General features: G+C 38.6%; 3 protein-coding genes across 4 annotated transcripts; 2 read left to right on the plus strand and 1 right to left on the minus strand.

Annotated features, from left to right (window-relative positions):
- The first annotated feature begins 502 nt into the window (after positions 1–502).
- marchf4a (membrane-associated ring finger (C3HC4) 4a) lies at positions 503–56,420 on the plus strand. Of its 2 annotated transcripts, XM_079853728.1 has the most exons (5): positions 1,882–1,966; positions 2,203–2,524; positions 40,277–40,432; positions 45,532–45,724; positions 55,140–56,419. In XM_079853728.1, exons 2-5 carry the CDS (start codon positions 2,243–2,245, stop codon positions 55,601–55,603), a joined length of 1,095 nt encoding a protein of 364 aa, XP_079709854.1. In that variant the 5' UTR covers positions 1,882–1,966; positions 2,203–2,242; the 3' UTR covers positions 55,604–56,419. The 2 variants fall into 2 exon arrangements, with proteins under 2 accessions (XP_079709853.1, XP_079709854.1); XM_079853727.1 differs by having other exon boundaries at positions 503–2,524; positions 55,140–56,420.
- LOC307153014 (uncharacterized protein) lies at positions 34,017–35,470 on the plus strand. The gene is made up of 2 exons (XM_079862078.1): positions 34,017–35,204; positions 35,243–35,470. Exons 1-2 carry the CDS (start codon positions 34,329–34,331, stop codon positions 35,297–35,299), a joined length of 933 nt encoding a protein of 310 aa, XP_079718204.1. The 5' UTR covers positions 34,017–34,328; the 3' UTR covers positions 35,300–35,470.
- A 71-nt stretch (positions 56,421–56,491) lies between the features above and the next one.
- Positions 56,492–104,305, minus strand: pcca (propionyl-CoA carboxylase subunit alpha). Its single transcript, XM_079853716.1, has 23 exons — positions 104,192–104,305; positions 103,266–103,337; positions 100,218–100,265; positions 99,922–99,990; positions 96,345–96,458; positions 96,054–96,107; positions 89,246–89,377; positions 84,684–84,720; positions 84,500–84,578; positions 82,430–82,532; positions 80,128–80,222; positions 79,741–79,891; positions 77,474–77,617; positions 76,127–76,201; positions 75,036–75,104; positions 74,874–74,949; positions 74,568–74,781; positions 71,428–71,530; positions 70,063–70,161; positions 67,999–68,052; positions 62,455–62,595; positions 59,502–59,579; positions 56,492–57,557 (listed from the first exon to the last, which is right to left on the minus strand). The coding sequence occupies exons 1-23, from the start codon at positions 104,243–104,245 to the stop codon at positions 57,489–57,491; spliced, it is 2,130 nt and encodes a 709-aa protein (XP_079709842.1). The 5' UTR covers positions 104,246–104,305; the 3' UTR covers positions 56,492–57,488.
- Positions 104,306–105,242: the final 937 nt, after the last annotated feature.

The following is a 105,242-nucleotide window of genomic DNA, read 5'->3' on the forward strand; positions in this document are numbered from 1 at the left end:
TATCACTGCATTTACAGTAGCAAATAGACTTTAATAGCTCACATTGGTTGGTAAATTAACATGACTTCATTTAATGGCATACACAGATTGTAACTGTAAAACATAGTCATCATAATATAATCTGCTTATAACATCCACACTATTTTATGACAACCACAAGTTTTTACTGTAAGTTTAACTAAGTGCAAATAGTGCAAACTCGCAGTGTCTCACAGTGCAAACTCAGAGCTGAAATCAGTACAGATCATTCCAAAGCCTTATTCCTGTCATCCTCTATACAGCGGCTGGAAAATGTCATACTGTAATTGCTGAACTTAACTTTCGGGAAATACAGTAGGCCTATCTGCACAACGTTTAGGCTAGGCGGCTACTTGATATCTTGAGTTCAGCGGGTTCAGCGTCTCAGAGGGGGCGAACGCTGGCAACACTGACCTAGAAACATGTGCTTGTGAGTCGGTCTCACATGAGGGCTGAAACCAAATCCGTTTGTGGCTCGTAGGATAGATGAGGAATGCAGACTACAAGAACGATCACCACAGGTTCGAATTAGAAAAACTTCTCATTTCGAAACCTATTTGAGTCCCACTGGATGAGAGTAATGTCTTCATTTATACCGTAGCACAAATTGTAAGGGCGTGATTAAATTCGTTTTGCTGGCCCTGAGCTCGCCCCCTTTGCTCACATCACATTCACAGAGAGAGAGAGAGAGAGAGAGAGAGACGGGCCCGCGCCTGGGAGCTGTCCCAGGCAACATGGTGCTGAAACCGCAGCGAGAGCGAGCATCCTCCGGCTTTACTGATAATCATCATACACATCTCGTGTTAGAACTGCACAACGCCTTTCGTCGCATTAACCGCAACGCTTTGGATTACAACGCAGGAGCCACTTCAGTATTTTAATTCAAATTAATTAAGACGGAGTGTGGATGGCAAAAACATTTCCTCATCGTCGACCGCGAATCTGTTTCTTTTCAGGGCTGATTTTCGAGACATGTTTGACAGTATATGGGACAGTGATCGAAACTGCCTTGGGATTTCTGCAACAAGGGCTGGGTGTTTCTGGAGATAGGCTGCCTGTAGGCTACTAACGTTGGCACCTTAACATTTTCAGAAGGGGACTTGTGCGGGATGCATTTGTAAACGGTCGGACCTGAAACATGAGATGAAGGCAAAGGACAATTGCTGGCTAATTGTCAAGATTGTGGCTGGATTTCGTTTCACGCAAGACACTTTGCGTTCACATTAACAGAAAATTACACGGTAGTCCACTATCGCATCGCTTTTGAAGATGGCTAATGCACGTGGATAATGTGTATTGTAGAACAGAAATTGATATTTCATGGCTGGTCCACTGAGCGTGTGTGTGTATCGTAGACTTCTAGTTGTTTAATTAGGAAAAACCAAGGCTGCCATTTGTTTGGCTCTGCTGGCGAATATCCTGTATTTCTGTTTTTCTCCTTTGATGAATAGATGCCACTACCTCAGGAGCTCTTTGTCAGAGGCTGTTCGCGGGAATCCACGACATTTTTCCATTCAAATCGGTGTACTTGTCCGCAGTTTCATGTGAAAATGTTCTCTGTGTCTCTGTGGATATAAGGCCATTTGTTGTAGGTAACAGCTAAAATCCCAGTAAACTGTTTTGTCAGGTAACCTAAAATGTGCTTCACGGTTTTATCCAAGTAAAACATATTATTTAATATGACTGAATTCGAGGTTTATTAAGGTAACAACTGCACGTTTCCACTTTTGACAGCTACTATAACATGTGCGTACAATCGTCAGCTTCTCAGAGGAACAGCAGCGCGAGGAATCGCATCTGATGGAGCTCTCGGAAGAACTGTTGAAAATAAACACGTTCTCCATGTTCAAACGGTCACTTGGGCTGAGGGTGAGTAGAAAGCGGTGTTGCTCACGAGACTGAACCGGCTGCACAGCACAGGTGTTTCTTCCTCATTGGAAACCAAACAGTAAGTTCTGTAATGTGACCTGCTGGAGACCAGTAACAGATAGCCTTAGTTTTATAGGCCGTTTAAAAACATAGACCGCCTTTCCATTATTCATAAGACGGGCACATGTTGTTGGCTATCGGTGTCATTGTATGGTGTTGGGGATTGTTGAGTCGCAGACCGATGCTGCGCCACCAGGGCAAGCAGAAAGGCCGCTGTTGCGTCTTGTTCAGTGACCTGAAGGTTTTCCTACTCAGGCCACCGGCACCGTCGGCATCGCCACCTGCCTTCACACCCATGAACGAACTAAACGCGGAGGGCAATGCGACGAGCAGCGCCACGGAGAGCCACTCTTTAGCCAACGGACATTATCAGCCGGTGACAGGTGAGGCTTTGGACACACTAGGGCCCGAAGACTGGACTCATAGCGCAGTGGATCCGCCGAGGACGCTGGACTGTTGCAGCTCATCTGAGGATTGCTCTAAGGAGAAGCTGGACGAGAGATTATCCCTGAACAGCTGCACGGACAGTGGAGTCAGGACTCCGTTGTGTCGGATCTGTTTTCAGGGCCCAGAGCAGGTAGGGAGTTCACTTCATGCATTCTGTTGAGGCTGAATGGATGTAACTTAGACTGTTTATTGCACAGATTTGCTCAATACATAGGGTGATTGGGACACTTTTTGTCATTGAGATAAAGTGTCCCAATCAACCTGAATTCAACACTGTGGGGGGACAATCAGTGAAACCTGCTGCAAGTTAATTGCACTTTTCAGATCACTTTTTGAATGTAATTACTGGTGAGGAACTCTGAAAACTGAAGTAGAATGACAGCAATTGTGTCACATTAAATGGATGAAAACAAAGATTTTGTTAGAATAAAGGTTAATATTAAGAACATTTTCACAAGCAGTTTCACTTCATGAAATGGAAATTTCATACAGTGGGCTCAAAAAGTATGAAATTTAAGTCACATATTAAAAGTATATGAATGCGAATGCATTACATACAAAATAGCAATCCAGTAGCATTTATTTTAAGCACATTTTAAAGCAAAACATCTCATTAAAGATGTTTAAAATGATAAAACAGTTAGTACTGTTCACAATAATGCAAATGCATTTGGATATTTTCTTGGTGGAGACTTAGTTGAAAATGTTCATAGTTAAATTTCACCCAAAATTGAAAATTCTGTCCTTGATGATGTTCCAAGCTTGAACGACTTACTTTATTCTGTAGAACACAAAAGAAGATATTTCTTGTTGTTCTGTTCTTGTCCAAACAGCGAAGGTCAGTGAGGTCCACAACAACATTTGACCCTGTTGACTGTCATTGGGAAAAATTTTTTAACAAAAATTAAAACACACACAGATTTTCAACATATCTTTTTCAATAGCCTATATATCATTTTTTTTCTAGTTCCAGGGAAGAAAGAACTGCATTATTAATGCATTATGCATTATTAAATCTGACTTACAATAATCACCAAAAGTGCAAGTAGTTCTGTGAAAAGGCCTAGCATGATTTTTTTTCCCCATTACGCTTGATATGTTGTTATCCAAATGTGTCTGAATACTGTATGTGAGATTCCACTTCATTGCTGCTGTTCTTGAAGTGATTTGTCCCCATAAATCTGACTGTTATATGCTTCAGTGGTTTTATGACAGTGGCATTTATCCACATGCAGCTATGGTGATTTTTTTTCTTTTCTTTTTTTTTTTTTTAATACACCACATGACTGAAAGGTCAAGGGTTTGGACACAAACCGTTGCTCAAAGATTTAGGGCCAATAAGCAGAACATTCTGTGACATAGTTACGTACTTAGTATTGACAAGTTCTCTTCACAGGCCTGATTTAGCCTGTGACATTATTTTATTTTCTCTTCCTCTCCCCCCTCTCTATGATTCTCTCTTTCAGTTGTTTCCTGTCTTTTTTTCCTTTTCACTTTCCCCACGTCTCTTTCTCTTTCCTCTTTCCATTAATGTGGGCTGTGGCAGAGTTGTGTGGCTGTGGGCTGATGGATGGGCCTGTGAGTGTAATGAGAGCTGTGTAGAGAGCAGATGGGACTGAGGAGATTCTCTCCGCTCTGACTGAGCTGTGTATATGTCTCCAATCCAGACACACATTCCCCTCTTTCTTGCTCTCCTCTCCACTGTATGCTTTGACTTTCTCCAGCTGTCTCTCACTTTTTCCATCTATCCCATTTTCTTTCAGAACCCCAAGTAGTAGATAAGGAAGGTCTCCTGTTCCCCTAAATCCACCAGGGAGGCAAGAAGGGTCCTTCTCTTGTGTACACAGAACACACAGGAACAATTGCATGCTTTAGACAAGAATTCATATTTCTCACCCGTTCTCTTGCACTCTCTCACCCACAAACCCACTGAGAAAAAAATGCCCTGGACGCCTTAAGGTCTTGTTTTAATCAGTGTGAAAAAAAGAAATGGAGAGGGAGAAAATTGTCACAGATCCTGGAGTAGCATAACACTTTTTCACACCCTGTTGTGAGGAACCAAATATGTGGACATCACTTCACCTTTATCAGAGAGAAAAGTTGGGCATTATTGGAGAATGTTGTTGGATATATGACACAGAAAGATTATAAATCATTAATTTACTTGTATGAATTGGTTGTGTGTGTTTTTTGGCTTTATACTTAGTTTAATGTCCTTATAGGATAACGAAAAAAAAAAAAAAGTGTCTGTCCACACTTGACACAAAACTCCTGTGACATATGGTGAGTTCAAGTCTCCCTGGGAAGTTTGTAATTACGACGCCATGTGCATTCAAATACCTTTGGTCAGAGTAGATGGCCATGCATGTCTACAAAAAAGTATAGCAAGAATTTGTAACTTCTAGAAAATGATTAAAGCATGCACATTAGGTGTGCTTTTGCTTTTTTATGTTTTTATTCAATTAATGAAGGTTCTGTAAATTGAATCGATATTAAAACGTATTTGTGCGATACTACTCGTATTTTGTACACGCAACTCTTTTACAGTCAATACAGACGATGCATCCATTGTGTCCACCATGTTTTCTCAGTGGCACAGAAACACAGGGCTCAGCAAATATTAGTTTCCACACTCGTAATAATGACTTTGTGGTGGTGTTCATGTGCGTTCATCTTGTAAAATACATGACTTATAGCCACCAGTAATAACAATGAGAACACATCTGATGTTTAATATGTAGTTGTTAAACATCTCATAGTGAGCAAGGCTACCAAGTGTGATGCTTCAGAAATAGAAAAGAAACTGACCAAAAAAAAATAGTGACGGCAGCATTGTCTGAACATTCCCTTTGTGTTTGGCCACACAAGTAATCCCACCTAATATTAACATTGACCAAAATTATACAGGTATTTATTATGCTGTTTACTAAATCGAAGAGATCTAACAAGTATTTATAGAATAATGCATGTGGTGTGGAGGTGGTGGTTAGGTGAGAAAGAACAAACTTTCTTCATGTCCTCCATAATCAGTCTCTTCTAAATGTTCTCAAATTATTTCCTACTTTTCCATTTGCTCTTTCTCTCTCTCTTTCAAAATCTCTTTTCAAAAGTCGGTGCTGTAGAATGCTGATGATGCAAAATCCCTATGTGACCTGCATTAACATTTTTTTTCTTACAAGATGCCTTCATCTGTATACTATAGCAAAAAAGCACAAGCTTTGGATTTTTATAGAGAGAGGATGCTGATGTAAATGTGCAGACGGATGACGACAGTTTGAGCTTGCATTAGAAATATTTACAGTTTTACAAGTGTACTCCGTTACAACTGTACTCATTTACCCCACCTAATAATGGCAATAATCATGACTGTGAGACATGCCCCTTAAGAAGCTCTGGTGCCTGATTATTAGTGGATTAATCTTGGACCATGTTTCTTTTTTGTAGAGTCAGCACACCTTAATATTACACCAGCAACAGCATTGTTGATCATGTGGATTGCTTTTTATACAGTCGGATTCGGCTGTACCGTGCAGTAACACCAGTTCAATAAACAAGAAGTTAATTATTGAGTGACTTATCATTTACACAGAATATTGCTGGTTACTGTGTCTATTTATATGGAGTCGCACACACGTTTGGGGGAAAAACAAGATATTGTGGCCACAAATTTAACAAAAGTATTAAAACAATTTTTTTTTTTTTCACATGTCATGCGAGGACTTTGTATATTTAGCCTATGCTCTGCCAATGACAATTCCAAAGCCACAGCAGAATTAGCATACGACAGTGTTTTTGAATGACTTGATTGAGTGAATGATTCAATGACTCACTCTTAAAAACAGTCAGTTAAAGCTACAATATGTAAAAAAAAAAAATTGCCGCTAGGGGTCGCTAACCTCTTACAATAACAAAGGCGTAGGTTGATGATAAGCGGAATGACGGGACTTGCTGTCATGCTGATGGATCTGATAATGTAAATGGATGAGTGAAAACATTCATGTTTTTTAACATGACTGTGGTATGAAGCAGGGCGCTAGTCTCGTGGATATAAATGAATGGTATGAATTATATAAATGAAGGACATTTAATTCTACCGAACTACCCGCAAGTGCTGAATTACTACTCACACAGGTCAGTTTATTTGACGAATTAAACTTGTGAGGTAACGCAGCGCTCTTTCATTTGGTCTAACGTTACACTATCATACTAAACAGCATTTGAGTTTGTTGAAAGTTATAATGTTTCTATGTGTTAGTTTGTTGGCTGAATGAGACTAGCAGTAAGCCAGATCAACATTAGAATAACATACAGATCATATTCTAACATTTCATCATGTTGAGCTCTATAACATTGATTTATGTGCATTTGCAAGTCACCTGTCTAATAAAGTACATGCAAGAGCAGCATCTCTGTCAAGTCCAAGTTAGTCGCGGACGTGGAGCTCTTGTCATCTCGAAAATGCCACGCTGATATTGATCCTCGTTTTAGTTCTCCTTTTGTCCCAAAGTCTGCTTGCCATGGTCCATACAACAGCGTTTCGCTAGATGTTACGCACTACGCAGTTCTCCACGTCTGTCGCCATGGATACTATGGCAGTACAAGCGGAAACCAGGGCTAACGCGGATATTACGTCATTGACAGGCGACAAGTGAACAGGGACGGGCACTATTTAAAATTGTGAATTTCTCTGAATTTACAAATTCTTGGAAACATGTAGAATAATGGAAGTACACAATTGAAAGAAATATATAACACTGTTTAAGTGTTTTTTGGATATTTTGATACAAAATTCTTAAATATTGTATCTTTTATTAATTCATTCCTGAATGAATCTATGTTTTTGAACGAATCTGTTGAGTCACTTTTCAAGTCCAAGTGCTGTTGAACTGTTTACCAAAATGATAAGGATTTGTGCTAATATTGTCCAAAACCTTCATTTTGTCTTGGTTGTTGTCAAACCTTCAAAGGACGCTGTAATACAGAAATTTGTATAATATGCACACGATAGCCTAGCTAATACAGTTGGGGTTGTTTTGTGTTTTTGAGTCCCAGTCCACCCTTGACTGCAGCCACTTTTACCATCTACCAACACTGCGTCCTTCTCTAGCAGTGTGTGTGTTTAATAGAGGATGATCTTGGCTAAAAAGAATCACTTAAAATTTGCATTGCAATAAGCTTTTAGAAAGCACATTAAACAGTCCAGTGCTAAAGCAAGAAAAAAAGCATTTCTCTCTCTCTCACTGTCTCAAACACTCTCACCACCCTTCAAGTATGCTAATAACATGGAATACGATTTATTTTATCTCCGCTCAGGGCTGTTTACAAGGATTCTCTCTTTCATTTTTCTTCTTCTCACACTAGCCTTGCTGGTTCTTTTACTGTTTCTCTCCTATTTTCTGTCCCTTCGTGCCTCTTTAACTCACAAACTCGTGTATAGGTTGGTAGTGTCTCTCTCTCATTATAATACATGGTTCTTACTCGTGCTCGGTTCCTACAGAGGGCTCGTTCCTTTCTGCTCCCATGAATGGGCTGCTATGTAACGCTGACCTAACATCCAGCGCAATAAATTGAGGCTGCGCTCACCGCTGAGGGCTGTTAGGGGTTATGTATAAAGGATCAGTCATTCAGATTGTATTGATAGTTCTGCTTTAATACCACAATTAGATAAAGTGGCCTCTTCTCCCACTCTGACGAGCCGCTCTCTGATCTTCCATCACACATCTCTGCTGCACAACGTATCATTTACAACCCCAAACCATCAGTGATTATGGATAATTAATGTAGAGCAAATCAAGTGAATCTGAATGTACATTCACTTCCAAAATCTCCCCATCCTCAGATTAGACTCATAACAACGCATGTCAAATGAAATCAGAGGGACTTGATTTCATTTGGTCGGGAAATTATCTGCATTCAGTTTTTAATGTTCTTCAGTATGGATATTTGATCACAGACGAATCAGTCGAGTGAATCTGAATAGCAGTGTCCGCATTTGATACAGGTTTCATAACTGTGGAACTAAACTGCATCAAAGACACAGATTTCCCCAAAGCTAATGTAATCTGTTTAGAGCAGAGACTAGTGCTGAGATTAAGGCCTATCACGGTAATCCTGTTAATTGATGTTTGTTCATGACGGATGAAATGACACACATTCATACTGTGTTTGTCAACCTGGAAACTCTAATCCTCTCAAAGAGAGAGGAAGTGATGGAGAAAGCAATAAACGAGTGTCACTTAAGTCTCTTAAAGCCAAATTCCATTGAAAAAACTTCAGCTGTGTGTTATGTATGAATTTGAATTTATGGAACTTAGAGGTGTGTCTCTGTGTGTTCCAATTATAACAGGTTTATATGAAATTAAGAAATTAACATTGACTTTAACACACATTTTTTTTCATGTTAAATACACTGCTGTTTAAAAGTTACAAAAACGCTATTTCAAATAAATGCTGTTCTCTGCTATACATCAAAGAATCCTGAACAAAATGCATTACTGTTTCCACAAAATCTTAACAGCACAACTGTTTTCCACTGTTTTCCACCAACTGAAATTGTCATTACAGGTATAAGTTATATTTTAAAATATATATATAAAAAAGAAAATAGCTTAATCTTACTTATATTTCACAATGTTACTGTTTTTTATATTGTATTTTTGATCAAATAATTACAGCCTTCTTGTGCATAACATTAAAAAATCTTACCGAAGCCAAACCCTAAACGTTTGAACAGTTGTGAAAGTCTGGCTGGCATTTTATCATAGCAAAGTTTTGGCCATGATGATTTAGTTTTTTATATATTTTAAATAAATATTTCAGGTCCACAGACCACAGAGATGGTCCAAACTGCATGCGGCACTTAATTCACAATAGAGGCTGGGTGGAGCTATAAGGTTTTACTGACATTTTGAGGATCCAATGAAGTTACAAGGTTTAGTCACAAGCTCTTTTTAATACTTTTCACTGGTTAAATATTTACAAAATCCACAGACAAAAGTAAAGGGTGACCAATATTGATAATTTATGTGTTTTTTTTTTTGTTTTTTTTTACGAAATATGGAGATACGAGATTTCCCCCGACAATGACAATATAGCCTACTCTCTTAAAATCTTAATAAAGGTCTTCTTTTTTAGGTCTTTGAATCAGGATTTAGAAAATATTATACTACAGGGCCATTGAATGCTTGAATCTGATTGGTTGAAGAACGTTCTAAGGTGTGCATTATTTTCAGGGAAACGCACAGCTAAAGTAGTTCCAGGCAGGTCTTGACCGCATTACAGTTCCATATCACTTCGCGTAGTCAACTGTAATAACGGAAAATAGGATACAATTCATAACAAGAAAAAACATTTAGCCGCATGCGCTTGATCTGCAATTTTCAATGTCTAGCTTCAGAATCAATGGAAACATGCAGTTTAATTTGAATAAATAAAGTATATAGTCCTATCTATAATCAATAGAAAATTAAACTGAATATAGGCTAAATAAATGGATAGTCCTGCAGCACGGATTATTATTGCAGATAATATAACAAATAAATAATTATTGATAGGCCTACTTGTTAAAAGGGCTTTGTGTTTAATTTATTTGGCTAGTCTGTCATCTGTCAATAATAGAAAAAAAAGAATGAATTCGAATTAATTAAAAGGAATTTAATTAATAAATAAATAATAATATTGACACACATGCTTTTCTGTCTCATTACTGCAACATCTCTCTCTCGAATAACTGCATTAATAACTGGGGACACACTTTAAGGCCGGTTATGAATGTAATTTGATACGTATGACTGATCATGCCCAAACGCGTGTTCAGCGCGTTCAGTCTGTGTTCAAAGTCGGTGTTTAAAATCTGCTGCGATGAAAACAGTCAGAGAATGTGTCAGCTAGTCGTGTGTCCCAGCATTAGTCTGCTATCAGCGGCTCAAACCTCCGTTACTAACTCTAAAATGACGTTTTGGAATTAGCAACGGAGGCATGGGATTAGATGCGTAAGAAATTAGTCCTACATACAAGAGCGTTTTAATGACAAAAACTTTACAAACGTCTTGAAATACATAATCTGAACAATGTTTCGAGGTGTGGTAACTGTAGTATAAGCGGAATACTTGACTTCAGGCCGTTGAATTATTAGAAAAACAATGCACACCCGAGGTGAACGGCCACTCTGCTTCGCGTCGTGACCGCATTACCACCTCGGGTGTGCATTATTTTTCTAATAATTCAACGGCCTGTCGTCAATTATTCCTTACGTATTCTACAGAAACAGCACTTGAAAATAGAACTTTCTCAATGAATATTGGGGAATTTGTATCAAATACATCTCCACTTACATGTGGAATCCAGGGTTCCATTTTGGCTCCAATTCATTCATTATGCTGCCACTAGGGTCAGTTTTTAAGAAATATGACATTTCCTTTCACTGCTATGCAGACGACACTCAAATTTATCTCCCCCTAAAACAAGATAAAACTAGTTTAGATTGTCTATACTACCCTGCCTTACTGATTTAAAGGCCTGGATGTCTGTATTTTTTTTTTTTTTTTTTTTTTTTTTTTACTTTAAACGAAAATAATATGGAGATTATCATATGTGTGCACTCTGAGTCCAAAAAACTTCCAATTTTAATCTTGGCCCTCTCTCCCAATATGTAAAACCCTGTGTAAAAAATATGGGAGTCTAATCTGGGCAAAGGTGAAGTATTTTCTGTCTTTTAGTTTTAAGAACTTTGAGAGGGCTATTCATGCCCTCATTACTTCAAGGGTCGACTACTGTAACACACTCTATTTAGAGATAAATCAAGTTACACTTTCTAGGCTTCAAGTTTTTCAAAATGCAGTTATCAGGCTCCTGACTGGGGTTAAGAAATATGAACATATTACACCCACGTTAATATCATTACACTGGTCGCCGGTCCGCTATAGAGTTGATTTTAAAGTCCTTTTAATGGTTTACAAATCTCTAAATGGCTTAGCAGCTTCTTACCTTACTGGTCTTTTGTCGGAATATGACTCAGGGAGGTCTCTGAGGTCCTCAAATCAGGGACTATTAGTGGTTCCAAAGACAAAATTAAAAGTCAGAGGTGACCGAGCATTTGTAGCTGCGCCAAAATTGTTGAATAGTCTGCCAGTTAGTATTAGGACTGCCAGAACTGTAGGTAATTTTAAATCAAAACTGCAGTCTTATTTGTTTGATATAGATTTAGTCAATGATACAGTGTCATGTTATCTGTTTTATTGTCTGTTATTTGTTTTGTTTTATTGTGTTTAATGTTTATGTGATGTACAGAGAGAGAGAGTGTGTTTCTTGAGTAAAGAAAACGCTTATGCCTATTCAGACAACCAATTCCATTTACCCTTGCATTGCAAACAAGCAGAGATGGTCCAAACTGTGTGCGGCACTTGATTCACAATAGAGGCGGGGTGGAGCTATAAGGTTTTACTGACATTTTGAGGGTTCAGTGAAGTTACAAGGTTTAGTCACACGCTCTTTTTAATACTTTTCATTGGTTAAATATTTGCAAACTTCACAGACAAAAGTAAAGTGTGACAAATAGTGATGATTTATGAATAAAATAAAAGTATGAGGTTTCCGCCTTACTCTCTTAAAATATTCATAAAATATACATGATAAAAATGTGAAGTAATTCATTTTAGAAAATAACTAATTTATAATAATGATATTAACCCAATGCACTTAATTGCAAATTTTGTGATGGTACATTTAATCAGATAGTATAGTCACAAACGGTAATCCTTTCATGGAATGACACAAACATCAGTAGTGTTACAGACATTAGTATGTAGTCTGATGATGACCATTGTACCCTTGATGAATGTACTTTGGATACATATGACAGATCCCTAATCTTTACATTCCTGTCATATGTGAACCTATATGTTCTTCAGAAACATAACTCTTTTTCGTGAAGGTAGACAGCTGTACTGTGCGTGTGAGATGTCACCCTTGAATCATTACAGGCCTGTATCATTAATTTGAGGGAGTATAAGCAGCTTCAAAACACACAAGGATATAAATGACAGTAGCAGCAATAGCTGAGAGCTGAGACTGTCACGGATAGAAACACATTACAGTTGGGGTTTAAATGTTCACACATTGCCAATGTGTCAGAGATGACAGAGAGGAGGTGAGAGAGGTGTAACCTTGACAAAGAGAGGATGTGGAACCATTCTTCCTGCTTTTTATTGCAGAGGGTAAATGTTTTGGATGTTATTCTTGAATCTTGATGTTGATCTTGAGTAGTGATAAACATACTTTACAACCATTTTGAGGTTATCGCATAGGGGCTTGGCCGATTAAGTCACTCAGTTCTAAAAAAAATCTACTGTCAATAGATAAACAATTACTGTTTTGGGAGGATTTTATATTGTATAAAATAAAATGTTCTTATTTTGTATTGTGTATATGTCAACATTACTATTATCATCATCAGCCTTGCTCTCTAGATCAGGGGTTTTCAAAAAATTGTCAATGCCAAAAAAACCCTTCCTAAAATGTATATTACAGCTATATATTTTAAGACTCATTTATACAGTGCTATGCATAAGTTTAGACACCCATGCTAAAGCCTTCACCATACCTAGAGATTGGCATGGTTTTATTTCAGTTAGCCTAATAGCTGGTTTGATTTGCATTGAGAGATGATCTTATGGAAAGTACCCCATGCCAATCTCTAGGTATGGTGAAGGCTATGTGATGATGTGGGGCTATTTTAATTCCAAAGGCCAAGAGAACTTTATCAGGATGCATAGTATCCTGGATACATGAAGTAACTGGCCTTTAAAAATAAAAATCTGCCTGCCTCTATGGGAATTTAACATAGGGGTGTCCAAACTTATGCACCCTGTATTTTAAGGAAGAACATTTATTTATTTACGATACATTATTCATTCACAAAGAAAATTGGTGTCCTTAAAGGTTGGATTTTTCCTAATTTTTTTTAATTAAGGCATTAAGTTCAATTTCCAAAAGATGATTTTTTATTCCTCTTTTTAGTCAACTTTAGCATGGGTGTCTAAACTTATGCATAGCACTGTAGCTTAGAAAATAGTAAGAGTGATATAATAAAGACGACATGTTGTTTTAAAATGAAATCATTTATACTTATGTTGTCATTTTACTAAGCCAAAAGAAATGATTGAAATGTTATTTGGAAAATGTTATGATTAATTCAAAATAATTCATAATCATTTAAAATTTTGTATAGCATCTTTTATTTTCTCAGCGTTGGTTACCGGCAATGATGATAAAGTCAGAATCTTGGTGTAGCAATTTTAAAACAAAATAACAAATCAAAATAACAAGATACTCAGATAGCTAGAACAGGCAATACACAAACAGAACAGAACAGAACAATGATATCCAGCAAAAAGACTGACAAAGAACTGAGGAAAATACAGGACTACACAGTGACTAATGTGTTAATTGACAAGACACACCTGAACTGAAACTCAACTCAATCTGTTATGGAGACAAACAGGCAAGGAAACTGAGAGAACTGAACTACTGTAATTAACAAACTGACGGCAAAAACTAGAACTGAAATACAAACATGAATCAAAACACACTTAACATGTGACATATTTACAGTAAATATCAGTATAATATCCAGCATAAATAAATATAAATCATTTTTTCTGAAATTTTCCATGGACCCCATCGAGTCCCACACAATCTAGGCCTAGATATTTTACATCAGCTATTGAAAAAAAAAAAAAATCTAATATTGATTTATTTTGATCTTGAATGTTGAAAAATACATATCTTTTTTCTGGATCACTACATGAGGACATTATACTGATTTAAAGCTGTAGTCTACGATGTTGAAAATCGGTCGAGAAAGCCTGAGACAGTTGTGAAGTTTTAAAAAACTCATCCCGCCCCTCCACACACACCCCCCTCCCTTCTGTGCTACCTGATCCCTCCCACCGGGAAACAACCTAAACAACGTCACTCAGTCAAGCTGTGATCACCGGTAGTAAACATTGGCGCATCTTGTTCAAATTCCGATCGGCTCGAACAGAAACTGAATATATACTGAAATATATTCAAGCACTTCAAGAAATATAATCACTTTGACCCGTGATAGGCGATGCTAAACGGCTAACATTCCAATGCCGACCGGCAGCATAAGCATGTTGTCAGACTGATAAAAAGCTATTATGTAACACCTCACACCATAAAAGTAAAAAAAAAATGCTTACCTGCTCAACAAAAAGTCAGCCGTGTCAGCGTCGTTTTTTTTGGTTTGTTTTTTCTCCATTGCTGAGCTGATGCTACTTTGCTAGCTACCATAGACTGTCAGCTGCTTGCCCGCGAAATTTCATGACGCAGGAGGGGGGCGGGGTGGGGTGCGGTGGGGTGGAGACGCGAGCGTCAAGAGGAGCGGGGGATTGGATGAGAGCAGTTGACCAATGTAAGCTGTCCGGCCGGACAGCTTACATTGGTCAACTTCTCTGCAGCTGTACACCCAATAGAGTGAATGGATTTTTTTCATTCTTTTTTCTCTTCATATTGTTAGGACTGTACTGTAGAACCATAACCAGCATCTAAACGAGGTTATTAATAATGAACAATCTTTGAAATCGTAGACCATAGCTTTAAAATTGGTGGGGGTTTGTCTCTAGTTGTGCTTTCTGAAACTCTTGTCAAATTATATCTGGATCATTTGCCCCACTGAATTGCAGTAGGTGTTATGAGCACGGAAGTGATGTGTGAGTGAATGTGTGAGCATGTGTGGGCATGCATGTGTGTGTAATGAGCTATTGTGTGCATGTACAGGAGATTGTCACAATTTGAATTTGCATCAGTTGTCAGAGGAAGTAAATAAATCAAGTAGATTATGCAAAAAACATAAATAATAATAATAATAATGAATAACATCTCTAAACCAGTGAATCAGCATGGTGTGTTGCAACCCAGAAATGGGTTGTAGGAATGTTCTGATGCAGACAGTAGCATACGAGCACATTAGCCTATAAAATGCAAGATAAAGAGGATAAAGGATGGCAAAATACACAGTAAAAATATCATAGATTTCATAGATGTTTTATACAGTGTATATAGGTTTATCAACTTTAAAAAAGGAGGAAAAACACTTATGTATTTAATAGTTGATGTCAATGAATGGTTTATATGTTTTGTATCTTTTGTTTATATATTTTAGAGCTCTGGAAGGAAAGACCATTTTTGCTCTGTTCCCCTTGTGTTTCTGCGATTAAATGGAAAAGGTTGTGTAACCTAATTTTGACATTAAAATGCACTTTTAGCAAACCACTGATAAAGGTCAACTTTAAATGGGAGAACACAAAGACACAAATGTTTTGTTCAGGTCCTCTTCACATTTACACAGCCTTGAATAGTCTGGCCCCACATCTACAAAACAGTCTGATTTTTATAAAGAGGTTTGCAGTGCAGACATACTGATATGACCTTACACACCTGGGTTCTTTATCAAGTTTCTTGCGGGGACCAGAAAAATTGCAAAGGAACACATTTTCCGAGGAATTATTACATTTTAACACAACTTGTAACCAACATGTTAACATGAAAAACCAAACACCACAATCCTTTGTAAACAAGACTTAACACCCTTAACATTTTGGAAAAAAAGAATGAAAACAATGACTTTAACATGTTAAAATGTAAGAGGTCCATTATGTTTGAGCCATTAAACCATAAAAAAATTATCTACTAAAAAGGGCTATCTACTATAGAATTGTAATTTAAAAAAAAAAACTGGGTGCGGGGGAGCGGGAAGAAAGAAAATGTCTGTTCCTCCTTTTTGTTTATAATCCTTACATGTGCAAAATTCAGCCTTTTTCCTTCTGCAAATTTTGTACATTTGCACACAGTGTATTCAGATTTTTGAGCAGATGATCTTTAGTAAACAGAATTAACCTGATCACTTTTTAGCACTGCAGGCTCGAAACAAATGAGACACGTTTAAAGGCCGTGTTGCAGGTTTTTTTTTTCATCGAATTTGTGCAATTTACTTGTTGGTAATAAACATTTAAACTGTTATCCATTGTATTTTATGTTGTTGGGTATCACAAAGCGGAATATAATACGAAAAAGTATGTACTATCTTACAGCGCCGGTTTGCAATGATTCTCCTTTCCCCCACAATGCCATTACGTCACGTTGGGGAGAGAATTTACCAAAGCCCGCGGCCCGCATTGAGAGTGACTAGAGAGACGAGTAGCAGAAGAGAGTATTCAGATAACGTTAGCGCAGATTATAGATAAATACATAGACATAGATAGACAGACAGATAAATAGATAGATAGATAGATAGATAGGCTAGTATAGAGAGATAGGCAGACAGCCAGATAGCATAACGTTAGCATAGATAGCTAGCAGCTAGATAGATAAACATATAGAAATATATAGGTAGATTGACAATGGTGAACTACTGTTTGTGCTGGGTGTAAAAACTCTGGATGCTGAGTGAGGCACGTCACATCTGGTCGCGGGGTGAGCTCGACCAGCGACCAAAACGCACTCACTTCCCTACAGCACAACAAGCTTTCCAACGCAGTTTCCATGGGACGGCACCGCCGCCGGCGCCCACACAAGCACCTGCCAAACACAGCGACAGACACGCGGCGGCTACGTTTGCAACAACATTTTCACCAGAGGAAGAGATAAACGCTTAGAAACACCCATATAGCTTGCATGATGCCTTCTATTTCTAGATGACAAAGACAAAGTTTACCAGTACTACGACACTATGACAAAGGTTAGCGGTACTCATCTGAACTAACGTCATGATCACTGCCACTAGATATAAAGAAAACGTTGATTTTTCACTTGGTGCTATTCAATGACAGTAAAAAAATTAAATAAAAAAATGTGTCGTTATTGTGCACTGCTGCTCGTAGACTAGCTCCAGTGCTCATTGCTGCGTTACTAAATGATATCAACTCACCAGTCCAGGACACTTCACCAACTCTCCACTCATTCTCCTCGGACAATGCATTTAATTATTAAGTATTTACGACATTATACATTAATTATAAACGACAATTATACAATTGTTCAATTGCGTTCAACTCGTAAATACGATCTATACGAGATGGCTTGAACGCACCATAATACTAGGCTGAGGCTACCTTTCCTCCACTTCTCCCCAACGTGACGTCATCACCGAATTGCGTAAAAAAAAACCGTTAATACCAAAAACGTAAAAAACTGGTCTTTAAGACCATTTTTGGGACATTTTAAAAATGATATACATATCTTGAGTGATTTATGTACCCATTAATCGACAGTGGTGGTTAACCTGCAACATGGGCTTTAACGCTTGAAGCAGGGTAATGAAAGCAAACTCTTCTCTTTCATTCTTTCCATATAAAAAAAAAAAATAGAATTCATAGACAATTGGAAAGGTTTTTGGGGCAGACCTGACCTGTTGAAATGAGATGGTATTCATCCCTCCTGGGATGGTGCTGCTCTTCTCTCTAGTAATATGGCACATAGTCTTAGAGCTCAAACATGAATTGGGCCTCAGGTCAGGAAGCAGACAGACTGGCTAAACCGACCGTCTGCTAGCTGTCTCACGTCACATAAGTCAGATAAATCCCATCACATAGAGACTCTTTCACTTAGATATCATCATATAGAGACTGTGTCTGTAACCCCGAATAAGGAAATACAAAAAACTCCCAAACCCATTTAAGGGTAAAAGTGTAATTAATGTTCAACAAATAAAAAACAGATATAATACAGATGAACAAATGATAAAATTTGGGTTGCTGAATATTCAATCCCTTACTTCAAAAGCACTCATTGTTAATGATATGATTTCAGACTATAACCTAGATGTGCTGTGTTTGACAGAAACCTGGCTAAAACCAGACGATTACATTACTTTAAATGAGACCACCCCGCAAGATTACTGTTATAAACATGAGCCTCATCTGAAAGGCAAAGGGGGAGGTATTGCTGTAATTTATTAGCCTGGTTAAAACCAGACCATTCTCAGTAGTAACTGAGTTATGGTCTGGCAAAGCTTCATTAATAACTCATTTCCAAAGGGGCGTCACCAACGGACGTCGCTCAAATGCCTCTGGGCACAATTGGATAGACCTAAAACCAATCAGAGTGATCGTCATCGTGTAAAGCCATATGCTGAGTCCCAATTCGCCTGAGTTACACTACGCCATAAAAGTATGTACTCTTTTTGTGAAGAAAAAGTATTTACTTTTGAATGTGTAGCAAAAAAGTAGGCAAGCTTTGGGACATACTACTTCGTCATCTTTATCGGACGGATCTGTCGCGTGCATCCTGTCACGTAAAGTGTCCTGTCAATCATCTTGTCACAGTTAAAATCCTCTATTAAATCTAATTTAATTTCCTACCGTTTCGGAGAGAAATGTAGTAGCACGTTCATCTGCCAGTGGGTCTTTCATGGAGACTGTCCTCATGTGTTTGCAATTTGAATATAATAATGCATTTAAAAGTTGGTGCGCTTCACCAACGGATGTCGTTCAAATGCCTCTGGGCGCAATTGGATAGACCTAAAACCAATCAGAGCGATCGTCATTGTGTAAAGCCCGCCTCAACGTTTCTGATTGGTGCCGCAATTTCGACGGATTAGAAATGGGCTTGAATGAGCTCTTTGCCAGACTACTACTAATTTGCCGGAAGTTGTCTGGGTTTTCCCAGGCTAGTAATTTATAGTAATATCTTCGGAATTACTGAGAAGTCTTGTTTTAAATATAATTATTTTGAAGTGTTAGTGCTTAATGTAACACTATCTAGTGTAAATGATAAATCACATTTGAGATTTGTGCTGGCTACTGTATACAGGCCACCAGGGCACCATACAGACTTTATCAAAGAGTTTGCTGATTTTCTATCAGAGTTAGTACTGGCTGCTAGTTAGCTAGTCCTAACTGTTGGTGATTTTAATATACATGCAGGCTAGATAGCGAAAAAGATGCATTGGGATTGGCATTTAAAGACATTCTGAACTCTATTGGAGTTAGACAACACGTGTCAGGACCTACTCATTGTCGTAATCTTACTCTAGATCTAACATTATCACATGGAATCAATCAGTGTTGATGCCGTTGAAATTCTACAGCAGAGCGATGACATCTCAGATCATTATCTAGTCTCGTGTATACTCAATCTAGTCAAGGTTGCAAAGCCGACTCTGTGTTACAAATATGTTAGACCTATCACTTCTGCCACTAAAGATTGCTTTATTAATAATATTCCTGATCAGTTTCATCTCCTCAGCATCCCAGATAGTTTAGAAGAACTCGATATTGCGACAGAAACATTTGACTCTCTCTTTTCCTGCACTTTAGACACAGTTGCTCCTTTGCGCTTAAAGAAGATTAAAAAAAATAGTCCAATGCCGTGGTACAACAAGCACACTCGGGCCCTTAAGAGAGCAGCCAGAAAAATGGAGCGCAACTGGAAGAAAACAAAACTAGAGTATTTTCGCATTTCATGGAAAGAGCACAATTGCGTACAGAGAGGCCTTAAAAGCTGCTAGATCTGCTTATTTTTCAAACCTATTAGAAGAAAATACACAAAACCCTAGGTATTTATTTGAAACAGTGGCTAAATTAACGAAAAATAAAGCTTCAACCCCAGACGTTTCCAAGCAACACAGCAGTAATGACTTTATGAACGTCTTTACTTACAAGATTGATAATATCAGGGAGAAAATTATAACTATGCAACCGTCTACTACAGTATTGCATCAGGCAGTGCATTGTAGTCTCCCTGAGGAAAAAAATGATTCATTCATTGCTATAAGAGAGAAGGAATTTTCTGAACTCGTTAAATCATCTAAATCGACAACATGTATGTTAGATCCTATACCGACTAAGCTACTGAAAGAGATGATTCCAGAGATCATAGATCCTTTTCTTAATATCATTAATTCATCTTTGTCATTAGCATACGTACCAAAAAAATTTAAGCTGGCTATGATTAAACCGCTTGTTAAAAACTTGATCCTACAGAATTAGTCAATCACAGACCAATCTCGAATCTACCATTTCTGTCAAAGATACTAGAAAAGGGAGTATCCTCACAACTATGTTCCTTTTTAGAAAGAAATGGTATCTGTGAGGATTTTCAGTCAGGATTTAGACCGTACCATAGTACTGAGACTGCTCTCATTAGAGTCACAAATGATTTGCCCTTATAATCCGATTGTGGTTGTATCTCTCTATTAGTGTTACTCGATCTTAGTGCTACATTTGATACTACTGACCACAACATTCTTTTAAATAGACTCAAAAATTTTGTTGGCATTAGTGGAATTGCATTAGCATGGTTTAAATCATACTTATCTGACCGTTATCAGTTTGTAGCAGTAAATTAAGAGATTTCTTTTCGATCAAAAGTTCAGTGTGGCGTACCACAACGGTCAGTACTAGGACCGCTGCTGTTCACTCTGTACATGCTACTCTTAGGAGATATCATTAGGAAGCATGGCATTATTTTTCATTGTTATGCTGATAATACTCAGCACTATATTTCTTCACGCCCTGACGAAACTTACCAATTCACAAAATTAACGGAATGCATAGCTGATATAAAAAACTGGATGATTAGTAATTTCCTACTACTTAATTCTGAAAAAAACAGAGATTCTAATTATTGGACAAAAAACGTCCTCACATAATTACCTAGAATACTGTCTAACACTTGATGGCTGCTCTGTCAAGTTTTTGTTGTCGGTTAGGAACCTGGGTGTGCTCTTTGATACCAATCTTTCATTTGAAAGTCACGTGTCTAGTATCTGTAAAACCGCATTTTTCCATCTTAAAAATATTTAGAAATTATGTCATATGCTCTCAATGACAAATGCGGAACAATAAGGTAATGCGTTCATGACATCAAGGCTAGATAATTGTAATGCTATTATAGGTGGTTGCCCTGCACACTTAATAAACAAACTACAGCTGGTCCAAAATGCAGCAGCTCGAGTTCTTACCAGAACCAGGAAGTATGACCATATCAGCCCAGTTCTGTCAACACGGTATTGGCTCCCTATTAAACATCGTATAAATTGTAAAATATTGCTGATTACTTACAAAGCACTAACTGGTTTAGCTCCGCAGTACTTGAGCGAGCTCTTAACGCATTATAGTCCTGCACGTCTATTGCGATCACAAAATTCCGGCCAGTTGATAATACCTAGAATATCAAAATCGACTGCTGGCAGTAGGACCTTTTCCTATTTAGCACCAAAACTTTGGAACAGTCTTCCTAACATTGTCCGGGAAGCAGACACACTCTGTCAGTTCAAATCTAGACTAAAAAGACATATCTTTGACCTAGCATACACATAACACATTATAGAGTTCTATAATTCAACAGCCGGGTATTAGGTCAGCTGGAACCAGGAACACTTCCCATAAATCCTGATGTAGCCTACTCGTTACATCATAAGAAGAATGGCATCTACGCTAATATTAGTCTCTCTATTTATCCCGAGGTTTACCGCAGTCCGCCGTATCCAGGCCGTATCCAGATCTGATGAAGGAACTTTCCTTTTCCTCTGTACAGATAAAACATTGTTGGGATAATTCCGTTTCACGTGGCTACGTGGAAGCGATGAATAATTCTTTACTATAAATTTTTAAGGCCAGACAAGTAGTTTGTTGAGGGTTGGTTTGTAAAGAAGGACTTCATGCCTGCGCACATATATATTCAAACGTGCATACCTAAACACGTGATGCGCATGTGCACGGCGTCAGCATTTTCGCAGGTTTGCGTTTTTGAGGTTTGCGCAGAGATAACATTTTTTTCTACATTTTTCAAGGCTTGCACCTTGAAATCTATTTCAAGGTTATGTTCTCGAGCCACCAGGCACTGTTTTGTGCAGATGAGCGGGCCGGAGCGCGTTGAGTGTTTTCTGTTAGAACGGTGTCGTGTTAGCGGCCCCTAAGTTAATAACTAATGATCTTTGCAACGGAAGTGAATCAATCAATCAAAACTAACTTAAGCTGCACAATAACTTTATTCTAGAGCTGCTGTAAAGCCAAAGCAATCTCTGTTACTGTAATTTCCTATTATCACTATAAAGCTGCTTTGAAACAATCTATATTGTTAGAAGCACTATATAAATGAAGGTGACTTGACTTTGAATGTTCAGATGTAATTCAGATGTGAACAGGACACCATTTCGTCACTGCTGTCTCATTTCATTTCTGTTCTCATAACTTGCATAAATGCATTTGATTGGAAATAGATGCAATCAAATATGTGGGTTTAAATGTGTTTGAGGAAAATAGCATATCTGAACTATGGCCAGAAAAGTATTAAACGCACTTACTCCGTTCTGGATTTGGACCACAGATCGGTAATCGATGACCTCAGTGTACTGTTGAACTCACCACTGAGTTTTCTGATGTATTGAGCAGCAACGCAATTTCATCAAAATCAGTCGATATAATTAAATGTAGTTTTATTTTAAAGGTGCTCTTACCCAGGTCAGACCAGACAATGGACTCGTTCTGCCATGCCTATGTTTTGATCATCGTTCTGAATCCCATCCAGACGTATAGTCTTTGACAAAAACACGTTTTCAGCTTTTTGCTCAAAATGTAGCTTTTTTTTATGAAACTTACCCACATTCAAGTCTTGATAAAAAAGGAATGTATGAAGCTAGAATAAATTATTATTATTTTTATTTTTTTAAAGCAGGTCTGTTCTTTCTTTTGATGTATTGCATATTCAGAAGTAAACTAAATATTCTGAGGGGCCATGAAACTTTTGTAAAAATGATCAAAAACGCTGGCAATGTCTGGCAACTTTTTTCAAAAACTTTTTTATATTAGATAAATAATACATATATAAATACAAAAGTCTATTTGTCATCAAGTCATAGCCAGTACTGTCTGTAAATAGCCTGTGTTAAAAAGCCACTTTTATAACATATTTTATAACATGGGATTTTGACCAAATGAGAGAAGAAAACTGAGCACCCACATAGCTTCAGTAAACTTAATGAAATTGTAATGAAATTGTAATTCAATACACTTACTGCCTCAGATGTGGCCATTCTAATGATGGACAAAACACTTCCAAAATTCTCAGAAATGAACTGGTCAAAAAACATTGTAACTCCATTGGAGCTTAATTTTGGTAAAATGTTAATAATATAATGACACATGCAAATGTCTGACCATATATAAAGCCACAATATCTTTGAAAAACTTTGACAGTTTAATAATTTTTAAAATACAGTGTTTTTTCATTTCCTGAAAAGTAGAGGTTTTGGACATACAAGGTTTCCGGCTGACAGCAAAGATATCTTCCAAAGCCACATGACAATAAGGAACAGACAAGAATCTAAGCAACTGTGCCCTCTAATCTTGATTTGTGTCAATAAAAGTAAAACAATAAAAGTAAAAATGCAGCAGAAGGCAACAAATTTCAGGTTTTACATAGTCAATTTTTTCCCCAAGAGACCAGATAAACAGCTGCTTACACGTGAGCAAAATTGGGACTGTTTTCTTTTTTTTTTTCAGCAGTTTGTGAATGAGTTTCTTGTTAAAGACATTGGTCATAACCGTGTGCATGTAGAGCAAAATGAGTTTGTCAGTTCAGTGAGGGACATGATGCAGATTGTTGGAAACAATGCTCATTAGCGCTGCTCCTCAGAGCTCCAGGGCAAAGTAGTGATCTGTGTTTTCTTACCCTGCAAAACTAGAAGGGAAGTTGAGTTGCCGTCCTGATCTCTCCACAAACGTCGTCTTCTAAGAACGCTCTGAGTAAATAATTAATTCTCTATGCTGATGGAAATTCAGTCCCCCTTATCTAGATGCTAAACTGAAGCAATATAAAAGAGACAATGCACCAAGTCTGATCAGCACAGGAAGGTAATATTTATCAGTGCCACAGGGGATCAGTTTGACTCTGCTCCAATCAGTGAGTGCCAGTGACCCAACAGCTGGTTTTATCTAATCATCCCTCATTATTGTGCCTGTATGTGTGGATGTATGTGTTTGTAAGGCCAAATTATGGATGCCGCCATTTAGTGCTGCACGATTAATCGAATCGCGATCGCGATGTCAAGCCTACGCGATTATATGACGCAAAATGCTGCGATTTTATATTAAATAAACAAAATTAGCGCTGTTAATGCAATTAACGCAGCATCTGTTAATTTTTGGCATCCTTTGGCTAGTGTTACATGATCCTGCTCTTATTCATGCAAATGCTTTTAAACCATTAATGCGCGATAAGACAAAAAAGAACGCGCTCCGTGTGAATGTCCTCCTGACACACACATAAGCTGCTTGTCCACCAGCGTCTCGATTTCTGACGCGACGCCAAAGCCCATTCATTTCCTATGGAACTACGTCAGGCAGCAAAAACGCCCCCGCAAAGCATGATGGGTCGCATCGCGTCGATTTGGTCAACAGCGCCGCTGCAAAAAAGTATCTCGGTGGATACTTTATGCAAATGAGAGCGTCAAAACGCGGGGCAGCAGCCAATGGAAACTCGGCTGCGAGAATTTGTGTATGGGCGTTGCTATGGTTTCATATTTAAAGTACATTCATGCGAAAATGGAGGAATTTTTTTTGATAAAAAAAGTATTTATACAGAAATTATCCCTCCAAAACTTCACAAATGATGTCCGTACAATGTCCAGCCCACAAACCCCGCCCCCAAGCAGCGAAAACGTCACAGGCGTCGCGTCGGAACAAAAATTGATCGGACGCTGGTGGACAAGCGGCTATACACACGACTCACAGATAGACGCGCGCCAGTATCAAGTTCTCTTTCGCGGTAGAACGAACAACACACATGTATGCCAAAATGAACGCGCTGCCTGTGAATGTCCTGACTGTGACACACAGAAAGACTAATATCGTGCGTGCTCACAAAACAGCATGCCAGAATAAAGTTCTCTTTCGAGCTTGAACGAACAATAACACACACAATTATGCCAAAATGTCTTTTTGTCGAGTATCTTCATAACATAAGAGTAGTCTTATGATGAACGTGAAGAGTTGTGATGACTCGTGAGAGAATGAGGCACGTGTGAGATCCGCGTCTCTGACAGCAGCGGCTGGTCTTAAAGGGACAGTACACAGTAGCCACTAATTATATCTGTATTTAAAGTTAATCAAAGAACAAAGGGAACAGAGAAAAACACTCACTGCTCTTGACTAAAGAACTTTTTTCTTTAGGCAGATTATCACTAATCTGTGTGTGCATTTATTTTCCTTGAGAACCAAGCAAGTTGACTCATGAAACCATTTGTTTATTATATCGCAATCGCAATATTGACCTCAATTATCGCAATATGACATTTTCCCCAAATCGTGCAGCCCTACCGCCATTGTGTTTGGTTCATATTCACAAAGCAATGGTGTTAATTAAAGGAATTTGCTCTGACCAATGTTTGCACTTGTGTAATTAATTCTGTAATTTTGACATTAGCGGATGTACAGATATTCTTTGCACTGGTTAAATGAGCTAAGAATAAACGCATGGATTAGGCAACTATTTGTCACCCACACAACCCTCACTATGAGGCACGTTTGAGATGTGCTGTGTTTTGAAACATTGTGAATACTGCTATGAGGCTTCTGTGAAGATATTTTGACATGCAGCACTGGAGGCAGTAGGTTTGTTGTCTCAGTTGCATGATTCACATGGGTTGCAAAGTAGCAATCAATCTAATTAGCCTATGTCCCTTTGCTGCTGAAAAGAGATTCTGGCGTTTTAATTTTCTGTTGAATTCAAACCGGACACTGCTCTGTTTTTTAACAAGGCAAGCAGCACTGTTAAACGTATTCCCCAAATGAATGAGTAGTTCTTTGAAGGTCGCCAAGGTCATGTCCCTAGTAACAGTCTGTGGATTCTTAAGTGGAGCCCATTAATCATTTGTACAACTATTGGACGGGTCAATGACATGGCACTTGTGTTTTGGTCTGGATCTATTAACTTGCTCAAAAATAAAGAGAACAATAGTCAAGTCATCTTCATTTATATAGCGCTTTTAACAATGTAGATTGTTTCAAGGCAGCTTTACAGAGATAAACGTATAATTTAAGGTAACAGAGATTGTTTTGGCTTTATAGCGGTTCTTTAATAAAGTTATTTTCCAGCTAAAGTTAGTTTTGATTGATTCGCTTCCGTCGCAACGATCATTTGTTATTAAATTAGGTCATTTGTTATTACCATTCTCTCTACACAGACTTTAAACGCGAACCTGTGATAAACGCTGATGGCGTTCACATGCGCATTAAGAATTGGTTCTATAGTTATGTGCGTTTGAATATATGTGCACAGGTTTGTAATTCCCTACAAACCAAGCCTAAACAAAATTACTGATACTGATAAAATTTTGATACAGAATTTTATTTTATTTTATCACTTCGGGGTAGGTACGTGAAACGCATTTCCCGACAATGCTTTATCTGTAGAGTGGTAAAGGGATCCTCCATAGGGAGAGACTAGTTGGCACTTCAGCACTGCGTTGTTATCGGGTCCAGGCGAAGGTCCTTCGTCAGATCTGGATACGGCCTGGATCCGGCAGGCTGCGGGAAAACCTTGGGATAAACAAAGACACTAAAATTAGCGTAGATGCCATTCTTTTTATGATGTAACGAGTACATCAGGATTTATGGGAAGTGTTCCCGTTTCCAGCTGACCTAATCTATGCAGCCTAACATTGAATTATAGAAGTCTATAATGTATTATGTGAATGCTAGGTCAAAGAGATGTGTCTTTAATCTTGCTTTGAACTGACAGAGTGTGTCTGCTTCCCGGACAATGTTAGGAAGACTGTTCCAAAGTTTTGGTGCTAAATAGGAAAAGGATCTACCGCCAGCAGTCGATTTTGATATTCTAGGTATTATTAACTGGCCGGAATTTTGAGATCGCAATAGACGTGAAGGACTATAAAGCGTTAAGAGCTCGCTCAAGTACTGCGGAGCTAAACCATTTAGTGCTTTGATTAATCAGCAATATTTTAAAATTTTAATAGGGAGCCAATACAGTGTTGACAGAACTGGGATGATATGGTCATACTTCCTGGTTCTGGTAAGAACTCGAGCTGCTGCGTTTTGAACTAGCTGTAGTTTGTTTATTAAGCTTGCAGGGCAACCACCCAGTAGAGCATTACAATAATCTAGCCTTGATGTCATGAACGCATGAACTAATTGTTCCGCATTTGTCATTGAGAGCATATGGCGTAATTTAGATATATTTTTAAGAGGGAAAAATGCGGTTTTACAGATACTAGACACGTGACTTTCAAATGAAAGATTGGTATCAAAGAGCACACCCAGGTTCCTAACTGACGACGAAGACTTGACAGAGCAGCCATCAAGTGTTAGACAGTATTCTAGGTTATTAGGTGAGGAAGTTTTTTGTCCAATAATTAGAATCTCTGTTTTTTCAGAATTTAGAAGTAGGAAATTACGAGTCATCCAATTTTTTATATCAGCTATGCATTCCGTTAATTTTGTGAATTGGTAAGTTTCGTTAGGTTTTGAAGAAATATACAGCTGAGTATCGTCGGCATAACAGTGAAAGCTAATTCCATGTTTCCTAATGATATCTCCTAATGGTAGCATGTACAGAGTGAACAGCAGCGGTCCTAGTACTGAGCCTTGTGGTACGCCATACTGAACTTGTGATCGATGAGACATCTCTTCATTTACTGCTACAAACTGATAATATAATGGTCAGATAAGTATGATTTAAACCATGCTAGTGCAATTCCACTAATGCCAACATAGTTTTCTAGTCTATTTAAAAGAATGCTGTGGTCAATGGTGTCAAATGCAGCACTAAGATCAAGTAACACTAATAGAGAGATACAACCACGATCGGATGATAAGAGCAAATCATTTGTGACTCTAATGAGAGCAGTCTCAGTAATATGGTACGGTCTAAATGTGTGTTGGCAGTGTGTGAGCAAAACCACCCTAGAATGATAAAAATCCACCCAGTGTTTTTTTTACAATCTCAATAAATCATAAGCACTGTCTCAGAACGAGCTGTTCTAAGATTGCTCTCACTGTGACGTAGAATTGCGCAAGCCCCACCGACGTGGTTTGATTGACACTGTGGTTACCCCGCCCTCGGTGATCTGTACACCATCGCCATTGTTTCAACGACAGCCAGTAATGTCTCCTAAGAAATGTAGGTGTTCTGTTGTGGGATGTAAGAATGGACATAGTAGTCTTCACTGACATCAGAGCCAATGAAAACACAGCGGATGGATTTTATTTATGAAGAAAAGGCGCCACTTAATCTTCCTAAATACGTTTATGTTTGCGCGAATCATTTTGACTGTTAGTGAACGAGGGTCAAAGTTAATCCTCAAGTGTGGATCGTTGCCTAGGCTACTGTTCGCGATCCAACGTCACCTCCAGAAGAAGTAAGTGTATTTTATGATTTTTGAGCAAATAGTCATTTCAATCAATGTCAGCCAGTTCAACAACAAATGCGTCTTATTGTCGTCATCATAGGATGTCATAGGATGTCTCAACAAACAACGTCAGACAGTTTTATGTCATGTATTATTTTTTTGCAGCAATTACAAATGTAAATAAATTAATACCAGCTCTATCTCCCTGCATATATTTTCTGGTTCTGTATCTTCTCACATTTGCCACATAAGCATCTGTACGACAAGTAATGTCATGACGCAACAGCACCCCTCGCATAAATATAATCTCGTTTGTACTTAGCAAACGTTATCACATTATTTGTGTGTGTGTGTAGTTTAAAAAAAATGCACGAACGTTATCACAGTTTGTGTGTGTGTGTGTGTGTGTGTGTGTTGCACATCCATAATTGCAAAGGAGACGCGATTAAAACTGTATAAGCACATAAATTGATCAAATAACCATTCCGAGACGTCCTGGTCCATTCTCATTCGTGTTTATTCTGACGGAGTCTCTTCATCATCTGGGTCTGATTCCGGTTCATACATGTACGGCTGAATGCCATACAGAACAGCGGGTCTCTCACTCTCAGCCATTCTGCTTCTACCGACTGTTTATTGCCATAGGAGTTACGCCCTCATCCAAAAGCAGGGCGGGGATATGCAGCTCATTTACATTTAAGGTGGTACACACCAAAACAGCTCTTTTTAAAACAGGCCCCAAAAATGACATTTTCAAATGGTTATAATAAATTAACTGTGGGGTATTTTGTGCTGAAACTTCACAAATACATTCTGGGGACACCCAAGACCAATATTACATCTTGTAAAAAGGGGCATAATAGGTGCCCTTTAAGAAGAGGATCTATGACCTCTGGGAGCATCTCTTTCAGTAGCTTAGTCAGTATAGGGTCTAACATACATGTTGTCGATTTAGATGATTTAACGAGTTTAGAAAATTCTTCCTCTCCTATAGCAATAAATGAATAAAATTTTTCCTCAGGGAGACTACAATGCACTGCCTGATGCGATACTGTAGTAGACGGTTGCATAGTTATAATTTTCTCCTTGATATTATCAATCTTATAAGTGAAGAAGTTCATAAAGTTACTGCTGTGTTGCTTGGAAACTTCTGGGTTTGAAGCTTTCTTTTTCGTTAGTTTAGCCACTGTTTCAAATAAATATCTATGATTATGTTTATTTTCTTCTAATAGGGTTGAAAAATAATCAGATCTAGCAGCTTTTAAAGCCTCTCTGTATGCAATCGAGCTCTCTTTCCATGAAATCCGAAATACCTCTAGTTCCCTTTCAGTCGCTCACGTTCGACGTAACGTCGACGTGACGACGTAATTGGGATCACTTCAGGGAGCCCTATCAACTTTGAGTGTCTACAGAACGAGCCAATGAACGTTGGCGTGCGTGAATCGCGTCACGCGCCCCCGCCCCGCCGCGCGGGTATAAACAGGAAGCGGGCGCACGCACACATTGTCTTTCACTTCGGAGCCGAGCTTCTATGAGACTTTTGTCTATCAGAATCAGCTGTTTGAAGACTTCAAAAGAGGATCATCTCTCTGTTGCTGTGTTGGTGTGACGGCGCGATCAGTGGTGGCCGCGAGCATTGCAGCTCTCAACTGCTGTTTTCACAGCACTGTGTTTGTGTCTGTGTGTGTGTGTGTCGGTTCGGGGCGTTTCCCCTGTGTGTGCATTCACACTGCGGCTACCCCTGGGTGCCTCAACACAAAGAGAGTTTTTCAAATCCTTTTTTATTTTCAACTAAAAGAGCAACACAAGCGTGACCCTGCGTCTTTTTCAAGATGTCATTCCGCTTGTGCGTTTCTGGGTGTGGTCGTTCCCTGGCGCCAGCAGATGGCCACAAGAGTTGCCTCTCGTGTTTGGGCATTCAGCACGCTGAGGCAGCTTTTGTGGATAGTTCATGTTCCCATTGCGGGAATATGACTATCACAGCGTTAAGATCGAGACTCGCTTACCTCAAGGGAGGTGCAGTCCCCTCGCCTATGCCCCGATCTAGAGTCTATTCTGCCCCGCAGAATAGACCTACTTTGGCGCATGACCAGGGTGATCTGAGGATTACCGTGAGGGCTTCCCCGTCGAGTCATTCTCCGCGGGCCCCTCATGCCTCACATACGCTCCTGCCATTGGAGCCCCTTAGTGAAAGTCTTGGTCCTTCCCCGGAACTACCAACCGTTTCCTTTGGGGCCCCAGCTGACGATCAGATGTCGATCGCAGCATCGGAGGGGGAGCTGTCCTCTGGAAATGACGACTCGGCTGCGTTGCCCCCCTCGGGGTGTGTAGCGTTGTCCGAGCCAGATCCAGAATGGACTGCTATGCTTTCCCGGGCCGCCGAGAAGGTCGGGCTTGCGTGGAATCCTCCACCACGTCCCGAACCTTCTCGGTTGGACGATTGGTTTCTCGGGGCGGGCCGTGCTGGTTCTCAGTGCGCCGCCCCGGTACCTTTCTTTCCGGAAGTGCATGAGGAGCTCTCTAGGACGTGGAAGGCACCGTACAGTGCCCGAAGCCGTTCTAGTGGCTCCTCACCCCTCGCCACCCTCGTTGGCGGGGCAGCTAAGGGGTATGTGGATATCCCCCCGTGGAGCGGGCCGTCGCGATGCAGCTGTGTCCGGCGTCCGCTTCCTCTTGGCGGGGTAATCCACGCCTCCCGTCCAAGGCCCTTAAGTTTTCGTCCGGTCTAACGGCGAAGGCTTACAAGGCCTGTGGACAGGCTGCTTCCGCCCTCCATGCCATGGCGCTCTTGCAGGTCCACCAGGCCCAGGCGCTCATGGACATGAACGAGGGTGGTTCTGACCCAGAGCTCCTCCGGGAGCTCCGTGTGGCAACCGACCTCGCCCTCCGGGCGACGAAGGAAACCGCACGTTCAGTCGGTCAGGCGATGTCCACCTTGGTGGTCCAGGAGCGCCACCTCTGGCTCAACCTGGCGGATATGAGGGACACCGATAAATATCGGTTCCTGGATGCCCCTCTTTCCCAGGTTGGGTTGTTCGGCGACGCGGTCGAGAGCTTTGCCCAACAGTTCTCGGACGCACAGAAGCAGACGGAGGCCATCCGACACATCCTGCCCCGGCGGACCGCTGCCGCTCCCACCCGTCCGCCGGCCGCAGACCCTCCGCTCCCGCCAGGCCCCAGCAGCAGCAGCCATCATCCAGGCCTCAGCGCAGAGCAAGCCGCAGGAAGTCGACCCCGCCCGTCCAGGCCGCTGCCAAACCAGGAGGCAAGCGACGGTGCAAACGACCCTGAGACGGGCGGCCCAGAGGTGGATCAAGTTGCTCTTCAGGAGATGACGAAGGCGCCACTCCTTCCCCCGGTGGAGGGCCGGGCGGAGAATCTTTTGTTTCCTTTTCTTTTTGTTCTTTTCTTTTTGTTTCTTTTTGGTACCCACATTTTCAAAAAAAGAGCAATTTCTGAAACCTCTGGGCCCCAAGAGGGCGCGCTTGGCAGTCGACAACGCCACCATGCCTTGTCACTCCCGAGCCCCTCTTTCATCGCCAGCGAGCAGCAGTGGCTGTGTTCCGGACGTGCTGTCACCTTCACACACTCACTCTGCCCTTCGACGGAAGCAGGTATGTGCTGCACCACACACTCAGACCCCACTTCGGGCCGCTGTGCCGTCCGAGTCGGGTCCCTGCATTCCGCCGCGCTGCCCCACCCCGGGTACGTCTGTGGTGCCGTTAGTCCCGCTTGCTCGGTCTCTGGGAGCCTGGTTAACGCTTCCCAGCCCGTCTCGCTGGCTCATCCGTACCATCAGACTCGGCTATGCGATTCAGTTCGCCCGGCGTCCCCCTGCTTTCAAGGGCATTCTGTTCACCCGTGTTCTGGCGGACAATGCCCCTGTGCTCAGGGCCGAGATCGCAGTCCTACTGGCGAAGGACGCGATCGAGCCGGTCCCTCCAGCCGATATGAAGACCGGCTTCTACAGCCCGTACTTCATTGTACCCAAGAAAGGTGGTGGGTTACGGCCAATCTTGGACCTGCGCGTCCTGAACCGGTCCCTTCACAGGCTACCGTTCAAGATGCTGACGCAGAAACGCATTTTCAAATGCATCCGTCCCCAAGATTGGTTTGCAGCGATCGACCTGAAGGACGCATACTTTCATGTCTCGATTCTCCCTCGACACAGACCGTTTCTTCGCTTTGCGTTCGAGGGACGGGCATATCAGTACAAGGTCTTACCCTTCGGGCTGGCCCTGTCGCCCCGCGTCTTCACGAAAGTCGCGGAGGCGGCCATTGCTCCCATGTGCGAGCGTGGTGTTCGCATTCTCAACTACCTCGACGACTGGCTTATTCTGGCCCAGTCGAGAGAGCAGTTGTGCGAACACAGGGACATGGTGCTCAGTCACCTCAGCCACCTAGGGCTTCGGGTCAACTGGGAAAAGAGCAAACTCACCCCTGGGCAGAGGATCTCTTTTCTCGGTATGGAGTTGGACTCGATCAACATGACAGCGCGCCTCACAGAGGCCCGTGTCCAGTCAGTGTTGAACTGCGTGAGCACGCTCAGACGCAGAACAGCGGCACCACTGAAACTCTTTCAGAGGCTCCTGGGGCATATGGCATCTGCAGCCGCGGTTACGCCGCTCGGATTGCTTCATATGAGGCCGCTCCAACACTGGCTCCACGATCGAGTCCCGAGATGGGCGTGGCAGAGCGGCTCGTGCCGGGTCCAAGTGACTCCGCACTGTCACCAAACTCTCAGCTTGTGGTCGGACCCTTCGTTCCTGCGGGCAGGTGTTCCCCTGGAACAAGTGTCCAGGCACTCTGTGGTCTCCACGGATGCCTCTGCCACCGGCTGGGGGGCCACGTACAACGGGCATGCAGCTTCAGGTCTGTGGACGGGGCCTCAACTGCATTGGCACATCAACTGCCTCGAGTTGTTAGCAGTACGTCTTGCACTGAGCCGTTTCAAAACGCTGCTACTAGGCAAGCACGTACTGGTCCGAACGGACAGCACTGCGACCGTTGCGTACATCAACCGCCAAGGTGGTCTACGTTCCCGCCGCATGTCACAACTCGCCCGCCATCTCCTCCTCTGGAGTCAGAAGCATCTGAGGTCGCTTCGTGCCGTTTACATTCCGGGCCTGCTCAACCGTGCAGCCGACGAGCTCTCACGACAGCAGGTGCTACCGGGAGAATGCCGACTCCATCCCCAGGTGGTCCAGCTGATTTTCAGGTGCTTCGGGACCGCACAGGTAGATCTGTTTGCCGCCCCGGACACGTCTCACTGCCAGTTGTTCTATTCCCTGACCGAGGGGACCCTCGGCACGGATGCTCTGGCACACAGCTGGCCCCGGGGCCTTCGCAAGTATGCGTTTCCCCCAGTGAGCCTTCTTGCACAGACCTTGTGCAAAGTCAGGGAGGACGAGGAGCAGGTCTTGTTAGTTGCGGCGTATTGGCCCAACCGGACCTGGTTCCCGGAACTAGTGCTCCTCGCGACAGCCCCTCCCTGGCCCATTCCTCTGAGAGAGGATCTGCTCTCTCAGAGACGGGGCACCCTATGGCACCCGCGTCCAGACCTCTGGAAACTCCATGTCTGGTCCCTGGACGGGACGCGGAGGTTCTAGGTGACCTACCCCCTGCGGTAGTTGACACCATCACTTCCGCTAGAGCCCCCTCTACGAGGCGCCTCTATGCGTTGAAGTGGAACCTGTTCGTTGACTGGTGCTCCTCTCACGAGGAGAACCCCCGATCTTGCTCGATCAGAGCGGTGCTTTCCTTCCTGCAAGAAGGGCTGGAGCGAAGGCTGTCTCCCTCCACCCTTAAAGTGTATGTTGCCGCTATTGCTGCACATCACGATGCTGTTGATGGTAAGTCTTTGGGAAAGCATGACCTGATCGTCAGGTTCCTGAGGGGAGCAAGGAGACTGAATCCTCCTCGCCCACTCTCTATACCCTCTTGGGATTTGTCTCTGGTCCTTTCGGCACTTCAGAGACCACCCTTTGAGCCTCTGCAAACAGCTGAGTTAAAAATCCTGTCCTGTAAGACAGTACTCCTGGTTGCATTGGCCTCTATCAAGAGGGTAGGGGACCTGCATGCATTTTCGGTCGACGAATCGTGCCTAGAATTCGGTCCGGATAACTCTCACGTCATCCTGAGACCCCGGCCCGGATACGTGCCCAAGGTTCATACCACTCCCTTCCGGGACCAGGTAGTGAACCTGCAAGCGCTGCCTTCGGAGGAGGCAGACCCAGCCCTGGCTTTTCTCTGTCCCGTTCGCGCTCTGCGTCTGTACGTGGACAGAACGCAAAGCCTCAGGACCTCAGATCAGCTCTTCGTCTGTTACGGAGGCCAGCAGAAAGGGAAGGCTGTCTCCAAGCAGAGGATGGCCCACTGGATAGTGGATGCCATCGCCTTGGCTTACGAAGCCCAAGGCGTGCCCTGCCCGCCCGGGTTGAAAGCCCACTCCACTAGGAGTGTCGCTTCTTCCTGGGCGCTGGCACACGGCGCCTCGCTGACAGACATCTGTAGAGCTGCGGGCTGGGCGACACCTAACACGTTTGCTAGGTTTTATAGCTTACGTGTTGAGCCGGTTTCTTCCTGTGTGCTCGCTTCTACTAGCCGGTAACACCGAAGTTCCCGCTCTAGTGTCGGCTTGCTGCGCCACTCCCTTCCTAGGAACGGATACGTGCGCTTTTTACTCCAGTCGAGTTCCCCATTGGGGTCTGACGCCAGGCCTAGTGCTCGTATGCTTGTGTAACTTGTGCTAGGCTGGGTTCCATATGTGCGATCCCTGCGGCGATCCCATATGTGTATTCTTCCACGACCAGCTCCCTGCGGTGAGCCCGTGTCTTCCCTTGGCAGAGTCTGCTCTGCCGTCACTGTCCGGTGTGTCTTCCCCTTCGGGTGGAGCCACCCCAGTGACATTCCATATGTTGCACTGCCCCTTCGGCCAGTCCATATGTGTATTCTCCACATGTTACCTCCCTTCGGGAAGGATGTGGCTCCGCAGCGTTCTTTCCCCTGGAAAGGTACGCTTTCCCAGTGTTATTAAGAGTTCACTGTGTGGGGTATAATGGAACAGCAGTTGAACTCCCTCTACGCAGGTCTTCCGCCCCAGCAGTTGCGGGTCTGAGAGTCTTGCGTAGGGCGCTGGATGTGGCAGCAACCGTGGCGTTTTCCATGGGATCCCAATTACGTCGTCACGTCGACGTTACGTCGAACGTGAGCGACTGAAAGGGAACGTCTCGGTTACTAATGTAACCCTCGTTCCCTGAAGCAGGGAACGGGAGACGTAACATCCCGTCGCCACCGTTGCTGACCATCGCTGCATGGCCGTCACGAATCTCGGCTCCTCAGCGAAAAACAATGTGTGCGTGCGCCCGCTTCCTGTTTATACCCGCGCGGCGGGGCGGGGGCGCGTGACGCGATTCACGCACGCCAACGTTCATTGGCTCGTTCTGTAGACACTCGAAGTTGATAGGGCTCCCTGAAGTGATCCCAATTACGTCGTCACGTCGACGTTACGTCTCCCATTCCCTCCTTCAGGGAACGAGGGTTACATTAGTAACCGAGACGTTTTGTTTTCTTCCAGTTGCGCTCCATTTTTCTGGCTGCTCTCTTAAGGGCCTGAGTGTGCTCGTTGTACCACGGCGTTGGACTATTTTCTTTAATCTTCTTTAAGCGCAAAGGAGCAACTGTGTCTAAAATGCTGGAAAAGAGAGAGTTAAAAGTTTCTGTTGCAATATAGTTCTTCTAAGCTATCTGGGATGCTGAGATGATGAAACTGATTAGGAAGATTATTGATAAAGCAATCTTTAGTGACAGAAGTGATAGGTCTAACATATTTATAACACGGAGTCGGCTTTGCAGCCTTGGCTAAATGTAATTTACACGAGACTAGGTAATGATCTGAGATGTCATCGCTCTGCTGGCAGAATTTCAACGGCGTCAACATTTATTCCATGTGATAATATTAGATCTAGAGTATGATTACGACAATGAGTAGGTCCTGACACGTGTTGTCTAACTCCAATAGAGTTTACAATGTCTTTAAATGCCATACCCAATGCATCATTTTCATTATCTATGTGTATATTAAAATCACCAACAAATAGTACTTTATCTGCAGTCAATATTAATTCTGATAGAAAGTCCGCAAATTCTTTGATAAAATCTTTATGGTGCCCTGGTGGCCTGTATACAGTAGCCAGCACAAATCTCAAACGTGATTTATCGTTTACACTTTGTATTTTTACATTAAGCACCAACACTTCAAAAGAAGTATATTTAAAACTTGATTTCTTAGTGGTTTTGAAAATATTACTATAAATTACAGCAACACCTCCCCCTTTGCGTTTCAGACGAGGCTCATGTTTATAACAGTAATCTTGCGGGGTTGACTCATTTAAAGTAATGTAATCGTCTGGTTTTAGCCAGGTTTCTGTCAAACACAGCACATCTAGGTTATAGTCTGAAATCATATCATTAACAATGAGTGCTTTTGGAGTAAGGGATCGAATATTCAGCAACCCAAGCTTTAGCATTTGCTCATCTGTATTATAGCTGTTTTTTATTTGTTGAACATCAATTACATTTTTAACCATAGATGGGTTTGGACGTTTTTTGGATTTCCAAATTCGGGGAACAGACACAGTCTCTATGTGATGATAGCTAGGTGTAAGAGGCTCTATGTGATGGGATTTATCTGGCCTTGGTGATAAAAAGAAAAAGAATAAAGAGAATCAAATGTGATTCATACATACAATGGCTTGAATAGCTAAATGAGCATGTTTTAAAGTTAAACATTTTGTATATATTTGTATATAAATGTTTGTGTGATACAACACTGTACTGTTATAATAATGAAGATTTAATAACTGCTTCTCTACTAAAAAAATTGTCAGGAAATTATATATCACATGATTTGATCTTTTTATGAAAAAGCACGATTAATTCAGATTGTAAAATGTCATGTGGTATGACTCTCCAAAAACATAATATTTATGAATTTATAATTAATGATATTTATTTTTTACATTTTTTAAATTAGCAAAAAAAATTCAGGCACAAAAGATCCCTTGGCAATATTGTAAGAGTAAATGTGACTGCTCCTTAAAGTCAAGATTAAAAAAGGAAGTAGCTCCTTTCTTCCATATAGTGATGTACATGAGAGGAACATATTAGTGAAGAAAAAAAAGTAGGGCAATGACTTGGTTTTGCATCGGTTGTTTATTTTGAGATGTGGGCGTTGCACACAAAAACGGAGGCAGATGACTGTGAGCTTTGCAGGTGCGGGGTTTAAGAGGACTAAATAATTGGAGAAGTCCTGCAGGCCAGAGAGAAGTTTGTTTCACCAGAAGGTCAAGTTATGACATTTTTAGTAGTAATGTCCCAATGAAGCAGCATACATTTATTATTTTGATAAATATAATCAAATACACTTAATATGTTGTGTGGCGGAGCTGAAACATTACAAAGAACAAATTAAATTAATGTCATCCCCGCCCATTTCCGTTGTCAAATGAAGAAAAGGAAATGAGGTAATCATATAAAAGGAGGAATTTAAACTAAAGGCGGGAGAGGAGAAAGTGGAAAAGTAACGCGAAGACTATGAGTGTGCTTTGGAGATGAGAACTGGAAAGCCTCAAGGAAAGCCGAACGCCATCTGAAAGTACCCAAACATACGAACTGCAGATAGTTGGACGGTGGAATATTAAAGGAGAAGGAAGGTGTCTTTACACTTACCTGGGTGGCGGTGACGCAGTCCTCTGCGGGTGAACGCTGTGTCTTTGCTGGAACGGATGCTGTAGAGTGGACCGCTCTCCATGGCGATGTCTTCAGCGCGGAGCGTTTAAAAAACCCGAGCGAGCTGTGTTGACCGTCTGGATCCTGTTGCTGTTTCTGTTTACCAACAGAAGTTCACCATTGCTGAAGGTTGGCTTTGCTGAATACGTGGCTCGCAGGGGCGTAGCCATCATTTCAAAAGTGAGGGGGACAGAATGTCAAGTGTAATACCAGTTTTTTTTCCAACTTTTGTTGACAGATTTTTGCTTAATTGGCTTAATATGCTATATATTTTTAAAGCAATAAAACAGAAAGAAAGAAAGAAAGAAAGAAATGAAGAAAGAAAGAAAGAAAGATGCTCAGTACTTTATATTGCACATGCAGGGTTTTTCCTGGCTCAAAAGGCGGAGGTGGTAAAATCCTGATCATGTATTTTAATAATAAGATAATAATAAGATAATTAAATTTGTATGTATCGTAGACCATCATATAGCCTACTGTGTTTGTGGGTGGAGCTCGGTACTTCTAGGGCAGAGCCGTTGAAAAACATCAACGGCTCTGCCCTAGAAGTACCGAGCATATTAAGCCAATTAAGCAAAAATCTGTCAACAAAAGTTGGAAAAAAAACTGGTATTACACTTGACATTCTATAAAAAGTGGGGGGGACACGTCCCCCGCGTAATCTACGCCTATGCGTGGCTGGTTTTCCCAAACACTCACACAATTCACTTCCGCACTTTCCACACACGCCCTTTATCCAGGTTCCTCTCAAACTGAGCAATGAGTAACATTTTATTTTTATTTTTTATTTTATTTTATTTTTCTTGGTTGGCTTTTGATGGGTCCAAAAATAATACCATTATCACTTAGTGTAAATTGCATCTATGGCTGCAATGAAAATACTTTTTGTTGCTATTTACATTTAGGGACACGACACCATTTTCAACTAAAAACATAAAACTTTGTATACGCTTTGGCCATTCATTTACATGACTACGGAGTTTTGGGGGCCTGAAAATCAAACTTTTGAAAATGGGTTTCAAAGTGCAAGTTTTTGAAAACGGTCTCTGTGTAAACAGCAAAAACGTGAATTTCTGAAAATGATGACATCATGCACATGCGTATTACGTGTTCAGTCTATAGTGTTTCATCGCCATCTAATGAATAGAATTCAGGGAATACAGGGTTTTTAGTCATTTTTGCAAATCCGTGTCAGTGGGGATCTTTTTGACAATGGTGTTGTCTGAATGCGGAAAACTCAGAGGAAAAACTTCTCAGTTTTAAGCATATCGTTATCGTGTAAGCATACCCTTAGTTCAAGCTACCCAAGCTACCCTACCCTTAGCTCAAGCGTACCCTTAGTTCACAGCGTTCCTGTGTCTTTGACGTGTTTCATTTCAGTTTGACCTTAATTACTCTGTTAGTTTCCTTAGTTACCGATTAACCACGCCTGTGTCTCGTTTAGTTCATGATTTATACTTATTGTTTGGTTCTATTGCTTGTTGGTTCTCATCTTCATTTAATGTGTGTGAATTATGATTTCTCCTGGGTTATTCTCTGTGTTTATTAAAGACTGTATTTACTTCATCTTTGTCAAGAATTTTGGATTGAACCATTCACAGCGTCTTATTTATCATCAGTCTGGGTGTCTGGTTTCCGAATTATTTGATAAATCGGGGGAGATTAGCTACTGCTAATGTGAGCATGTGTTGTGTCCTGCAGGGGGAGCTGCTGAGCCCGTGTCGCTGTAGTGGTTCTGTTCGCTGCACTCATGAGCCCTGTCTAATAAAGTGGATTAGTGAGAGAGGATCCTGGAGCTGCGAACTCTGCTACTACAAATACCAGGTCATCGCCATCAGCACCAAGAACCCGCTACAGGTAACTCAATGCTTGCCTGAGCTTATTTTAACATTATTATTACCAAAAGCATTATGACTGTTTTTTTTTATGTTCCTTTGTAATTCCATGTACGCTGATGAAATATTACATTTGTAAAAGTAATCCATTTCGATTTAAAAAGTAACAGTAGGCCTACATGTTTTAAAAGTAAAATAACTAATCTATATGGTTTTATTTATTTATATTATACATCCTCCTGCTCAAAATGCTTATTTAAAGAGAGAGGGGTCTAATGCCCCAGTCACACTGATAGGATATAATTTAAATAAGTTAGTCTGACATCATTATGAATTTTTTTAGAAGTCAGCACAGTCGAGCTCTGGCGATCATATTACTTCTGCTTCTAGGCTCATTTTAAATTCAGACAAGACAATTCAGTAATTTGTTAACCTGAGTTATTGAATCAGTAGTTGTGAACAGTTCATTGAAAAGAATTGGCTCTAAAGAAAGATTTGTTGTTATGCTTTGAAATGTAGTGAAAAAAAAATAAAAAAAATTTAAGTCCAAATAAATAAATATACTTACATGTGTTACGGAGTAAAACTGCTTTAGTTTTGTCCACCATGCAGGTATTATTTGCATTGCACTAAATGGCCAATACAGTTTGTGGACACCTGAACACACAACCCGTTCTCATTCCCAGGGCATCATATACTTACGCTTTTCTACTACCAACGCACATGACACCCTTTAGCGCCAATATGAGACACACAGAGCTTTCCACTAACTCCAACGTAAACCCATCCGCGGTACTATTGGACGCCCAGGGCAACTTCGTCAGTCATCAACTCATTCCAATATAAACCGGATGATGGATAATGATATCCTTAATAAAAAATGTGCTTGATAATTCTACAAAACATTATGATAATATTGTGGACATTATTTTTTTTTAATTATTTACCTTTTGATGCAGAGAAATAAAGGAATTTGTTCACAGTTTTCGACAGATGCATGCTATTTTTATGTATTTTGTTTTAATATCCTCAACATTTTATAACTTAACAAAAACTTATAGCTTAATAATTCAGCAATGCAATAGGATAATATAACAGTTATTATTTTCGATCATAAGCTCTGTGCGTCTCATATTGACGCTAAAGGGTGCCATGTGCGTTGGAAGTAGACGCCGACGGACGTGACAAAAGCGTAAGTGTATGACGCCCTGGGAATGAGAACGGGTTGGAACACAACACCCAAATGTGTTTAAGCAAAACCATGGACAATTCATTTCATAGCCATGGGCATTAATGAGGCATCAATCCTCCCTTCCACTCTTCTGGCAAAGCTTACCACTAGATGTGGGAACATGGTTGCAGGGAACATTGCTCTCATTCATTATAGAGCGTCAGTGAGGTCAGACACTGATTTTATATGATGGGGCTTGGCTCACAGTCATCACAAAGGTGCTCATTGAGTTTCAGGTGGGCTTTTTTTGAAGGCCAGCCAATTTCTTCCACACCACAGTCGGTAAATAGTTTCTTTATAGATCCCACTTTGTGCAGAGTTGGAAAAGAAAATATTTTGTCTCATTGTTTGGACATTTACATGGCTGTATAGTATACTTGATTAAAGTAGAAAACACATTAATTAGAAGGTCATGTTCACATACTCTGGCCATATAGTGCACCTTGGCATACCATGTATGATATATGAATATGGTAGTCATTCAGCACCAAAATATAGCCATCTGATACCATCACTGTGCCATTGTACCACCATAATACTGAGAGCATTAGCAGTGTGTTTATCTTATTCCTTTCATATGATGAGCTCATATAATTAATTTGCTTGTCTGGGTTCAAAGCTTCTGCTCTCAATGATATTACTTTCAGCCTTTTTTATTTTCTTTTGATCTGACCTTCAGATGATAAATAGGACACTTTCTTCTTTGTTTTGGTTATTTTAAAGGTGCACTACAAAACTGTGGCCATACATTTACCAGGGTTCCCACGGGTCCTTGAAATCCTTGAAAGTTTGTGAATCTGTTTTTTTTTTTTTTTTTTTTTTTTTCAAGGCCCCTGGAAAGTTTTTGAAAATAAACATTCTTGGATACAGGTCCTTGAAAGTACTTGAATTTATTTTGTGCAAAAAAGTTTTCTGGAAAAAATGCCATTTTATTCCCTCCAGTTCGCTAATGTGTTATTTCGCCAACACTTTGTGGCCTGTGCATACTAGATTGCTTGATTTAGGCTACCTTAGTTAAGCGCATTTACGCATTACGTAAAGTGTTTCCCGGTGCTTTGTGTTGTACGTTGCCATGACTTCACGCGCGCACGAAACTACTACGATGGTACCTCAACGTTTCACAGAAACACTGTGAAACATTGCAAAAATTGGCTGAAACCGCTGAAACGTGATGCCTGGACAATGCAAGTTTCAAGATATTTGGAATGTTTTATAATGATCTGCACTATGTTGGATATGGTTTCAGTGCTTATACCGAACCCAAATATGTTCAGTCAATAGCCCTATTCGGACGGTAATTGTTTATCATGGGGTCGTAAGGTATTTTCATCATTTAGGGGTTGGTCTGTGATTTAATTGCCCTCCAAATCCAGAATGTCAGTGTTTTTCTCCCACCACCCGCGTATTTTTATTTTTTTTTTCATAAACACCAAGGTCGTGTGGTGATTTAATTGCCGTCTTAATCCACATATCTGAGTTTACAAGAAGAGATCACTTCAAAATTCACTGTTTAAATCCTTTTTGATCACTGCCAATCAACATACGATACGAACACACGATAACTGTTACGATTAACCGCTCCACCTCAGCGAACAAAAAGGAGAAAGAGAAAAAAAGCACGTAAACATTTGAAATGGGCCGTTATTGTGACAGCAATATATATGATCCAATTTTAAAATATGTAGGCTATTATGCATAACATTAAAAATACAAATGCATCTTTATTTTTACCTCATGTAAACTTATTTCCATTTTTTTTTTAATTACATCCTTTTGAGAAAATGCAAGAACCGTTTCGAATATGGCATACGCGCGTCTAGCTTCATATTTTTATAAATGAGAATTAAATAATTAAATGATAAATAGAACATTATTTTATTAAATACAAATTTATTCGTATTATTCCAAGCATATGACATTTTATTTACAGCAGACAATCAAGTGACTGACCACGCGAGCAGCGCGTTTGCGTGTTCGCGGACTTACAAAACTCGCTCCTCTACCGTCAATAAATGGGCATCCGAATGCATGAGTTTTATCACTGAGGTTCCATGTATGATGCAAATTTATTTTTACAGACGTCCACATGAGAAACAATTAATGTCCGAATAGGGCTTGAATTGCTTTGCTTGTTAAGATAATATAAACCCATGAGGCAAGAAAACTTAAAAGCATATTCATGTATCTTAAAGGTGCATGTGTAATATTTAGGAGGTTTCGTCACTATGTTCTTCTTCGTGCAAAGAAGCTAGCTAAAGTCAGGGAATAAAACAATAACACAATGATGAACAAGTAGGCTAACAATAATTTTCGCAATAACATATAATTTTACTGAATAATTAAGTAAACAATCTCTCCATTTATCTTTGTCTCAGACAACAAAATATTTTCCTGTTGTCCACCGTAACTTCTGTTGGTTGCAATTCGCAACCTCACCACTAGATGCCGCTAAAAATTACACAGTGCACCTTTAAAACTTCTGGTTACACGAGCCTAAGCTCTTTTCAATAAATTCCATGCAAAAGTTAATATACAGAATATTCTTCGGTTTTATGCTAAACAGAAATACAACAAATAGAATATCAGATCTCTGTCATATGGCCAAAAAAAAAAAAAAGAATGCTTTTTTGCATTGTTGTTTGACACATGAAAACTTTAACAATGTATCTGACAAGGTATCACGGTGTAACCTTGCTCTCACTTGAAATGTGTCCCTACATTATGTCCTTGAATTTGAGGATATCGGACCTGGAAAGTCCTTGAAAGGTCCTTGAATTTGAAATTAACCAAGGTGTGGGAACCCTGAATGACCGAATTTTTTTTGTTTTGTTTTTTTTAACATCAGCTGTACTTTCAGTTGACTTGCCTATGATAGGATCTTTCATTCTACACCAAGATCTATGACCAGTAAGAAGAACGTCTACAGGGCACATATTTAAAAAAAAAAAAAAAAAAAAAAAAAAAACTTGTCTGAGCAAGTAGACAGACCATATTTTAGTTTATGTAAAACGGCAAGAAATTATTTTGACATTTTTCTTGCCAAATCCATCCCAACTGCTCAAAATATAATATTATTGTGTGAGCTTACCGTAGTGAATTGGGGTAAGGGAAGAACAGTATGTTCAGTATTTTTGTTTTGTATGTACTTCATCTCAAAGATCTTCCAGAGCGCACCTTTAAAATAATGATATGAATAATAAAACCTACCATTCAAAAGTTTGGAGTCGGTAAGATTGTACAAAATACAGTACAAACAATAATATTGTGAGATATTCATGCAATTTAAAATAAATGTTTTGTATTATTTTAATATCTACAAGTGCATTTTTATAAAAATGTAATTTATTCCTCTAATGGCAAAGCTGATTTTTTTAAAAGCTGTTACTCCAGTGTTTAGTGTCACAAGACTCTTCAGAAATCATTCTAATATGCTGATTTGCTGCTTAAGAAACATTTATATCAATGTTAAAAACACTGTGTAAACTCTGCTTAATATTTTTCTGGAAGCCACAATACACTTTTTTTCAGGATGAATAGAAAGTTCAAAAGAACAGCATTTATTTGAAATATATTTTTTGTAACAAGTCTTGATCAATTTAATGCCTCCTTGCTGAATAAAAGTACACATAAAACAAAATCTCACTGACCCCAAACTTTTGGAAGATGTGTACCTCTGCATCAGTCTAATTTACAGACTAATTTTAGTAATATTACCAAAGGCATACTTGTTTATATTATTAGTCTGTTTCTATTCTGACTGATATTAAGTCACTTATATTATCTGTGTACTGTTTAATATTTTCCAGTGTTTTCTTGTTCTTCATGTGTGTTTAAATGTGCGTCTGGTACTGTGCTATCTATTAGTTCATCGTTTTTTTCTGTGTCTCCAGTGGCAGGCCATCTCTTTGACAGTGATAGAGAAAGTCCAGATAGCTGCAGCTGTTCTGGGTTCGCTGTTCCTGATAGCCAGTATCTCCTGGCTGGTGTGGTCCTCCCTCAGCCCCTCGGCCAAGTGGCAAAGGCAGGACCTGCTCTTCCAGATCTGTTATGCCATGTACGGCTTCATGGACCTGGTTTGCATTGGTAGGTCATTGGATTCTCAATAACTGCAATGCTGTGCTTTTACATGTTTGGATGTTTACTTGTCTGAGAATATCAGACACTGTCTGTGAGGGGTAGGGGGACCTTTGAATACACTGTGACTCTAGTGGCCTCACTGGTAACCAACATCTAGGCCTATTGGAACCAGCTGAAGACATAATGTTGAATTACAAGCCCACTTTCCTCTAAAAACACAGGAAAGTAGAGGAAAAGTGCAGGCAGAACTAAGAGGATTGTGTTTTTCAGGCAAGCCACAGGGAGCCATGAGTAATTGCTGCATTTCAGTTAATGAATGCATTTTTTTAAGTATCTACTGAATAAAATTACTAACAATAGAAATGGAAAGACTGAAAGATTGAGAACTGGAAATTGATTCTTGCATAGATGCCATTCAAATTCAAATTGGCCACAATATACTGGCTGTCACACTAAGAATGTACCATTTTAAATCCATCCAATATTAAGTGACTTAAACTATTAGACTAGTAAAGCTAACTTAAACTGGCTATATTCAGAATGAAACTCTATCTTACCGATTACTGCTCAGGACTGATAACTGATATTGTGAAACATAACAGTACACAACAATAACCATTTCAAGCAGTAGTTTGCTACATAGTTGTCACATGATCTCATCACATTAGTTAAAGGGGTCATATTATGCCTTTTCACTTTTTCAACTTTAGTTCTGCAAGGTTACAAAGCTCCAATATATTTTATTTAACAGAATATTCTTTCCAAGAACTATAACAAATGACTCGTTTGGAATACAACGCATTTTTTTCCGGGCTTTATGAAGTCACAATGTTATTCATTTAAATAATCCCGGCCCACAGAATATGTAAAAAAGAGGACGAGGCCTGGTTGAGCTGCATTAGAGAAGACAGTGTTGTCACTATGTCAAAGAGAGACACTGTTTTATCCACCCCGTTTCCAAAATAATTTTTTTTTTTAATGTGATGATACATGGGGAAACTTTTTTGAGCAATGTTGCCAAGCAATGTTGCTTGGGAACTGTCCCGTTGAGAATGGGCAACAAATTTCTATCTGGATACCTGTGTCTCACTTGGTCCCCCGTTGACGGCAACATTGCCCAGTAACATTGCTCAAAAAGTTGCCAGTGGTTAATTTATTTTAGACACTGTTCATGAACATTGTTACACCAACGTTTATCTGTGTGCTGCGCATTTTACGGAGAACAGCTTCCAGAAGCTAAGAGAGTACAATGCAGGTTACACACAAAAGCTTCTCCTGAAACGGAGCAGTTCCCACTTTGTCTGGACAATCTGTTGTTTGTGGATCACAACTTGTGAGTATGTCTTATCATTTCTAGTTGTGTTTTCTATTAACAGTTTGATTATAAGTTTTATGTTGTTGCAACAAACTACACTGTAAACAAAGGACAAAGCTGTTTACCTCCGCTCGCCTGCTAGCCAACATTAGTGTTGATATAATGTTTACTGTAGCTTTTGTAAGACTGTTCACCGCCCCTTAGGAAAATGATCCATAGTTGTGTGATTGATTACTGTTTGTATTACCATAGTTTCCGACAAATACAGTATGATTAAATGATGTATAACATCGGATCTAAAATGTATACGAAAATTACAAAAAAAGCATGCCACTCTGAAATCCGTGCTTGCAAAGTCAGTGCATGAAATCTGTTCTGCATGATCCTCTTGTTTGTTAATATTCTTAAGTCTGAATCTAGCTTGAATTGGTTTGAAATTGACGCCATCCTAAATATTTACATCTGAGTAGATGATAAGGGGCATGACATTTCCCTGAACACACGCTAAGCGGTGCCAATCACAACACACTGGGCCAAGTAACCAATCACAGCACATTTCATATTTCGGAAGGACGGGCTCATCGCGCTCTAGCCAGGCTGGGGAGAGAAGAGCTGTAATAATGTAAAATATGTGAAAAATAATGTGTTTTTTTGAACAATCAAGCATGAAAGCATATTCTATCACACCCCAAAAACAAAATCAAGACTTCGTAAAAGGGCATAATAGGACCCCTTTAATTCAGTGACCAGTTAAATTAAGAAGTTGGAGAGTGTAAGGAGACTGACTTGATTGTCATTCACAATGCTTCATGTGAGTGGATGGTTGATGCTGAGCTCTTTTGTCCTAATTTGTTTGTTGTGATTTTCTGTTTAGTGGAACTGAACATTTAAAACCGAACTTTAAAAACGTACGAGTTAGGGCATTAACTGAAGCATTCCATAGATTAATAGTCGGCCTGTCTTGAAAGGTTTATGCGGAATCATTAAAAATCTATTTCTCTGTTGAGAAAAGTAATGGAATTTTTACTTCCATTACCCCACTGTTGCTCTCTGTTCCAAGTGCTACTTTCATTATTACTTGCCTTCTCTCATTTGGAATGACCCTTCAAACTGAATTCCTCTTTCACAGCATACAAACAATCGTCAGGTAAAGGAAGTAATTTTGCAGTTTGTTTGCCATTTATGTGATTTTGCCATTGATTCTAAAATGCTCAATTGTTCTCATGCACCCAAGGACTCTCAGCGGAAATAGAATTACAAAGGGTCGATATTCGATGCAAAAGTATACTTTCCAGAACAATCTTTACAGTTAAAAGCATTACTTTTGCTCCTATGTTAACATTCCTATTCAAAATGAAGGTTGAGTGATATATAGATTTGCGCAGTGTTCTAAATGCATCGCCTATAAGAGCAAAGCCCTCTCACTTCAAGAGCTCTGCCCTCTGCGCTCACTTCTGATTCACCCTATTTGTAGATATTATAACAATAGTCATATGTATGTAATTTGGAAGTGAATAGACCAAATATTTAGGACTTACTGTGATATGTAATGCATTGTCACACTGGTATAAAATATTACAGGAAAGGACATGCTGAGTTTGATCTCTGGAGGAAAGGCAAGACGATGGGATAGTCTAATCAGGCCAGCTTAAGGAGCGATCCTTCTAATGCTTCGCTATGAGAGAAAATACACACTGCTCCCTCATGATCTGCATACAATTGAGCCAGTAAATAACACGCGCACACACATTGTATCAGTCTTTTTGTCTCTCAGAGGAAATGTGCTCCTAATTAAATGATAACATTTTTTTTTTTTTTTTTTTTTAATTAAGCATCATCTGAAGAGCATTGTTGTAACAAAACTGTGGGGGGACTGCAGCTAAAACTAGAGCAGCACTTAGCCCAAAAAAGTACAGTTCAGCTTTTCCAGAAGGGCAATATAAAAAAAAAAAAAAACCTGTGTGGGAGGAAACCCAGATATGTGAGGTTAAGAGTTCACCTGTTTACTCACCCTCATGTCTTTGCAAATTGCAAGACTTTCTTTCATCTTCAGAATACAAATGAAGATATTTTTTTAATATTCTCTCCCCATTTTTGTCCATTCATTATATCAACCTTTGTAATCAAGTTTAAAAAAGTACAAAGACATCATGAAAATAATCCATATGAATCAAGCGAATCAAAGTCTTCTGAGGAGACATGATGAACAGATTTAATTTAAGCTTCTATTCACAAACATTGTGAATGTGGCAAATTGTGACTCTCTTGAATTTTTTTCCTGATTCCACAGATTCCTATTGAAATGACTGGATTTTGCCTGCAAAATTTCACAGAGCAATGGTAAATGTGACTGCACCTTAACTCGCAATAGTATTGAGAATTGCTTGTAACCATTGCAAAAGATAACAAAGACATCCAGACTTTGCATTGCGACTTAAGAATTTCATTTTTATTTCTAAACTATTTCAAATAATTCCTGCTCGTTTCATTTTCTTAGATATGCAGCCAAAAATTCTCTAGCTCTCCCTCTTTTGTCCAAACATTTAGCCATGTCGCTCTATTCACTCAAATTTTCCAAGTTTTTGTATATCAATGACATACAGATACCAGTAACAGTGTTCACACAGCGGCAGTATAAGCGGCAGTTAGTCACATTTTAGAGTGCTAAATATATTCTATAGCCAAACAACTCACTAGTTTAAATTATCAGGACTCACACCTTAAAATTTACTATTTTGGTTAATCTGTATTGGGTAAATAGAATCACATTGGAAAACTATTTGTCATGTCATACAGTGCTATAGCCGCACACACAGTCGTGTGTATTCCTGTGAGGTTCAGATAACTCACAGAGATTGAGTTATGTGCCCTTCCAATCACTGTCTTCCATCAAAGCCTTTATCAGTTTTGTGGTCTGGGTCCTTCCCGAATGCTTTGCTCCACACTAAACAATTCAATGCCACTGTAGGATAATGGATGAATTTGTGCCTCTATTGGGCACGTTTATCAAATAAAGTCATGTTATCTGTAATGACTTTCCAGCGTTATGAAAGTCACCATTTTGATATATTTATTTTCATCACTGATCCAGGCATTATTTACAACTTTTTGCAAGAAAAGAAAAGCGCATTTTGAGCAAAAAGCTGAGAAAAATGCGTTTTTGATCCAGAATGATGATCAAACCATAGATAGAGTAGATCGAGTCCATCAACAGCCCCAAAGCTTACACAGTCCTATACCTCGTCCTGGGTCAACATTTAATTGGGTAACTTTAGGCAGTTTTGATTTATATGATGTTTAATGTTGATGACCGCAATATTTTACATATGCATCTGCTTACATAGATATCGCTTGTTTATACTTCTTCATCACATGTCTTTTGATCAGGAGATTCAGTATTCTTTCAAATGTGTAATAGCGGCCCCTACCGTATAACAGTGAAAAAACGGAAAGCCTGAAATTTCCGTCTATGGCGGGGTAGTCTCGCGTAGCCAGACCTTCAGACTGATGGCAGAAGGTCTGGACTCTTAGCAGCTTTCATTGGCCTAGAACCGTCCAGAGGCCGTCTGACTGACATGTAAAGCAAACCAATCACAGATCGTTTTGTTCTGCGTCATGTTTAGGGCGTGAAAACGTTGATGTCCCTACAATAACAGACTGGTCTGCAAGTCTATGCCACAAATTACTTCTGAAAATCCAGCGTTTCCTGATAATTGCCAAAGTTTCACTTTCCTCTTCCATGAAGGGGTTTGACGCCACAGCATCTTTGTTTCCAGGCGGACCTTCAAAGAACGTGACGGAAATCAGAAATCTTATAGAATTCAACCATTTAGATGACAACTTCAAAAATCCTGAAGTTTCCAGTTAGTTTCCAGTTAAGTGTGCCATATGCATCAGACATTCAGCCAGCCATTCGTAAGCGTGGCATCTGAGGCTGAGACTAATGGCGGGGAAGCATTGCCTCATAAATGACAGAAATTTTCGCCAATGGCGGGGAAAGAGTTGAATGCAATAACATGTTTTGTGTGAATGGTGAAAGTGTGTAAACATAGCCTAGTTATAGTAAAGGTGCAGTCAAATGTAGCTTTGTTTGGAGAATTTCAGTAGGAATCAATGCGATCAGGATTTACATGTGAGGACAAGATTTTCCTGTGCAGATTCATTTCGGGTTTAGTATGTCACGTAAATTCACCACATTGACCAACAGAAAGCTGCTTGGTTTGAAAGTGAACCGTCACTACACTACTGACAACAGATAATGAACCATTTTTCATCAATTTCCTCTAATGTGGCCGCACCTTATGTCTGTTTCAAAACAAAAATGTGAATGAACAACTATATTCAGCACTGACAATTGTATTCTGCTGCTGTGTGAACGTGGCCATTTGAATAAATGCACAGGTATTGGACCAAGTACCTGCGATATAGCTGCAGTTTGATGTACGAGGTTTAGACCGCTCTCCATGCTGATGTATTGCAGATTGGACATAAAGTCATATGGGAGTTACAGAAAGAGTGTCAACAACTGCAGCTCTCTCCTTAACATCCACAAATGACAGCTGCAACATAAAATATCTGCCACCTAGTGCCTGCAGTCTAAATGGGCATCACAATGCTGCAGAAGCTGGAGTGGAATGGCTGTTTCGCCTCTCCAGTGGCTCAGAGGGAATAATGAGGTTTTCTCAGAGCAGCGTTATCTTGGGTAATCGCGACTGCAAGAAAAAAAGAAAGAGGCTGAATGGGAAGGAGCTGAACAGTGGTGATGTCGAGATTGTTTTAGTGACACATCCGTTTGTGCGTGCGCATGCTGTAGATCAATGGCAGAGTTCCTCAAGAGTTTCGTTGTGATGTATCGCTCTGTCTCTGTAAGCAGCCAGACTGGGAGGGAGACCGAACGAGAGTCCATTCTGTCTGATTAGGTGGAGAGAATGGAGATAATGCCTAAAGGCGATCGTTTCATTGAAATACTATCACTGAGAATAGCATTGGCCTTTTATTATTTCCAATCTTGACAGGAAGGGGGCATCAGGTCTTCTGAGAGTTTTACGAACAATGTATCACACAACATTTATATTTATTCATTTAGCTGATGCTTTTATCCAAAATGTGGGTTTATACAATATTTTGGATAACTGTTGATGCTTTCAGCTACTAATCAAACTGTACCATGTGGGCGATACATTGAATATTATTATATATTTGCAATAAATTTACTGCCAATATATATTTTCTAGCAACATTGTAAATATCACTATGATTCTAATCTGTGATCAAAAAATTGTTCTTGCCATCATTCAAAATTGAGTGTTTATATGTATTATGTAACCACTTTTACATGAAAATGATTTAACTTTTAATATAAATGTAAACATTTAAATATAATTTTGTGTTCAGTGAGTGGAATACAATGATTATTTTAGTTATATTTTTATTTAGTTTTATTTCTTACATGTTAAGATTTTCAATCTACTTTGCTGTTTGGTTGAAACAATAACCAGTTTAAGCATTTCAGAATTTTTTTTAGATATCAAGATATCAAATATTATGAAAAGATTAAGAAATGCCGAGATATATTTTTTAGATGTTTTGCCCAAAATACTGTATGAAAAAGGTTTTTCTTTTTCTTGATGTGATAATGCAAGAAACATTTTCTAAAGCTTTTCTAAAGATGTTTCATTACTATTTTATAAAATACTATTATTCATCACTATTACCCAAGAAGCAATTTTGTTGATTTTCAAGATTGCTCAGATGGGATGATATCTTACTCATACAGCTTTCAGCTTAATACTGAAATATGACATAATATTGTGCCTAATTATAGTCATTATTTAATATCATCTGTCATAATGTAGATTCATCTGACAGGGAAAGCACTATGTGAACAAAAAAGGAAGGAGAACGAGAGAAAGACTGAGAGTGAAGCTAAGAGAAGAGACAGGTGGCAAAGTGGCTTTTCACAGCCGAGCCCTGTTCCCATCCACTGTGGGACTGGTTGGGGGCCAAAAAATCCCACACTACAGCAGAAAAAAACTGCTGATAAAAATTCAAGCTTTGCCCTGAGAATTTCCTTCAGCTATCCTCTCGGCGCAAGGAAAATGTGCGTGTTTGTGTCTGTGTGTGTGTTAAATCAATACATGTCTCACATTCTCTCCTTGTAATGAGAGGATGTGCAGTCCAACTTTACTGAGACTGAGAGAGAGAGAGAGAGAGAGACTAGAAAAATTAGGTTTCAGCAGCAATAGCATCTTCATGATGCTGGAACGCTAATAAACTCCTCCACAACCTAATTTCAACTCGTACACATTTGCTGCATATAAATGCCACTGTGGACGCATTAATTCTGCTCTGTCTACTGAAACTCCAGTTATAAAACTAATAACAGCAACCACTACAGCATCAAGGTTAATGCTTTCCCCCATTTAACTGAACAAATATGACTGATGTCATTTGAAAGGTGAAACAAATTTGGTGCAGTCTTGTTTCATTTCCAGCATTTCCAGTTTTGTCAACTGCAGGGCTTTGGCTTAGGCTGTTGTAGAAAAGTCGATTGAAAACCGTGGGTTATTATTACCTTCTCGCACGCTGCTTGTTTTAGTGGTCTGCAGTGTGCAGTGATAACGTCTGTTAGTGGTCTGTCTCATTGATTCTGGAGCAGCTAGAGTGAGAGGAGAACCTCAGGGCTCTCGGGACGCCTCTAGCCTTTCACAGTGATCAGAGATCGGTTTCAACTCCACAAAATACAAGCCTTTGTAATCTAACATTTGCAGAGAGGTGAGTGAAAAAACTGTCATCAGAGCTCAGAGAGTGAAAATCGAAAGGGGGGAAGATAGTAGCAGTCTGAAAAAAAAGTGTAGAGATATGTGCGGCCTTGCAGACATTCAGAGGGGAACCCACCGTCACATAAAAGATTAATGCAGACCATCACTCTCTTTCTATCTGGACCTCTGAAGAAACAAATACAATGGTGCGAGTTAAACCAAGCCAGAGGTGTAAAAAAAAAAAAAAATCATATTGACAGCACCTCAACACTTTCCTAAATACCTGTTTGGCACACTGTGCATTGCAAATTTTCTTGATCAATGAGGTCATTGGGATTTGTTGTTGTCAAGTAAATGTTTTCCATAAGTGGAGCGAAAATGCCTGTATTAACCATGTAGCCTCAAGACATAATTACACTTAATTTCTTATATAATATTAATTAAAGAGGTTCTGAAATGCCAAACGTGATTAAATACAGAAAAGTGGGGCACCATATTTTGAAAAAGTACTTAAATGTTAATTCGATTGGCTTGTATATCCAGGAAAATGTCTTGATGACCTCTGAAAAATGCACTTTGGCGGTCTAAATGATTTGTGAGAAGTAAAGTATCATGTTTTGCCTGGGAAATCTAATTGAGTAAAAGTATAAGTGTTCAGTTTCAGTGTTTCCAAATGGAGTAGAAGTGCGTATTTTTGTGGAGTTTACATGATGCTCATGTTTATCAGTGCAAGTATGAATGGAATCTAGCAGTCAGTTATTACACAGCTCTTAGGAATACTTGATTCTGATTGGTCAGTCGTCCCATCCAACAGTGTGACATTTCCTGTTATTCACCATCATCCGCAGCAATACTGTGCTTTTTCTTGTACACAGTAATGGAATTTTTTTCAAGCATATAATTTAAAAGACATTAATGGTTGTTACACTACCGATCAAAAGTTTGGGGAAAGAGATCTCTTATGCTCCTCAAAGCTACATTTTTTTTGATCAAAACAGCAATATTGGGAAATATTACAATTAAAAAAACTAAACATTTTAAAATGTAATTTATTCCTGTGATGGCAAAGCTGATTTTTCAGCAGCCATTATTACAGTCTTCAGTGTCACATGATCCTTCAGAAATCATTCTGATATGATTTGGTGTTCAAAAAACATCTCTATGTTAAAAACATAATATTTTCTATGCAGTACATTTAGAATTAAAGTTGTATTTTTAATTGGACACTGTACAAAGTACCCATTAAAAGGTCTTTCAGCAAATTGAATCTCTTCCTAGACAGACCCATTTGTTCTGACTGTACATTATCCCTCACTTAACAAATGCGTCTATCCTTCTCTTTTAGCTCTGATTGTCCACGAGGGTCCCTCCGTATTTCGCATTTTTAACCGCTGGCAGGCTGTTAATCAGCAGTGGAAAGTCTTGAACTACGACAAGGTCAAAGACAATGAGGAGCACCAGAAGACCTGTGCCACATTCCGGAACTTCTCTCTGCCGCTGCCGCACCGCATGGGGCCGTCCGGCACAGAAGGCGAAGCCTCCACCTCCACGTCCTCCCTCATGGCTGCGGCTGCAGCGGCCACGGCGGGAACCGTAACCCCCTCCACAAACTCCGTCCCGTTGGCAGCAGGTGCCACGTCAGAGCCGCAGGACTCATCTGAGCCCAGCAACGGGCAGCCCTCGCTGCCGGACCACCACTGTACTTACAACATCCTTCATCTCCTCAGCCACCACCTGAGACCCCAGGAGCCACGCGGACAGACCAGCAACAGCAACCGTGAACTGGTCATGAGAGTTACCACAGTGTGAGGCCTGGTTTACGGTTCAGTCTCTGCATGCGACGTATTTAAAGAAAGGATTCAGTGAAGAGAATTAAACCGTGTTACCCAGGGACCCAGTTCAGCGCTGTCCGGGTTTAAAGGAGTTTTGTTTTTCCCTTTTTTTTTTTTTTTACAGTATTGAATAAAACAAGAAAGCAAGGTTCTCTCGCAGTGGTTACAGGAAAGATTATGGCCATAAAGCTGCATACTAGAAATTATGCAAGCCACTGAGAAAGGTCAAAGGTCAGTGAAGTTTTTCTGAGTGTGTGTGTTGAGTTTATTGTCAGCTCAAGGTCAGAGCTGTCACCATTATGAAGCACAACCTTACCAATGCAATCCAGTTTCTACACTGACAGCCACTGCTGAACTAAAATGGCTCAGAGTGAAGAACAAATGTATTCTTTGTAAAACATGCAGCATTACACTAATTTTTCTGATTACTACAGGTTGTATTTTCAGATAAAGTCGTATTATTAAATGTCAGTGCGGCACTTGCTAGGATAAGCAAGTCTAAATCTGTTTCTTAAACCAAATGGGGTATTGAAGAATCAAACTATTGTGTTTACACTTTTAGGCAGTTTTTTAGGGAAATCAATCCTCTCTGATTTTGACAGTCTTGTACACCAACAATAGGAAACCACGTTACAGTGGAGACAACGTGCAGCAATCAAACTACTACTACTAAAAAAACTGACTCAATTTGAGGCAAATCTCTTGGACTTATTTTGTTTACATTTGTTAAATATGTGAGAAAAAGAGGTTGCTACATAAAAAAAACAAAAAAAAAAAACAATTCCAACTGGTTTAACTGTTGTATGTGTCTGTTTCTCTTATGCAAGAGAGTATGCAAGAGTTGACTCCAGTCACAGAGCATATTCAATTAAATCATTCATTTAAGTAATGCATTTTATGTGCTCCAACGTGGTTGCTTTCCAAGCCTGGGGTTTCAAACAAATCAACAGCACTTGGAATGTTTACATTAATCCCATTTTTATTGTAACACTTCTTTTTTTTCTCAAAACAAATACAGACAGAAAGTGGATCTAAGTGGCTGAGTGATTAGAAAACAGGAAACAGCACCAGTGCCGGTGGGTCTTCTGGCTTCCAAGCCTGACCACAGCTGCCTGTTTCTGAGTAATCATATCTGCCTTCCCCTTCTGGTAATGGTCCACTCCTCCATTTCCTTCTCCTTAGATTCTTAGATCCTACATATCCAAGAACAACTTGTGCAGAAATAATCACATATGATCATGTGACATTATTAGCTTGCATGTTTCTTGACTAGTTTAATGCATTTGATGACAGAAATGAGGCGTGTATCTGTATATTCTGAAGAAACACTTAAATATACGAGTGTGGGATTGGCGATTTAGAGGTGAAAAGAATACATAGGCCATATTATGTTTGAATAATCATGGAACAGAAAAATCATTGCATACTATGACCTAACAATTAAGAATTCGTTGAAGCAATGCCAATCATTCACAGCACTTCTCTAAAGAAAGTTAAATGTACACAGAGAGAAGAGAGAGAGAGAGAGGAGGAGTGAGTGTGTCAACAGCTTTCATTGACTGCTTTTAAACATGCGTTCAAATACAATCGCTGCTGCTGATGATGTCAAATTGTGGTTGGTTCCATGTGAAACAAGAAAACCTCCAACAGAGGGCCAAGGCACAAGATAATGTAAGTGTTTTGACATTTCCTTCACTGGGATCCAGTGGAATTCCAGGGAGATGGATACATTATAGTCAGAATGTATAAAAGAAAGTACAACTATGAATGGAGGAATGTTCCATCTACTCTATTAGTGTCTTTTGTTTGCTCCTCCACAGCGACCTGCAGATGATGATGATGATGATGATGATGATGTCCTGCTACTCCAGTTCCACGAGTAGATCTCCCTCTCCGACTGTATCTCCAGCTTTACAGTGCACACTCTTCACCTGAACAACAACACACATTAAATGAGAAAGGTCCATGCATTCAATGTGTGCAATCAAACACACATTGGACACAGGAAGCTGCCCAGAGAAACAAGGGAGAAAATTATTTAATAAGAAATGAATGCTTCCATATTACAAAAGATGGTAAGAGGTTTTATGTTTTCATTTTAATTCAAATACATGAGAATTATTTGCAACCATTTGGCTTCATTGTTTCTTCACCCATACGCATTTGTATTCCTTCCTATATAAATGCATATGGATGATTCTTCAATTAAAAGAACTCATTGGTCCCCTAGGAAAATTATAAAGTGATTTTAAATATAAAGAGACTTCTTTCCAAAAACATTAACAACAGTAATGTTTCCAAACTTTTGACCAGTACTGTGCATATACAGTTTTTAATTTTTATTTCAGTTTTAGTTTTAGTTATTTTAGTACAAGTCAAACTAATTGAAAAAAAAAAAAAAAAAAAAAAAATTATATATATATATCCACATATATATATACAGGTGCTGGTCATAAAATTAGAATATCATCAAAAAGTTGATTTATTTCAAGAATTCAACTTAACAGGTGAAACTAATATATTATATAGACTCATTACATGCAAAGTGAGATATTTCAAGCCTTTATTTGTTGTAATTTTGATGATTATGGCTTACAGCTTATGAAACCCACAAAAATAGGATTTCAAAAAATTAGAATATTACATGAAATCACACAGTAATTACACAGTGATACCATGGTCATTGAACCAGGTTTTGGTTCTTTTGGCAGTGTGGGCCGGTGCAAATCCTGCTGGAAAATGAAGTCAGCATCTCCATAAAGCTTGTCTGCTGAAGGAAGCATGAAGTGCTCTGGAAATGTCCTGGTAGACGGCTGCGTTGAGTGGACAGCACAGTGGACCAACACCAGCCGATGACATGGCTCCCCAAACCAACACAGACTGTGGAAACTTCACACTGGACTTCAAGCATCTTGGATTGTGTGCCTCTCCATTCTTCCTCCAGACTCTTGGACCTTGGTTTCCAAATGAGATGCAAAAATTGCTCTCATCAGAAAAGAGGACTTTGGTCCACTGTGCTTTATTAAATCTAGAGTCAACGCAGCCATCTACCAGGACATTTTCAGAGCACTTCATGCTTCCTTCATTTTCCAGCAGGATTTGCACCTGCCCACACTGCCAAAAGAACCAAAACCTGGTTCAATGACCATGGTATCACTGTGTAATTACTGTGTGATTTCATGTAATATTCTAATTTTCTGAGATTTTGATTTTGTGGTTTTCACAAGCTGTAAGCCATAATCATCAAAATTATAACAAATAAAGGCTTGAAATATCTCACTTTGCATGTAATGAGTCTATATAATATATTAGTTTCACCTGTTAAGTTGAATTCTTGAAATAAATCAACTTTTTGATGATATTCTAATTTTATGACCAGCACCTGTATATATATATATATGTATATATATATATATATATATATATATATATATATATATATATATATATATATATATATATATATATATATATAATTTTTTTTTTTTTTTTTTTTTTCAGGTTAAGTTAAAGTAACAGAAATATTTATGTTTTATTTTTAGTTAACTATAATAACCATGGCATGAAGTACAATAAAGTACTGCTGTCCATCAATAGAATCATAAACACCATAACCACAGTCTGGTTTCAGCCCTCTGACAAGAAGGGATAGACTTTCACAGTAGCTAAGTGGTCTGGTCAGAATACAAGTGTGGATAATGGACTGTGGCCCCTTGATGTCTCTCTCTCTCTCTCATGGTGTTGGGTACTGTAATGTATCTGATGTATGTGGAAGAGTACGTTCTATATGTCATATCGATTTATGATGCACAGAGTAGTGAGCAGGATTATTCATCAACGTGTGTGTGTATATGTGTGTGAGTGAGCGAGCTCACCTTGGCTGCCTTAGCTGCGGTCATGCTGTTCTGCATCTTCATGGCCTCAATCACACAAATCTCCTGTCCCTCTGCAACCTTCAGAACACACGCAGATAAATGAACAAAACCCGCAACAGGCATTCAACAATGACTACTTTCTAATAACATCTTGAAATGTACAATTCACAGAATATCTCCCTTCACGTATTTATTAACTTGATAGACTCGTGAAGGTCTAGTACATTAAACGACCTCCGCACAAAGAGCAGGGGAATATTGTAATATCATTTCATAAAGGAGCATGCATTAGAAGAGTGATAACGGTTAACAAACGAACAAAGCTCGCTGAAACGTGAGAGCAAAATCAATAAAAGAAACCTCTGTTTATATCTATCAAACTCTCCATTAGGGAAATGGATTATGGAAATAAGCGAGCACTGAGGAATAGCTGTTTCCCTCCATCCACAAGGAATAATTTCTGTCTCATCTATGCAGAAGTGGTAACATCGGGTGGTGTGAACGTCACTGCTGTGTGTGTGTGTGTGTGTGTGTGTGTGTGGAGACTAATCAGCGTGAGAGCTCTTCATTGCAGTGTTCTTGTGTGTGTGTGTGTGTGTGTGTGTGTGTGTGTGTGTGTGTGTGTGACGTTGCTGAGTGAATTAGATGTTTTACTGGAAGAGCTCAGATGTATTAGTCGGAGCCAGTCGGTCTGTGCATTATATATAAGTCATTAACAAACTGAGTCAGGACACATTCAATTCAACTTGACAGCAACACGCGCACACACACAGACCGTACACAGTATTTTTTCATACTGAAGTGCACTGTCAGCTTTACAAATGATGTCATCCCAATGCAACCCATGTCATTTAAAGGAATAGTTCCCTCCAAATAGAAAATTCTGTCCTCATTTACTCGTCATTCCAAACCTGTATGACTTTCTTTGTTCTGTGGAACACAAAAGGAGATCATTTGATGAACACCTGGTTGGGTGAATTTGATACAATGGAAGCACTTCAGGACTCACTTTAACACTTAAAGCACCAAGAGTGTGAGCAACTAAGCACAAGTGGCTCATTGATTTTTTTTCCCCAAGTGGTCTCATTGTTTATATTGAAAAATATATTGTTTTTTATCATAAATCCATCTTCCGGACCGTGTTTTTGCTTTATCCGAAAATCACTACTATAAGTTTGGATTTTCAGAAATACATTTAGTTAACATAGCATCACATTGCTGTGCATTGTTGTGCAACAACAGCTAATATGCATAATTTTCCTGTTATTACTTTAAAGCTGCTTTGAAACATTCAGTATTGTATAAAGCGCTATATAAATAAAGGTGACTTGACTTGACATTGACTAGGTTCGTAAAACTATGTTTAGACTATGTTATTTTTACTTTTGTACTGTTAAAGAAAGTAGTAAATTGACTATTTTTTATGAATAATTTATAACGTTGAGTCCATTCTGTCTGATTTGAAATCCTTTTTATTGCAGATTCTACGGTGACCGGAAGGGGACATGTTCGGTTCACTTAGTTTTGTCGTGGCCACAACAGATAAACTCGTGGGAACGTGATAATACGTTGTTGCCACAATATATTAATTCGTGGGAACGTGATAATAAATCGTGGCCACGAGATCATTTTGTTGAGGGAACGACATCATTATGTCATGGCCACGCGATGTAAAGTCGTGGCCTCGAGATCATATGTTGAGGGAACCACACCAGTCAATACAGTAACCATACACAGCAGTCGGAGACGGAGATGACTGATGAAATAACATTTTACATTGAATTAGGAATGTCATATAAAGATATAGTGCGGTCTCTGGCATTAAGACATGGGTACGTAAGTGAAAGACACCCGAAGCGCATTCTTAAGTTGAATAGGCTTTTTCGTTGGCAATTTGCTGGCTTGAATGAAATACTCGGGTCACGAATAAAGTTCCTTTTAAGGCAATAAACAAAAACAAATCATTAACAAATAACAAAGTAAATTATGACCGGGGTAAAAGGAGGAGCCGTATCGCGTGTGAAGAATTCCCAACATGTTATAAAACTGGTAGCCATGAGAAACGGTTGCCGTTCCCTCAACATATTAAGTCGTGGCCACGAGAAACGGATGTCGTGAACCGGAGTGAACCAAACATGTCCCCTCCCGCTCCCGGTCACTGCAGATTCAACTTACCTAACCTGAGAATAATAAAAAAAATAAGGTAAAGGTGTCGAGTTAAGCACCCTAAAACAATAAGCATCCATTTTTTAACATTTATTTATTGAGTTTTGTTGTCAATGATATTTGAGTGTCATTATCACCTGACAAATCACCTGTCTGGTACCCATTGGCACACCAGTGCACCTCGATCCATCAGATTCATCCACGCAGAACAGCGGAAGCACTCACACAGACGTTACGCCACAAATAACTTGTTGTTCTATAATTTAATCGCTAGTTACAAAGTTACATAATGTAGCTTTAATACATTTTAACAGTAAAAAATGACATTCTTTGTGTGCCACCTAGTGCTTCTTACTCCAGTCCAGTGGGTGGCGGAAATGTGCCATTATTCAGATTTTTTTTAAACCAATGTAAAATTTCTACTGCATTTCTACTGTCCAACTGCAGTTTTTTCTTTTTAACCAAAACTGAGCGGAGAACTAGGAAAATGGTAAGTAAGCCACATGGGTGGGTACATTTCCATTTCTTGTTTCATACTACATTTATTGCTAATATCCCTTGATTATTTTTATCTTGTGTCTAAGTGACTGGCATTTAACTGTCTGATTGTTTTTATGCGTAATATATAGAGGTTGGCTTCCTTAAAATTTGCAGTTATTTGGAACAATTCACCTAGAGAGCTTTAAGCAATCCAGACTGAATTTTAATCCATATCATAAAGTTAAACAGAGAAAATGAGAGTAATATAGTTATGCTGAATGTGCAGTATTTCCAGTAAGTCACTTACCCTATCCCCTGGTTTAACAGACACAGCCACCACTGATCCTGGCATGGGAGAGCGGAGGATACTACTGGTGTCTTCAGGAACCTTCTCTGGCATGTGCTTACTGAGGGACGCTGCCAGGTTACTCAGCACACGCACCTTAAACTGAACACATGAAACACATAGAAATGGGTACACAGATACCTCAATGAATTAAATACAGAAAACTACGATGCTATAAACAACCAAATAAACAAACACTGCAGAAGACAAACACACAAACACATTTCACCAAATTTTTTTTAGCAGTATAAAGTCTAGTGGACATTGTATCTTGTACAGACCAATAATTTCACATTAATCTTACCAAAAAAAAAAAAAACTATTATGGAAACTGGATTTAGGTGGATGGAAATGCTGCAGAACATACCCATATATTATGCCCGTGTACATTTAATTTACCTGACACTAACGGTCTCAAAACTAAAGTTGAAATCGTCCCTGTTAGGCCCTGCTGCTTGATGCCGTAACTGCATCCGCCTCCACTGACAGCCATTCAAAATTAGAAGTGTATTCTGATTGTGTTTTTGTGAGCAACATACACTACAGTTCAAAAGTTTGGGGTCGGTAAGATTGCTTTAGAAAGAAAGAAATCTCATATACTCAGCAAGGATACATTTATTTGATCAGAATACAGTAAAGAGAGTAATATTGTAAAATATTATTACAATATTTATAAATATTAAACAAATATAACAATGGTTTTAAATTTTTATATATTTTGAAATTTATTTTATTCCTGTGATGGAAAAGCTGAATTTTCAGTTTAATGCATCTTTAATGAATAAGCATTAATTTCTTTAAAAATATTGAAAATCTTTCTGACCCCAAACTTTTGAAGGATAGTGTATATATATATATCACTAACATTTCATATTATTATAGCGTATGTTTTACCGGTTCCCACTCTTTTTTTAAAGGCTCTAAATTAACTAATTTCTCCCCTTTTTTATGCCACAGTTCACGATAGTTACTAAAAAAAAAAAAGGCTTGGGACTATGCACATTATTCATGTGATGCGGTGCCATCAGGTAATCATATACTTCCAGGGGGATCCAGTGAAAAAAAAAGTGCCAATTACATAAATGCTAACTGATGGCTTTCTCTGTGTATTTCAGACCTACTTATGGCAACATGTTCAGTGAACAACTAGGCTAGGCTGGCCTGATCTCCCATGATATTCTCCAAAGCTTCCCATCTCCTCCTTTAGATGGCAGCACAAATCGGTTTCCAAACACATGGCGGGCAGCTAACAGTTTATTTTTCTTTGTGAGTCTCAGACAGATGAAAGGCTCTGTCAGTGCCCAGTCTAATTCAATTAACAGACGAGTGAAGCCTGGCCCTCCGCACTGCTCAATGAATGAAAAGCAGTTTTGTCAATTTAATGATTACCAACGCAAACTCCCACAAACTCTCAGTCTCTCTCTCTCTAACAGTAGCAGCAGAATGCCAAGAGCATCAGCCCCCTGCTCTCCATACAGACACTAATGGAAAGCCATTAGCTCATAACAGCCTGTAGAGCAAATGAAGAGCTAATTAATACAGTCACATAAAGAACAGGCCACTGACACAACAGGATGGAGGGATAAGAGGGAGGTGAGATGGATATTTGAGTACAGTGGGGGGTCATACCTCCAGGGCCATTTTCAGAGCATCAATTACAGAACTCAAAACCTTAGCAAATGCTTAATTTATATGTCAGTAAAAGCAATTATACCATCAGCTTACATTAAGGTATTTATCTGACAAAAACAAATTGGCGCATCTATATATCTATATCTATATATTTAATTTTTTTTATGTATGTATGTGTGTGTGTGTGTGTGTGTGTGTGTGTGTGTGTGTGTGTGTGTGTGTGTGTGTGTGTGTGTGTCTATAGTTTCTAAAAACCTATTTTTAATGCTTTGAATGTTGTATGTCCTCAACAAAAGAGCTAAATACTTTTGTACAACTAGTTCTTTACAAGTTTCTCACCCTCTGTGGCACTTCCTGACCAGTGTGTCATTGTGAAGACCCCCCTGTATATTTGTGATGTCATTTCTGTGCTATATTTAGCAAAAAGGAAAAGGTGGCTCACTAATTAATCACTGGGTAGCTCTCTGAAGGGAATGTGTCTGCTTTCCAGGAATTCAACTAAGGAAGCCTTACATCATTCTGCTAAACTCAGGTCACACACAGTAATGAAGGGTGATGATTCTGTGACCGGGGTCAACTCACTAAATCTCTGAGCAACAAGGTGAAGTCACAAATGAAATATTTAGATGTTACCAGCATGTGCTTACGAGAATTACTACAACATAGTTGGGTACTTGATCTAAAAAACAAAACAAAAACAAAGCAAGTCTGGGACCACTACTACTACTTTTCCATATTGTATCATTCCAAATTACACTACCGTGCAGCTAGGGGTCAGTAAGAAGTCTTTTATGCTCAATAAGCCTAGAATCATTTCACCAAAAATGATAATACAGTGAAATATTACAATTTAAAATAAATAATCTGTTTTGATATACTTTAAAATGTAATTTATTCCTGTGATGGAAAAGCTGAATTTTCAGCATCATTACTCAAGTCTTCTATCACATGATCCTTCAGAAATCATTGTAATATGCTGATTTGGTGCTCAAGAAACATTTCTTATTATCAATGTTGAAAACAGTTGTGCTGCTTAATATTTTGGATGGATGGATGGATGGATGGATGGATGGATGGATGGATGGATGGATGGATGGATGGATGGATGGATGGATGGATGGATGGATGGATGGATGGATGGATGGATGGATGGATGGATGGATGGATGGATGGATGGATGGATGGATGGATGGACTTCATTCATATATCAAAACACGGTAACACTATTTTAAGGTGACATATTTACGTTACTACATGTACTTACTATAGTAATAACGTAAATTATGCATAATTACAAGTAACTTACCCTAAACCAAACCCTAACCCTAACGTAAGTACATGTAGTTAATTAATATTACTCAGTACTTATTTGAGTAAGTACAATGTAACTACGTCACCTTAAAATAAAGTGTAACCCAAAACACTACCACTCAAAGTTGAGAGTTACAAATCACTTCGCAATTACTTAAAAAAGCCTCATCTGTGACTGACAGTTATGAGTGGATACCAATTAAGGATGGATAAATATCTTCATCTCTGTAAGGTTCATGAAGCATCCTAAAAGCTAATCACACCTATGGGAAGTGCTAAAACTTCACCTGAATATTTTTATAAAACGATCGCCAGAATGCATAAGGTCTGCACAGCCGTCACCGCCGCACGTGGAGGATTTCTACACACACTGAAGAAATGTAAAAAAACGGTCACAAAATCTTTCTCTGTTCTAAAGCGAGGGGTTGTGGTTGATATTAACCCATAAAGCACGCAAGTATGTGTCAAAAATCTACCAGAAGCATCATAAAATCTAGGCACCATTGACGATTTTCAACGCACCAATATTTGGGACACACTAATCCTAATCTCACATGCCATTTAGGATGGACAATCAACAGCCTGCAAGATTAACATCAAGTTTTGATTTTTTTTTTTTTTTTTTTAAAGGCCTGGGACTTACTTATAGGACTCACTAATGACTTTTAACCCATGAAGGAGGTTAGTGCAGTGTTTCCCAACCCTGTTCCTGAAGGCATTTTATACCTGACCCATTCATTTCAGGTCTTGGAGTCTCTTCTAACAAGCTGAGTTGAATCAGGTGGGTTTGATTAGGAATAGTTTGAAACTGTAGTGTTGGTTGGTGTGCCTCCAGGAACAGGGTTGGGAAACACCGGGTTAGTGAAGGCAGTTTGAGGTGCTCTACTAATGGTCTCTCAGAATTTCTAAGTGCGATTCCTGAGAAAAAAAAAAACCATCTATATTACTTTTCTGACAGGAGGAAACCCTAAAAACTTTGAAACTCTTGTTCCTGCTGGACCTGACGTGGAAACAGACAAGCATTGATGACCACAGCCCCACTGATCTGTTAACATAGAATGAACGGAAGGCATCCCATAATAGCCGTGACCCCATGGAAACTTCGAAACAAACCCCCTCAGAAGACCTTTGAAGCAGAGACCCCCCATGAAGCACACGCGTGTGCAGTCTGGAAGCCGGCATTTCCTCTTCTTTTACAGAGTTACTGTGTTTTTAACCCTGTTTGTTTGTTTAAGCTTGCAGAACGTCGATGCTGATTGTTTAGGTGGCTTTGGGTAAACAAAGACAGGACGGCTTAGTTTGATTTGTAGTTGGGTTGAGACACCTGTGCCTTGAGTGTGAGTCTCTGTGTGTTTGCGTGTGTGAATGTTAGGTAGATCGAGTGTAAAGACAGGATACATGCCCCAGTGAGTGACATAATACAGCATATTTCACCCAGCATGAGGTACACAGCAAAACACCACAGAGTGCTCATGAACACACACAAACAAAGGCACGATCATACCAAGAACGATGAATATAACGATAACTATATTGGCGCTCACAACAACGGATGATAATGTTGTTTATTTTCATTAAATGCTCAAGTCTCTTAAAGTCAGGTGGATTCTGATTGGCTTGCAACTTTTTTTTATCACTCGGGAGCTGGAAAACATTCTGAAAGTGATTCCAATGACATTGTTCCTCTGTGCAGTTATCGTTATTGCTGTGGTGTGGAAATCCATATTCTCATAGAATCTCATAGAATGATTATTAAAACTGTATAGTTATATTTATTATCCTTGGTGTGCACAGCCTTTTAGTTTACTGCCATGTACAGCTACAGAGCAGTGCACATATGAAACACTTGAGGACGAACTAACACAGAAACATCTAAGTAGATTAGCTACAAAATGTCCCATGACAACATTCATTTTAGCAATGGTTCTCAACTGATGGGTCAACAAATCAAAAATGTGTTTATTCTAAAAAGGTCTTAGTTAACAGAGGGGGGGGGGGGGGGGGGGGATAAATACAAATAAAATGCAAATCAACCATATAATTAGGAATGGCTAGGATAGAAATATAAATATTGCTTAGTAACTTTTAAAGAGCATTATTTTTGGTCATTATTGCCCAAATTGTTCTTTTTTTCCCCATCCATTATTGTTCAATCAAACTGTGCAGTATTTTGGCACAAATTTATCTTTCACTTGGTAGAAAGCAAATTAAGCAGAACACATGCTGACATGCTCATCCTTAAATAGAATCCTCATCCTTAATGACAAAGTATGCAAGACAAAAGAAAATATGACCATCACTACATTAAATGCAAGTTCATTTACAGCAAGGATAAACTTGGATAAATGTGTGTGCTGTGGGAAAATAGTAGCTTAATGATACTAAAAAATAATACATTCCAACGTTAGAATTGTTTTGATTAACACAGTAGCATAAAATGTGCTGGGTCACCACTTTATCTCCAATGTATAATCTGGGTTTTGAAGTAAAACCAGTTGAGAACCATTGACATACAGTTTATATTGGTAGGTGTCACAATGAGGTGCTTGTTTAAAGACTTACTGAAGTGCCCAGATACTGCAGGGTGATCTCCCCAGCCGCTGTCCGCAAGAGGCACTGCATTCAGAGACGAAACATTAAGACATAAAGCCTGTTAGTGTCTTTGAATGTAGATTGTGGCGGGCTTATACCACAGCAATGGTGAATTCTTCATTCTGATTGGTTGACATGTTAGCGTCTAGTAATGATTCTGGAGTGCCGCTGTCCTGCAGAGTTTAGCTCCAACCCTAATCAAACACACCTGAACAAGCTAATCAATGTAATATAAAAAGTATGCCTTTTTCATATTGCTATAGTCTTGTATTACGCTGAGGGGGTTTATTTTGCCATAATGACCAACTGACCGTACATTATCACACCTATTGCATGTCTAACTAACAACTAACTAACCAACCAATTAAATAAATAAATAAACATCACATATTGATTTAATCAGCAGAAATAAATCATGCAGTGATAAGAGTGACAATTGCCTGGAGGCTGGTCAATTTAGAGTTCAGCCATCTTTAAAAAAATTTTTAAAAAAATGTAAATCGTTATTTTATAGTTGACCAATCAGAATCAAATGTTCCAAAGAGCCATGTAATAAGTTGAATAATTGACTCTGGACCAGTGGCGAGGCGAGAAATCTGCAAGTAGGTAGATCTTTGTGAAATAGGGTGGACCTCTTTTCTGTGCCTCTATCCAATTATATAACTTATTATTATAATATCAGTGTGGGTTTTTCCCATCAAACTTGAAAAAAAAAAAAAAATACTAAATATAAAAAAGCTAGAAGATTTCCTATTTTTATTTAACAAAGATATATAGATACAAAAATTCCATGAAATGCCATGTGAGGGTATTTTTGGAACATTTATCAGAATGAATCTGGTTATCCGAGGCTCAACAGGGTCTGTTGAGGAAGATCTGAATCACTAGAACAGAGGTCTTCGACCTGCTTCAGCACACCTGCCTGTGATTTTGCCTGTGATAAGCCAGATTAAAGACACATCTCTTTGACCTAGCATTCACATAATACATTATAGACTTCTATAATTCAATGTTAGGCTGCATAGATTAGGTCAGCCGGAACCGGGAACACTTCCCATAAATCCTGATGTACTCGTTACATCATGAGAAGAACGGCATCTACGCTAATTTTAGTGTCTTTATTTATCCCGAGGTTTTCCCGCAGCCTGCCGGATCCAGGCCGTTTCCAGATCTGACGAAGGACCTTCGCCTGGACCGATGACAACGCAGTGCTGAAGTGCCAACTAGTCTCTCCCTATGGAGGATCCCTTTACCACTCTACAGATAAAGCGTTGTCGGGAAAATTCGTTTTGCGTTCCTACCCCAAAGCAACAAAATAAAATAAAATTCTTTATCAAAATTTATAAGGAAAGACAAGTACTTTGTTTAGGCTTGGCTTGTAGGGAATTCCAAACCTGCGTATATTCAAACGCACATAACTATAGAACCCATTCTAAATGCGCATGTGAACGCCATCAGTGTTTCTCACAGGTTCGCGTTTAAAGTCTGTGTAGAGAGAATGGTGTCGTGTTAGCGGCCCCTGGTTTAATAACAAATGATCGTTGCGACGGAAGCAAATCAATCAAAACTAACTTTAGATGGAAAATAACTTAACTCTGCTATAAAGCCAAAACAATCTCAGTTACCTTAAATTATACGCTTATCTCTGTAAAGCTGCTTTGAAACAATCTACATTGTTAAAAGCGCTATATAAATGAAGATGACTTGACTTGACTTGACTTGATTTGAGCAATCCTAAAGAGCTTGATCAGCTGGTTCAGGTGTGTTTGATTAGAGTTGGACAGTCTGTCCACATGAGCAGGGCTGAAGACCTCTGCACTAGTATGAATCAGACTTTTCAAAGCTACATCTGAGAGGATTGATTGGATTGAACAATATCCATATTGTTATTGGATTGAACAATAACGCATTTACACCCGTAGTGTAAATTTTACTACCTCAAGTGTGCATTACTTTACAATAATTCATTCGTAACTTTTCAATAATGGACCAGAGCTAGTTATTCCCTACATATGCGTATGTATGTTTGTGAACCTGGAGAGTCCTGTGTTTGCCGTTGATGGTGATGGGCAGCAGTGCTGAGGCCAAGTTCCATTCTCCAGACACTTCAACCTTCTCTCCATCTATCTCCACCTAAACCAACAAACAAAACACACAGTGGGAGTTTGACATAGGACAACAAAAGTTATAATTGTTTAATTATAACGAGACAAAGAAATCAAAATGTAAGTTTCTGAACCCATGTAAGATCATTCAGTAGTTTCTACACCCAAATCCACCTGATGCCTGTTAGGGGAGATGGGGGGTTTCATGTAAGTCTTTTCTTTAAACCAGTGTCACTGGTCAAACTGATTACCCTCAGCCCTCAAACACTTGTCTAAACAACAGTTCTGAATAATCAGTCACATTCCCAAAGCATGCTGGGACACTGGAAGCTCCAGGGCCATCTGTGGAGCAGGGGGTCCAGTTTGATGTGCAGTTGTGGGAGAGAAACACACATACAGCCCTCAGCTCTAAGAGCAAGAGAGAGAGGGGTCCACGGAGATCAGGTGAGGCCCCTGAACCCCCGAGGATCCTTTTATCCCTGACTGAAGGGCCACAGGTGTCTAAACACACAGTTAGTGAGTGACGTCTTAGGGAAAGTGTGAGAGCTGCGGCTCCATGAGGGTCTTTCAGTAACAGAAGAGGAAGACACACAGATCCTAAAGTGATTTAGGCTCAAGAGTCGAGGGATTGATTTCAATGCAAATACTACCACAGAGGACATTGTGTTAGACATTAGTGAGGGAGCAGGAGCGCTCACTGGAAGTACTATAACAGAAGCAGAGAATAGGCCTTCTCACAGAAACCAGCTGGATAGACAGGATGAGTTATGACCTTAATGAGGACAATATTTGTTGCTGGAATTGTGTGAAATCTCTCATCTTTGCGTATGGGAACCACAGAAGTCAACCACCTGAGCCATAAATGATAATCATGTTGCGCATCACTATGAAGCCACTGGAAAATGTATTGACAATGCTGAATAATATAATATAATGAAATGAAATGTAGACCTAGCCCCTTAATAACAAAATATATGCACTTTATCTACTTTTGAATGGCCATTAATGGAGAAAGATTGGGTCCAGACTTCAGATGGTGTATTTAACCATGCTATCCTGTCAAAATCAGACAACAATGTTAATGAGACATAAACAAATTATTTTATTATTTTTTGGCTTTGACAGGAATGACAAGAAGTTATTAAAGATAACGAAAAGGAATAGGATCGAACCAGTATCCCCCACATGAGCACCACTACTCAATGTGTCAAGCATATATGCACCACAGCTCCTACACGTGGAAGATAAACTGAGATCTGACATGAGATGTCATATTTTAAACACTTTCACTCACCGTATAGTTGTTTCCAGACCGAGACACACCCAGCATGTGAGCATTTTTATCAAGTTCCACACACAACTCCCAAACTCTGCTCTCTACAGGAACACTGGACACCCTGGAACACAACACACACACAGAATGTTAATCAATCATCTGTCCTAGTACCAGGCGTAACAAACACACTCTCTTTTTCCTCTCACTATAATCTCGTAGCTCACAAATCTCTCACTATAATCATTTTATAATCATCAACCATACAGTTTCTCTCCTCTACAGATGAATTAAAAAACACAACAAACGCACACACAAACCACCTGGTCACTGGCTGCTTGACTGACAGCTCTTCTGCTAGGAGACCTAAAGTAAATGTATTAGGAGGAATGCTGTGTTTTTCCACTATGGTGGGCTGCACTCACTACAAAGAGAAAGCCCACCCCCCCACCAATAACTTTTGAAACGCATAAAAAAAAGAGAAAAGAGACAGTGGAGGGGGAAACTGGAGAGATGTTTAGACAGATGGTCTCTCTGCATCTTTTTTACAAGTGTAAATCGGTCTTCTTTTGTGTTGAGTGTTGTATTGGCAGAGTCTGAAAGGTACATTGACAACCAATTAATTTACACTAAAAGGACTATTTTATATTAAATACAACTTGTGTTGTGAGGTTACATTCAAAGCAGTTTGATAGTTGCATACACTAAATCAGTGGTTCTCAACTCCAGTCCTCGGGACCCGTTGCTCTGCACATTTTGTATGTCTCTCTTATCTGACACACTCAGTTCAGTTCATGGAGTCTCTCTTAACGAGCTGATGATCTGATTCAGGCGTGTTAAATAAGGGAGACATACAAAATGAGCAGAGCAGCGGGTCCCGAGGACTGGAGTTGAGAACCACTGCACTAAATGTTTATTCACAGTGCTGTATGCCTGTAAGTGGATTACTGCTAAGCGCATTTCCTGTTTGTTTGTACATAAGGTGGTTATTGTGTGAAGCTTGTATTTACGGTTCATATGGAACATGGTGCCCCCTCAAGACATGAGCTCTCTCTCACAAGCACAGTGAGATACTAAGACTGCTGCAGATGTTTAGAACTTTGTCTGAAAACGCTGGATGGAGAGAAGATCCAGTTCGATTATTTATTACTACCCAGTGTTCAACAATAAGGATGTCTTCTGCTGGCATTTTACAACACTTCTCACATTTTCCAACATATATAAATAAATATTTAAATTTTTGTTATATATCGTTTCCTTCAAAAAACCCAACCAAAAAAACGAACAAATCATTTGTTTTCCATTTGCAATAATTGCTAGTCATTTTACAGTTACAATGCAACTAATGTAATAACTTTACAAACACTTTTGCTAAAAAATTATGCCATATGGTGCAAAACATTACTGATTTGTTTAGAATCTGAGACTCTTTCAAACTAATGCTACCAAGACTGTCATTAGTTATTCTTACAATTTCACCAAAACATCATCTTTTATGTGAGCCAGCTATACAATGTTACTTTTTTGACATATTTTCATCAGCAGTTTATAAAACAACAACATTCAAGACATTGTAGAAAAATGTTTAAGTTTCATAAAAAAAACAAGTGTACATGACCTATGAATTTAAGATTTTTGTCATGGGGCCCAAACCTCAAAACACAAAATAATGGAAAACAAATGGAAAACATTAAACAAATAATGGAAAACCGGATTTTCCAAGCTCTTATGAAGACAAAAATGTTGATGGATTATTATATAATGTACTAGTAGACATACTCTAATGTGCACTACACAAAACTCGCTCACCAGTCGATTTATGAAAACCAAGCTGATAATAAGAAATGGTTTTTCAAAAATCATCCTAGTTATGATATCATAACTATAAGCAATATGTGAACACCCATCTTTAGATATCAATGTCAATTCGATATTCAGCAGTCATTGTTAAGACCTACACCAAGAAAGATAACTCTAACAGTAACTATATCAGCATTTACACCAAAGGACGATTACATTCTGTTTATTATGTGGTGTGGACTTTGCTATTCTAATAGAATGAGAGCAATTATTAAAAATGTATAGGTATAGTTATTATTGGTGTGAATGGGCCTTTACTAATCTCAAATCTGAAGAAACTATCTAATCATGTTTGTTTAATGAGGGTCTAATAAGAGTTATAGATAACTGGGAAATGGTAATGTGAAATACTGTTTAAAGGGTCATGAAATCCAAAAACGTGTGAACATTAATGTTGAACATCATTGAAGTCAATGTTACCATCCATTAGTTTTTAATGTAGGAGAAAACTAGTAAATGTTAAACCGTTTTGGGTTATTTTCAACGTTCAGGTTTAAATTTGTCTTTGTGTCTGCATCACAGGATGTGACGTTTTCTTGTGTCTCATAATTATTAATGAGACTGTGTGTCCTTATCCAATGAGAAGAGGCCTTGCTTAATTATTCATGACAGCACGTGTTGATTTCCTATGACAGGCGCTTCAAACAGTGAGATCACATACAGTAAGTGAGAGATGCATTAATGGATCAAAAATAAGTGCTTGTTTTTGCTTTACATAAGTTCTCTTCAATAGATCTTGAGTCTTCGGCACAAACACGATTCATCCACACTGTGCCTATAACCAGTCTTAACGGCAATTTAACCGATCAAATAGCTTATAAAAACGAAGCAAAATAAGCCTCAAAAGTGATCAAAGATGCAACAGCGTGTTCATATATATTTTCGACAGAGAACATATGCGAATGGCTGTGCATTTATTTGTGCATTAAAATTATAGCTGTCACAGGATATTGTATGGATTTATGTAATTTACAGTGAGCTTACAAAACCATGTGTGTATTGTGTTGCGTGTAATGGTAATTTGCAGAAATAAAACTGTCTGAATCAGAAGCCGGAGCAGTGTTGTCGGTCTCTCCTTAACCACGCCCATTTCTGTAGCATTTTTCAAAAATTGTGGTGAGAACTGACTCAGACTGCTGCTGAAACAGGGGGTTTCGTGACCCTTTAACTAAATGACTGTTTTTGCTGCAAAAAACTTCAGGGAAAAAGACTAAATGCTAAAAGAGTGCAGTACAGGCCCCTAACCATCGTAACTGGCAGTTGTGAGCGTGTGTAATCCAGATGCCCCATCTGTCTCTCACCTCAGATCTCCCAGGAACTTCTGAGAGCGAAGCTGTGCTGCTACATAGAGTGCCGCAGCCGTAGCCAGAAGCTCCCGTCTCTCTCCTGCTGTTAACATGTGACCTTTGAACCCATCAGGATACACCTCCGGGAGAAACTTAGTGCTGATATCACCAGACACAAACCGTGGGTGAACAATGATCTCTCTCAGTAGAGGAATGTTATGGGTCACACCTGCGCGAATGACAGAATTAGAAATGAAAGAAATTTGCATTTGGAATATTTTCACATTTAAATGTTTTTGCATACTTCTTTATGCCATTTACCTCGGATGACATAATTATCAAGCGCGTTTTCCATTTTCTTCAGAGCTTCTTCTCGTGTTTTACCATATGTGACCAACTAGTCAATGACAACAGCAGTAAATCAATCTGACATTTTAAATCAAATGAGACTGTTAAGATGGTCTGATATTATTATTCTATTACCTTGGAAATCATGGGATCATAATAAATACTGATGTCACTTCCTTCCTCAATTCCACTGTCGACTCGAACCTTCAAGAGAAAAGCAAAACAACAATTATCATTCAAAAAAACCTAATTTCCAAAAACAGGAACACTATATAAAGTGTTACCCCAAAGGCTTCATGCATGAACTGGCCAGCATCAAGTGTTTTAGCAGAATGTCTAAAATAATTGAAGAAAATTTTCATATAGCCATGAAATGTGTCCTGCATTTCATTACAATTTTTCAAAACAAACCTTTTTAAGGCAAAAATCACCGGAACACAAAGCTATTAATAACCACTAAACATCACACAATGGCATCTTTTTGGACCTGCCTATAAATGAAAGAATAATGTAAATATCCTCAGTCGTGTTTGCTTTCTTTAGACATTTAAACATCATCTGTCTGTGTGCGTGTTTCTAAAATTAAAAACATCCTGTTCTGAGCAGCTCCCAGAAACCAGTGATCTTTCATTGAAGAGGACGAGTCTACCTGTCCTTCCTTAACTGACTGATGTGTGAATCTTACACATAAACACATTCACTTGAAAATGCTTGACTATGCAGAGTGTAAAGGGGACTGGAGGATTTTTTTCACTGGCTACTACAAATTTATCTGTCATAATTTGCCATAAGTAAGAAGAGCCCCAATAAAATGTTACCCAACTCAAATGAGCACAAATAAAGTAATAATATATATTGTTTTGAGGTGGGAAAATTAATTGAAAACAACTAGTTTTACAATTGGCCCCCATTTTGCAACCTAGATTCATGTATGTTAACTACCAGTGACAGTGTAAATATCTGTCATTCATGTCAACTTTTAATCAACAACCTAGAGATAAAAAAAAAATTGGCTTCAAGACTTTAGCAGAAGTAACTGTAGTTCATAAGGTGAAGTGAACACACTTTTTTCTCATGCAGAGGAAGAATATAATGTTCTGTCATCATCACTATAGCTTGAATGGTGTTACAGTAGCCCCTATTCCAAACGAAGCAAGTCTCCCCTGCACGCACACGCACACACACACACACACAACAGAGCACAAAAAACAGATCTGTGTACTAACGTTAGCCAAGGCGAGCGGCTCCTGGTACTGAGACAGCCGACCAATGGAGGGAAGCCCAAATGATTTGTATGGATCCTGAAAAAGAGAACGATAGAGAGAAGAAATATAAGCTCTCAAATAAAACACAGGAAACAAAAGGTCAAGTGCCTGTCCTCAAAGCTTATGTCTTAACTCAGGTCAAACTGTGGCTCAGTTAAGCTGGGTTAACAAGGTCTGCTCGTTTTCTCTCATCTTTGGCAGGCACAAACACTTCTGCCATCCACAATGGGTTGAGTTGGGCCATCATATTTCAGCATTATGAGATGAGACAAGACCCACACTGGGCTGGGGTGAGTTTACTGAATATTGATGATTTCAACATTCTTATCATCTGAACAGGTGTTATTCAGGCTTATAAAAATGTCTGGCTATAATAAATCCTAAACACACAAAAGCCAGTTTGTCAGACACGGCTTAAGGAGAGTCCAGGATTAAGCAGCTCTGCTAAAAGAGTGAAAATGCTCTGTATCGCACTTAATCGTTTTTTAAAAACAAAATGGGGGAAATCACCTTAAAGCTGAACGTTAAAAAAAACGTTGCCAAGTACATCATGAAGACAGATCCTTTAATAGGGCAGGACCTACTCAAAATATCCTTGAAAGATAGCCAACACTTATGTGGGTAAATCTGGCAATAACGTACAGATAACATTTGAAAATAATGTCACATCAAAGTCAATAAATTCTATGCTCAGGACCATTGATGTAAAACAGACGTTTTTCCCCCTCATTTATTTTGGGCTGAAATTTCTCATGAGTATGTTCTTCACAGGTCCTGTGAGATTAACCCATGTACTAACAAACACATGCACTGAAATCCCAGATATGGGCTGAGAGAGAGCAGGATGGGCGATGCAGTTATATAATTTAATACAGTTATAAATATTACACAAAGATAAATAAGCAATCTTTTTCCAAAGTACATTTGCACAGGAATAAGACAATCTGTTTTTAAGGTTGTTCTAAGCATCCTGGAAAAGTTGCGACAGTTCTATGGATTTAGGCTGTCTCAACTGCTCCAATTCATGTAAGCCCAGACCCGATGGGAAATCTAAAATGAAAGTTTTCTACTGGCATACTAAAGCAAAATATATAAAACAGCATCTTAAAACAAATGTTTTTTATGAAGCATATCACTTTTTTAACAGGACTGTTTATACTCTACCAGTTGATTTTCAGTTACCCAGCCACGAGGGCACCATTATCTGTAGATATTTGAGATTAAAACCAACTGAAACGTCAGTCCATGACTAATATCAGAAATACTAAGAACACACTGTATTAAGCATTTCATTGCTTGTTGGTTTACCTCAGCATAGACTCTGCTCTCGATAGCCCAGCCATTTATGGGTATGTCGGGCTGTTTGTACTGGAGTTTGTAACCCTTTGCGATGCGGATCATCTGCTGCACCAGATCCAGTCCTGTGATGCACTCAGTGATGGGGTGCTCCACCTGGGAGAGAAGGACACACTCACTTACATCTTAAAATAATACATGGACTGCTGTGTACAAATGTAACCGTACATACTGCATCGATTTAATTTTACTGGAGAAAAAAAAAAGGGAATCAATCACCAGTTAAAACGCTGCAAACCGTCTCCCACTCAAACACTAACATAGGTGTTTAAAAGACTCTTGTTAACCAGACAGCGCCACTAACAACTACTCATTAACTCTGAGCGGAAATATTGTTCCTGCCCAGAGCGGTGTGGCCCCTCTCCATGTTCTGCCTGTTTCCCTTTGGGAGGTCCACACTAATGAGCTTTATAGACACTTTGATGTCCTCTGTGGCTCTGGGTTCTAGAGAGGTGACAAGATCAAGATTGTGTACTAGACTTGTTGAATAGAAATGACATATAAGAGGACTTGTTGGATGTACCATTAAAACATCCTGCAAGTTCATAGCTTAACCAAAGAATTTATTTAAAGGAGCCGCCCCCTAAAAACAGATCATTACAGACAGAGGGTCAGAAAGAGGGTTGAAAATATTTGTTCTGCATATATGATTTTTGTGCAAAAACTTTATTAAAATTATATGTGAACCTAAAGGAACATATTAAAATAATTTTACACTTTAAATACAGTCACACGGTCATCCAACTCGAAAACTTCCAAGAAGGTCACGCGATGAATTTAAATTAATATATTATTATTATTATTATTATAATATCAAAAATCTAACTTTAATATAAATAAAAATTGTAACTAAAATCATATTTCTTTCCTTCTTTAATTTTTTTTTTTTTTAAAGAAAATGCAGTTCTTAAATTCTAGAATCACAAAATGAATTGTGGTTCATTTTAACATACATGTACTCCCAGTTTCTGTTAATAAAAAAAAAAGAAGCAGCGGGAAATCAAGCAGCTTTGGCATAATTACATCAGAAATATCTATGGAGGGGATCATTGATGTCGGGCCTGGATATTTAGTGAGAGCAATCAAAAGCATAATCACAAGAAATGTTAACAGAAATGTTAATTACAATATTCCCAATTCCATTAAATTTAATCTTTTAAAAGGTGTGTTTATGTCAAAGTTGTTAATGTAATTGAACTTCACATATAATTGAACTTCATATTTATTTGAATTTCTTCATGCAATGCAGTTGTTCCATGGCATAAATTAAAGCTCTTTTTCAAAGTTTACATCTTGTTAAGTGTCAGGTATCTTTTTTTTCTAATGGCAAGGACAGACAGAACTCCTTACAGAGTTCTCATGCAGACAGTCTGCCTTGTCGTTAATAGGTGCTCAGACAAATTGCAAAGCTAATGTAAGGCTCCAAAAAAAAAAAAAAAAAAATTGTACAACCAAAATCCCTTTCAAGGAAATTCTGCTCACTCAGCAGCCATATTTGCAACGCAACGCCTCTGGGCCTTTCGGGCATCCAAGACCAAAGTCCTATCTACTTGAATGGGGGAATGCTGAAATCTCAAAAAACTGCTTGCTGAACTCGCATTTAAATAACAGATTTCAAATCAGCAACAAAATCTGACATGAACTGTTCCATAAATGTTGTTTCTTATGCTCTTGTTTGAGGGAGTTAAGAGACACCCACAACTTTAGTGTAAAAGAGCACTAAGACATGTTTATCAGTAATAACTTCTGGGGAAAAATAGCAGACACTGGACAAAGATGAAACGTTCTAGTGCATGTTTCGACAGCATAGTTTCGCACACGCTATCACATGGAGTACACTGAAATGCTAAGCATTCGACTGTACGCATACGCTACTGTATGTGTTTGTCAGTTCATAAAGTGATCAGTTGTTTCCTTACAAATGTCAGAATACCGAACTAAACTTTATTCACATACTCAAGTTGAATCTAAATAGCGAATCTAATCACTAGTACGCTGGCAAAAGTTCATTTATCTTCAGCCTAGGGTGACTGTCAGCATCAAATTGTTTAAATGTAATTTAATGGAAAACAAAATGAATCAGTCGTTACCCACCATGGTTGACTATCACCTGCATTTGGTGGGGTGGCAGGTGTTAATTACAAACCCTGAATATAATGTAATGATATTTCAAGAAAGCAAAAAGGATGTGCTTCAAACATACTCATGCACATGCAAACCTGTAGACGTGTGTTCATCTCCAAGAAGAAGAAGTTCTTCTTGGAGTCGACAAGAAACTCCACAGTGCCAGCTGATGAGTATTTCACTGCTTTAGCCAGAGACACGGCCTGCTCTCCCATCGCTCTTCGAGTGTCAGGGTCCAGAAAGGTGCTAAACAGACACACAAACTTATAGCAATGTAAATGAGATGCTTGCTGTCCACACATTTAATTCAAGATTTTATGTAATATTTTTTATTTAATTTAAATGTTTTTATTTATTTTTTCCCCTTCTTCAGGGGTGAGAGCCTCACACTTCGCATCGAGACTTTGGTGCCATATATTAACAACTCTCAGGTCGACTTTAGATTTATAAAATAAATAAATACAAAACAAAATTAAACAAACCTGGGTGCCTCCTCCACCACTTTCTGGTTTCTTCTCTGGATGGAGCACTCTCTCTCGTTCAGCCACAGTGCATTGCCATGTTTGTCCGCCAACACCTGCAGAAAACAGAATGGAAGCCATTAGCACAAATATCCACACTGTGTACTGTCCTTTGTCATGCATCTAGCTTTAGAATCTAGAACTGAATCCCATTTACTGGTATGCATTTGGCAGTTGCTTTTATCTAAAGTGACTTACTTTGCAATCAAGGTATACATTTATCCATTCATGCATTCTCAAGGAATCGATTAGCATTGGCATTGATAGCGCCATGCTCTATGGTTTAAACTACAGGAATGTTATAGAATGTTGAATTTTTATTTTCCATCAGCAGAGAAGGAATGTGCAACCTGAGGTTAAGTGGTAATTAAGCGGTACAATGATGACGACTCAAGGCTCACTTTTCCTGGGAGTAGAGCCAACAACCTGCTGGTTACTAGCCCCGATCCTTAACAACTACATCAAATAAAAATAACCTCCTACAAGCAAAAAGGTAACCTCTCGTATTCTATTCCACATTTTTGGGTAATAACCATTATATTTCATCAGTTTAGTTTTGGTTGGCGAATGAATGAATGAATGAATGAATGAATGAATGAATGAATGAATTGTTGATTGATTGATTGAACTGTTGAATGAATTAACTGTTAAATGAATGAATGAATGAATGAATGAATGAATGAATGAATGAATGAATGAATGAATGAATGAATGAACAAATGAATGAACGAACAAACTGTTGTATGTATGAATGAATGAATGATTGATTGAATTAACTGTTGAATGAATTGTTGAATACATTAATGAATGTTTGAATGAATTAACTGTTGAATGAATAAATTAATGAACTTGTATGAATGAATGAATGAATGAATGGTTGAATTAACTATTGAATGAATTGTTGAATGAATGCATGAACTGTTGAATTAATGAATTATTGAATGAATGTATGATCAGTTGAATGAATGAATGAATGAATGAATGTACCGTTGAATGAATTAATAAATGAATGATTGAATGAATTGGTAAGGGGTATCTTAAAGGGATAGTTCACCCAAAAATTAAAATTCTGTCAGTAATTACTCACCCTCATGTTGTTCCAACCCCGTAAGACCTTCGTTCATCTTCGGAACACAAATTAAGATATTTTTGATTAAATCTGAGAGTTGTCTAACTCCTCCATAGGCTTCTAAGGGACTGAAACTTGCTGGCCCAGAAAATGTATTAAAGAGATCGTTAATATAGTCCAAGTGACTCCAGTGGCTCAATCTTAAGTTTATAAAGCGACGAGAACAACGTACAACACAGACGCGCTACGCTTAAACACTACGTGAAAAGACCCGAGGTCCAGAGAGAAGGAAATGAAAAGTGGAATAAAGTCGTTATTTTTGTTTGTTTTTGCGCACAAAAAGTATTCTCGTCGCTTTATAAACTTAAGATTGAGCCACTGGAGTCACTTGGACTATATTAACGATCTCTTTAATACATTTTCTGGGCCAGCAAGTTTCAGTCCCTTAGAAGCCTATGGAGGAGTTAGACAACTCTCAGATTTAATCAAAAATATCTTAATTTGTGTTCCGAAGATGAACGAAGGTCTTACGGGGTTGGAACAACATGAGGGTGAGTAATTACTGACAGAATTTTCATTTTTGGGTGAACTATCCCTTTAATCCTAATATAGGTAGTGCCCATTTAACTGTTTTTCTTCCTTTTCATCATTTCTAATTTCCACAAAAAAATATTAAATAGCACAACTGCTTTCAACATTGGTATTAATAAGAAATGTTACTTGAGCACAAAATCAGCATATTAGAGAGATTTCTGAAGGATAATGTGACACTGAAGACTGGAGTTATGATGATGAAAATTCAGCTTTGATTACAGGAACATTTTTAAATTATAATAATATTTCACAATGTTACGGTTGTTACTGTATGTTTGATCGATAAATGCAGCCTTGGTGAGCATAAGAGACTTTTCAAAAAAGTGTCTTAGCAGCCCTAACTTTTCAATGGTACTGTATATAGGAACTCATTGAAGACAATTGAAAAACTCATTAAACTGACTGAAAGAATGCCCAGATTGTTATCTAGCTGGAATCTATGCAAAAGTTGGTTGTGTATTAAAGGAACTAAAGGAAAGGACTAAAGGACCATTTTTGGCTCACTGCATACATGTTGATGACAATACTATTATGCTTACATTATAAAAGAATGACTAATTGTTCGCATCCACAAGCAAGGTGGTCTTATCCAGTAAATACCTGAATCTCAATATGTCTGGGGTTATCTATGAACTTCTCAATCAACAGACGATCATCTCCAAAACTAGATGCTGCCTCCTGAGAGGAGAAACGAAAGCCTTCCCTGAAACAAAACATAAAGCTTCATAAAACTACATTGCATTCTAATAACATAATCAACCATTTTAATTCATAAACCTAAAAAAACTTTAACATACTTTGATCCACATGTTCTTATTTTCACATTTCACTGTACATCAACTACTTGTTTGTTAATAACTTTTGTTTAGAGTTAGAATTAGGGCTGCACGATATTAGGAAAAAATGACATTGCGATATTTTATTTTTCTACGATATATATTGCGATATGAAATGAAATCTAATCTATTTTTTTCTTACAAACAAATATGGGGTATTAAACACACTTGCATTCTCATTTTAAATGATTTAAACAGAGTATTATATAAATTAAATGATTTGTTTGTAACTTTAGGATATGGTTTGAATTGTTAACATTAGTTAATGTATCTAATAACTAACATGAACTTACCATGAGCAATACTTTTGTTACTGTATTTATTCATCTTTGTTTATCTTAGTTTATAAAAAATACAGCTGTTATTGTTTGGTAATTTTACTTCACAGTGCATTACTGTTAACACATACTGTACAACTTTTGATTTCAATAAGGCTATAGCCTAAATGTTGAAATTAACAATGTTGTAGAAGTGCAGTTTACTAATAGTAAATGTTAACTAATGTAGTTAAATAGTTTAATAAATAGAACATTATTGTAAGGTGTTACCAATTTTTAATTTTTTTTTATATACACCAATTCAGACGTCTCGTGAGTTCAGTGTTGGACAGGTCAGTTGTTTAAAAACCATTCATTAAATTGAATCGGTTCGGGTTCAAAGGAATCATTAGTTCGCGAATCGGACATGTAGGCGAGTCTACGGCACGCGTTGTGTAATTACCTCGGCAGTTTAGGATATCGCACAATATTTGTCAACACAGAAAACATTTCATCACTGGATAGTTTTTTTTTGTTCGACTCCATCGTGTCAATTGATTTTGATTAATATGCGCGACTCGCGAGGGAGAGAGAGAGAGCAAGACAGCGCTCGTGTTGTTTGAAGACGGTGAAGGTGAGCGCGCACGCGGCCGGGGCTCTCTCGCTCTCGCTCTGCTCGTTCTTAAATGCGCCCTGTTAAACTAACAGGACTTAAAAACGCATGCAAATGATAAACTTTCACTCTATGATGGTTAAGATGTGCAATTAATCCGCGAATCATATGTGTTAAAAAGGCCGGGGAGCAGCTGGCCCGTAAGGTTAATGAATCACGGATTAACTACGACAGCCTACATCGCACATCCTGCGATGTGACTATCGTGGATTCGCACATCGCGATATCGATGTTTAAACGACACATCGTGCAGCCCTAGTTAGAATAGTGTTTTTATTATTAACTTTGGACGTCCCATTCATGTCTGCTTATATACAAATGAAAGAAGAATGACTGACTGTGAACTACTAGATCGGTTCAAGTAGCTGTTGTAACTGTTACAAATCAACCCCTTAGATTCTCTCTCTCTCTCTCTCTCTCTCTCTCTCTCTCTCTCTCTCTCTCTTATTAATATTCCCAAGAACAAAAAAAAAAGGATAAGCAGGACGGGAAGGAGGCAGACAGATAGATATAGATATAGATATAGATATAGATATATATATATAGAGAGGGAGAGAGGGAGAGAGAGAGAGAGAGAGAGAGAGAGAGAAAGAAAGAAAGAGAGAGAGAGAGAGAGATCTAAGGGGTTGATTTGTAAATGGTAATATGTAATATGGATTACAAAATGAAACATGATAATATAAGAGCCTTGTCACTTAAGCTGTAAAACTGTACAATTCCCTGTAGCGCTGACCGAAAAACTAATTAATTTAATTAACGAATTAATTTCATAAAGCTTATTAAAGCTTGAAAAGAACCTTAGGCCGACTCTCTCCAAAGAAAACTTCCACAAAGGTCTAGTGTCAGATGTCTGTGATCCTTTAGTATTAAAAATGTCCCTGAATCACGTTTCCTCACGTCTCACCTGGTTTCCTCATCATTCCAGGAGATCCTCATCCCTTTCCCACCTCCGCCAGCAGACGCTTTGATCATAACAGGGTAACCTGCAAGAGATGGACACAAATTCTGACTTGGCTTTATTTACTACACGACCTTATTCTTAATAGATGCAAACTACGACAAAATGTCTACATTATAATCACACTTACCAATTTCTCCAGCAATTCTCACAGCCTCTTCTGCATCCTTGAATAAAAAATAAACATAACTTTAGTTCATGTGTATCTTGTTTGTGTGATGTGGGCTGCAGCAGGTAAGATAATTCAGTTCCCTCTTCTAGTCCAGCAGAGGGAGCTACATAGCATAATTGTTTTTACTACCTAGACAGTTATTGTAATTTAAGGGCAAATGATCAGATTTTCCCCAAAATCACCTGATTAAGAAGTCATATTTACGATAATTATGTCAAAGGGTTTTAACCATAAGAAACCAAAGGACTGATGCATGTTTCAGCTATAGGAACTTTTGGACCCAAGTTCATTTTCTAAAGCCACTATTATATTTTTCACAGTATGTCTAGTTTAATTGTATACTAACAATGAGGACACACATGTCAAAGGACAAGAAGATTTCTATAAAATGTCAATTTATTAATTGAATAATGCATTGTGGTATATATTAAAGTGGCGTAAATGAGGGTGTTTGATTTTTTTTTAAGGATAATTTCATAGCATCTGAAATACAATGAAATATTATCGTACTTATTGCATAATGACAAAATAGCAGCTTTATTTGAAATGCAATAAAACTATGCTATTCACAAGTGAAATTTACCCTCACATCTTTGCTGAAACTTACCGAGTACACTAACCTTTGAAACTATTTTAAGGGCAGAATTGTTGGTAGTGGTGGAAATGATTCCACAACTGAAGGGCAGTAATAGTTTGTGTAAAATTCAGTTATAATATTTGGGGGAAAAATTAATACTTTTATGATGGATTTTAAGTTTCAAGATTTATTATTATTTATTATAAGAGTTTATTATTAAATGTGATCTTAAATGTTTAATCATGTGACGAAAATAAAATATAAAATAAAATATTATTAAAATTAATTATAAATAATTGCCTGAGACATCAGTGACTGAAGTGACTTGAAGAAACTCTTATGGCTCCGATATGCTCACGCCCAAGTTTTTTTTTCCAAGTTTGAAATACACGAGTAGCGGTAAACTGTTAGCAAACATCCTGATGCCGTCTACGCTGCTTCGCGCTTTTCTTTTAATATAAACACACAACAAAAATGACAGCGATGAGAAAACAGTAGATAAGAAAGCATCTGATCATAGCAATGTGGATGTTTGCACAAGCTCTGCAATTCGGCGCTCCGGTAAAGTCGTCACATTTATGTAAATACCACTTCATAAAATAGATTGTTTAAAAGCAAGCAGATCAACAGTATTAAACATGAAAAACAGTGCCAATGTCTCTTTCAATTAGAATTTCAATAACATTTTCTACAATAAAGCGACTCTCCAGTAGGACCTCGAGGGACTGAACAGAAGAAATGAACCGGAGAAGATTTCCACAAAGAAGGCGGAGCTTCAGAGCACATCCACCTATTACATAAAAATTACATCGCAAAAGACCAATGGTAGTTCACCAGCCAGAGCAAACTTTTCTGGAAAGTTTGCTTTGGCAAAGGCCGTGTCCGAAATCGCCACTTTACCCTTAAACAGGGCACAGACATTTGTAGAGGTGTTCGAAACCATAGTGGACATTATTGAGTGCACTCATTCAATCCCACAATACACAGCAATAACGAGTGTATAACTGATACGCTCAATGGCTAAAGAATATCCATAATGCACAGTGTGTATGAATTCCCGCGTCTGACCAGAAGATGGCGCCCGCAGGTGAATGCTCCATTCATTTTCCAAACCGCTGATCCAATATAGTTACAGCGTAATATCATACAGGTATGCATTCCTTTTTAATTGATTATGATTTAATTAAGGTTTATACATGCTAGTTTCCATGACAGAGTTCAAGATAAATGTTTTCATTACAACTGCAGCTGCCAGTTTGCTGAGTTTCAAATAATAATTAACCCGCAAAGGCACAAACTATGCAAAAGCGGCAGCCCTTCCGGAGCGCTCAGTGTCCGAATTCACTCACTCGTTTACATTCCCTCAAGTGAACTAGTGGACTAATGTAGGGAATAGTGAATGAGGGTATGGGGCGATTTCAGACACAGCCAAGCCGTTTCGAACTCCCAAAACAAACACAAAACAAACTTCATTTTGGCCTGATTTTGTTCGAAATGACGTCATGCCAGTTCACTCTTCGATTTCACTTGAACTATAAATACTGGCCTTTATGTAGAAAATGTTTCACTAGGTTTTAAGCCAATTCATTTAGAACAGTTTATCTCTAATTTGCCTAATTTGTTTTGTTGTATAAATAACACACACACAAAAATTACAATTAAGGCCCACTATTACATTTCTGAAACTAATTTTTATATTTCTAATATGTTCCCATTTAAAAAAAAATAAAAAAGGGGAAAAAAAAATATTGGTCAAATACTTGGAAGACTACCAAATTGATCTGAAAAAGTCAACAACTGAGTCAGTGGGCAATGTTGTGCTGAGAGAATCAAATTGCAAATATTTTCCTGCCAAAAATGCTACTGTGATTCCTTTCAGACTGCAAGCTGCTGTGTTTAGTAACAAAGAGGTCATATTTAATTGCTTTAAACAATTGTTGCAATTATGCTACTGCGAATCTCTGAGGGCTGAAAATGGCGACAAAATAATTGTTTACAAACAATTATTGAAATAGTGAAACAACTATTTAAATCTATTTCTCACCAGACATCAAAATACATTAGCAGCTGAGTTCTACACTAGCATTAAATGAAGTTAAGCTAAGGTGAGAAATCCAGCAGAAGGGACTAAAGGGGAGATTTTTGCGTGTGTGTGAGAGTCAGACTGTGATCAGTGTGCTGATGTTATCAGGGTCGTTGAGGAGGTGTTCACAGATGGTAATGCCCATACAATCAGAGTGTCATGCGGCACATCTTTGCTTTATAGAGCCCTATCAGCTCAGGAAGTGTCAAAACGGCCACCACACGGCCATTAAAGGCCATTTAAACAGCATGCAGGAGGAGGGGATGAGTGGGGGAGGGGACATTGGAATAGAGGCAGGAGAAAGAGTTTAAAGACATTTCGGAGGACTGATATGTAGCTTTATTGTGGTTAAGAGCTTTGTTGTATGCTTTGCAACAGAACAAGTGGCATATAAAAATATAAGCACTACTGTTCAAAAGTTTGGGGTCAGTTTTACTGATTTTGAAATAAGTCTCTTATGTTCACCATGGGTGCATTTATTTGATCAAAAACACAGTAAAAGAGTAATATTGTGAAATAAATTGAAAATACGTTTAAAACGTAATGTAATGTACTGTGATGGCTGGATGATTTTTCAGCATCATTACTCCAGGCTTCAGTGTCACATGATCCTTCAGAAATCAATTAATATGCTGATTTTGTTCTGAAGTAACATTTCTTATTATCACCCATGTTGACAAACCGTGATACATTCTTTTCAGGATTATTTGATGAACAGCAAGTTCAAAAGCACATTTTTTTTAATAGAAATCTTGTCTTTACTATCACTTTTGATCAATTTAATGCATCCTTACTGAATAAAAGTATTAATTTCATTTAAAAAAAATGATGCTGACCTCAAACTTATTATTTAAACTTAAATTATAGTGTATATATGACAACTTAATGGAACGAAACACAAAACGAGGTCTATAGGAGAATTTGTTAGGTGATGAATATCACAGTGTGTACTTTCAACAACAATCGTCTCTGCTTTACAAAGTTTTTCTGTTAGACTTTAACTCCTGTGCAGCGTGAAAATGATCAAAAGATGCGGTTCATAACAGAAGCTACAATAAATGACAGGAGTTGCACTGACTATTAGATTATTTCTGCCACTAGTCGACGCTTTGGGTCTGTTCTGACTAGTCGCGGCTCGCATGACTGCAGTTGCGCTTGTTCAATACATGGCGACAGGAGGAGGAAAGCTCCTCTGTCCACAAAATGCATCCCATTGTGATGTGCCAATGGACAAGGGCAGCACAAACTGCTGATGCTATATGCCAAGAGTCGTTTTACATATGTTAAACACCAACCCGCCGACGAGTCAACTACTTTTTTGGATGAATGAGCAATTGTGAAAAGTCCTAGTAAAATGTGTCTGAACAAGCTTTCTTAAGTCATACCTGAAATCACTGCATATCATAAAAAACAAACATACTATCAAAATATCAAGAACCAGTCAGTATGTAGATGACATCATTAAATGACAAATTAATTAAAATTTACATTTTAAAATCATAATAAAATAATATAATATATTTCAAGTTAAGTATTTTTGATCAAATAAATGCAGAGCTTGAATGGCAGTCTATGTACTGTATTACAAATACAATCTATATTATGAACTATATAGCATATGTATATTGTTGTCTGCAACACATATAGCATACTCTATTTCAGCAAGATTCTTTGTTTAGCTCCACTAGAAAAGTTTTTGTAATTCCGATATACCACCCATCTGTGCTGGGCTGAACATTTCATTACACATATATTTGCAAGACGTTTTTATCAGATAAGCAGCACATGCATGTGCGATGAGAGGAATTCTTGGGAAAAGACTGAGAGGACAAACATAAAAACAAATAAATAATATCTGACCTTGACTACTCCATCAAAGCCTGGGATGGTGTTGACTTTGGCAGCTTTGGCGATGAGTTTGCTCTCGATCTTATCCCCCATGGCCTGGATGGCATGCGTGTCAGGACCAATGAAGGTCACCCCCTCGGCCGCCTGTAGAGAAAGAATTTATAATAAGGCACATTTTATGTCATCTAAGTTATTTATTCCAAGGAGATCTTACTTACAAATCAAGACCATAGGCATCAAATGCATTAAGGCAACAATCAGAAAATGTCACGTCTCACTGCACGGCTCGCATGACTCCGAGATAATCAGATCCTACATCATAACACACGCACCCTGTTTTTACTCCTACATCAAACCTCAACACACCTGCACATTATGTGATCCAGATGTACTTTTCTGGTTATAATACACCACTGAGCATCAGGTGACACCAGATTCCACTTTTTAACATTTCACAGAATCAGTCAAAAGTTTGGACACACATGACTGATGTATATCTCTCATGATCTAGAAGAACTTACACTAGACTTCGGGGTCGTAAGATATTTTTTTCATTAAGATAATTCTTTTTTGTTTGTTTTTAAGCCAGGATGCATTAAACTCACCAAAAGTGACACCAAAGACATTTAAAATGTTACAAATGATTTCTACTTTATCCTAAGAATCCAAAAAATTGTATTACCATTTCAACAAAGATACAACTTTTAGAGAGGCATTAGAGACTTCTTTCAAAAACGTATAATACCCCAAACAGCAGCATATATAGAAAGATTTATGATTATATACTTGAAATTAATTTTGTAAACAAATAGAAACTGTGACATTTCTTTATGAAATTATTATTTTTATTGACAGATAGGCCTACATGTAAACTCAGGTAAACATACTTGAAGCAGTAGTAATAGTAAACTATATAACACAGTTACTACGAGCACTGGTCACGCACAGCATATTGACATCTTGAATATCTAAATCTCTCGACCTCAAAAGAGGTAAGCTACCATACTTTTGTTGCCAGGGGAACCAAATCCCTTCACAAAAACAGGCCCCAGCCCAGGGCATCAACTCTGGTGAAGTAAAGAAAGGTAGCTTCGGGTAATGCCCGCAGAAACATACATCTAAATAACGAAGCCAGAAAAAAGAACGGGAAAATGGAGATCTGTTCTTTCCTTTGTTAGTCTCGAGAATCGGGAGGCTATTGCTTCCTGGCTAATATACTACAGATAGTATGCCTGAGGCGCGCAGAAGCCACGGAGCTCTGTAATTAAAAGAGGGATTTGACCCCATGACTCTTTCAGCTCCAACTGGACCCATGGTGTCATGAGATAAAGGATAAATCTAAATGAGGCAAAAAAAAGTGATCTGTTTGTTCTTGACAAGTGCTTGGGAAAAAAACAAACTAAGGTGTCAACAAATTTAACTTCTGTAATCAACTGAAGTCCATTACAAATCACTAAAACTATAAAGTAGAGAAAAGCCATATGGAAGTTTATTTTTCACTGAATCTGAAGTTCACGTGCACAAACAACTTGATTGAAACCTTGAAGTAATTAACTATTTTAAACAAATTAAGTTTTAAAAAAGTACTGAAAACAATTGTGCTTTAAAATGAAATAAAAACTAGAACAGGTGACATGAAATGAAAAAATACATAAATGATTCACAATTTCAATGTAAAAAAATGAAATAGATAATAAAATAGGAAATTAAATGAAATAAACTACAAAGCAAAAAACAAAACAAGACAAAACAGGGGACATGAAATAAAAAGAAAAAAAATCTAGAAAGCAAAAAACAAAAAAACAAAAAACTACAAGGCAAAAAAACTAGAAAACAAAACAACAACAAAAAAAACCCACCCAAACAGGGGACATGAAATTAAAAAAATACATAAATGGGACACAATATCACTGTTTATTTTTGATATGCACTACAAATTACAGCGGCCCCGTCATGCTAGAGACCTTTCACTCAAATCCTTGTCTGTGTCTCTGTCAGGCTCTGGAAAATTAAATCCAATAAAACGGTTGGGCCCATTCAGCTGTCACTCTCTCTCTCTCTCCTCCTTCTGTTCATTTTTACACTTCCCTCATGTGTATTTGTGCATGTGGTACATTTAAATGGCTAAACAACCAGCAACCCACTACAACAACAGTAAAAAGAGTGTGAGCCACTAGAAGTGTCGAGAACTTGTGTACAGCTGCGCACGTGAGCAAGAGAACACCAGGATAATGAAAACATCTTGTTCAGGACAACATCCAAAGAGTGAAAAGGCATGAAAACACACACACGCACACACTCCACTCAAACTCTGCCATTGAAAAGCGCTTCTCTTTTAAGATGCTAAAGAGGCTGTAGAGGTAATCCTAACAGAGCTCTCTAGGCTGAAGCTGCGCATGCCCAGGGGCTCTGGCCAATCGTTTGCGCTGCGTAAAACTGTACTAACAGTCGGGCAGAGGGGGCAGCTATTCAGGATGGGGGGCTCATTCACCTCTTATTCATGTGGGGGGTATCACTATTCAACTGCTAATGTAATGACATCTTCATTTCCACACACACACAGAAGGCAATGGATGGCCCACTCATCTGTGTGTGCGCATGCGTATAGGGAAATGTAAAAGAGTGATTGGGGGATGGAAAGGTAGAGAGAACTGAACAGGTACAGATGTGGTTGAGGGATTGCTAATGAAACAAATTATTTACATTTATTCATATAGCAAAACTCTTTTATCCAAAGCAATTAAGTACATAGGGCAAGCTGGAAGAAAATATCGGGAAAATACAAGATTAAAACAAAAAACTTCTAATAGCTTAATATATAACATGAGGCAAACATATGGTTTAAATGAAAGTGCTTATGCTTTTACCACTTTCTGTAAGTCTGTGAATCATCGCATTTACTATTTTCTGTAAGTGATGCATTACTATGACACTCCTATCTCATTTGTAAGCTCACACACAATCAGACTGCTTTCTGCACAGATTTTCTAGGGGAAAATGTAATTAGTCATGGTAAAACAGGTTAACCAGAGATTAAAGTACTATTATTAGCAATCAATTTAAATAAAATTGTGTTTTTTGTCTATTTGAAGGTTAAGTGTGTAATTTCTGCATCACCAACAGCACCACACAGGACCACAACACTGTTTCAAACGGTTCAACTTTTTCAGACTGAAGTTGAATACTTCGCTAACGCCTGCCATTAATCAAGTCAAAAAGGTATTCCAGACTCACAACATTGTTTAAGACAATGCTGTTACAGGCAGTAAAGTTGTTGTTGTTTTTTTTAATGGTTGCAATTGATTCTGAAACATTTTGCTCTTTTATGCAATTCAATTAAAATCTTGTTTGTTTGAATAGTTTTAAACTGAATTTTGCAGAAACTATTGGCAAGGAAATGAGAGTGACCAGAGGTATTCCTTTATTCAAATCACAATAGACCATCACAAGCTGCATCTGAAATCTCAGAGTAGGTACTTCATGACGTTCTATATAGTATGAAAGAAATTTGGACATGCGCCATGTTGTCACTGTCATGTGACCCACAGTGTCAGTTGCCATACCAAAAATCCTCTGCCGTGGCCTCACTGGATCCACACCTCAGAATCTTGCCAGAAGTAGCAGGTCATCCAAGTACTTTTTGCCTACTGATTTACAAATACTGTGAACTTGGACATACAGCTCTTTTCACATACTGTTTTTCACCTAACAAAAATTAGGGAAGTACAAATATTCAGATGCAGCCTCTCTCCTTTCTCTTTGGTTGACTGTGCAAAGTATTTCCCTCAAAACTGCATAATTTAACAAGTTCTTTAAATAAAAATAGCAGATAAAATGTTTTGCAATGTCCCGATTCATTCCAGCCCATGGGTCAGTTCCATTTGGTGCTGCTAGTGACGCAGAAATGACACATTTGAACTTTTTTGAAATAACATCACACAATTAATGGATACGGGCTGGGAAATGTAGATTTGTAGAGTATATGCATTCGAATTTGTATGATTTCTGCTTGCCTGCTAATGACTGAGATACAACCCAAAACAGAGGAATTCCTCAAAGAAAACTGCTTCTATTCATTCTGTGTTGCTAGGCAGATTTCCCCCATTGTAGATTTAAAAACCAGTGGTTTATGATTTATTCACTGCAGGATAACAGTCAAATTGAAAGGTGTCCTCTTCACCAATGCTGTCGACAACCTCGAAGAGACATGAAACAAATCTGGGTTTAGCTGAGCTGATTTGGGTCTCTTACTGCTTAATATTTAACACTTATTTTGACATGCTGATGAATTTTTAACAGCCTCTGTTGATTAACAGTAGGATGTTCTGCCGAAAGCCCTTAAAACTGCACCAGAAAAGCTCATTTATTTAAGATTTTTAGCTAAAATTTTTATCTACAACTACTTCTAGGCAACCTATCAACGTGAGCCCGCCGTTGCTGTGACGACGCCCGGTGTGTGTTTCCCTCCTGCCTGAATGTGATTTATATCAAAGGAGATCTTGCAAGCACGTCAACACAGCTGCCGGAAACTCTGCCAGGAGAGACTCGCGTTTTAAACTACACTGCAGAAGAGAGTAAGAGACACAGAACACAGATGATACACGCACCAGATACAATAAATAACCAGGACTGACTATTATGGACAAAAAAAAGAAACAGAAGGCAAGTAACGTTAGAGAAACAGAGAGGCGTGTCATCTTCCCTCATCTCTATTCTCAAATTCTGTCTGTTCCGCTTTTCTCTGTTCTACAATGCAGCAAACTCGTCAAAAAGAAGAAATCTGGCAGAAGAAATCTGGAATCCTAAAAAAAAAATAAAGCAAAAATATCTAGATAAAAAAAGAGAGAGTGACGGCCCCATGCGAACTCTCTGAGTGTGTTTGAGGCCTGCCATGACACGAAGCATGTCCTTATTTAGTCGTAATCGATTGAAGGGTTAAAAAAAGATGGTAGCTTCTGAGTTTAGTTGCCATGGCAACACTGAGGCACAGTTGGAGGTTGGCACATGCGAAGCGCTTGGCTCAATTATTTTGGGACACAGGGGTTAAAGGGATAGTTCACCCAAAAATTATATTCTATTCAACCTTAACTTACCGCAATGTTGTTTCAAATTGTATTTTTCTTTAAATTTACTTTCGTTGAATGCAAAAGAAATCTTTCTTGAATAACATATTCGTTCTTTTTCATGCTATTACCAAAAAAAAAGGGGGGCTGGAGCTTTCAAACTTCAAAAACAATGCAAAAAAAAAAAACCCATAAAATTACCCCATTTGGCTTGTGTCTTATATATAAAAGTCTTAAAAAAGGCTTTGCATAAAGTCTAACAGTCTGAAATGTATTATTCACTAAAAATCTCATCATCCATCTAAGCTAAAGGTGATGATACACAGGGCAACTTTTTGAGCAATGTTACTGGGCAATGTTGTCATCAACGAGCAACCAGTTGAGACACAGGGCCCACAACCGATCTAAATTATCCAGACAGAAACGTATTGCCCATTTTCAATGGGAAAGTGCCCAAGCAACAATCGCTCGGCAAGACTGCCCAGCAACATTGCTCAAAGAGTTGCCCTGTGTATCATCACCTTAAGAGTTCATGAGGAAAGTTTTGATTTGGTTCACAAAACCCAATCTGAATGATTTAATCTTGAATATGAAAAATTCACATTGTTCATTTACATATATTACTGATATATTCAGAGAATTTATCCTTTAACAGCTCTCTGGAGGGGAAGAATATCGCAAAACTAAGCTGAATTCAACACATTGTTAAAAAGCTCACAAGTCATGTGGACCAATTTTATGGTGCTTTTTGTGTCCTTTTTTGAAGCTCCAGTCTCCATTCAATTGTTTTGCATGGGAAAAATGATCAGGATATCCATAAACATTTTGTAAGTCACATGGCTTAATAATTCCTTTAGGATTTTGAACATCAACCACCTCCACTACCGTTCAAAAGTTTGTGGTCGGTAAGGTTTTTTTTAAAAAGAAATAAATACTTTTATTCAGAAAGGATGCGTTAAAAAACTTAAAACGGACTGTAAAGACTTTCACATTGTTAAAATGTTCATTTCAAATATGCCGCTGTTTACACAAAAATATTAAGCAGCACATGATGTCAACGTAACGTATTATAATAATAAAAAAATGTTTCTTGAGCACCAAATCAGAATATTAGAATGATTTCTGAAGGATCATGTGACACTGAAGACTAGTGTATGCTGAAAAGTAATGATGCTGAAAATTCAGCTTTTGACAACACATTTGAAAATATATTTAAATAGAAAAAGTTACTTTGAATCGTAATATTTCAGAAGAGTAGTGTTTTACTGTATTTTTAATTTAATAAATACAGCCATGGAGAGTATAAGAGTCTTTAAAAAACAAAAAAAAAAACTTAGAAAACACTTACTGAACCCCAAACTTTTGAACAGTAATGCAAGTACACTCATTTTTAACAATCAGCACTGGCTACATTCTAAGAAACAGAGCAATGGCCTTAATGCAATAATGAAACTGGAACTGAATGTGGTACTGAATCTCTTTATCAAATGACCCTTTTGGCCTTTCTGCCTTTATTTGGGTTGCAAATAATCTTCTCACCTCAGAACTCACACCTTTAATTAAATTACTACTGGGGGGTCCGAGCTGTTAATTACAAAAACTGTGTGTGTGTGTGTGGGAGGGACACTGGCTGACGTAGAACAATAAGTGAGGGGCTTCTCTGCCCCCAACTCCAACACAAAGTCATTTAAATATTCAACTATCCATTTCTCTTTTCTTTAACTAAACACTTTTTTTCAGGAAAAAGGCAGACTCACAAGTCTCCTGGCAAACTCCTTATTTTCAGACAAGAATCCATAGCCAGGGTGAACCTACAAAAGAGAGAGACAACTTTTAGAAAATGATTTACGCATCCAAAGTATGTGTGTTATACAGGTGACATTTCACAGCTCCATCGCATCATTCAGTTATGTTTATAGATAATAGCATTGACCAGTTCACCATGTTAATAATATATGACCTTGTTTAAACCAACACGGATTAGGCTCCAACTGTGCTAAAGTCCCCTGTGTTTTACCTCACACACACACACACACACACACACTCACAGCTTGAGCTCCAGTCTGCTTGACGGCATTCATGATAGCATCCATGTTCAGGTAACTTTTGCTGGTAGGGGCAGGACCGACACACACAGCCTCGTCAGCCATCTTCACATGAACCTAAAAGAAAAAAAAACACACAGGAAAATCGGCAAAGTCACATAATATGAAGCAGGTCAATTTAACCCATTTCGGTTTTTGAGTTGTTGGAAATACTAGTAACCTATGCTTGTTCTTGAAATTCTCTCACTTTTTCCATCATTAAGGCCCATGAACATGCCTGCAAAGTGTTGGCAGTCTCATGTGTTGTGAAATGTGCATGCAAAATTGTGGAATGTTTGTACAAAATTACAATGTTTGCCGAAGGTGTACATTTTAATCAGTTCATGCATGTTCAGTTTGCTGGAAAACGAATCTACAATCTTGTCGTTGCTAGTGCCTTGCTCTGCTGTTTGAGATTCAGGATAGCAAAAAAATAAGTGCTTTTCCATTTGTGTTAAAATGCTAAATGTAAAATTGCTGAAATGTAAAAACAAACAAAACATTACAATTCTGTTTATAATATTCAGTTTATAGACAGTTTTAAAAATCATATGCTCTCATGGGGTTTTTTGTAATGTGTGAGAAGTACCAGAGTGTTTTTACCAGATTTTGCATAGTCTGATGTTTGATTAGTTGTTTTTGTCATACCCAGATTTTGTAGCCAATACTCAGCATTTTAAACACTAATTTGCATTGCTGTTAATGCCAGTGAGTTCATCCCACAGAAAGCACAAACAGATTGTTTGTGTGGCCAAGATGTCGTCACACACGGTGTGAAGCAACTGTGACAGTGAGCTGACTGAGTGACAGACCTCACAATGGGGAAGCATTAATATTGACAACTGCATCAACAGGGGAGGTTTGGAAAAGGCACGCTAGCCAACTGCTGCTTCTCTGCTAATGTTCTCCACACATGTGTAAAAAGGGAGACGCAAAGTTGTTTTTCCTCACATTTAACGAGGGTGACGCAAACAGAGGTGGAGGAGCTCGCTCAAAGATCTAGCAGAGATGCAAGATACTATAATGAGCCCAAAAGACTGAAGCAGCACACTCTAACTGCAAACCCTGACATTCATCATCTTATGGCTAACTGAATAATTGATCATTTCATTGCACGTTATTATTCTTTTTGTTTACTAAATTGATCTTAAATTAAAATGAAACAAAAACTACCAAAAAACGGTCTTGGACAGACAAATCTCTAGACATGTTTTCAATGCCAGTGAGTTTAATGGGTATTCTGTCTGAGTCTTTTAAAGCAGCGCCAAACTTGACGGCTTCCCACCATTTGTTTCAGGAGCCCAATAAACTTCTTTTTCTGTCAGCACCTAGCCCGTTAACCAGAGAGGATGTGAGATAGCCTGTGGGTTCCTTTACTTTTAATGAAACACTTTAATATCAAGACCAAATTACTAAATCAATTCATTTATCTTTCTTGGTGTTAACATTAGAAAGAATGAAAAGTCTAATAAAGGTTGAAATAAAGAAATTAGGAACGTGTTTGTAAAATATTCAAACATCAATCCTGGGGTCAGTATATGGACTTCTAATGTCAATTTGTTCCCCCATACAGAGTCCAGATTATCCCCCACTGCTCTGTTTAAACATCTTCATTTCGATGCTCTTTGGAGGATGCAAATCAAATGCAAAAGATCCCCACCTCTCCAGAACCCCCCCCCCCCCCCCATCATTCCCCCAATCCAGCACAGAACACAGCAGGGGAACCGAGCAGAGTTTAAAACACTGCCTCTATCAAACTCTCATGCATATGGAATAGGAGGGGGAGAAAACTGACAGCTATCAATCATGGGAACAGAGGATTACACTCCATGAAAAGATAAAGGTGAGAGGAGCAAAAGCTTTGGTTTATCTTGCAATGCTTGTAAAAGTCTAGTGGGGTAATTTAGATATTAGTAGCAGACTGCCTCCAGATGACTAACCTGCTTTAGCAAACCTATTTATTCAATTCAAATGCTTCACAGTCTTCCTCTACTGTATATATGGGCAGTTACATTAGTAATCTCTTCTTTTATATGTGAAAGTTATAAAAAAAAATATATATATAGTAGAGTCCAAAAGAGACCCCAAAAGTGAAAATGACATTTTTTCTAATTTAATACAAAGAATTTTAATTAAATGATGCCATCAGGATAAGAATTTGAGCAAGGAATTGAAAAATTAAAGTGATAGTCTACTCAAACATTAAAAATTCTGTCATCATTTCTTCATACTCATGTCTTTCCAAAGATATTTTGAGAAATGTCTGCGTTTTTTATTTTGTCCATACAATAAAACACAATGGTCACCAACTGTTTGGTTACCAACATTCTTCCAAATAACTTACTTTGTGCTCCACAGAGGAAAGGTGGTCAGGTTTATAGCAACATGAGAGGGTATGTATGCAGATATCTTTTTAAAAATCATTGAATTATTTTGATTTCAAAAGTTGGTTTTAATGCTTTTAATTTTTTATGCCATTCCAGAACCAAAGGTCATTTACAAGAGGAGAATAGTTTTTAATCAAATGACAAACAATAAATAAACTCCTGAGAAAGAAATTCTGAAACGCTTCCTAGTGAGAATGTTTTAAAATACCGATTAAAGAATTCTGGAAGAAAAAAAAATTTGCATAGTGCTATTAAAAGCAGGGTAGTCCTGTAAAGTATGCTTAATAGACAATGATGTTTTACATAAATCACATAATGGTGTTTCTTTTTCCCTTTCAATAAAACACATTAATGAGTCTAGAATCTAGATTTTAAGCAAAAATTTAATTTGCATCTCAAATTTTAAATGTATTGTCAGACTTTTAAGCTTCACTGTATTTAGCCAAGTTTCCATCCAAAGTTGCGAATTTAACTTTTGCACAAAATTGGAATATCATATAAAACATTTGTGAATGAAGCGCAGTTTCCAATCCATGTGTTCAACAGAACAAATTCGTCACTTCCTGGGAAATTGGTGCAAAATATCTGTATTAAAAGTGGAAGTTGCTGCAACCGGAGAAGCCACTGTGGCTCTTTTTCCTACATCAGCGTCTCAGACCGCGCAGACGAAACGCAATTACCGCTGTCAGGTTACCTTGTGTTCTGACGCCTGGTGTTTGGGAATGCAATCATGCGAGATGCTTCTGGGAGGGAATTAATCCAAATCATTTTAATGACAGACTTTGGCTCAGGCATTCCAGAATGATCAAACCAACATTTGCTGTGCAATGAAATTAGTCCACTGGTTAGTCCAGTTATCCAATCACATCCTCTATTGAGAAAGTCATGTGAGGTTTTTTTTGCGCATTGAAGGATTTATTCTGTAAATGTGTTTCAATCGTAGTTTATGCGCATGTCTTCTTATTGGATAAAAAGTTGATCTGCCTCAATTGAGCACATGAGTTTTTTTGTGCACATATTTAGAATTTATGCGCATCTTGGCGTTTCCATCCAGTGATTTTTTAAGCGATAATCAAAAATGAGCATAAAAATAGGTGGATGGAAACAAGCTAGTGTCCATATTTAGGGTACTTTTAAATATTACTTTTTCTCACCGCACTAGAGTCAACATCACTGTGAACTGCCACTGTCTTGATGCCCATCTTCTTACAAGTTTTAATCACCTATGAATGGAAAACAAAAGAATTAAGACATTTGACAGTACAAAAATATATATGTTTATATTTCATAATAATAAAACTGCATTGGAAGTTCATGTAACTTCAAGTAAACAACACATGTAGAACTTCACCCTGATAAAAAATGAAAATGGCCTAAAGACAAATGTAATGTTTTGCCATAAACACACTGAAAAGAACCTTCCTGGTGAAGAACACACGCACTCGCTTACCCTGCAGGCGATCTCGCCTCTGTTTGCAATGAGGATTTTATCAAAGGTCTGTGGAAAGGAAAAGGGAACAGGGCGATTAAGACATTTGTTTTGTCAACACTTGATTTGTCCACAGTGTGTGTGTGTGCTCTAATGCTGACTAAAGCTCATTTAGCTGTAAGTGAAAGCTGTTCAACACAACACACACTGCTTTTTAGATGACAAGAAAGTAAAGAGAAGAGATACAAATCTTTGAGAGCAAGTTCTAAGTGCAGAACTGAAAAAAAAACACATAATTAAACAGGTACAACAGGTCCAAAAACTACTTTAGCCATGTCCAGACCGTAAATATTAAATTACAGTTATCTATTCCATGTAGTGCAATGAACATTCACAAGTTCTAATAGGGAGATCTAGATGAGTGTTAAGGTGGATGTTAGTGGGCCTTAAACATCAAAGCCTGAGGCTTCGCTAATGTAGTCTGCCACATGTAAACAATTTATGGAAAGACTGAAGGAAGTGTCGGCCAATAAACCATGTGTCAAGATGAGCCTTGGGCAACGTGTCTCCCAAGAACACGTACCTAAACTCAAAGCATATTTCCCCATTTGCTCATATTGCGACACCCCCAATTCCCCAACACACAACACACATAAACAAACAACCTCCAGGCAAAAGTTGATTGTTTGAGAATAGCACGTCAAAGCTACATGGATGCAATAGGATTTTGGGAGTGTAAAGGTGATGCAAAGAGAATTTTGACCCTTGTACATGGGGTGTTTCTCAAAATAACTGATACATCTTAGTTTCCTCCATGGATATTTATACGTAGATACTTCATTTGACTGTTCCAAACACGTCCGTCATCTTGGAAAGGTCAACTTTTCAGATGCTACTCATCACTCTCACTAATAAATCAATGAATTTTCATTGAAAATGTCACAAAATTCTGATTTTGAAGATGATTTTAATGGGAAAAGACGTAAAAATGCTATGGTTAAAACCTGTTAGTTGGTTAACGGTAAGTTCCCTCACTCTATATGGCGAAACTTTCTTTCTAGTTCTCGCGCATGCATGGTGGCGCTCTCGTGAACTCACATCAGAAGCCCACACAGAAGAAAATTTATAGTTGAATAATGTCGTTATTTTTGTGCACAAAAAGTATTCTTGTTGCTTGATAAACTTAAGGTTGAGCCACTGTAGTCACTTGGACTAATTTAATGATGTCTTTACTAACTTTTCTGGACCGGCAGAATGAAATTGCCAAGAAGTCTATGGAGGAGTGATCCAGCTCTCAGATTTCATCAAAAATATCTTCATTTGTGTTTAGAAGATGAACAAAAGTCTTACGGGGTTGGAACAACATGAGGGTGAGTAATTACTGACAGAATTTTCATTTTTGTGTGAACTATCCCTTTAAGGTGGTTGTCAGTATGAGTATTATAAAGGTAAAAAAATAAGATAAATGATTTTAGTAATTTTTTTTATGAACATTACTTCAGTTAATGAAATATGAAAAACTATACCAACCAAAGGAGGACAACATAAAACCATGACAACAAATGAGATGAAAAACCACTCCATGTAACAACCAAAGATATCTATAGTAGGCTTCTCTAAAGATGAATAACATTTGCAAGAGTTGATAATCAATAATCATTTACATCCAATAATCAATATTCATTTATATTTACATAAGCAGAAATATCTAACATTAATAAATCCTGTGAAAATTAGGGGTTTAAAGTCCCCCTGTGGTAAAAATCAAGGTTTAATGTTGTTTATATCTTTAAGACAAACCATGTGTACATCCTTAAAACTGCAGTGAACCAAAGACAGTCTCAAAAACACGGTTTGAAATCGACAGTGTTTCTGACGTCACAAACTACCTTGTAACCAATCACGTCAACTCGGCGGGCTTTAGCATTTCATTACTATGCTCTGAAGCAGGAGAGTCTCGAGAGACGCCAGGTTATCCTGGTATATTTTTCTGTTGACGTAAAAAATCAGGTACTTTTATCAATATAGCAGGTGAATTATGTATATGATGTAGCCTATATTACGTTGTTATAATGAACTATATGCCTTTCTCCACTGACGTTCTGAGTTGTTCAAAGCGTTTCTGATGATTGTTAGAAGGCAGTCTAAGATGGCGAACGGGAACATGGTTTGTGTAACATGAGCAACACATTATTAGCTGTTTGATAACGTAGTCAAGCAAAAGGCTAATCACATTAATTACCGTTACGTGTCCGAGGTTGTAAAGAGCGATACCATTCTGCAGCGTTTACCTCAGTAAGTTGGCCGAGTGAATGGGTGACCTGTGAGTGGAGGCGGGGCTAATTAGCATATTCATGGTTCTGCGTATACTAAATGAAGCAAGGGTGTAGTTGCATTCAAGCTAATTTAAGGCATTTTTTTTTTTAAATGTGTCATTTTGGTGATCAAAGATAAGCTTTAAGGGATAAAATTATTGACTACAGGGGGACTTTGACAGTTTATTTTACAGTGCCCCTGTTACATGTAGTTACTCTTGTAATAACTATAAATTATGCATAATGACATGCAACTAACCCTAAACCAAATCCTAACCTTCAGCCTATAAGTACATATAGTAGATTTATATTGCTCACTACTTAAATGTATAATTTAACTTTAACATAGACTCCTTCAATTAAAGTCTAACCAAATTATCTTCTAAAGTTTATTACAGATATAAATATTCATACATGTGAATAACTAGGTTGCAGATGCACAGTCAACTTGCTCTCGAGTGTTTCATGGACCAACTTAGATCGCTGCTACTATATCTACGTATAGATATGGTTCCCTCACTCCTCCATTCTGTCATCAACAACATATCAATTGACAAAAGGCCGACGTGACTCGTGCACCTTCTGTGTTTGACTGGCAATCTATCAGACTGGCAGTCTGACAAGCAACAATTGTATAAGAGAGTGAAAACAGCACAGTGTGCACACGCAAGGACGGAGGAAAGGAAACAAGGATGCACAATTAAAGAAATGAGAAGCATCCATGAATACAAAACACTTATTTTATCTGACTTACCTTCTCATTTGGGTCATTCACCGTAGAGTATCGGCAGATTATAACACCGCACCTCTGCTTAAGACAGACATGCTAAAAGACGGAGAGACGGTGCTGTCAGCAATGAATGGAATACATTTATTCTAGAGTTGCCCAAACCCAATGCTCAAACCTTTGATGACAAATATCAAATACAAATACATATTGCAAAAAAAAAACATGTCACTGAAGCATATCTTCAGTTTTAATTTAGAATTGCTAAGTCATGTTTCATGTTTGGTCTTTTAGCCGTAAATTGTTTAAATATTATCCATAAGTCTGAACGAAACTTATAAACTTCCTACAAGTAGAAGATGCCTCACAGTGAGAGAAACAAGGTTTGTGATTCACAGTTTGAAACTGTGAATATGATTCATATTCTGCCTTGACTGTCATTGATTAAACTGGAAATATATGCAATCAAACATATAGGCCTAAGCTTCTTTTAAAGTTATCATTAGTGAGCGAAAAAATAATCTTTTAGTCAAATATTCATTACATGTCTGTTGCAAAGGCGTGTTTAAATGCCCAGAGTCCCCATATACATTAGGCACAGGTGAATCAGCAAGCGAAAACACTTCATGAAATCATTTTGACATTGACATGAGTTCACAGTCATCAGTGATAAAGACATTTGGTTGTTTCTTTCTGCAACGACACCAATGAAGTACACACCATATTATTATAAGGAGAAAGTGATGTTTCATAAATAAATTTCAGTTACCAATCAATGAAACTATCCGTGTGTCAAGACAAGTCAAGTGAACTTTTCTTGCTGATCTCTAAGACAAGCATGAGCTCTTAGTCAGATAACGTTGCAATGCTTTAAACATAAATCAGACAAATAATCAGATTCGTTATATGAATTGTTCTCCTACACGCAGCGATTTTTGACAACAAACGCTCACCTTAACAGCATGCAAAACTCTTTGAAAGCCTGCAGCGCTTCTGTAAGCCGCCATGATAGTCAGAGCTGCTGAGAGCAGAGCGGCGCGCACTTACGACGTCACATACAGAATTTGGGGGTGTTTGCCCTCTCGTCCAATCAGATGTTCTCGGATGTGTCAGAAACCGAAATGTGTGTTCCGAGGAGGGGGTGAGACAACAACTGGAAGAAGTTGGCAGACAGGTTGCTGATGAAAACCGTGACCTTGGAGGCTAATCTAAACTTAGTATATTGTATACTAATGTATGACTATGCATTAATAAATATATATGCATTAGTTAATATTTCATTAAAATAGGTGCATGTCAATTATTAAAGTTTTTTTTTTTTTTTTTTTTTGATAGTTCGATTGTTTTAAATTTGTGTCAATGTTTTACTCAGCAGATACAATTATCCAACAGGTTGCTACAATTATCCTTATTAATTATTTCCTTGTTTTGTACTTTTGCGAAACACTTCTCTTAAATTAGCCTTGCTACATATACATCTAGAAAACTTGCAAAGGATTATGAAAATAACCTTGTAGCCTACCTCTAATTTCCACTTCCATCATTCCTGGGATTGGGAGCCTTTTGTGTCCCCAGCAAAGATCACGAACTTACTGCCCTAAAATGTTGAACAATATAAATTTTACACCTGTAGGCTAAATCATAAATAACACAATTTGAATTCTAAGCACATTGAAGTTGATTGAAAAATAATACGAATTTGAGACATTTTACAGCATTTTGGACCACCATATATCACCATTTTCCATAAGATCCCAGTGTATTCCAATTTCATGATAATTGCAACACTTACAATAGACTAGGTGATTTTTATAAAAAAGTATACATTCTTTTCAATTATTACATTTATTTTAGCAATTATAATCAAGGTTTTTAGCTGGTCCCTCCATTTATTGTCCACTCTGTTATTTTTCCCTTTAAATGAAAGTTGGAAAAATCAAATGATATCATATAGCTGTCATCACTTCTTTGGAGGGAAAACAGCTTGGGAACGTGAGTAAGATC

Source organism: Squalius cephalus, assembly GCF_949319135.1.
Source record: "Squalius cephalus genome assembly, chromosome: 2".
NCBI lineage: Eukaryota > Metazoa > Chordata > Actinopteri > Cypriniformes > Leuciscidae > Squalius > Squalius cephalus.

Coding starts and splice junctions, on each gene's coding strand:
- LOC307153014 (XM_079862078.1), top strand. CDS start 34,329: ATGGCACCCGCGTCCAGACCTCTGGAAACTCCATGTCTGGTCCCTGGA. Junction 35,205..35,242: donor TGGCTTACGAAGCCCAAGGC/GTGCCCTGCCCG, acceptor CCACTCCACTAG/GAGTGTCGCTTCTTCCTGGG.
- pcca (XM_079853716.1), bottom strand. CDS start 104,245: ATGGCGGCTTACAGAAGCGCTGCAGGCTTTCAAAGAGTTTTGCATGCT. Junction 76,202..77,473: donor AGAGCAGAGTCTATGCTGAG/GTAAACCAACAA, acceptor TCTCTTTTTCAG/GATCCATACAAATCATTTGG. Junction 57,558..59,501: donor CCGCAGCTAAGGCAGCCAAG/GTGAGCTCGCTC, acceptor GTTGTTGTTCAG/GTGAAGAGTGTGCACTGTAA.
- marchf4a (XM_079853727.1), top strand. CDS start 2,072: ATGTTGTTGGCTATCGGTGTCATTGTATGGTGTTGGGGATTGTTGAGT. Junction 40,433..45,531: donor GCACCAAGAACCCGCTACAG/GTAACTCAATGC, acceptor CTGTGTCTCCAG/TGGCAGGCCATCTCTTTGAC. Junction 45,725..55,139: donor CATGGACCTGGTTTGCATTG/GTAGGTCATTGG, acceptor CTTCTCTTTTAG/CTCTGATTGTCCACGAGGGT.